We start from the raw sequence: 144,179 nt of genomic DNA, 5'->3' as shown, positions 1-144,179 counted from the left end.
TCAGCTATTGCCTCCTTAAATCCTCTATTCTTCCTCCCAAAAGTCATAACTTCACATTTTCCTATATTCTACTCTATGTGCCACATTTTGCCCACAATACTACATTCACTTTCCTTATACAAGTCATTAATATATGTTCTAAATAATGGCTGTGGCCCCATCCTTGATTCCTGTCATACTCCACTAATTGCAAAGTGCTAAGGAAGACACAAATCTACTTGAAGAATGCTAGTTTTGGATGACTATAGTAAAGGTTTATGAAAATGCCTTCTTATTTCAATTCTCTGCTTTCCACTAATTAAGAATCCTGAATCTATGCTAATATGCAACAGCAACATCATGGACTGTTTATATATTAATTAGCCTTACATTTAGTACCTTTTCAAATACCTTTTGGAAATCCAAATATGTTACATCAAATGGTTCCCCTTTATCCATCCTACTTGTTGCCTCTTCAAAAAATTCTAATAAGTATGTTGGCGTAATTTCTTCTTCATAAAGCTATACTGGCACTACTTGATGTTATTATGTATTTCTCAATATTCTGCTATTGCATCCTTTAAAATAGACTTTAACCATTTAACGAAGGCAAGGACATATCCTTGGAGACACCAGCACAGAAATAGGCCAAGAAGTAATTGCACATGATTCTTTTGGGTGATCTCTAATTAGATAAATAAAAACATAAACAGTGAAGGCCTGCCTGATTGAAGGCTGCAGATTGGTTGAGAAGGATGAGGAAAAATAGCTTATCTTTGTCATAGTCACATCAAAGCTGTTGAAGTTGCAATAATTCAATTTATTTATATTCCAATAAATCCTTGTATCAAAGCTGTTGTCCTAATCCTTCCTATTCTCATGATCAATTATTTCACAATTTAAAACTTTCTTTTGAGCATTCCTTTAGCCTTTTTCTTCCTCTCTAGAAACAGCATCTGAAATCTTTCCTCATGACTTTAAGTTCCCATCTTCGGTTTCATCCCAGACCATTCCACTCCTCATTGGTTGCTTCACCAATCAATACAATCATGCTCAATCTTCTGTCTTGACTCCATTTTCCTTACCTATCTCCATGTCCCTTAATTACCCTTGTGTCCAAAAATCTATTAATCTCTGCCTCGAATATACTCAATGGCTCAGCAATCAAAGTATTCTGGTAGAGGATATTAAAGATATGCAAATCTCTGAGTGAAGAAATTTCTACTTATCTCAGTCCTAAATGACAGATCTCTTATATTGAGTCTATGACTTCTAAATCTAGGTTTTCTAGTTGGCGGAAGAAACCTTTCAGCATCTATTACTGTCTCGCCCTTGAAGTAGCAAAATGTCCAAGATCTCTGTAAAATACATCCATTTTGACAATGAGCACAAATTGAGAAATGTGTTATTGATGAGACCGACAGGAACTTGAGCTTTGAGGAGGAACATCTACGCTGTCATTTTGAAAGACTTAGAGGTGAAATAGCTTAGAGGTGATTTAGCCCCTGCAGTGCGAGGTGAGGTCCTGTAAGTAGTACTCATGTCCCCAAGTCAGAAGATTGTCAGCTCAATTCCCATGTCAAGGAACTGACATACAAAATAAGGCTGATGCTTCAGTACAGTGCTGCACTATTTGAGCTGTTACCTTTCAGATGTGATGTTAAATTCGGGTCAAATTTGCTTCTCAGTTGGATCCCAACCACTAAATGGGACTATTTTGGGGAAAAGTAGAGAAGTTCTCCCTGGAGTCCTGCAACTGAAGTGATGACTGAATTGCATTGTGAGTGGAAAATGACTTTTCCTGCATAGTAATTGTGACCGCAATTCAAGGCTATGTCATTGGCTGTAAAATGCTCTGACACGTTGAGGCTGTGAAGGCCACATCAAAATGCAAGTCTTTCTTTGCAGTCACAGGCTGTAGGCTATGATTGTAGGAGCAGAACATCAGTTAAGTTTATTTTGTATTTCTAGCGGAACTCATTCTTTTAGTTCGTTTGGGCTAAAGTATTCCTTCAACCTGATTGCTTTGCTGGGGAAGCAATAAGTTACAACAGAGTCCTCAGAACCAGGACAAAATGACTCTGGCATACCTTCAGACATTCTAAGCTTATGAAATGTAATTTTTTTTTCTTTAAGGTAGCAATCACGCTGAGCACAATATGCTGACCATTTCTTCATGTAAAATAGAACCAAGTCGACCATCAACTGGAAATGGAAACTACGATTTTGAAATAGACTCTTGTCAAAATAGTCTCTGAAAGCCCGAGATGCAAAACCTTTGCTTCTCTTTTCAGATATTGACAGCATTTTTCTGTTTTTAATTCTGACTTGCAGCATTTTCTTCCTTATCTGTCTTACTTGTAAGATCCGTCTGTAAGAATGATGCCAATCAAATCAAAACAAAACAAAGCTTGAGTAAAGTCAGTGCAGCATAGATAAAAAAACAAAAAGAGCCCATTCTTTAGTTATGATACAAATCTTCCTAAGAGCTTGTTGCTGAACTGCGACCTCCCTTCAAGTAGTTGTTGGATGGACTTTCATTGACACTTATAACTGCATGTTTGTACCAGAAAATGTTTACAGACTGCCAATGGTTGCTGATCTGACAACACCTCGACTTTAAAATTCTTAACTTGCATTCAGATCCTTCTTGGTCTTCTTTTTTTTCCCTTACTTCTGTAAACTCCCTATCATTATGACCCTTCAAAATCCTGGAGCTTCTCCAACTTTAGCACCCTCCATATCCCTGCCTTTCATCGCTCTACCATTGGCATCTATGTCTTCAGCTGTTAAGATGCGGAGGTGCAGGTGTTGGAATGGGTTGGACAAGGTCAAAAATCACATGACACCAGGTTATAGTCCAGTGGGTTTATTTGAAAACACTAGCTGTCGGAGTGCGGCCTCTTAATCAGATGCTCATGAGAAAGGAAGACCTTTGACACAGAATTTATAAGGAAAAGATCAGAGTCATACAACTGTCAGGGTCTTAACTTCTGGAATTTCCTCCCTAAACCTATCCCTAATCCTTTAAAACTACCTTAACATTGCCAGAGCTTCATTGTGTTTCTTGATATGATTAGATTAGATTCCCTACAATGTGGAAACAGGCCCTTTGGCCCAACAAATCCACACCGACCCTCCAAAGAGAAACCCACCCAGACCCATTTCCCCCTGACTACAGCACCTAACACTATGGGCAATTTAGAATAGTCAATTCACCTGACCTGCACATCTTTGGATTGTGGGAGGAAACCCACGCAGACTTGGGGGGAATGTGCACATAGTCACCCAAGGCTGGAATCAAACCTGGGTCCCTGGTGCTGTGAGGCAGCAATGCTAACCACTGTGCCACTCCAAAGATTCACAAAGCTGAGACTGGGCTATTTATTTTCATTCTTTCCTATTCCCAGGAGCCACGGTGATTGGGTCTCTGGGTTTGGGAAATGGTAAGGTGCCCATGTGCAGCGTGTGGGATTATTTCAGCGTCCCCTCCTGTCATAATGCTCGGACATTGACTCTGAAGGGATACGCATTCCTACAGATGAGGAACTCAAACCTCATTTCTGCTTCAGGACAATGAGTCAGATTAGTTTGGAAATGTACTGAAAGCCTGCGCTGCCCTTGAGCCAGATGGGAGTCGAACCTACAATCTCCTGATCCGTAGTCAGGCACGTTATCCGTTGCACCATAGGCCCCATACCATGTGGAGTGAAATGAATTGGCTGAAGACTGGCATCTTTAATGTTGGTTTTCACGGGCTGAGATTGTTCTTCCACTGGGCATCTCTGTCCAAAGCTAGTTTCATGTGCTTGAGCCTTGACCTTTGTGCTCAGGCCATGCCCTATGTTCCCTGCTGTTTGCCTGAAAATATTTCCCCTTCAAATATTCCCCCTGTTTATCCAGTGCCCTTTAGGTGGAACCTTGGAACACAGGATGATGCATTTAACCAATCGAAGCTAGGATGGCTTCCAGATAAAGCCCCATTCTGTTTTTAATATTTTCTTTGTTTGTTAACCTGTCTCTTCAATAATAAGAAGGTTTCATCAAACTTTGATCATCCATCCTCTTCCCTCATTATTTTTAGCTTGATGTCACCTTTTGTCAGAAAGTGCTCCTGCAATATAAATGCAGAGGGTATGACCATTTGCTTTTGAATCATTCATTGCACAAAATATATTAGGAAAGCTGCATTGAGAGTAGAACTTTGCTAACTCTTTTTCCTCTTACCAAATGACAGAACAAATTCACACATATATAGAGGCTTCATGATGTCAGGGCATCTCAAAGGTCTTCACAGCCAACAAACAGCCTTTTGAAGTGTAATCAAATGTGATTGAATACAGGAAACGTGGCTGCTAATCTGTGCACAGCAAGATCCCATAAATAGCAATTTGCTAGTGACTACAATAATCTGTTTTGAATGATGCAGAGTAGTAACACTTAAAGCGCTTAAATGAGACCTCCCTTGTTTTTTTTTACATCCGAACAAGAAGACAGAGGGAGCTTTGATTTTACTCAGAAAAAAGCATGTATGAAAATCCCTTAATACTGGACTGGCAGTGTAAGCTTAGGTTTTGTGTTCAAGTCCCTGCTTCATACATTCATGGAAATGCAAAGGGAATAAGTAATCTTTATTTGAAAGACTGGGAATTACTTAAATCCTTCAAAATTCACAAGGGAGAAGGTGAAATGTCACAATACTAGTTTCTCAGTCTTGCTTGTTTGCACATACCATACCCTCATATCCTAATTCAAAGCTATGGATGAGTGAAAGTTGCTCCTCCTTAACCATTTTCCAGCTGAACCCCGTACAAAACTTTATTTTTCTGTAAGTGTTCTGATGACATCTGCTTCCTCCTGCCTGGAGGACAGAGGCTCATAGAGAGAGCACCTGTGACACAACATTCAGAATGTAGATGCTGGTCCAATGACAGCTGGTGGTGGAGTTTCAAAATCAACATGTGATGCTGCAGAACTCCTAAACAAGGTTGGAACTTGCATGTGGGTTTCTCCTTTGGCAAATCATTGATTTTCAATTTCCGTGAAGGAGTCATCCTCTTTGTTCCTCTCTTGCTACTCTTTCCCAGTAGCACTGCAATTTTTATCCCCATCAATTATATATCTCATTCCCTTTTGCAAGTTAACTTTGAATCTGCTACTACCATCCTTTCAGACTTTCTGGATCATTGTATTACAAAGGTGTCCTCATCTCAATCCTGGCCCTTCAGTCAAAAATCTTAGAATGGTACCTTTACATTCCGAATCGTCCTGCCAAAGGAATCAGTTTCTTCCAAATTCCACAATAATCTTGAACTCCTCAATTCAATGTCACTTACGTTTCTCTGCTGTAACAAGAATGATCCCACTGTCTCTAACTTCTCCACCTTAACTGAAGTCCCATCTTCCTAGTACCATTTTAGCAAATGAAGACAGCAGGTTGTGTGATAAAGGGCTTTTGCCTGAAATGTCGATTTTCCTGCTCCCCGGATGCTGCCTGACCTGCTGTGCTTTTCCAGCACCGCTCCAATCTAGACTCTGACTTCGAGCATCTGCAGTCCTCGCTTTTGCCTTGTGTGATAAGCAGGCATATGGGATACTTGCCTTTATCAGTCATAGCATATATTATAAGAACAAGAGGTATGTTGGAGCAATGGTTTGGTTAGGCCACAGCTGGCATACTGTGTGCAGTTCTGGGTACCTCACTATAGGAGAGATATGATTGCACTGGAGGGTTTACAGAGGTAGTTCAACGGGATGTTGCCTGGGATAGAGCAGTTTGGCAATGAAGAGAGGCTGGATTGAGCAAAGAAGGCAGAGGGGCCATCGGATCGAGTTATATAAGGTTATGAGGGGCATGGATAGGGTTCCCCTTGGTTGAAGGCTCAATAACAAAGACATAATTTTAAGATGAAGGAAAGGAGGTTTATAGGGGATTTGAGGAAAGAACTATTTGTTGCAGTAAAATTAATAAAACTCAAATTTAGAAGCAGGTCAATCAAATTTAGAAGCAAGTCAATCAAATTTATTAGATCAAAAGCTTTTAGGAGGGACAGCATGATTCTGACCCTAACCACGGGACCTGACCACACGTCTCTCTCCAAACAACAGGTACAACAGTTTTTAATAGTGTGGATGATATGTACAACAAAAAGCCCGCAAAAGACAGTTTCTTGTGTTCTGCCCATGTGTTCAGAGATCACTGATTGCTATTCCCGGGAACAGTATACCATGTTGTTGTGTTCTGCACATGCACACACAGAGATGACTGGTTCCAGGAATAGCATACCATGTTGTTGTGTTCTGCACATGTACACACAGAGATGGCTGGTTCCGGGAATAGCATACCATGTTGTTGTGTTCTGCACACGCACACACAGAGATGGCTGGTTCCGGGAACAGCATTACATGATACTGTGTTCAGCAAGTACTTCTTCTTTAGTTAGTTTCTGTTTTCATTTTCATCCAAAGGGTGGTGTGAATCTGGAAGTTACTGCCTGAGGGGATAGTAGACATGAGTAATCTCACAAATGTCATATCAATCAAGGCTATGGACTAAGTACAAGAAAGTGGATTAGTGTAGATAGGTTGATGCAGACTTAATGGGCTGAAGGTCCTCTTCTATGTAGGATGACCCTATGACCTCCATGACTCTAAATCTGTGTACTCTCCTCAATGCTGTGACAGCTTTCCTCAAGTTAGACATAAAACTTCAACTGAGCCCTTGCCAATTAAATATAAAGGTTTAGTATCAAAAAGGATGATGCCTTCATAATAGGAGATTTGCTGTCCCCAGTTACCTTGGTTAGTATCACAACTGGAGAATACTGCTCAGTTCTGGTCTCCATGTATTTAGGTTACCTTCTTCTTAATCCATTGGGATTGAGGATGACCAGTTTACACACTGGTTTAATGGTTCAGAAATGGCAAATCAGCCCAATGCATGATCTAGGCAAAAGTGAGGACTGCAGATGCTGGAAATCTGAGTCTAGATTAGAGTGGTGCTGGAAAAGCACAGCCGGTCAGGAAGCATCCGAGGAGCAGGAAAATCGACTTTTCGGGTAAAAGCCCTTCATCAGTCCTGATAACGGGCTTTTGCCCGAAACGTCGATTTTCCTACTCCTCGGACGCTGCCTGACCGGCTGTGCTTTTCCAGCACCACTCTAATCTAGACCCCAATGCATGATCTGCAGACTTAGCCATATGGTTAAGACTGCAGTTTGAAGGTTAGACCACACTGTGCTCAGTTCTGGTCTCTATACATTCAAAAGGCTAGAAAAAGTGTGGGCAAAGTTTACAGGAACTTTTTAGTATTTATGGGATGTAACAATTAAGAAAGATTGAGTAAGTTAGGTCTCTTTTCTTTGGAACTGATGGAAGATTATAACTTCAAAAATTATAGAGATGTTTGATTGGGTCCGTGTAATTAAATGACCAGAACACGGGGAGCTAAGTAAGGATAACTACTTAGAGCAGGAATGGAAGAGGTAAGAAGCATTTGTGGTGTGAGGTACAAAGGCACGGACTAAAATGGCCTATTTCTGCAGTGTACATTCAATGCAATAGGTGGTAACTTGATACACAATTTTAACACCAGGGTTGGAGAAGATCCGAGGAAATTTTGAGAACTTCTCAAGAATGTTAAATTTTTGGGTCAGTGATAGTACATCAGTCTTTTGCTGAGTCTCAATTTCACACATTTTCAGTCATGTGTTTACCTTAAACAAGGACCAGCAGATCATTTTGCAGGTTGCTGCATTAAGTAGGTGTGAATATCTTTAGTTTCCTTCAAATACCACTCTCTCTTTCTCTTCAGACAATGCAGAAGAGAAATGTCATAGCAGAAAAATCACAAATACAAAGTCAATTGGATCTGCAGACCCACATCTCTCTGACTTTTAGTTTCGAGGTACAGGCAGGTACAGAATGTATAGGATTAATCTCAGTTATTTACTACTTGGAACCCATTAGAGAATTAGGTAAAAATAGAAATATTTCTGCAAAGGCAGTGATCAACCTCCCACAGCTTTTGAATACAATTCTGATTATAATCAGAGCTTCGTAATTGAAAAAAAATGTAGTGTTAAGTGGCATAGCTGTGTGCATTTAACTTGGCGCAGCTCCTATCAAGCTGACTGTTTTATATCCAAATGAAATGTTTATAGAATTAATGTTGCTCTTCACAATACAACTGACAAAGGGAAGGGAAAGAAGTAATGGGCTAGAAGCTTTTAAATGTGCTTATATTAACTGATCTTTATTAAAAGGTGCCAATTATCAGGCTGGATTTCTCTTACGTATTCCACATTAAAAGAGAAATAACATGTTTTTACAGTTTGCAGGTCAGTTCACGGTATCATACAACTTTATGGCACGGAAGGAAGCCAGTCGGCCCATTGTGTTTGTGTTGGCTCTCTGGAAGAGCTTTCCCACTTAGATCCCCTTCTCTTGCTCTATCCCTGTAACCCTGTAAACAAAAACATCCCTCCAAGTCCTTATCCTGAGGCTGCAAAATGGTGTGGAATCCTGAAATGGATTTAGTTGTATCATGTATCCTATTGACGGGGATACATTAATTCTTTCCTTTCAACAGTAGGGTTTGTCACTGATTGAAAGTACTCTATTCCCCAATGATCTTGGAGGGTTGTAGGAATGGGGGGAGCTCAGAGGGAGAAGAAGTGATAAGGCCCCAGACAGTTTAATAAAGAGGATGCAAGTTTTGAAATGGGTCAGCTTTTCCATTGAAGAATTTTCTAATCTATTTTCTGTTGTAATTTTTAAAGTTTTACATAGATAAAAATGAAATAAGTATGGAGGCCTGGATTTCAACAGCCCTTTCACAACATTAGGAGTTTGCAAAGTGCTCACAGCCTATCAAGTATTTTTGAAGTATAGTCACACTAGTACTGTAATATGGGAAACACTGTAGGTAATTTTCACACAGCAAATTACCTTAAACAGCAATCAGACAAATGACGAGGTATGATCAGTGTTATTAATGATATCAGCTGGCTTCCAGGGGAGAAATCCTCTGCTTTTTTTCAATGTAGTTGACATAGAACCTTTATACCCAACAGAATGGACAGACAAAGCCTTCTTTTTTATCTTTGGGATGTGCACGTCAGGCTGGTATTTGTTGCACATCCTTAATTACCCTTGAACTGAGCTGCTTGCTAGGGTCATTTCAGAAGGCAGTTGAAACTCATCTACACTGATGTTGGTCTGGAGTCACACATTGTCCAGGTTGCTAAAGCAAGCCAGATTTTTATTATATAGCAATCGGTTCATGGTGACATTACATTATCTTTTATTTCCAGATTTATCAGCTAAATTTAGATTTTTTTTTTTTAGATTACATTACAGTGTGGAAACAGGCCCTTCGGCCCAACAAGTCCACACCGACTCGCCGAAGCGTAACCCACCCATACCCCTACATTTACCCCTTACCTAACACTACGGGCAATTTAGCATGGCCAATTCACCTGACCTGCACATCTTTTGGACTGTGGGAGGAAACCGGAGCACCCGGAGGAAACCCACGCAGACACGGGGAGAACGTGCAAACTCCACACAGTCAGTCGCCTGAGGCGGGATTACAAACAGTAGAGGCCCAAGGACAGAGCCCTGTGGAACACCACTCACCACAGACTTCCAGGCAGAATATTTTCCTTCTACCTCAGAATTATTATGCAGTATCACTTTTAAAAACTTTTAAATTTGGGGATCCCAAATTTAAATCCCATCTGCCATGGTAGCTGACTATGTGTCTGCAGGGCATTAGCCTGGGCCTCTAGATTACCAGTCTCGTGATGTTACCACTATACCACTATCTCCCCCCATAACTGTTTTGGTATTTTATCAAAAGAAGGTGAACCACCGCTGTGTTTCAAATCACTGCTTGTCTTCAGGATTTCATATAACAATACTTCTGTTAGCTCCCATAACATTAGAATTAGATGTGGACAATATGGTACTGAAAGATTCAATAGACCCTTATTGCACTTCTTCATATGCATATCTTACTCAAAGGCACCCTAATGTCTGGGCCATCGTTGAGTTATTTGGTTCCAAAGAGTAATTTTCCAACACCAATTTGTCATGCTTCAAGATGGAGACCATTACATCTTTGGGTCACATGGAATGATAAAGTGATGCTATCATGAGAATGTTTTTAAAAGTGATACTGCATAATAATTCTGAGGTAGAAGGAAAATATTCTGCCTGGAAGTCTGTGGTGAGTGGTGTTCCACAGGGCTCTGTCCTTGGGCCTCTACTGTTTGTAATTCTTATTAACGACTTGGATGAGGGGATTGAAGGATGGGTCAGCAAGTTTGCAGACGACACAAAGGTTGGAGGTGTCTTTGACAGTATAGAGGGCTGTTGTAGGCTGCAGCGGGACATTGACAGGATGCAGAGATGGGCTGAGAGGTGGCAGATGGAGTTCAACCTGGATAAATGCGAGGTGATGCATTTTGGAAGGTCGAATTTGAAAGCTGAGTACAGGATTAAGGATAGGATTCTTGGCAGTGTGGAGGAACAGAGGGATCTTGGTGTGCAGGTACATAGATCCCTTAAAATGGCCATCCAAGTGGACAGGGTTGTTAAGAAAGCATATGGTGTTTTGGCTTTCATTAACAGGGGGATTGAGTTTAAGAGTCGTGAGATCTTGTTGCAGCTCTATAAAACTTTGGTTAGACCGCACTTGGAATACTGCGTCCAGTTCTGGTTGCCCTATTATAGGAAAGATGTGGATGCATTGGAGAGGGTTCAGAGGAGGTTTACCAGGATGCTGTCTGGACTGGAGGGCTTATCTTATGAAGAGAGGTTGACTGAGCTCGGACTTTTTTCATTGGAGAAAAGGAGGAGGAGAGGGGACCTAATTGAAGTATACAAGATAATGAGAGGCATAGATAGAATCGATAGCCAGAGACTATTTCCCAGGGCAGAAGTGACTAACTCGAGGGATCATAGTTTTAAGCTGGTTGGAGGAAAGTATAGAGGGGATGTCAGAGGTGGGTTCTTTACACAGAGAGTTGTGAGAGCATGGAATGCGTTGCCAGCAGCAGTTGTGGAAGCAAGGTCATTGGGGACATTTAAGAGACTACTGGACATGCATATGGTCACAGAAATTTGAGGGTGCATACATGACGATCAGTGGTCGGCACAACATCGTGGGCTGAAGGGCCTGTTCTGTGCTGTACTGTTCTATGTTCTATGTTCTATATAAGACAACAGGTGAAACCTCCAACAATGGGGCTCGACTTCATACTGTGCTGGGAGTGTTAGCCAGGATTCTGTACAGGTTTGTTTGTTCTTGTACTTTTTAGGGTGGATTTCCATGGTTGGGGATGTGGTAGGAATGGGACATTCAGGTCATTCTATGATGGGGATACTATTTAATGGAAACACTTTGCCAATCTACAAGTCAAGATATCACTCACTGAAGATATGTTGCCCCAGTCCTAGTTGGAAAAGATATTCAAAGGACCAAGAGGGTAAAATTGCGATATAAAGCGACAAATCCAATTCTACTGAAAGCCAAGTGGGTGAAGTAGCTGGATTTGATTAATGACACATTGTACCTATGATGATTAATGACACATTGCACTACTTTCATTCACAATCAATAGGAAAATAAAGATACTGCTCAATCTGTCTCATTCTTCAATTATGTCAGACATCTTTAACTTAGCTTATTATACATTGCCGTTAGAGTTATTTCATTTCCTTATATAAAAAAAATTAATAATCTCAACTAACTATGACTAATGCATGTGGATGAGATAATTGCTTACAGTTACAATACAGATTTGATACAGAACATGACAGTCATGGATGGTAGAAGGCCATGACGTTTTGGCTCGTTGATGACAATATAACAAGGAGCAACAACTACTATAACTTGCACTAACAAGATAACATGACCCTGAAGTGTAGTCAGGTAGAATGTAAGCACATTAGGCAACATTGGAGCAGATGACTGAACAACGTGGTCACAGATAAAACAAAAAACTGTGGTTGTTGAAAATCTGCAATAAAAGTAAAAATTGATGGAGATACTCATCCAGTCTGGCAGTATCTGTGCAGAGGAAGCAAAGTTAATGCTTTGAGTCCAGTCACCCTGCTTCAGAACTTGAAGAGCTTAGTTTTAAGAATCTTCTAAAGAAGGAAAAAGAAAGGGAATTCCAAATCTTATGGCCCAGGCAGCTGAAGGCATGGGCACCGATGGTGGAACATCCAAGGATGCTCATGATACCTGTATTTTAGGGGTGGAGAGAGCTTGGACAGTTAGATGGTTGTAGAGTTGGAGTTGGTTAGCAAGATACCCAGCTACAGAGGGTAGGGAGTTCATATTTAGATTTGACCTAGAACCTACAAACTTCAAAATGGATGAATTTGGGAAATGGAAGCCAATACAGATCAGTGAGCATAGGCATCTTTTTTTACCAGTTATGTATCCTAATTGTTTAGCCATAAGAATCCACATTTTCACATCTGTCACCTTCCATCTAGAACTTGAACAAAGCACATCCTACATGTCTTTACTACAATACACAAACCTCTCCTTGGGTCATCTTTGAGTGGGTATGCCTAAGGATGAGAGGTTGGGTGTAAGAGATCAGCAAGTGTAAGCTCACTGGGCCCTGAAGCAACTAAAGGTCTTCATCATAAAGAGGAAAAAAAAGACAATTATTGGATGTCTCCAAGCCCTTTATAGCCAATTAATTACTTCTAATATTCACTCACTGTTGCAAAGTAGGAAATGCAGCAGACAATTTGCATACAGCAAGCTCCCACAAACAGCAATATGATGATGATTGGGTAACCTGTCAGAGTATGGTGATGGAGGGAAGAATATTGGATTACAGAGCCAACTTTCATGTTCTTTTTCAAAATAGTGTAATGGGGTCTTTTGCATCAACCCAAGAGGCAGATTGAGCCTTGAATTAACATTTCATTGAAAAGCTATTATCCTGTTTGTACTTCACTGGAGTGTTAGCCTAGATATTTGTGCTCAGGTCCTGGAATGGGACTTCAACATGACTGAGCCATAGTTGCCACAGTCTGAAGTATGAAGATCCTGTTACTCAATCTTTAGGGTCCAGTCCATTTGAACGCACTGACAATACCAAGAATCAGTCAGCTTAGCCTTTTCAAAGACTAATCAACAGAGAAATCAGCTGTAGCATAGTGGCTGAGCCCTCAACGCTATGTCAGAATGCGATGGATTCAAATCCCAGATAGAGATTTGACCAAAAGATCCAAGCTGATATCCTAATGCTCTTCTCAGCAAACATTGCATTGGAACAAGAGGTAAAAAAACACAGAATGTAAAGACAGATAGCAAATATAAAGAACGAAAAAGAGTGGCTAAAGTAAACGTTGGTCCCTTAGAGGATGAGAAGGGGCATTTATTTATGGGATATGATGAAATGTCTGAAGCATTGAGCAGGTATTTTGTGTCAGTCTTCACAGTGGAGGACACTAATAACATGCCAGTAATTGACGAAGAGACAAAGGTAGGTGAGGACCTGGAAGCTATCATTATTATGGAAGAGGTAGTGTTGGGCAAGATAATGGAGCTAAGAATAAACAAGTCTCCTGGCCCTGACAGAGTGGATCCCAGGGTAGTAAAAGAGATGGTGGGAGAAATAGCAAGTGCGGTAATTTCCCAAAATTCACTGGTTTCTGGCGCAGTTCCAGCAGATTGGAAAACAGCAAATGTGACACCATTGTTTAGAAAGGGAGGTAGAAAAAAAGATGGGGAATTATAGATCAGTTAGCTTAACTTCTGTAGTGGGGAAGATGTTTGAGTCTATTATCAAGGAAGAAATAGAAAGGCATCTAGATAGAAATAGTTCCATTGGGTAGATGCAGCATGGGTTCATGAAGGGCAGGTAATGCTTAAAAAATCTTTTGGAATTCTATGAAGACATTACGAGCAAGGTGGACAGCAGAGACCCAGTAGATGTGGTGCACCTAGATTTCCAAAAGGCCTTCGACAAGGTCCACACAAGAGGCTGCTGAATAAGATAAGGATGCATGACATTATGGGTACAGTATTAGCATGGATAGAGGATTGGTTGACAAACAGGAAGCAAAGAGTGGGGATAAATGAGTGCTATCCTGGTTGGCAATCAGTAACTGGTGGTGTGCCTCAGGAATCAGTATTGGGACTGCAATTATTCACAATTTATATTGATGATTTGGAGTTGAGGACCACGTGCAATGTGTCAAAGATTGCAGATGACACGAGAGATGAGTTACGGAGCAAAGTGTGCAGAGGACTGTGAGACTTTGCAGAGAAACACAGATACTTTAAGTGAGTGGCAAAGGTCTGGGAGATGGAATACAATGTTAATAAATGAGAAGTCATCCATTTTGGTAGGAGTAACAGTAAAAAGGACTATTACTTGAAAGGTAAAATGTTGCTGCATGCTACTGTGCAGAGGCACCTGGGTGTCCTTGTGCATGAATCACAGGGGGTTGGTCTGCAGGTACAAGTCATTAGGAAGGCAAATGGAATTTTGTCCTTCATTGCCAAAGGGATTGAGTTTAAAAGCAGAGAGGTTATGTTACAGCTGGTGAGGCCACACCTGGAGTACTGTGTGCAGTTTTGGTCTCCTTGAGAAAGGATGTACTGGCACGAGAGGGGGGGCGGTGCGGAGGAGGTTCATTGGGTTGATTCTGTAGTTGTGAGGGTTGGCTTATGAGGAGAGGCTGAGTAGTCTAGGATTATATTCATTGGAATACAGAAGAATGAGGGATGATCGTTTAGAAACATATATAATTTTGAAAGGAATGGATACGGTTGAAGTAGAGAGGATGTTTCCACTGGTAGGTGAAACTAGAACAAGAGGGCAGAGCCTCAAAATTAGCGGGAGTAGATTTAGGACTGAATTGAGAAGGAACTTCTTCACCCAGAGGGTTGTAAATCTATGGAATTCCCTGCCCATTGAAGTAGTTGACACTACTTCAGTAAACGTTCTTAGATCTAAGGTAAACTTTTTTTGAACAATAAAGATATGCTGTTGCATTGTTTTGGAACTTTGGAGAAAAAAAAGTCAAAACAACAGCACTTTTAAAAGGGAGAGAAACAGACAAAGGAAGCACATGGTGAGGTCAGTGCAGGAGAGAGAGAGAGAAAGAAACCCACATTGCTAACTGACAGCAGTGAACCTGCACAGTTACTGCCTTTGCTGTTGAATTCATGTATTGCTGGACATCAGAGTGTGTCTGGGAAAATTAACAAAATGTGAAGTTCACAACTAATCTTGGAGGAACCTGTTTGGGAGAGGTCACGGAAACAGATAAGTAAATATTTTAAGTGTGGCCTTACATAAGTCTGCAATAGTGAGTAGAGTGGATTCTTTCTTGATTATATGTTTTATTAAGATATATCTCTTGATTAAACTTAAAAATATAAACCTTAAGTATTAATTTAACCTGGACCAGTGTTTTGTAGAGGAATAAAACCGAGCTATCTTCTGAGTCTGTAGATTGAATGATGAAGAAATAGCCTTTAGTAGAGTGATATGCTCTTCTTGTCAGGTGTGGGAGTTAGGGAGAGTTTACGTGTTACTGAGGATTATATCTGCAATAAATGCTGTTGGTTATCACATTGAATGAATCATTTGGAGAGACAGTTAGAGGCAATGAGGAATTTACAAGAGCAAGGGGATGTGATGGATGGCAGTTATAGGAAGGGAGAAAAGTTGCAAATACAGTCACATAGGTGGGTTAACTCCAGGAAAGATAAGAGAGGTAGGCAGGTAGTGCAGGAGTCTTCTGCAGCTATCCCCATTTCAAACAGGTATGCTGTTTTGGAAGATGAAAGGGGTGATGGATTCTCAGGGGAACATAGCACGAACAGCCACATTTCTGGTATTGAGACTGGCTCTAATGTAATGAGGGGTACATCGAATTCCAAGAGATTGATTGTGTTAGGGGGCTCACTAGTCTGAGGTACAGACAGATGTTTCTGTGGTCAGCAGCGAAAAATCAGAATGGTGTGTTGCTTCCCTGGTGCCAGGATCAAGGATGTCTCAGTGAGGGTGCAGAATGTTCTCAAGGGAGAGAGGGCCCAGCAAGAGGTCATTGTCCACATTGGAACCAATGACATAGGAAGGGAAAAGTTTGAGATTCTGAAGGGAGATTACAGAGAGTTAGGAAGGAAGTGAAAAAGGAGGTCCTCAAGAGTAGTAATATCTGGATTACTCCCAAGCTAGTGAGGGTAGGAATAGAAGGAGGTCCTCAAGGGTAGTAATGTCTGGATTGCTCCTGGTGCTACGAGCTAGTGAGGGCAGGAATAGGAGGATAGAGCAGACGAATGCATGGCTGAGGAGCTGGTGTGTGGGAAAAGGATTCACAATTTTGGATCATTGGAATCTCTTCTGGGGTAGAAGTGACCTGTACAAGAAGGACTGATTGCACCTAAATTGGAAGGGGACTAATATACTGGCAGGGAGATTTGAAGAGCTGCTCGGGAGGATGAGGAAAGACATCAATCTGAGAGTGGTACAGTTGAGAACAGAAGCGTGTCAAACAGTCAGGGCAGGCAGGAATAAAGCAGAGAACAAGGTAGGACTGATAAATTAAACTGCACTTATTTCAATGCAAGGGCCCTAACAGGGAAGGCAGATGAACTCAGGGCATGGTTAGGAACATAGGACTGGAATATCATAGCAATTACAGAAACATGGCTCAGGGATGGACAGGACTGACAGCTTAATGTTCTAGGATACAAATACTACAAGAAGGATAGAAAGGGAGGCAAGAGAGGCAGGGGAGTGGCATTTTTGATAAGGGATAGCATTACAGCTGTGCTGAGGGAGGATATTCCTGGAAAGTGAAACCAATGTACGACCCAACATCAACCTTGGCATTACAAATAACAAAGGCAAACACTGCACTATTGATCTGCAGAGTCCTCCTTATCTGGGGGCTTCAACCAAAATTGGGAGAGTAGTCCCACAAACTAATCGAGCATCAGCCTGACATAGTTATTCTCACAGTCATATCTTACAGTAAATAACCCAGACATCACCATTGTTGTCTCGAGGTGGACAGGTTGATTAGGAGAATATAAAGGAAAGGCCCATGGGGAATTGCTAATTAATCTCCTCATGGGGTATGAGTTTCCTTAGTAACAGGCAACCAGCGGTTATGACGCAATAGTTTATTTTGTGTACCATGTCTTTATAAGGACTACATGTGGTGGGAGTGCATACAATGTTGTGTGACTCTGCCTGCCTGTTGGTCTGCTGTATATCAGCAAGCTGCACACAAACAAAGCAGTTAGTTTACTGTAATGTCTGTTTCATGACCTACGGTATTTATTTTTACTGTTTTAAATAAACTAACCAACATAATTAATCAATCCCTGATGTCATATTGTTTATTAGACCACTAGCATGAACAGAACATAATTTATCAGCAGTGGACAACATGCTGGTGAACCCTAACATGCTTGAGCAGTCAGCACGTAAGATTATGTCATGGTAAAATACTTGTTTGATAGTCTCAAGTAATGCGAAAGTGCATGAGATAATCCTTGATATCTTTTGTTTGTTAAAGTGTTGGAAAAAACAGATAGTGTTGATAACATTGCTTGCTGCTAAGGAGATAAATTGCTATTGAGAGACCAGTTTAACTCACTTGAGAAATTTAAGTCATCAGGGTGTGTTTTGGCACCACTTGAGGCACAATGATAGTATCTCTACTCCTGAACCAGAAGCCTCAGTTCAAGTCCTAGCTGGGCTGGATGTGTACCATAACATGTCTAAACGGATTTACTCATTTGCTTTTGAGTAGAGTTCATATAGTCTAGTGGTTACCGCATTTGCCTCACACATCAAAGGTCCCTAGTTCAATCCTGGCTGAGGACATTACAGGTCTCTTGTGGCAGTGGTAGTGTCCCAACCTCTGCTCCAGGAAACATGGATTCAAGTCCACTTGCTCCGGAGGTGGACAGGTTGATTAGGAAAATATAAAGGAAAGGTCAAAGGTGTTGTGATAGCCTCTCCAAAGCCCATAGGGAATTGCTAAGTAATCTCCTCATGGGGCCTGAGTTCCCTTAGTAACAGGCAATGGTCTGCCCAGGTAGAACTCATCACCTGAATCTTTTCTAAAGTAGCCCCAATCAGGTTCTCGTGGTGCACTCAGTATCAATATCTCAGGGCTGGAAGATCTGGGTTCAAATCCCTCCCATCTCATAAGTATACTTTAACTTGCCAAAACAGGTTGATTTAAAATAATAATAAAAGCAGGCATTGGAGGGGTTCCTGTGGTGCAGCGGTAGTATCCCTACGTCTGAGCCAGGATACCCTGGTTCAAACCTCACCTGCTCCACAGGTAAGTCATAACCTCTCAACAGGTTGATGAGAAACTGTAAAACAGACGCAAGGTGCTTTTGTGGCATGGTTGTAGCGTCCCAACCTCTGAACCGGGAGGCCTAGATCCAAGTTCCACTTGTTCTAGAAGTGTATCATAACAAATCTCAACAGGTTAGTTAAAAAGATCTATAAAACAGACTCAACTGGAACATAAGGCCTAGGTTTGGGCCCCACCTGCTCCAGAAGTGTGTGATAACATCTCTGAACAGGTTGATTACAAAATAAAAATAAAGCAGACCCAGGGAGTTCTGCAAACCTGTCTGTCCTGGGTTGAGATTAAACTTTGTATTCCGCACGTTGTGGGTCAATTTTGATGCTCAACAATAAACAATGTTCCTTTCCAGTCAGACTTCCTGAGTTATTACATGCATATTGTCAGAACACCCCTAAACTTCCCTGTTTCAAATAGAGATACAGTGGACCATCTAACAGAATTTAGAATGGTTAAACATGTACAGAGCTATAGTTTATAGATTCAGTTGCCTCTGATGAAGAAAAACTGCACAGAACATCTACATCACAATTAACAGGTGAATACCTAAAAAAAAAACCCAAAAGATATGGACCACAAAGAAAAGACTAATTCAGGATGAATTTAAACCTCTCAATTAATTGACTAGCATTCATGTAATTTAAGCAGAAGCCTAGAGAATCCATGGACCTCTGTGTGAACAAATGTGAGGAAAGAGTTCATGATTTGCTTTATTTTGTGATTTTCTAGAAGCAGAACTAGGGCATCTATCCAGATGGAAAATTTCCAGAAAGATTTTCTAAACAAAACAAAAGCATACTATGTGAAAAATCTACCAAAGGATGCATGTGAGTACAAAGTGATCCATGCTGGTCAACAAAGCCGAAGGGTCTTAAGGACAAATTCAACATTTGATACAATCACTAAAACACTCGAACATAGCAAGATAAGTGGAAGATGTGATTTTCTGCATGTGCCAATTTTACAAGACATGTGAAAGAAAAGTTCATTGGCAAAAACAGTGCAGTAATGACAAATTTTGATGGTCTATAAAGAGTGTTACACAAACCAAGCTGAATACATAAAGGAGAGGATTCTGGCTACAGTAAAGATCACTTTGTATCCCACAAGAAGTGCATACATGAAATGATCAACAAATCAGAATCTGATGGTGTACATGACAAGACATAAAGTGGTGACTACACATTCCACACTGTCATCAATGTCATCATACTATTTGGAGTTTTTGGAAGAATTGAAATTATCGGCCCTCTGAAAATCGGTGATTATTCTTTATAGGACACAGTTAACACTGGGCAAGTGCCAACCTGCTCCCCTGCAAATGCTAAAACACAGACATGGGATGATGTTACAAAACCTATGAATACAAAATGTACATTATACAATGCTTTAACAAGACCATGCTCAGCAACAATAATGGAAGAGTGTCACATTCCCGCCCCCCAATCATTTTTCCTATGTGCAGATCTTTGAGATCTTTATGTGGCAGTGACTTCTGGTCATTATATTGGCATGCCGGGAAGGTGCCCCATGGCTTCTTCTTGTGGCTGTGCAGCTGTGTGCAGGAAAGTTTGCTGGAGTGCAAATACAGTAAATCCAACTCAATGTTGCAGATGTCCTGCATCATGGACACTGCTAGATCAGCAATTGCAGGTATACCAACATGTCATGATGCTGTGCTAGTCACAATCCATGGAATCAGTCAGGAATCAGAGACTGAATGGAAATTGCAGCAGACAATTCAAGAAAAATTTGCATAATTGAACTTAAAAGAATGGAACCATTCATTTTCTTCTGAATTAGTGGAGCTGATAGCTCTCTTTTGTGGACAGAAAAATGAAAAGAAGAAAAGGCCGAGCAATCCAAACTTGAGAATACCACGTGTGAGGCAATGAAGTCTTCAGGGTGAAACATCTGCTTACCACACAAAGGTGAATGTCAAATTGAAAGTGAAATAAATGAAGCAGGATGAACTATAATCCCTTATTCCCTTTCTGATTACCTTGGGATTTTCTAAATGCACAGTTATAAATGTCAAGGTTGCTAGTTTACAGGAAAATCTGGAATGTTGCAGGCTGAGGGGTAACCATATAGAGGTTTATAAAATCTTGAGGAGTATGGATAGGGTAAATAGACAAGGTATTTTCCCTGGGGTGGGAGAGTCCAGAACTAGAGGACATAAGTTTAGGGTGAGAGGGAAAAGATTTAAAAGGGACCTAAGGAGCAACGTTTTCACGGAGAGGGTGATGCATGCATGGAATGAGCTGCAAGAGGAAGTGATGGAGGCTGGTACTATTACAGCATTTAAAAGGCATTTGGATTAGTACATGAATAGGAAGGGTTTAGAGGGATATGGGCCAAGTGCTGTCAAATGGAACTAGATTAGTTTAAGATATCTGGTTGGCATGGACAAGTTGGACCGAAGGGACTGTTTCTGTGCAGTACATCTCTATGACTCTATGACTATAATTTATATGTAGAACAGATGAGGCTCAGCAGGAGGAGTTGCAAAAACAGCTGACTGATGTTGGACAAAATGCTAGACCTGCAAAACCAGGTGGAGATACACTGTGAGCACAACAAGAAGCTGAAATCACTCATGAGACACTCTTGCCAGAAATTATGCTCTAACTCAGGAAATTCAGCAGAGTATTGAGAAATCCAATATCTTGGATTTGAAAGTGGAAAAGTTCCAAGCATCAAAAAATACAAATAAATGTGTTGATGATGCTGGACAAAGTACCTTATGAAAGCAAAAATACTCTGCTTTTCTATTCTTCCTACCAAAGTGAACAATTTCACATTTTCCCATACTGGCACAGCGGCTCAGTGGTTAGTGCTGCTGCCTCACAGCACCAGAGAACCGGTTCGATTCCAGCCTTGGGAGACTGTCTGTGTGGAGTTTACATGTTCTCCCTGTGTTTGTGTGGGTTTCCTCTGGGTGTTCCAGTTTCCAAAGATGTGCAGGTTAGGTGAATTGGCCATGCTAAATTACCCATAGTGTGCAGGGATGTGTAGACTAGGTGCATTAGTTAGGGGAATAGATCTGGGTGGGATGCTTTTTGGAGGGTTGGTGTCGACTTGTTGGGCTAAATAGCCTGTTTCCACACTGTAGGAATTCTCTGATGATTTCTACATTCTACCTGCAGGGTTTGTGCCCATTCACTACACCTATCTATATCTGTCTGCAAGTTCCTCGTCACAGCATGATTTCCTTCCTATTTAGGTGTCAACTGTGACTTTACCGATTATGCCTTGAATTGAATTGTTATATTTTTTGCTTTCCAGTCCAATGGACCCTTTTCTGAATTGAATGAATTTTGGAAAATTAACACTCAAGTATTTTATCTCATTAATAATTTCTTTGAAGAGGTCATGTAAGACTCACTATTTGCCTGGATGAGTCCAGTTCCAGTAATGCTTGAGAAGCTGACATCATCCAGGATAAGGGATTCCTGATGAAGGGCTTTTGCCCGAAACGTCGATTTTGCCTGTCCTCGAATGCTGCCTGAACTGCTGTGCTCTTCCAGCACCACTGATCCAGAATCTGGTTTCCAGCATCTGCAGTCATTGTTTTTACATCATCCAGGATAAAACAACTCAGTTGATTGACATCACATCGACAAACATTCACTCCTTCCATCATTGATACAAAGCACCGTCATCATGTACCATTTAAAAGATACACTGCAGTAACTCACCAAGGCTTTTTTGACAGCATCTTCCAAACAATCTCTACCACCTAGAAGTGCATAGGAGTATCAATCCCTTCAAGCTCCCCTCCTAACCACACAGTCCATTGAGTTGGAACAATATCACTGTTCCTTCACTGTCACTGGGTCAAGATCCTGGAACTCTCTTCCGAACGCCATTGTGGGTGCATCTACAACACATTTGGCTGCAATGTTCCAAGAGACAGATCGGCAACACCTGCTGAAGGGCAATTAGGAACAGGAAATAAATTCTGATCTAGCTAACAACCGCCATATCCCATCAATGAACGAAAACCAAATAAAAAGGGTCCAGCTGGCGAGCTCAGTAGGAACAGTTTATTGCAGTGTAAAGAGTCATGTCAGGATGCATCTTCATGAATATAGTTCAACAACACTGGTTATGTCAAACTGGACCGGTAAACCAGAGGATGAGTGCTAACCCTTTGGGGAAATAGTTAAGAAAATCACACCAAGTCAGATGGAGGAACTTAAATTCAGCTAATAAATATGGAATTTATAGCTAGTCACAGTAACTATAGCCAATACAACTATCATTGATTGCTGTAACCATACACCCTCGTTCACTAATGCCCTTTAGAGCTGGATATCTGCCAATCATATCTAGTCTGGCCTACACATGACAACAGACACACAGCAATGTGGTTGACTGTTGACTGCCCTCTGGAGTGGCATAATAAGCTTGTTCAAAGGTAAATTGAAATTTTTAACAAATGTTGGTCTTATCAGCAATGGCCACACCCCATGGAAGCTGTTAAAGTGAATGGATTGGAGCATCAGCTTTGCAACTGACCATGAGGGTTTCATACCCAATGAGTTAGTTTAATACTAACCTCATTCTTTCAGATGTGGCATTCTAGGATAGAAGCAGTTACAGTATGGGAGGACATTCAGCTGATTGAGCCAATGTCTGTCCTCTGTGAGAGCCATGTAGTAAGTCTTGATTCCTCTTTACCTGTGGCCTTTCAATTCCTGCCCCCACAGCCTCCCATCTCACTTCAGGTGCTTTTCCAATATTTTATTGAAAGTCAAGATTGCATCCATCTCTACCAGTGCAAATGTAAACTGGTTAAAAAAAAGGATTTTCCTTGTGTCATTTCTGATTATTTGATCATTCACCTTGATTGATGGCCTTTGGTTTGTGATTCCTTTGGCAATTGGGACAAATTCTGCCTTTCTAGCCTGTCTGGATACCTCATGATTTTTAACACCTACATCAAATCTCCTCTATACCTTCACTAAGTAGAACACCTTTTGCTTTCCTAATCTCTCCACATAACTAAATCCCTTATTGCCAGAACAAGTGTTATCAATCTTTTCTGTGCTCTTTCTTTTTAAAAGCAGGAAGTAGAATTAGATATGGTATTCCAGCTGAGGCCAGGCAAATTGATGGTTTAGAAAGTTTCTCCATAAAGCCCTGACTTCTGTACTCTGCTCCTCTCTTTATAAAATCCATGTTCTCATATGCCTTTTTAACCATTTTCTCAAACAGTCTTAAGGCTCAAGACAACCATTGACTGCTGCTTTTCTTGTCTTTTATCACAATGCCAATATTTTCATGAATAGGAAGGGCTAACTGCTCATTTAATTTACAGTTGGGTACGTGACCACAGGCGTGACACTATGTGGGTGAGTTTTCCTTTCTTTAACCATGGTGCACACAGCCAGGAGAATAAGGTTGCAAAGTAAGCTCTTCAGAGATATAGAATACAAATACCCTGGGGAACCTAAGTGCGAGTTAGTAAAGGACTCTTAATAAACTGTATTGTACAAGACACCATCCAGGACAAAGCAGCCAACTTGATTGTCGGCCAGCCACCACCATATAGAAAGAAAGAGCTTGTATTTATAAAACTCCATTCACTCAGGACCCAAAGATGTCTCAAAGCACTTTGCAGACAATGAAGTACTTTTTGAAGTGTACTGTTCTTATTCACTAAAAGTAGGAGCTAACTTTGCAGAGGAATATTTAATAATTGACCAGATACCAACCATTTTCTACTGATATTAATTGAGGGATAAATATTGGCCAGGATAATGGGAAAAGTGCAGCTTTCAGTAGGATCTTTTACATTCTAGCCGAAAGGGCAGACAGTAAAGGGTTAACTATGGCTTTATTCTAAGAATAGCTGTATGTGTGTAAGGAATTATGGCCTTAGTGATGTCAGATTACATGGAGCTGGATTCAGGTTTCTAGGTTTCCAGAGATGTCCTCTTTTATAGTCATTCATTGTTATGTTTAATAAGGCATGTTAATGCTCATTATCTGAGTGCAGATCTTACAGACAGGTTACAGTTTAATGTCTTATCCATTTTCTCCATTGCTACACAGTTGTACATCATTCATGAGAGGAACTGTAGCAACTCACCAAGACTCCTTTGATAGCACCTTCTGATCCAAGTCCCCTACCACCTAGAAGAACAGGGACAGTAGACACGTGGAACGCCACCACCTGCAAGATCTATTGTAGGTCACATAACATTGTACTTAATCAAGGCTTATTCACTGTCATACATCAAAATCCAAGATGTTATAAAAGTATTGTGGGCATACCTTCACCACATGAACTTCAGCAATTCAAGAAGAATATCTACCACCTTCAGAGATGCAGTAAGAGTGAAGGTTACATAACAGCATCATTATTGTACAGAAAAATGAGTTAGTGCCACAAGTATAGATTTTGAATTAGAACTTCTTTTTACACATCTGTTTGCAGAACAATATTTCTTAATTGTAAATTTGGCAGTGGTATGGTTCCATAGCAGACACCTCTGATTATGCAACGTAACCATCCACTGTTTACTAAGTGACATTTTAGTTGATGAATTTATTGGAAGCAATCGGCAAGACAATGCTGGCATCTCCTAGTGCAATGCCAGATCTTTAAAAGATCTAATTAGTTCCACTTCCCTGTTCTTTCCCATAACCCTGTAATTCTTTTCTTTTTCAAGCATTTGTTATGTCCTTTTGAAAAGTACTATTGGATCTGCTTCTACTACCCTTTAAGGCAGTGCATTTCAGATCATGACAATTACTTTATCTTTTGCCAATTCCCATAAATCTGTTTTTGCTACTATTTGTTTCAGAAGGCAGTTAAGAATCCACCACATCTCTGAATGTCTGGAGTCATGTATAGGCAGTCCACAAATGCTCAAGAAGCATTAATGAGCTAATTTGGCTTTTAACCACAATCCAGCAGTTGTGCCACCACCACTGAAACTAGCCTCTTATTGCAGATTTATTTATTTGAGTGAATTTAAATTGTAAGACTGCCATAGTGGGGATTTGATCTGGTGGCTCTGGACCATTGGTGCAAGCCTCTGGATTCTGAGACCCGTAACCTAAATATTTTTCTGCCAGTGAAAACAATTCTTCTGATTCTACCATATCAAAGCCTTACATGACTAAGTATAATTACATAATCAGCTCCCAGCTTCAAGCGTGTTTGGAGAGTAGGGTTGAATTATTAAATGGATTGGATTAGTTTCATCGCTGGCTGGGCCCAGCACTGATTAGGATGACTGGGTGCTAAGGCTAAATGAGGTTTGGCACAATTTAAGACTCCACATCACAGAAAAACGCATTCACAGCTTTTGATGGGACCGGTTTGAGTTGGAGCGGCTCCTCTGTTTCATGATACCAAAGCCATTGACTAGAGGAGAGGAAAACAAAACTTGAAAGACAGAAATGCTGCATCTGCACAGCAAGATCCATCAGCCACAATGTGAGAACATCAGAAGAGGAGGAAGCTATTTTGTCCCTCATACCTTCATTCCTTTATACCTTCATGGGATATGAACATCACTTGGTGAGGTCAGTATTTATTGCCTTTGCCCATCTTTAATGCCCATTAAGAAAGTGGCAATAAGGCCCCTTCTTGAACAGCTGTGGTCCATGTAGGTACGTCCAAGCAGTACTGTTGGGAAGGAACCCAGTGTCTCAGCCACAACGAAGAAATGGTGCATGGTTTGAAGGAGCACCCACAGATGGTTGTGTTGGTTTGTGTTTGTTGCTCTAATCTTTCTGGGTCATTGAGCTCATGGCTTGGAAAAGTGCTGTCAAAGTCTTGGTGAATGGCTGCAGATTTTTTTTGGATGGTAAGAGAAGGTGCTGCAAATTCCCAATGTGCTTGGAATGAAAATATTTAACATTTTGGCATCTCGTAGATGGTACACACTGCTGTCACTATGTGCTGGATGGAGCAAGTGTTTGAGATGGTGAATGAAATGTCAATCAAGTCAGTTGCTTTGTCTTGAATAGTGTTGCACTTCTTTAGTGTTGTTGGAGTCACAGTCATCCAGGTAAATGGAGAGTGTTCTATCAAATTCCTGACTTGTGCCTTCCAGATGGTTCTAAATGGTGGATCAGCTTTTGGGAAGTCAGGAGGTGAGTTACCTGCAACAGAAGCCCCAATCTCCGATTTGTACTTGAGTACTGCAGTTATGTGATTTCTCCAGTTTAGTTCCTGGTCAATACCAACCCCTGGGATATTGACAGTAAGGGAGTGAGGAGGGGATGGGAAAATTTCAGTGGCAGTAGAGTCATTTGAGTTGGACATCGTTTCTCTCTGATAATTGTGTTGTGTAAATATGTTGAGATGGAAATGTGTTGCTGGAGAAGCGCAGCAGGTCAGGCAGCATCTAGGGAACAGGAGAATCGACGTTTCGGGCATTAGCCCTTCTTCAGGAGAAGGGCTAATGCCCGAAACGTCGATTCTCCTGTTCACTAGATGCTGCCTGACCTGCTGCGCTTCTCCAGCAACACATTTCCATCTCTGATCTCCAGCATCTGCAGACCTCATTTTCTCTGTGTAAATATGTTGTTCGTGATTTATTAGCCCAAGCCTAAGACCACAACTGATCTATATAAACTCCATTTAGCTACCTAGATTTTGTAACTTTTTATTAATCTTTTCCAACAATATTTATGAAAGACAGTCTGATATTTTAAATTGACCCCAAACATCTGCACCTGTTGTGTTAAACGAGTCTTTTTCTGCTTTTCCAATATAGCAAGGTGCGAGGTGCTGCATTTGGTAAGAGGGATAAAGATACTCACTCTTGGAAAAATAAAAGGCCACACAATGTCAAAGTGTAAAGGGATCTAAGGTTACAGAAATCATTGAAAATAATCTATGTAGGTTAGCAAAGCTACAAAATGTATAGAAACCATGGGTCTCGGTCAAACTGAATAATAGTCAAAAGCAAAGGAGTTTTTTTTCCAAACTTGTAAAGAAACTTGACTAGACCACATTTGGAAAATAGAACAATGCTCTGGTTCTCCCACAGTGGTAAATGATGGAGAGTGGAAGCTATTTTTAGTGCAGATGCTCTCACTGAGCCCTGTTGAAGCTACCACCCATTAAATAGTGGGCTTTATGCTAGAAATGAACTCAATTCTTATTTCGCTCCCTATTGAATGATCATTTTGTGAGGGAAATGAAATGGTCCCTTAAACCTGCCAATATCTGCCTGATCCGTGTGGAGTTCTTATTCCTTTAGACTGTTCCTTTCTGATTTTGTCCAGCAGCAATGGCTTTAACCTGGTGTGAATTCGGGATGATTTGGAAGGGAACAGTGAGAATCACGTCAACTCTCAGCCAGCATGGAATCTGCAGGAGCCAACAATATGTGGAAATACCTCAAAGGCAGCCTGTTTACATGACAGGATCATTTTCTCTTACCCACTCTCACTCCACATCAGTTAAATTTGAAGAGCAACTCCAAATGGGTTTGAGCTAAGCAACTTTGGGTTGGGACCATCATTCTAGGACGTACTGGGCAGGAATAGTTATTTTCCTTCAAGCACTGCCTGACAGCATGAGTCTTTTCTTATAATAAAGTGTTGAGCTCCTCAGATAATTAGACAGAGGGCAGAGGAGAGGCAATGGTTTAGTGGTATTATCATTAGACTATTAATCTAGAAACTTAGCTAATGTTCTGAGGACCTGGGTTCAAATCCTACTTCAGCAGATGGTGGATTTTGAACTAAAAAAAAAAGCTGGAATTAAGAGTCTAATGATGACTATGAATTTATTGTTGGAAAAAACCTTTCTGGTTTACTAATGTGCTTTAGGGAAGGAAATCTGCCATCCTTACCTGGTCTGGCCTACATGTGACTCTAGAACCACAGCAATGTGGTTGACTCTTAACAGCCCTCTGGGCAATTAGGGATGGGGCAATATATGCTGGCCTAGCCAGGGACACCCACATCCCTTGAGTAAATTAAAAAAAACATAAAACAGCAGCAACTAATTTTAAACTTTTTTTAATATAAAGCTTGAGAGTGCATTTCATTAGACACAAGTGCATTAGTGACAAACTATGAGGATTGGCACTGCTTTTTAAAAAATATATTTACGAGACAAAGTTAATTAACTCGGCACATTTAATGAACAAATAACATGGAGTCAGTAGTAGTGGACACCTAATTACAGAGTCAAAATATCCACTCCCCTTTCAAATAGTTTTCTTTGCTAAACTGACGAGGAAATAATATTGGTTCCCTGTCGATGGCAAGTTTAACCCGATCTTATCGGGAAGTTTTCTCAATCCTCCCCCTCCCACTAATCCCCCTCCTCGCCTGCCCTTTGTTGTTGAGAGTAGTTGACCGACGCTTTGAATGACCAGGGATAAACAATGTTTTTTCCTGTGAAGGGGTTTCCTTGTGTCCTTCAGACAAGTGGCGCAAATCTTGCAGGTAACAGCGGGCTATTTTCAGCATCTTGGTAAGCGTGTCCTTCAATGTCTCTTGTTGTCCAGCTCCTTATGGAACCAATAAAAAGAAACACATTTAACAATTGTGATAAAAATTGCATTAACATTTGCAGCATAGGCACAGCTCATTCATAGAAATGCTCAGATCAGTGCTGAACATAAGGCTCTCACCAAATCTCTTCAATTCATCCTCCCTTCAATACTTTTTGCTCTCATGTACTTATCCAGACTCCTCAAGAGTGGATCTGTGGATTTTGCCACCATACGCATTTTTGTGTAAAGAGTGTGGAGAGGCAATATAAACAATGGAATAATTCCAAACAAAAACGGAGAAACACATAGAAAAATCTTTGAAGTTAACATGTCAGATTGACAGGGCTGTTATAAAAAATGGAATATTGGTCTTTATAAAAAGTGCAAATACAAGGAAGTAAAGCTATCTTTTTATCAATCACTGGTTAGGCCCCTGATGGAGCAATCCGCTCAGTGTTGGACATCACCGATAAGGAGCTGAAAATGTGTTGCTGGAAAAGCGCAGCAGGTCAGGCAGCATCCAGGGAACAGGAGAATCGACGTTTCGGGCATAAGCCCTTCTTCAGGACTTATGCCCGAAACGTCAATTCTCCTGTTCCCTGGATGTTGCCTGACCTGCTGCGCTTTTCCAGCAACACATTTTCAGCTCTGATCTCCAGCATCTGCAGACCTCACTTTCTCATCACCGATAAGGAAGTGTGTCAAGGCTTCAGAGAGGTTGCAGAGGAGATGTGTTAGATTAATACCAGGGATGAAGGACTTCACAAGTATATGGAGATACTGAAGAGACTATGATTGTTCACCCTGTAATAGTTAAAGGCAATTCTTAATAGACATGTTCCAATTTTCTGATTGGCTTTCAAGGGGCAATCAAGGATAAACAACCAATGGACCAAGAATCCCCACATTTGAGAATGGACAAGAGCAAAAATATTTCTGGAACAATAAGGAAATTACAAATTGCAAACCCTGAGATGCAACTTTATAAGCACATCATACATGGAGCAGAACTTGGCTAAGTAAATGATAATGTCAGTATGCATTTATGAATAAAATGAAACAGGGCTGAATACCAATTACTCTTAATCCCATGTAATTGAGGAATCTTTTCATATCATTGCTAAGTTATGTTACCACAGGAGAGTTGAGATGAAGGCATACCAAGCATAATTCGCATCCAGACATAGAATTCCTGCCTGAAACATTCATTGTGGTGAAGACTTGGATCCAAATGGAACATTTCTTGATGACTTTGCGCAAGCGTTAAACACCCCAAGGTTGAAAGTTTTTCCTGAAGGTACCTGTTATTATCTCAAGGTTAATTTTGCAGTTAACTCCTGCTTCCAGTTAGTACAGCTCTATCCTCAAAGTCAGGAACTCAGTTCAGAGTGCTTAACATCCAATGGACGCTGGTCCCAATATTAAAGTGCATTAATGGGTTTTAGATTTCAAATACTTGAAGAAGGAAATATAGCAGGGAAACAGAAGGGGTTTAGGACTATCTAGACAGTCCTTCAAATTAGCTGGTGCAGAAATATGGGTTGAATGGCCTCTAACCATGCTGCCCAATTCTTTGGCACCATATTGTGCTTGTTTTTGTGCAAGGAAAACAAAGTGCAAATTGGAACTGGCTTGATTAGCAAAACAAACCTAGAAGAAACATAAAGAGCAGCCACAAAAACACCATCACCATCACATTCCCTACCACGCCACTCACCATCCCTGTCTTGGGATAGTAACTTCATTCTTTCACTGTCGCTGGGTTAAAATCCTTGAACTCCCTTCCTAACAGTCCCTTCATCCTAAAGACTGCAGCGGTTCAGGAAGGCAGCTCATTGTCACTTTCTCCAGGGTAATTAGGGTTGGGCAATAAATGCTGACTTAGCCAGCGATGCCCATATCCCATGAACACATTTTTTAAAGTTGCTATGGGATAGAATAAAAATTCGATCAAGACTTTGGTTATTTTCTGAATTAACTTGTTTGGGGTTGTTGTTGTGACTGGAAGCACCAGCACTTGTTGCCCATGCTTAACTGTATAAGATAAATGCGAGTTACCTTCCTTAATATCTCCCAATGTGGCTCTGTGTCAATAACTGGCTGATAACTACACCTATGAATCACCTTGGTGCGTTTTGCATATTAACAATATGTTCCTTCATGTTTCATTTCAACTTGGTGAAGGAATATAGTTCAGCGTATGGATGGTGTGTGACTTGACGGGAGGTTGCAGTTGTTGGTGAAGTTCCGATGCATTTGTGTATACATGACTGGGAAGAAGCTCTGAGAAGAAGCACTGGGAAGAAGCACTTTGGTTTCCATTAGAAACAGTGGCTCAGTAGCACCCATTCTGACTGAGCTGGCTGAGACCTGACAGACATAACTGCGAGGTTAGGCCTGCAACACATGGGGAGAAAATGAAAGGAAAGGGTAAGTTTCATGACTTTGCCCTCACAAATCTGTTATCGCAGTGCAACTGTCCATGACATTGCATTGCATAGAGTATTATGTTCATATAAAATTGATTGTTATAGAATCATTGAATCTGTAGAGTGCGGAGGCAGGCCATTAGGCACCTCAAGTCCACACTGACCCTCCGGACAGCATCCCACCCAGACCCAGCTTCCTATCCTATTCCTGTAACTTGGCATTTTCCAAGGCTAATTCACTTATCCTATACATTCCTGGACATAATGGGCACGTTAGCATGGCCAATCCTCCTAACCTGTACATCTTCAGACCTACTCACCACATCTGTTTGAGTGTCTTGAGTCGTAGCTCCCAATGGAAGTGTGCCACATGATGTCTAATGTCATGTCCATGCAGGATATCTCAGATTAATGTCTGTGTTGAGACCCTGCCGTACCCCATATGAAAGCAAGACTTGTGGGAGTATGTAGGGCAATGGATGACTCTTACTGCGTGTTTCAGACATTTTTGTTTTCTTTTGTGCCAGCCAACGGTTTTGAGGTAATGATAAAGCATAGCCACACCAACTTAAACCAACCATAGATGGGTGTTGGTCAGCTCAGTTGGCTGGATGGCTGGTTTGCGATGCCAATAGCATGGGTTCAATTCCTGCACCAGCTGAGGTAATCATGAAGGCCTTTCCTTCTCAACCTGTCCGCTTGCCTGAGGCATGGTGGCCCTCAGGTTAAACCACCACTGGTCGTCTTTCTCAAATGGGAGAGAAACCCTACTGTCCGGTGGAACTGGATGACTTTACCTTTGTCCTTCCCAGTGATGAGGAAAGGTTTTGCTGCAATATGTAGATCAGGATGCTGCCTTAGCACTCACAACTCGAGTAAAGAAAACTTTTATCCCAATCATTGCTGGCTGTGGGCCAGTACAGAGTTGAAACTAGTCCAATCATTGAATACTTCAACTCTTCTCTCAAAACAGGATTGATGCAGAGAGCTGATTTTGCAATTATCATTAATCATAGGAGGTTTTGATAGAGAAAAAATGCTTTCATTGGCAGGAGGTTCAGTAACCAAAGGACATACATTTAAGGGAAAAGAACCAGAGGCAAAATTAAGAATTTTTTTTGTAGCAAGTGAAAGCATGGCAGAAATAAATTCATTAAGGAATTTGTTGTTGCTTTTGAATCAACCTGTTCAGAGATATTATCACACACCTCTGGATTCAATGAGGAATTAGATAAATGCTGTATGTGAAAAGATCTGCAGGGATTTCGTGAGAAAGCAGCAGAGGAGTGGGACTAATTGGCTTGCTCTTTCAGAGAGTCAACACGGAACAAGATGGGCTGAATGGCTTTCTTTTGTGCTGTGTAATGCTATATGGGGCATGGAGATTGATTCACAGCTGGAGGTCACATTAATTTTCACCAGTACATTGAGACACCTCCTGCCTCCAACAGGACAGTGTGGTGGGTGCAGTGGCCAGGAAGTTCTGGAGTTGCATATCTAACCCCACTTGTTCTGTAAGGTCTTCCTTCATCACAGTTCGATCAGTGGACTGGAGCCCCTAAATGTCCTCTGAAGTCATCCAGAAAGTCACTCAGCTGTATAAACAATGGCTATTCCTGGGAGAGGTGCCCTACCACCATCTTCTCAGGGCAACTATGGATGAGCAACTCCAAATGTCGCCCGCATGCTAAGAAAGGATATTAAAAATAAAATAAAAACAGGTCATGGAGATGCGTAACAAGAAAAGAAAGTTGTCTAAGACAAACCACCACAGAAACTCAACAAGATTAACTCCAGACAAAACAACACAAGAACCATCGCTAATCTTTTGTCAATTGAGTCAGACTTTGTACAAGTTCATGCTTTGAACAGGTTACAGGATATAACTGAAGAGAAAATCTGTCAATGGATGAGTGAACGAATAAAATATACTGTTGTGACTTAGACTAACAGGAGCAGAATTCTACCAAGTTGTCAAGTAACTGCAGCACAAGATACATGCACTGATTAAAAAAAAACTCAGCAAAGGCCAGTGCAACATCTAATGACCACAGCAAATAAACCTTCAACTGTCCTTGTAATCTCAATTCCTCATCATCATTGACAGTGCTGGACTGTATCCTGCTTTGAACTGACACTTAATTCTGTTTCAGAGGAATGGGAAAATTAATCCCATCTCCCATATTCTCCACGTTAATTCACTTTGTAGTAGCTCACTGGGCAATGCAGGGTTGACACCTGTAGGTGGATGCAATCTTTGATGGTTCCATCATTAGACTGAATAACACTGAGTTGCTCTTTGTAAAATGGAGTAGCGTAGCTTTACAGGGTTTGCCATAATTTGTAGTTACAACATCGTTCTCAAACGATTGAGAAGTGCTAAGTGTACTGCATGGATGTATCAATTATGTCAAAATTCAGATTGTCTAGATTGTATGAAACTGAAGAGTAGCAGGTAACAAGACCAGTCAGATTTACTGTTCATCATGAGAATCTGCTGTGATGTTTCTCCGGCATGTTGTGAACTTCAGGACCTAGGAGAATAATTTTTTATTCTTGAAGACTTCAGGGCAATCCTAGAGGATAGCAGACCCTAATGACAAATCTAGATTAGGGTGATATCAGGTTGTGCTATTTTCTGCCATTAAAAAAGTGTTTGTTGAGTTAAACCATCATTATTCCATTGCGTTGAGCACTCCAATACCGATGATGTGAGGTTGTAGGAAATTCCAGAGCTGGGATTTCTTTGAGGGTAGACAGAGGGGTAGATTATCTTCCATCGTTCATGTTTTGGAGAATGTTGCAAATCACCTGCCTCCTTAGAATGATACAGCATTAGAAGAGGCCATTTGATCCATCACATGTGTACCAGCTCTTTGAAAGAGCTCTTCAATTCTTTCATTTTACTCTTTTATTTCTTCCATTGGTCAAAAAATGTTTTCCTTTTCAAGCCTTTATCCAATTCTCTCTTTACAATTACTACCAGCTCAAGGGCTATAAGTCTGTGTTCCTCCCTCACTGGTCTTACACACATCTCCGATTTTCATTGCTTTACTACTACTAGTGGCTTTGCATTCAGCTGCATGGGCCTTAAACTGTGGAATTCCCTCCCTGAATCTTAAAACTTCTCAGTCTTCCAATGTGATACAATATTTCTTAAAATCCACAGTTCTGTCTCAGACGTGCATCACCTGTCTCAATGTCTCCTCATATAGCTCGCTGTCTCTGATCAAGTTCCTTGGAAGTGGCCTGCAGGCCCATGTAAAGACAAGTTATTATCGGATCCGTTCCGACCTACCCTTCCAGGTGGTGTAACCCAGATTACAGCAACTCACTTCATAAATTTTCTTGTGACTGTTTTGCTGATTACCGAAACTGTGTACTCTGGATACTTACCCTCTCTACTTGTCTTTTTGTGAATTGTGATCCAGGTTACACATTGTTTGTGCTTAAAATATTAAAATATCATCTACTTGCTGTTACTGATCATTACTTTATCTTGTAAATAAAAAAAACTGAAGTTGTAATTCAATGCTGAAAAGGTAATATTGAGAGTGGAGACGTACCTCTTCCTATCGATGAACTTGACCTTGTAGTCCTCTTCCCTTCTGCTCCCTTTGTGTCAGGTGCTTTTTTCCCATTTAGCTTTGTCGTATTTTCCACAGTGGCTGCCTGAATGGAGTGTTTGCCTGTGGATATATCACAGAACAGACCTTGATATAAACATCAATAATATTTCAGTGATTAGGGGTTCAAGTCCCATTCCTAAGATTTCAGCACTAAGTTTAGTCTGACACCCCAGAGCTGGATGGGTGTCACAAAGTCAGAGGTAACATCTGATGTGACTAGTTGTGCTGCGCAAGGATCTCTATTGAGGCTTCAACTATTCACCATATTCACTAACAACTTGGATGATGGGTTACACAACCACATTTACAAGTCTACTAGTGGAGGAAAAGAGAGAAAGCCTTGCATTTATATTGTGTTTTTCATAGCTTCCATTGGGCATCTCAATGTGCTAACTACACAAGGTCCCCAGTTTACAAAAGTCCAACTTACAAGTGTTCATACTTACGAACACAACCCCTTAGAAGGATGTGATTTTAAAGTTTCAACATTTGAACATTTCGTGCACTTATAAACAGCTGCTTTACACTGTCCTGCATTGTTTTTCAACTTGTGAACAAATAGACTACAGAATGAAACCTGTTCACAACCTGGGGATTGCCTGTAGTAATATTTGAAGTTTAGTGACTGTTGTAGGAAATGCAGCATTCATTTGGTCAGCAAATTCCCACAAACAGCAATGTGATAATGATCAGATAATTGTTGTGTTGATTGAATGATAAGAACTATGCCTTGCTCTTCCTAGAAATTCTGCCATGGCAGCCATTACGTTCAGCAGGCCTACAGATCAGGCTTTGGTTTAATGCCTCATCTGAAAGGTGACCCCTTTGAGAGTGCAGTTGTCCCTTGTTACATACGCATAGCCTAAAAATTAAATTCAGACCTTTAAGAAATCAATTTAGGGAAGCATTCCAGACAAAAAGTGACGGAAGTTTGGAACTTAATTCTACAAATGACAGCTGATACTAGATTACCTCTTGATTTTAAATTAGTTTTTCACTTATTTATTTGTTTGGGAAGAACTGAGCATTTCTGGCTAATCTAGTGTCTATTGCCCATCTGTAAATGGCTTAGAGAAGTTAAATTTGAGCCACGTTCTTGAACTGTTGCAGACCTTGGGTGTGGGCTCACCCAGTGGTTTTAGCACGTTCCAGCATTTTGACTCAGCCAACAGTGAAGGAATAGTGATATCACTTAAGGTCAGGATGGTATATGGTTTAGAGAGAAACTAGCAGCTGGTGATGTTCCCATGCATCTGCTGCCTTATCCTTCTAGGTGGTAGAGGTTGCTGTGCATCAGTGGTGAGGGAGTGAATATTGATGGCAGTCGATGTGATATCAATAAAGTAAGGACCTGTCTCCGTGCTATGGGACTCCAAGAAAATGGGGAAGATAACTGAAGGCTCTGCTGGAGGAAACCACTTCAAACATTTCTTGGCAGATATCCTGAGCTCCATGACTTCTGTATCCCCCATAGTGTCAAGCTTTTTGATTGTTGTTGCAGCTGCACTTATCCAGGGAAGCAGAGCATATTCCATCACAATCTTGACTTGTGGCTTGTAGGTAATGGACAGTATATAAGGAGGCAGGATTTGAGTTACTAACTGCAATATTCCCAGTCTATGACCTGCTCTTCTTGTAGCCACAGGATTTAAACTAGCTGGTCCACATTTACAGAGAAGAACTCAATGATGTTAATGCCATTGAACGCGACAGGTTCTTCTGAGCTTAAGCTTTTTTAGGGCTATGGAGTTAGGTTACAGATCAGCCAAGACCTCACTGAATGGCAGAACTGTGTCTCCTTTTGTTCGTATGTTCTTTTTTGAGGAGATATCAAACCAAGCTTCATCTTACTCCCAGGTGGATGTGAAGGGTCTTATGCAACTATTTCAAAGGAGAGCAGGTTTATTTATTTCTGTTGGTGCAGACCAATACCTACCACCCAACAAAAATCACAAATAAGTGGATTACCTGGGCGTTTGTCAATTGCTGTTGCGGGAGCTTGCAAATTGGTTGTGTTTCCTATAACACAATGACTTATGTTTCCTGTTTTGTCTTAAATTAAACTGTCGTCAAACCTTTTTAAAATGTCAGGTAGATAAATGTACATTGTCTATCATATAAACAAGAGGAGGCCCTTTTGGAAAGGAAGGGAAAGATGAAGAGGAAAGCAGAGGGTTTCAGGGAGTTCCGAAAATGGGGAAGATAACTGAAGGCTCTGCTGGAGGAAACCACTTCAAACATTTCTTGGTGGATATCCTGAGCTTGTGAAAAGGTTCTAGGTGATTGCAAATTTTTGTCTTTATTTAAAAACCTTCATTAAATTTTTTCCAAGGGAAAATGCATGGGAATGGAAAGGACAAAAATTGGGCAGGACTGTGGCTCAGTGGTTAGCACCGCTGCCTCACAGTACCAGGGTCCCCGGTTCGATTACAGCCTTGGGTGACTGTCTGTGTGGACTTTGCACATTCTCCCTGTGTCTGTGTGGGTTTTCTCCCACGGTCCAAAGATGTGCAGGTCAGGTGAATTGGCCATGCTAAATTGCCCATAGTGTTAGGTGCATTAGTCAGAGGGAAATGGGTCTGGGTGGGTTACTCTTCGGAGGGATTGTTGAGCCGAAAGGCCTGTTTCCACACTGGAGGGAATCTTTAAATATCATTTAAAATAAGGATTAAAGAATACACAAGGTGTACAATTTAGTGTCCTGATTGTATTATTAGCTCTTGTCAACATGGCTCCATGGGAGGGTCAAATGCTATAACCCTAGCAAAGCAGATATAAATGGAGATGTGACTAAAGTCCTATAAATGTTTCATATTGAAGTGGTAATTCTTGCATGGCTATAATAGCTAACAAAGAGGTTTTCTATACAGTTAATGACAATAGTTGATAGTTATGCCAAAAATGATATATTTTATGGTCATACTGGGTAATTTCAGGCAAGAGCAATCTTCTCTTTCTATAAAAGTAGCTTGGGCAAAAATTCTGCCAATCTTTCTACTACTTTAAAAAGTGCTGGAGCAAAGGTTAACACCAGGGATTGCAGAGTCAGCGTTTTTTTATACAAGGAAGAACATGTTTATTTCTTTAACATTGTGAACTTTCATTTAAATAAAAAAATGTATTAAGCTTCACATGACCAATTTTGCATAGTGGTCCTTTGTTCTTTGTTATCTCCATATCGATCGACTGTGGACGTGCAGATATATGCACAGAAATGTAGTGGTGCAGACAAAACCACAACAGAATCTTTGCACTGAATTATGATAATAAAGCTGAACTTCTCGTATTGTTTGCATCTGTTCTTCACATGGATGAGTGGCAGCAAACATATATTAAACTACCTGTGCTTAGAAGAAATATTGTGAAGTTTATGCTGCTGCCTATGAATTAGACATAATATAGGAAGCATGTTGCTTTGTAAGTAAGTCTTGTTTCAAAACAGCAGTGAGGAGATATTGAGACAACCAGGAACTCCTCCAGATATTTTTGAATAGAAAGAACTTTAAGTTCAAATTCTCCAAATGCTTTTTTCTCAAAACAGAGTTTCAATAAGGAGATTTGACAGCTCAGTCTTTGTTCTTTAAAGAATTGTAAGGAATCAAAAAAACAAAACATGGTTTACGAAGATATTATTGCAAATCGTACCCAAAAAGAACTTGCAACAAGCTCATTCCAAAATTGTATAACATTTGTGCCAGTTTTTTTCCACATTCTTAAATCAGGATTTGGACATTGATGGCAAGGCTGCCATTTTTGACATCTGCGTTTCCTTCAGAAGGAGTTGGTGGGCTTTCTGGAAATGCTGCAGTTTATGTAACAAAGGTATACAGGATCTTGCTAGACCACATTAGAGGGCAGTTACGAATTAACTAGGTTGGTATGTAACTGTAGCCAGACTGTTTAGGATTCCCAGCCCTAAAGGATGTAAGTTGACAGTTTGTTTTTAAAAATGACAATCTGACAGCTTCATAGTAATTTTCACTACAACAGTATTTTATTTACAGATTTTAAAAATGGAATTCAATGTTTTAAGTGCCACGGTGTGGACTGAATTGAGTAAGAATAAATGTTGGTCTGGGCATCAAGGGAATTTCCATGCTCTTCTTTGAAAACTTGCTGTGGGATCATTTAGGTCCAATTTAACAGGATGATGGGAATGAGATGGCAGATTAGATGAAAGAGAATATTCACCTTATTCACATTTCTCTTGTTGAATGGGAATAATTTGAAACGTTTAATTATGTATATATTTACATAATCTTCACAGGATTCAAATAAGCTATTTGGATCAACTCGTTTTCACTAGTGCTTATTTTTCATACTTAACCCTATCAGCCAATGTTCCTATTATTTTATTCTTGTTTACTAATCTAGTTTATTCTTAAACAGATATATCTTACTAGTCTCTGCACCCCTTTGTGGTACCAATTTGGCTTTGTAGTGTAGTGGTTATGTTATTAACTCGTACTCACAAAGCTCTGGACTGCTGCTGTAGCCAAAGTATTTAAATGGATAGTCCACGTCAGTTCTGGTCATTGGTAATCCCAGGATATCAATAATGGGGATTCAGCAATGATAAAACAAGTGAATGTCAAGGGCTGATGGTTATATTCTCTCTTCTTGGAGATGGTCATTGCTTGGCACTTGTGTCGCATAAATATTACTACTCACTTGTCAGCCCATGCCTGGATGGTGTACAGGTCTTTTTATATTTTGTCATGACTACTTCAGTTTCTGAATGGTCTTGAATGGTGCTGAATATTGTGCAATCATCAGCAAACATCCCCACTTCTGACCTTATGATAGAAGGATGATCATTAATGAAGCAACTGAAGATGGTTGGGTTTAGTTTCTGAGGAATGCCTGATGAGATATCGTGAGGCTGAGATGACTGACTACCAACGACTATTATTATCTTCCTTTGTACCAGGTATGGTTTCAACCTGTGGAGAGTTTTCCCCAATTCCCACTGTTGAATGATGTTCACAACTACTTCAGAAACTATTGAAAACTTTTCTAACAGTATCTTCAAAACCCACAATTCTCTACCACCTAAAAGGACAAGAACCGCAAATGCATGAAAGCACCAAACCCACAAGTTTTTTAAGCAAAACACCATAGATCTATTTTGCTGTTCCTTCAATGTCACTGGGTCAAAATTTGAAAAATCTCCTTCCATAACAGCACATGAGTGTCTATATATTACAGACAGCAATTCAAGAATATATTCAGCACTAATCCAATCCAGAATCATTGATGTTCCACTTGCATACACTCAGAGGCCAAACTCCAAACCGTTGTCCACACGTCCATGGAGACATATGGTAAAATGGCCCTTAGGCTAAACATTCAGAAAACAAAATTCCTCTACCATCTTTTCTCGTCATGCAATTATCCCTCAACAATAAAGATTTATAGCAAGCCATTTTGGACAATGTGGATCAAATCTCATACCTTTGGACCCTCCTCTGAATGAAGGCAGACATAGACAATGAAACTCAACATCACCTCTAGTTGCCAGTATTGTCTTTGGCTGTCTGTAGAGCAGAGTATTTAATGACAAAGACCACAAGCCTATCACTAAGCTCATAGTCTACAGGGTGGCATATTACCCCCTGCCCTATACGAGCCAGAGACATGGAAAATGCACAAGAAATAAGTCAAGAATACTACCAACAATGTCTTCACAAAATCCTGCAAATCCATTGGTAGGATAGGTAGATCAATATCAGTATGATCTCTCAGGCCCACATCCCCAACATCGAGGAACTGAGTCTGCTCTGTACTACATCGCCACTGTTAGCCTGATTTCATGGTGAGGTCTATGGAATGGGTCTTGAACTTACAAGCCTGTGACTGAGGGGTGACAGTGCTCTCCACTGAACCATAGCCAATCTTTGGTAAAAATAGACTTTTGGAAAAAGTCCATTTCAAGTTGGAATAAATCAGTCTTTCCCACACTACTCCATAAATGGGTAGATTCAGTAATACTAAACAGCTTCCAGCTAATTTGAAACATTATATGTTCAGAAGGTTGATATCGCATCATGTTCTCACTAACCAATAACATAAGTTATGCCCCCGATTACAGAAAACACAATTACAATGATGAAACATGATAGTCTCCCAATGTATTAACAACAATGTTTTAAAAGGGCGCTTTTCTCATTTTTCATTGAATGCATTATGAAACTGGCTAGTATACAGAATGAATACTGTTTGAATAAACTTGTGTTACTAACTTGCCTTGAAGTAAATGGCTCATAGCCAACTCTATTCAGCAACAACACTTCAAACACAGGAGATGTAATCTCACCAAATACTTACTTTTAAGTTCCTTGAAAGAATTAATAAAAATTATGTGTAATGAATATTTAAAGTTATTTACTTGGCTGAACTATACTTACAATTAAAAGTATCTACCTTTCAAACAGATTCTTCTCAATCGCATATAATTGTTAGGCTGAGCGAGAGCTGTTTCACGACATCATTGGGGCGAGATTTCTCGCTAAGAAAGATGCAAAATATCTCATTGAACGATTTTAAAGGAGAATTTTACTCGCCATCAGGAATACGTTTAAGAAGATAGTTCATGTTTTAAAATGAATGCCTATCCCAGTTGGAAAGAAGAATTCTAGGAAGGAGATACGTCAACTCTGGCTAACCAGAGCAGTTAAGCATAGCATCAGATTGAAGGAAAAAGCACACAATGTGGCAAATGTCAGTACTAAGTCAGAGGATTGGGACAGTTTTAAAGATCAACAAAGGATGACTGAATAATAATGAAGAGGAATAAGGCAGACTTTGAATAAATTTGCAATTACCATCAAGACTGATATGCAAAAAAGGAAATAGTGGCCAATATGAACATAGACCCTGTAGAGTGAGAGTCTGAGGAAATAATAATGGGGAAACCAGGAAATGGCAAAGGAGGAAATATTTTGCATCAGTCTTCACTGTAGAAGACATTAATAATGCTCCAAAAATAATGAATAATCAAAGGACATAAAGGGGAGAGGAAATAAAAACAATAACTATCAACAGAGTAAAAATACTGGGGAAACTAATGAGGCTAAAGACCTGTACCTATCTCAATGCATCTTAGGATATTAAAAGAAGTAGGTATAGAGACAGTGGATGCACTGGGTGTAATCATCCAAGAATTCTTAGACTCAGAAAAAGTGCCAGGGAATTGCCAGTGTAATATCTTTATTCAAACAGGGAAGGAGACAAAAAAACCCAATTAATTATAGGTCAGTTAGCTTAAGATTCACTTTTGGGAAAATATTAGAATCTATAATAAAGGATCTGGTGGATAGTGAAGAAGATTAACTCAGAGTACAATGGGACATTGATCACTTGGGCCAATGGGCCGAGGAGTGGCAGATGGAGTTTAATTTAGAAAAATGTGTGATGTTAAATTTTGTTAAGACAAACCAGGGTAGGCCTTATATAGTTAATGGTAGGGCCCTGGGGAGTGTTGCCAAACAAAGAGTCCTAGGGATGCAGATGCATAGTTCCTTGAAAGTGGAGTTGCAGGTAGATAGGTTGGTGAAGAAGAACACTTGCCTTCATTGATCAGAACATTTAAGTACACAAGTTGAGATGTCATACTGCGACTGCACAGGACATTGGTGATGAAACGATTAGCATCCTGCATAGCAGTTCCGGTCACCCTTCTGTAGGGAAGATGTTCTTAATTTGATGAGGCGCAGAAAAGATTTACAAGTATGTTGGCTGGGACTGGAGGGTTTGAGTTATAAGGAGAGGCTGAATAGACTGGGCCATTTTTCCCTGGAGCGTCACAGACTGAGGTGTGACTTTATAGAAGTTTATAAAATCATTGGGGCATGGATAGGGGAAATAGCCAAGGATTATTTTTCTCTCTCTCAGGGTGGGGAAATCCAAAACTAGAGGGTGTAGGTTTAAGGTGAAAGGGGAAAGATTTAAAAAGGACCCAAGGAGTAACGTTTTCATGCAGAGGGTGGTGCATGTATGGAACGAGCTGCCAGAGAAAGTGGTGGAGTCTGGTACAATTACAACATTTAAAGGTATCTGATGGATATGTGAATAGGAAGGGTTTACAGGGATATGAGCCAAATGCTGGCAAATGGGACTAGGTCAGATTGGAATGCCTGGTGAGCAGGGACAAGTTGGACTGAAAGGTCTATTTCCATGCTGTATGACTCTGTGGTATCAAAGCATTTAGAAATAATGTACATAATATCCATCATCAAGCAGAGTCACCATACATTCATGCAGGGAAAAAAATGCCTGATAAACTTTTAGAGTCCTCTGAAAAGATAAATGTCAGGGTAAATAAAGGGTAAGCAGTGAGTGCAATATATTTGGATTCCCAGAAGGCATTTGATAAGGTACCACGCGTTAAGCTAGTTAATTTCTGAGATAGTTCATTAGCAAAGATAGAAGATTGGTTAATTAATAGAAGGCAGAGATTTGGGACAAAAGGTGTATTGTCAGGATGACAAACCTTAACTAGGGAAGTGCCAGAAGTATCAGTGCTGGGGCTACAATAATTACAACACATATTAATGACTTGAATGAGGAAAGTGAATGTACCGTAGCCAAGTTTGGGATGACACAAAAATAGTTAAAAATCACACAACACCAGGTTATTGTCCAACAGGACTTTAACCTGGTGTTGTGTGAATGTTAACATTGCGCACTTCAGTCCAACACTGGCTCTTCCTCATCACAAAAATAGTTGGGATGATGAATGGTGACAACAGGAAGGAGAGTCTGCAAAGAGACTGCATGAATGGCACATGGAAGTTAATGTGGGAAAATGTGAGGTTAAGTGCTTTGGCAGGAAGAATAGAGGAGCTGAATATTATTCAATGGAGAAAGACTGTGGACAGCTGAAGCACAATCCTTATGCATTATTTATACAAAACAAGCATACAAATTCAGCAGGTCAGAGGAAGGCAAGTGTACTGTTGGCCTTTAGTTTAAAGGAATGGAATATAAAAATAGGAAAGTCTTCCTAAAACTGTACAAGACACTAGTTAGAATACTGGTGAATTGTGGTCCCTCAGATGACAGGGTAAATGTGGAGAGCTTGGTTCCCCTTGTAGGAGAATCTAGGACCAGAGGGCATGAGTAAGGGGGTCACCCAATTAGAACTGAGATGAGGAGGAATTTCTTATTTTAGAGGGTAGTGAGTCTGTGGAAATCCTCACAGCAGATAGCTGTGGAGGTTGTTTTGATAAGTATAATATCAAGGCTGAGATAGATAAATTCTTCTTTAATAAGGGCATCAGGAGTTTTGACGAAAAAACAAGAAAGTGGAATTGAAGATTTAGATCAGCGATGGTCTAATTAAATAGCAGAAAAAACTTTTGGGCTGACTGGCCTCCCTCTGTCCGTACATCTTATGGTCTTGCTGTGGCCAAATATTTATCGTTTGATCAATGTTATTCAAACATGATTGGTATGTGTGGGAGTTTTCCGTGTGCAAATTGGCTGTCACAATGGACTACACCATAATAATGACTACATTAAAGAAAATGTTTCAACAGCTTTTGGGACATCCTGTGGTTGTGAGAGGCACTATTAAAGTGTGGGTCCTTTCCTCGTGATTCAAAAGAGTGAAATCATGTTCACTGGAAAAAGGACAACATCCTCTTGGTAACAAATAGCAAAGTCAAACATGATCCCACGAACCAGCAAGACAGAATGGCTGCAATTATTCATCATGAGACCCTTTTAATGTTTTCCTTCAGGCTCTCTTTGAATCTTTTCAATAGAACTGAAACAACAAAGGTACATGGGATTGCTACAGGGACATTCTCTCGTGTGCTGCTGTGCAATTATTCTGCCTTTCTCTGGACTTCTGATAAACAGTGCAGATTCCCGTGGGCCTCTCACCACAGTCCTGCTCATCGAGTTTTCTTCACATTTAGATCGCTTAAGGACCACAATCAGAAGAGTATAGGATTTCAAGTACTTTTGAAGGACCCGGGGGACTAGGATCACAATTGCAATGTCTGAGAGATTGTGAAATCCAAACTGAACAATTTGATCACATCTTTAATCTAAAGAGTGTGTTGTTCACAAAATAAAATTTGTGAATACTGCTTTGTTTTAATATCTTACAATATTCTGAAAAATTATGCTCCATAGTACCAGCACTTCTGAAGTGAAGCAATAGCAACCAAAGTGCTTCCTTTGCCATAACCTGTAGTGGATGCCTCAATTGAGTGGGTCATGGAGATGATTTGGTTTATACTCTGCCAAATAGAATTATGGATTCTGTTATTACCTGCAAAGTGAACATATGTTCAGCAATAGGAAAGACCTGCACCTCTTCGACTGGTGCTATGTAAAGGACCAGCCATGCAATTCCCAGGTAAGATGTTTTTGCCTTACTCTTGCTCTTAACATGTTTGTGGAAGTATCACAGCATGTTTTTGGAAGACCTGATTCTGAAGGGAATATGCCACATCCAGACAGGATGGTTGGGGAAGGGGTTAACGTCTCAGTCGACAAAAAGCCTGCTGAGCAATGGGTCTATATCTGCACTCCTTCTTGGGCTGCAACACAACAGAAACAAGGACTAAAGCTGTAGAGATGGCAAGTTATATGCAGAGGTAGTAAGAAGAGGGCTCCTCACAGACTATCTTTGGCTTTATGCCAATGCTGTTTTTGCAACATCTTGTGCTGTCGAGGTCCGTACATGCACTGTCCCCAAGGCTGCTTGTTCTGTATCACTAAGGCTCTTCAACTCCTTATGTAATGTCATTCTCCTTTATTTACATCTGTCCAGACTAGGTTTTCCAATACAGCTGTCTAATGTAGTGTCTGAGACCTTTCCCATCACATGTTCATTCTATACTGGTGTCTTCTAGTTTATTGATGTCAGGGTCATGTGATTGGGTACATCTCTTATTATACCACATCAACACATTATTAGTCTTCAGGGAACAAACATTCTTCTCCATCTCAGCCAGGAGCAGTCTGAACGACCTATATTTCAGATACAAAGTAAACCACTTCTTATAACAAACATGGGAGAGGATGGCAGTGCCAGTGGCCATCAAGGTTGCTGTCCCTGATTTCTCAACAAGCAGATCCTTATAGGTGGGACAGGGGGCATAATACACTTTTCACAATATGCCATTCATCTCTGCTTCAGGGGATATAGAGTCATAGAGATGTACAGCATGGAAACAGACCCTTTGTTTCAACTTGCCCATGCTGACCAGGTATCCTAAATTAATCTAGTCCCATTTGTCAGCAGTTGGCCATTATCCCTCTAAATCCCTCTTATTATATTCAGGTGTCATTTGTGGAACCATTCAGGGGCCTTTTAAATGGTGCAACTGTACTGGCCTCCACCATTTCCTCTGGCAGCTCATTCCATACATGCACTAACCTCTGCGTGAAAATATTACCCCATAGGTTCCTTTTATATCTTTCCCCTCTCGCCTTAAACTGATGCCCTCTAGTTTTGTACTCACCTGGGAAGAAACACCTTGGCTTGGGACGTTATTGTCTTTTGACTTAATAAAGAAATGGGCGCGTTGGTTTTGCTGGAGTAGCGATATTTCAAATGAGAACCATGTATTTCATGTTGTAGAAAAAAGCAACAGTGTCTTGAGGCAATGGCTCTGAAGCCTGGACCACTCAGAGTGAGCCTTTTAATACTCACTAGAGTGGGAGTCCAGCTCTTAACAGTTTTCTTCAAGCTCCATGAACTTGCTATCATTAGACAGTCCCTGCCAATGTGCATTCGGATGTCGGTTTGAAAAGCAGGGAGGAGGAAACATTGGAGGAGACACCAAGGGTCCCCATCATTTTTGTGGGCTGTCCACAATCAGTCATTGATTAGAGAGCCAGTGCAGATACATTGGGCCAAATGGCCTCCTTTTGTTCTGTAACAATTCTGTCATTCGGCTTTCCTAAAATGATGTCCAATTATCAGCATGACTCTGTAAACCCCCACATTTCAAACCATCTGCTGGCAACATCAGAGTGTGCTCTTGGCCAAAACCTGAAATTAAGCCCACAGACTAAGAACCTTTCCATAATAATGCTATTGCAGCAGCGGCACAGTAGTTAGCACTGCTGCCTCACAGCACCAGGGACCCAGGTTCAATCCCTGCCTGGGGCAGCTGTCTGTGTGGAGTTTGCGTATTCTCCCCATGCCTGTGTAGGTTTTCTCCGGGTGCTCCGGCTTCCTCCCACAGTCCAAAGATGCTAAATTGCCTGTAGTGTTAGGTGCATTAGTCAAGGGTGAATGTAAGGAAGGTCAGTGTAAAACTGCCAGGCCCCATAGATAGCTCAGCAGTTAGAGCATTGGTCTTGTAAACCAGAGATTATGAGTTCACATCTCACAGGGGCCTCTTTGCATTTAGCGCTGTTGCCAAGCTCCACTCAGTTCCAGCACTTGGTCATTGTCAAGATTTGGGTGTGAGACTGAGGTATACAATGTTCAAATCATACAACACCAGGCTATAGGCCAACAGGCTTTTTTTTGGCGCGGCCCGGTGGCTCAGTGGTTAGCCCTGCTGCCTTACAGCACCAGGGACCTGGGTTCGATTCCCGCCTGTCTGTGTGGAGTTTGCACATTCTCCCCGTGTCTGTGCGGGTTTGCTCCGGTTTCCTCCCACAAGCCAAGGATGTGCAGGTCATGTGAATTGGCCATGCTAAATTGCCCACGGTGTTAGGTGCATTAGTCAGGGGTAAATATAGGGTAGGGGAATGGGTTTGGGTGGGTTACTCTTCGGAGGGGTGGTGTGGACTTGTTCGGCCAAAGGGCCTGTTTCCACACTGTAGAGAATCTAATCTAATCCAGCAACACATCCAATAATACTTGTAAAATGGAATGGACACCATTTCTGCATTCCCTCAGCATCTACCTTGCAGGTGCTTTGTCCCATCATAACAAACTGCTACCCCAGGAGTTGTGGCAAGGCTGGTGGAAGGCTGCTGACTTTCAATGGAAGAGGTCACAGATGGCCTTGCAGGATGTGCTCAAGGGTCAGAGTTTGGTCTTACCTCTTTCTCCCCACCCCCCCCCCCCACACACACACACAGGCAGCAGCAACAGTCTGGGTTGGCTGCTTGGCAGACAACAGAAAGGTGGCATTCAACTCTTTAGAAATTAACTTCAGCAGGATAGGTTATTGTGGAAAATATTGGCAGGAAGGAACACCATTTGCTCCAGGTTGGAAACAGCAATGCATCCAACATTCTCATGAATAGGACACCATACAATCAGGAAAGAAGGATAAAGTAAGTAGGGAAAATGGTACTAATAATAAAGACAAATATGTAGAGTGGCATACTCCCATTTTGTACAATTGGGAACATGGGACAGACACTTTGCTATCTTCAAGTTCACTAAAGACAAAAACTTGCAGATGCTGGAATCCAAGGCTAGAAGAGCACAGCAAGCCAAGCAGCATCAGGAGGAGGAGAAGTCAATGTTTTGGAGGGTTACACCTGAAATGTTGACTTGTCCACCTCCTGATACTGTTTGGCTTGCTGTGTTCTTCCAGCTTCCTGCTGGTCTATCTTCAAGTTCACAGCTGTTACATATCTGTGTAGGTCTCTGTGTTTGTGTGAAAGGATGCACATCAAAGCATTTATATAAGTGAGTGTATATTGAGACCAAAAGACATTAAAAGCTGGAGTACTCATTTGACATATCAAGTCTTTCGCCATGGATGATCTGAGAACTCTCAACTCTGCTTTCCTGCCTTTTCTATATAACCCTTAGTTCCCTTACTAATTAAAAATCTGTCTATCTCAGGCTTGAATATACTTAATGACCCAGCTTCTATAGCCCTCTGTAAAAATAATTCCCAGATTTACTACCTTTGCAGGGCGAAATAAATCCTCACCTCTGTCCCAACTGGGTGACTCCTTACTGAGTTTGTGCAATACATACCTGTTCACAGATTTCTAGATCTAGTCTAAGTTATAGCTTGCATAGTTCTAGCAAGACATTCCTACTTTTATACTCCATTCCCTTTGAAATAAAGGTCAACCTTCCATATTACCTGCTGAACATGTATGCAAGTTTTTTGCGATTTATTCTTTAGCAGCCCCAAATTCCTCTGTGCTGCAGCTTTTTCCATTTAAATCATATTCAGCTCATCTGTTCTTCCTGCCAAGTGCATGACCTCACATTTTCCCACATTACATGCCATCTGCCAACTCGTTTAATCTGTCTATAGAGTCTGCAGAGGGATGAGTCTTACTCACCACTGGCTCAAACTTTGTGTCATCGTCAGACTTGGATATGGTACATTTACGTTCTTCACCCAACTCATTAATATATATTATAAATTATTGTGGCCCTAGCACTGATCCCTGTGGTCCACCACTTATTACAACTTGCCATCTTGAAATGTCCCAGTTATCTCAACTCTGACTTCCATTAGTTAGGCCAATCAGCTATCCATGTTAATATACTATGACGAGCAGCGTATGCTCTTATCTTATTAAGTAGCCCATTGCTTGGCACCTTATCAAACCCGCTTTCTGGAAATCCAAATATATTACATTTACTTCTTCCCCTTTATCTATTCTGCTTGTTACCTCAAAGAATTTTAATAAATTGTCAAGACATGATTTCCCATTCATGAAGTGATGTTGACTCTGCTTGATCATATTATATTAATACCTTGCTATTACATCTTTTATAATAACAGATATAAAGCTACCTGGAGTATAGCTACCCATTTCTGTTTCAATCTCTTTTGTATAAAGGGGTTACATTGGTGGTTCTCCAACTCCCCCAAGAACGTATCTTTGTTGTGAGACGTGAACCTTTTTTTAAACATCTGCCATTGTTCCTAAACCATTAAAACATCTTACCCCATCCACTCCAACTAGCTGTGCTCTCATTCTTTTGTAAATTTTACCCTATTTATGTACAGCACAGTTTTTCAAACTCAAGTTTCTCCCTTTCAAACTAAGTACTAAATTTTACCATATCAATGCTTTCTAGGTGACATTTTACTCGAAAAATATTTATTAAATCTGCCTCATTACACATTACCAGTTCCAAAATAGCCTGATCCCTGGTTGTTCTAGGAAAGTGTCTCAAATGCATTCTATGAATTCTGCCTTTTGCCTTTGCCTGGTAATTTGATTTTCCTAATCTACATGAAGATCAAAGGCATGCATGATTGATGTCCTTTTCACACAACCTCATTATCTCCCAATTTTTTTCTGTCCCACTGTTAGGGACCTACAGGTTACACTTGCCAGTGTTGTCTTCTCCTTGTTTTATTTATCTAAATAGATTCTACATCTTCCCATCTGCTTTTGCTTCTTGCTACCGTACTTATTCCATCTTCTACTAACAAAGCTACCCCACCACCATATCCTTCGTGGTTGTTCTTTTGAAAAGACACATATGGTGTAAGAGGGGGAGGTGTGGCATTGTTGGTCAAGGACAGTATTACAGTTGCAGAAAGGATGTTTGGGGACTCGTCAACTGAGGTAGTATGGGCTGAGGTTAGAAACAGGAAAGGAGAGGTCACTCTGTTGGGAGTTTTCTAGAGGCCTCTGAATAGTTCCAGAGATGTAGAGGAAAGGATAGCAAAGATGATTCTCGATAGGAGTGAAAGAGACAGGGTAGTTGTCATGGGGGACTTCAACTTTCCAAATATTGACTGGGAATACTATAGTATGAGTACTATAGATGGGTCAGTTTTTGTCCAGTGTGTGCAGGAGGGCTTTCTGACACAGTATGTAGACAGGCCAACAAGGGGCAAAGCCACATTAGATTTGGTACTGGCTAATGAGCCCGGCCAGGTGTTAGACTTGGAAGTAGGTGAGCACTTTGGTGATAGCGATCACAATTCTGTTATGTGTACTTTAGTGATAGAAAGGGATAGGTGACTACCACTGGGCAAGAGTTACAGCTGAGGGAAAAGCAATTATGATGTGATTAGGCAAGATTTAGGAGGGATAAGATGGGGAAGGAAACTGCAGGGGATGGGCACATTAGAAATGTGGAGTTTATTCAAGGAAAAGCTCCTGTGTGTCCTAGATAAGTATGTACCTGTCAGGCAGGGAGGAAGCTGTAAAGCGCGGGAGCTGTGGTTTACGAAGGAAGTGGAATCTCTGGTCAAGAGAAAGAAGGCGGCTTATGTTAGGATGAGATGTGAAAGCTCAGTTCGGGCGCTTGAGGGTTACAAGGTAGCCAGGAAAGACCTAAAGAAAGAGCTAAGAGCCAGGAGGAGACATGAGAAGTTGTTGGTGGATAAGATCAGGGTAAACCCTAAGGCTTTCTATAGGTATTTAGGGAATAAAAGAATGACGAGAGTAAGGCCAATCAAGGATAGTAGTGGGAAGTTGTGTGTGGAGTCAGAGGAGATAGGGGAAGTACTAAATGAATATTTTTCGACAGTATTCACTCTAGAACACGACAATGTTGTCGAGGAGAATACTGAGATACAGGCTACTAGACTAAGTGGGATTGAGGTTCACAAGGAAGAGGTATTAGAAATCCTGCAGAGTGTGAAAATAGATAAGTCCCCTGGGCCGGATGGGATTTATCCTAGGATCCTCTGGGAAGCCAGGGAGGAGATTGCTGAGCCTTTGGCATTGATCTTTAAATCGTCATTGTCTACAGGAATAGTGCCAGAAGACTGGAGGATAGCAAATGTGGTTCCCCTGTTCAAGAAGGGGAGTAGAGACAACCCAGGTAATTATAGACCAGTGAGCCTTACTTCAGTTGTTGGTAAAGTGTTGGAAAAGGTTATAAGAGATAGGATTTATAATCATCTAGAAAAGAATAATTTGATTAGGGATAGTCAGCACGGTTTTGTGAAGGGTAGGTCGTGCCTCACAAACCTTATTGAGTTCTTTGAGAAGGTGACCAACAGGTAGATGTGGTATATATGGATTTCAGCAAGGCGTTCGATAAGGTTCCCACAGTAGGCTATTGTACAAAATGCGGAGGAATGGGATTGTGGGAGATATAGCAGTTTGGATCAGTAATGGGAAATGGTCATCCTGGAGTCCGGTTACAAGTGGTGTACCGCCAGGGTCGGTGTTGGGTCCACTGCTGTTCGTCATTTTTATAAACGACCTAGATGAGGGCGTAGAAGGGTGGGTTCGTAAATTTGCAGATGACACTTAGGTCAGTGGAGTTGTGGATAGTGATTAAGGATGTCGTAGGTTACAGAGAGACATAGATAAGCTGCAGAGCTGGGCTGAGAGGTGGCAAATGGAGTTTAATGTGGACAAGTGTGCGGTGATTCACTTTGGTCGGAGTAACCGGAATGCAAAGTACTGGGCTAATGGTAAGATTCTTGGTAGTGTAGATGAGCAGAGAGATCTCGGTGTCCATGTACACAGATCCTTGAAAGTTACCACCCAGGTTGACATGGTTGTTAAGAAGGCATACAGTGTTTTAGCTTGTATTAATAGAGGGATTGAGTTCTGGAACCATGAGGTTATGTTGCAGCTGTACAAAACTCTGGTGCGGCTGCACTTGGAGTATTGTGTACAATTCTGGTCACCGCAATATAAGAAGGATGTGGAAGCTTTGGAAAGGGTGCAGAGGAGATTTACTAGGATGTTGCCTGGTATGGAGGGAAGGTCTTACGAGGAAAGGCTGAGGGACTTGAGGCTGTTTTCGTTAGAGAGAAGAAGGTTGAGAGGTGACTTAATAGAGACATACAAGATAATCAGAGGGTTAGATAGGGTGGAGAGGGAGAGCCTTTCTCCAAGTATGGTGACGGCGAGTACAAGGGGACATAGCTTTAAATTGAGGGTGGTAGATATAGGACAGATGTCAGAGGTAGTTTCTTTACTCAGAGAGTAGTAAGGGTATGGAATGCTTTGCCTGCAATGGTAGTAGATTCGCCAACTTTAAGTACATTTAAGTCGTCATTGGACAAGCATATGGACATACATGGAATAGTATAAGTTAGATGGGCTTCAGATTGGTATGACAGGTCGACGCAACATCGAGGGCCAAGGGCCTGTACTGCGCTGTAATGTTCTATGTTCTATATCCCTGAATATTTAGCATCCTTTGCTTTGATCTCCTTGTAACTATGCCTCTGTAATGACTATAAGGTCATACCCATTAACCTGTATTTGTGCTATTACTTTAGTTATTTTCTTTCAAAACCTAAGTGCATTTTAGTAAAGAAACATTAATTTTATGCATGGATGTGTTGAGGCCATGTGAGAGCAAGAATGAATGACAGTTTTATGAATTTATAGACACAGTTGTAGGTGGTGGTGGTATTGTCCCAAACTGTTCCCTTGCTTTTGTTGGTTGATTCAGGTTGCAGGTTTAGTATGTGATGGTGTAAAAGGCTTATTTGACTTGCTGCAGTACACCTTACAGATGAAACACCACCAATCATTGATGATAATATCACAGAGTGTCAAGGACAGGTGGATAGATTTTCTCCTGTTGGAAAAGGTCATTGCCTAGCGCAAATAGGACTCATGAGCACAAGTTTGAGATTTAGATTCTCTGAAGTGTGGAAACAGGAGTTTGCGTGTTCTCCCAGTGTCTGCGTGGGTTTCCTCTGGGTTTTCTGGTTTCCTCACACAGTCCAAAGCTGTGCAGGGCAGGTAAATTGGCTATGCTAAATTGCCCATAGTGTTAGGTGCATTAGTCAGAGGGAAATGGGTCTGGGTGGGTTACTCTTCGGAGGGTCGGTGTGGACTTGTTGGACCGAAGGGCCTGTTTCCACACCGTAGGGAACGTAATCTAATTTTTAAAAAGCCAGAATGACCCTACAAAGAGTGACCCATTTCCCTCACCTATTATCCTACATTTATCCCTGACAAATGCACCTAACCTGCCATGCTAAATTGCCCGTAGTGTTAGGTGAAGCAGTAAATGTAGGGGAGTGGGTCTGGGTGGGTTGGTCTTCGGAGGGTCGGTGTGGACTTGTTGGGCCGAAGGGCCTGTTTCCACACTAAGTAATCTAGGCAATTTAGCATGGCCAATTCACCTAACCTGCACACCTTTGGACTGTGGAAGGAAACTGGAGCACCTGGAGGAAACCCGCACAGACCCGGTAGAATGTAAAAACTCCACACAGTCGCCTGAAGCTGAAATCGAACCTGGGCCCCTGGCGCTGTGAGACAGCAGTGCTAAGCACTGAGGCACTCAATGGTATTCAGGTTTTGCTGCATGGGGGAATTAACTTCTTTAATATTTAAGAACTTATAAATTGTCAAATGTCTTTACCTGAATGGAGGGATTGATAATTGAGATAATGCAGTTGGGATCGTTTTGATTGCAGTGCGTTTTTGAACATGTCATACCTGGGGAGTTTCTACATTGTTAGGTAGATATTTAGGCCCCTGCTTTGATCTCCTTGTAGCTATGCCTCTGTTATGACTATAAGATCATACCCATTAACCTATATTTATGGTATTAGTTTAATTATTTTGTTCCAAATACTAAGTGCATTTTAGTAAAGAGCCATTAATTTTATGCATGGATGTGTTGAGGCCATGTGGAATGGAATAGACTGACTAGTGATTGGTCTGGAGCACAGATCTTCAGATATTGTCAGAGTTCTTCATTCCTATGCTAAGCACACTGATTATTGTACTGTAATATGATAACAGTGCTATGTGCTGTGTTGAATTATTTAAGAAATTACAGCTAAAACTGATTGTTGGCAACAGTAATAAAGAAATATTTAACACATCCTTCTGTCTGGTATTTTGACAGAGCTCTTAAGAGAATGAGTGAGTTAATGATAGGAAGGTATGCACTGAGAATTTAGTCTACTTTGTAGGCAAATGATTTCTAGACCATATTTTCAAATGGATGCTAATACACATTGTTCGCGGGTGAAGAATTAACAAGAGCAATAACAAAAGAGAGACAATATTGGAACAACTAAAAAATTTAAACAACTACAAATGAACAGCAGAGTATAAGCTGTACAAGTCAATCAGAAGCCCTGCAGAGAAACGAGGAATAATTGTTCCTTGGGGCCAATGGGAGGGGATAGATAAGCTCAAATAATTTGAATTATTATATAAAAAGATATTTTTGGCAAAGGCAGAGACAGAAATTAATGTTTGCAACACAGTCATGCTCAGAAGCCCCAATTGATTAGATGACTAATTATGCCTCATATAAGACTTTATTGATGTGGACTTCAATCGGCAGGGACTGGCATGTCACTTTATTTGAAAAATTATTGACTTAAGTCTGAAAAATGATCGTTTCAGGCACAGCAAGAATAGTTACAGCTGCCGTCTCACTAATAAATCATGTCACCCATTAAGATATCATACCACTGATTACAAAGCTTTTAAAGGTAAAGGTATCAAGGTGCTTAAGGTATATGCATCCTGGAATGCAGTGTACATGTACAATACAGTGAAAAGAATTAAAAAGGACTAATGGAAACATAAACGCAAAGGAGGGCACATGTTCAGTTTAAAGCTTACTTTCTATTTCCCGCATTTATGTTTATTTAATCTACTAAACTAATTGCATTTATGCTGGTTCTTTGAAAAAAGAACAATTCAATTAGTCCCATTACCCCCGCCCTGACCCAAGTAATTGGACCTTTTATGTATGTATCCAATTTGCCTTTGAAAGATAACTTGGAACTTCTTTCCATAATACTTTCTATCTGTGCCTCCCTCACCAAAAAGCTGGCTGACACAAAAGGCTAAAGATAAGACTTTGGAGGCTAACTTGAGACATTTTGTTGTTCACCATTTGAATGAATGGCTTTCCAGGTACCTCGGCCTAAGTATGAACAGTGAACTAGCAGTTTTGGGACTGGAAACACTTCATCTATTTCGGCAGTCTCAAGACATCGGACCAAGAGCAGTTGCCGGGAGGCTGATGGCCCCACATTCTAGTCATAGCATGGGATGCCTTTCATATGGAAAAGCAGATAAAGTTATCCCTTGAAAATCAGCAACAAGGAATAACCCTTAGCACATTATCTTTGAAATACTGGGGGGGAGAGGGGGCTCATAACAACTTACATATATATAGCGCCTTTAATGAAATATAACAATGCAAGACACTTCACAGGAGTAGAATGCAACACAACATGCATGACACTGAGTCACATAAAAAGGTATTATCCAAGCTGAACAAAAACTGGCTACATAGCTAGGTCTTAAGGAGTGTCTTAAAGGAGGAGAGCAAGGTGGAGAGGAGGAGGGTATAGAGGCAATTGAAAGTGTTGCCAATGGTTGCGCGAATAAAATTGGGAATGCCTCAATACAGGCTGGATTAGAATGCATCAACCTCATAGGATTGTGGAGCTGGAAAACATGACAATGATCGGAAAGGGTGAGGCCACGGAGAGATTTGGAAACAAGCATAAGAAATTTAAAATCAAGATACAATAGATAATGGCATTTATTGGAAGTAACAGTGCAAGGCACGAATGTAATCTTATTGAATGAGGTGACACCTATTAGAGCCAGGAGATTGTCAGCAGAAAAGTTGCCAAGACAATAACTAAGAGCATACTATGTTATATTTGAAGCTAGGGTTTGGATCTTTATACTAAAGCTCTCATTGACTTGTCATTAAGATAGGATAGATCTTAAGGCCCTTACACTATAGGCCGACTGCATATGGTCTAGTGCTCATGCAAATGAAATTTTTTTGGAAGATGTCAGACAATTTTAAAACTTCATTAGTTTTCCATTTGAGAAGTTCAATGTTATTAGAGATATCGAAAGAATAAATAATTAGAAACTGAGTTTCTCAGTCAAATGTGTTGGTGACCAGAGGTCACAGAATTTAAATGATCTGCATATGAACGAGGGGGAAAATAAAAATAATCTGTTTTACACAAAGTGTTGTTAGGATCGGGGATACACTTTTTGAAAGGATGGTGGGATCAGATTCCATAAGAACTTTCAGAAGACAATTGGATATGTATTTGAAGAGGACAAATCACTGGCACAAACTGCTGGCTCAAATGGAAAAGCTCTGGTAAATTTGTTGGTTTAAAACTGGGATGTCGCACTATATTAAGGAGCTTTCAAATGAGCTTGCACAAGCATTGTGGATAGAATGGCATCCCTCTGAGCTGTCAGATTCAAAGTTGTAGGAAAACCGGGTGAACTTTATTTCTCTCTTGTTGAAACAAGTTACCTGAGCGAATGATAATGTTGGCTCCAGTAAATGAAACTGTTACCTTAGGGCTGGTTTCATGCATGCTTTTAGGACTACTAAGCTGGAAAGAAAATTCATATCTACTGATGTGGTGCTTCAGGAGTAAGTCAGGCTCTTTATTCTTTGTATCTATATCTTAGAGGTTGTATGAAAGAGGGGGCTATTAACTATCTGTGACAGGTCAAGATTCTGAACTGGATCTCTAATCAAGTGGACTGAAATCTTTCAAATGTAAAGACGCAAACATTTGTGATGGGCTGCCTATTCAGTTGTTTGCTAACTGCTCAATTTAGATTTGTTCCCAACATGGAAATAATATGTATTTACATATCGATAGCACAATCTCAGGACCTCTCAAGGAATTTCCCATCCAATTAAGTACTCATCTTCTCCTCCCTTTACCTAAAATGCAATGATGGTGCCATTTAGGAAATATGAGAGCCATTTAGTGCATCCACAAACATCATTGACCAGAAAATCTTGCTTGATATTAGTTGAGACACAAACATTTTGAAATAGTGAGGAGAAAGTGAGGACTGCAGATGCTGGAGATCAGAGCTGAAAATGTGTTGCTGGAAAAGCGCAGCAGGTCAGGCAGCATCCAGGGAACAGGAGAATCGACGTTTCGGGCATAAACCTGAAAAGAAGGGCTTATACCCGAAACGTCGATTCTCCTGTTCCCTGGATGCTGCCTGACCTGCTGCGCTTTTCCAGCAACACATTTTCATTTCGAAATAGTGGCCATGGGAAGTTTTAACACATCAGAAAGGGCAGCTGGTCATTAGCAGTTGAGAAAACAGGAGCTGGCGTAGATCATTTAGTTCTGAGTCTTCTCTGTTATTCAATAAGATCACCATTGAACTTATTACCTGAACTCCACCTTCAAACATACCTCCTTAATTTCATTAATACACAAAAACATGCCGACCACTTCCTTGAACACCTTCGACAAATGAACACCTATGGCTGTCTGGAGGTAGAGAATTTCAAACAGTCACAAATTTTTATCAAGAAATTTCTCATCTCAGTCTCCAAATAAGGAGTCAGCCATTTATGACTATGGCTGTGTTCTTGATTCCAGAGTTAGGGGAAGCATTTTCTCAGCGTCTATCCTGCCAAGTTCTTGAAGGGTTATATGTGTTTCAGTAAGATCCCCTCTCATTTTTTCTAACCTCTGGGGTACGCAGGCCTAGTTTACTTAGTCTCTCCTCATAAGGCCCAGGCGCTGGCCCAGAAGCTTTGTTACACTCCCTCGAGGGCAAGTATGTCCTTCCATAAGGAAGGCTAAAACTGTACATAGTACTCCACATCTTGCCTCATCAGAACCCTGTATAACTGTAATATAACATCTTTACCCTTATACCTGGATCCCTTTATAACAAAGCTAACAAACCATTTATCGTCCTCATCACTTGCATGTTAACTCTCTGTTATACATATAAAATATTCTCGGGTTGCCCTGAATACCAATATTTCCTAGTCTCCTGACTTACCAAAAATATTCTGAGTTTCCAGTTTGACAACCAAAGTGAATAACTTTGCAGTTTGCCACATTATCTCACATCTGCCCATTTTCTTGCGCATCCTCACACCCTCTTTGGAATCTTCTTTCTGCTTACTTTTCTACTCAACTTTGTATAATCGATAAACTTAGATATTTTAGACATAACCCCCTCACCTGAGATTCATATCAATTGTAAATAGCTGAGATCTAAGTGCTGATTCTTGCAGCATCCTGCTTGTTACTTACTTCCAAATTGAAAATGTCTCATTCTTTCCAGCTCTGTTTTGTCAATTCAATAACTCAATCTATGTTGATATATCACCTCCATTCCCTGAATTCTAATTTTGGGTTAGACCTCATTGAATGCTTATGAAAATCAAATACATGAACTTTTAACATAATTACACATATTGTAGAATGACATTGTGCAGGATTCTGAGTAATCCAAGATGGAGGACGGGAAAAATTACTGGCTGCAAAGCTGCTTCTTTTTTTGAGGTATTTTAGATGCTGGAGGTGACTTCCTTTAATTCCAGGAGCAGCAATTACTGTTTTATATGCTGTTGCATTGTTTTGGAACTTTGGAATAAAAGTCAAAACAACAGCAGTTTTACAAGGGAGAAGAACAGACAAAGGAAGCACATGAGAGGTCGGTGCAGGGGAGAGAGATAGAGAAAGAGAGAGAGAGAGAGAGAGAGAGAGAGAAAGAGAGAGAGAGAGAGAGAGAGAGACCGACACTGCCTTTGCTGTTTGAATTCATGTATCGCTGGACATTGGAGTGCATCTGGGAAAATTGACGAACAGTGAATTTCACAACTGATCTTGGAGGAACTGTTGTGTGAAGTTCACAGCACAGAATCAGATAAGTTAATTGTTGTTTTAAGTATGGCCTACAGAAAGTCTGCAGTAGTGAGTAGAGTGGGTTCTTTCTTGATTATGTGTTTTTTGGAGATATGTCTCTTGATTAAACTTAAAATATAAGCCATAACTATTAATTCAACCTGGGGCAGTTTGTAAAGGAATTAGATGGTGTTATTTTCTGGGTCTGTAGATTGTGAAGGAGCAAAAATGGCCTTTAGTAGAGTGATATGTACTTCTTGTCAGATGTGGGAGTTTAATGAGAGTTTAAGGGGTACTGCGGATTAAATCTACCATAAATGCTGTTTGTTGCAGTTCTAGGAAGGAGGGAAAATCTCAGATACAGTTACATAGATGGGTTAACTCAAGGAAAGATAAGAGAGGTAGACAGCTAGTGCAGGAGTCTTTTGTGGATATACCCATTTCAAACAGGTATGTTGTTTTGGAAAATGTAGGGGGTGATGGATTCTCAGGGGAACGTAGCACGAACAGCCAAGTTTCTGGTATTGAGACTGGCTCAAATGCAACGAGGGGTACATCGGATTCCAAGAGATAATTGTGTTAGGGGATTCTGTAGTCCAAGGTACAGACACATGCTTCTGTGGCCAGCAGCGAAAAAGCAGAATGGTGTGTTGTTTCCCTGGTGCCAGGATCAAGGATGTCTCAGGGAGGGTGTAGAATGTTCTCACGGGGGAGAGGGGTCAGCAGGAGGTCATTGTCCACATTGGAACCAACGACATTGGAAGGGAAAAGGTAGAGATTCTGAAGGGAGATTACAGAGAGTTAGGCAGGAATTTAAAAAGAAGGTCCTCAAGGGTAGAAATGTCTGGGTTGCTCCTGGTACTACGAGCTAGTGAGGGCAGGAATAGGGGGATAGAGCAGAGGAATGCATGGCTGAGGAGCTGGTGTACAGAAGGATTCACATTTTTGGATCATTGGAATCTCTTTTGGGGTAGAAGTGACCTGTACAAGAAGGACGGATTGCACCTAAATTGGAAGGGGACTAATATACTGGCAGGGAAATTTGCTAGAGCTGCTCGGGAGAATTTAAACTGGAAAGGTGGGGAAATAATGAGGAAAGAGATCAATCGGAGGCTGGTACAGTCGAGAACAGAAGTGAGTCAAACAGTCAGGGCAGACAGGGACAAGGCAGGACTAATAAATTAAACTGCACTTATTTCAATGCAAGGGACCTAACAGGGAAGGCAGATGAACTCAGGGCATGGTTAGGAACATGAGACTGGGATATCGTAGCAATTAGAGAAACATGGCTCGGGGTGGGCAGTACTGGCAGCTTAATGTTCCAGGTTACAAATGCGACAGGAAGGATAGAAAGGGAGGCAAGAGAGAAGGGGAGTGGCATTTTTGATAAGGGATAGCATTACAACCGTGCTGAGGGAGGATATTCCCAGAAATACATCCAAGGAAGTTATTTGGATGGAACTGAGAAATAAGAAAGGGATGATCATCTTATTGGGATTGTATTATAGACCCCCCCAATAGTCAGAGGGAAATTGCGAAACAAACTTGTAAGGAGATCTCAGCTATCTGTAAGAATAATAGGGTGGTTATGGTAGGGGATTTTAACTTTCCAAATATCGACTGGGACTGCCACAATGTTACAGTGTTAAGGGTTTAGATTTAAGTGTGTACAAGAAAATTTTCTGATTCAGTATGTGGATGTACCTACTAGAGAAGGCGCAAAACTTGAACTACTCTTGGGAAATAAGGCAGGGCAGGTGACTGAGGTGTCAGTGGGGGAGCACTTTGGGGCCAACGAACATAATTCTATTAGATTTAAAATAGTGATGGAAAAGGATAGACCAGATTTAAAGTTGAAGTTCTAAATTGGAGAAAGGCCAATTTTGACGGTATTAGGCAAGAACTTTCAAAAGCTGATTGGGGGCAGATGTTCGCAGGTAAAGGGACGGCTGGACAATGGGAAGCCTGCAGAAATGAGATAACGAGAATCCAGAGAAAGAATATTCCTGTTAGGGAGAAAGGAAAGGCTGGTAGGTAAAAGGAATGCTGGATGACTGAAGTAATTGAGGGTTTGGTTAAGAAAAAGGAAGATATGTCAGGTATAGACAGGATAGATCGAGTGAATCCTTAAAAGAGTATAAAGGAAGTAGGAGTATACTTAAGAGGGAAATCAGGAGGGAAAAAAGGGGATATGAGATAACTTTGGCAAATAGAATTAAGGACAAAAGGGTAACTAGGGAAAGAATAGGGCCCCTTCAAAGATTAGCAAGGCAGCCTTTATATGGAGCCGCAGAAAATGGGGGAGATATTAAATGAGTATTTTGCATCAGTATTTACTATGGAAAAGGAAATGGAAGATATAGACTGTAGGGAAATAGATGGTGACATTTTGCAAAATGTACAGATTACAGAGGAGGAAGTGCTGGATGTCTTGAAATGCATAAAAGTACACCTGATTAGGTGTACCCTAGAACTCTGTGGGAAGCTAGGGAAGTGATTGCTGGGCCTCTTGCTGAGATATTTGTATCATCGATAGTTACAGGTGAGGTGCCGGAAGACTGGAGATTGGCTAATGTGGTGCCACTGTTTAAGAAGGGTGGTAAGGACAAGTTAGGGAACTATAGACCAATGAGCCTGAGGTCAGTGGTGGGCAAATTGTTGAAGGGAATCCTGAGGGACAGGATGTACATGTATTTGGAAAGACAAGGACTAATTAGGCATAGTCAACATGGCTTTGTGCATGGGAAATAATGTCTCACAAACTTGATTGAGTTTTTTGAAGAAGTAACAAAGAGGATTGATGAGGGCAGAGCGGTAGATGTGATCTATATGGACTTCAGTAAGGTGTTCGACAAGGTTCCGCATGGGAGACTGATTAGCAAGGTTAGAGCTCATGGAATACAGGGAGAACTAGCCATTTGGATACAGAACTGGCTCAAAGGTAGAAGAGAGAGGGTGGTGGTGGAGGGTTGTTTTTCAGACTGGAGGCCTGTGACCAGTGGAGTGCCACAAGGATCGGTGCTGGGACCTCTACTTTTTGTCATTTACATAAATGATTTGGATGCGAGCATAAGAGGTACAGTTAGTAAGTTTGCAGATGACACCAAAATTGGAGGTGTAGTGGACAGCGAAGAGGGTTACCTCAGATTACAACAGGATCTTGACCAGATGGGCCAATGGGCTGAGAAGTGGCAGATGGAGTATAATTTAGATAAATGCAAGGTCCTGCATTTTGGGAAAGCAAATATTAGCAGGACTTATACACTTAATGGTAAGGTCCTAGGGAGAGTTGCTGAACAAAGATACCTTGGAGTGCAGGTTCATAGCTCCTTGAAAGTGGAGTCGCAGGTAGATAGGATAGTAAGAAAGTGTTTGGTATGCTTTCTTTTATTGGTCAGAGTATTGAGTATAGGAGTTGGGAGGTCATGCTGCGACTGTACAGGACATTGGTTAGGCCACTGTTGGAATATTGCATGCAATTCTGGTCTCCTTCCTATTGGAAAAATGTTGTGAAACTTGAAAGGGTTCAGAAAAGATTTACAATGATGTTGCCAGGGTTGGAGGATTTGAGCTATTGGAAGAAGCTGAACAGGCTGGGGCTGTTTTCCCCGGATTGTCGGAGGCCGAGGGGTGACCTTATAGAGGGTTACAAAATTATGAGGGGCATGGATAGGATAAATAGACAAAGTCTTTTCCCTGGGGTCAGGGAGTCCAGAACTAGAGGGCATAGGTTTAGGGTGAGATGGGAAAGATATAAAAAAGACCTAAGGTGCAACTTTTTCACAGAGGGTGGTACGAGTATGGAATGAGCTCCAGAGGAAGTGGTTGAGGCCGGTACAATTGCAACATTTAAGAGGCATTTGGATGAGTATATGAATAGGAAGAGTTTGGAGGGATATGGGCCGGGTACTGGTAGGTGAGACTGGATTGGGTTGGGATATCTGGTCGGCATGGATGGGTTGGACCGAAGGGTCTGTTTCCTTGCTGTACATCACTATGACTCTATAGGAGGAGACCAGAGGCCCATCACATAGATTGTTGATGCCATCTCACACATTGATGTTACCATCCCCAATTCCATTTCTTCACATCTTTTCTTTCCAAATGTTTATCTATTTCTGTTTCAAATGGAGCATTCAGTTTAGACCTGGAAGCATAAGGAAAGCATTCTCCAAGATGGAATTTAAAACAGAAAATGCTGGAAAAACGCAGCAGGACTAACAGCGTCTGTGGAGAGAATTAATGTTTTGAGTCCAAAGACTCTTCTTTGGAACAACAACTTTCTCTTTCCATAGAAATGTCCAGATCTGCTGAGCTTCTTCAGCATTTTATGTTTTTATTTAAGATTTATAGCATTTGCAGTATTTTGATTTTATCCAAGAAGGAACCATTTTAATTCTTAGTTTGTATTTAGATTGGAGTCAGGTTTGCATGTCAGGTTGTAAAGAATAGAGAGTGCTGACAAGGCAGCAGAGTTTAGGGAGGAGATTCAGTGGTTTTCATCCATTTGCATCAGTAGAGAATTTAGTCAGGCCAAATGACCAAGGGAACCAACCACTAGCTAACCCAAGCCTTCAACCACCTCACCTAAAATTCAACAGAACTATTGGATAGAACAATGCTGCTTTTGACAAGAAAACAATGAGCTTAAGGTCTAGTTCCAAGCTTGGGCCTCCTGTCAGACTCCACGTTCAGCTTTTAATTCTTTGTTTTCAGACCCACAAGTGAAAAATCCCACCTTACAGCTGCAGATTATTGGGGATAGCAGCAGTCACTTTGTAGGTGCACCAGCAAGCCCAGGGCAGTTGGGCCATACATGAAATCAAAAGTCTGTCAAACCTTTCTCACTAAATGCCAGCTGCAGTAACTTGCACTTTGGACTAGCCCACAGAACATGTGAAACACCATCCCTGAGGGCCAGATGTTGACAACCACTGGCCCAGATTGCTGAAGACATTGTTATCAATACAAAGGAGAAGTAGTGGGACATGGAGAATGGACAAAGGTAACACCTAGAATAATTCAGAGTTCTAGTGAAAGGAGTTGTGGAGACTGAGGAAACTGGGCCTTCATCTTATGTTGGCAGAAGGAATCTAAGTCCTTCAGCATAGATGCTTAGGAAATATGTTTCCCCTTGCTGGGGAATCTAGAATACAGGGTCAGATTCTCAGGAAAAGGAGTCAGCCATTTACGAATGAGCGAGCAATAATTCACTCAAGGGCGACAAATCTTTGAACTTGTCTATGCAAGACAGCTATTATGCTTATGAGTTGACCATATTCAAGACAGAGGTCAATAGATTTCTGGAGTTTGGATAGTGTCGGAAGTTGGAGTGGAGGGGGAAAATCAGCCATGACCTCACTAAACGGCGGAACAGGGTAGCAGTGTCAAATGGTCTGCTTCAGCTCTTGTTTCTTACGATCTTAGAAACAGAATGGGGCAAGTGTATTGAGAGTCATGAAGTAATTTAAACATAAGGAATAGAATTTTAATTTGGAGAGATTAAAGTGAGGTACAATCAGCAATGGCGGAATGATGAGTGAATGGGCATTGAGAAATTCTAACAGTCAGTGCACTGAGTGTACAGTAATCCTCGTGTGTCAGTGTGTGAACAGCTACATTTCAGGAAAGATATATAACTATACAACACTGAAGAACGACTAATTGCCAAAGAATTCTAAAGCTTAATACTACCCCTGTATTCTTACTCACTGTTTTTGAATTTGATCATACTTGCTCACCCAGTGTTAATGACTACAGGAAATGAGACTGAGACTTACTGCACCCTTTCTCTCCCACATACAACGGAAGGTAATGGTCCAGATTTTGATAAGCACTGTTAAGTAGGCAGTTTCCTCACCCTTTAGGTTGAATTCATTTTGTATTGTAACTTGCTGAACGTATGAGCAGGTAAAGGCACAAAGCAATTGGGTACCAGAGGTATTAGTGGATAACAGAGGCAACAGAAGCAATTGAAAAGCAGGGGAATATAGAAGAAAATCAGAAGAATTAGGGTCAAGTCTGTTCCAGAAAGAAAAAGACATAGGGAGGAAAGATTGGACTGAAAGAGAGAGAGAGAGAGAGAGAGAGAGAGAGAGAGAAGAACCAAAAGCAAAGTAAGAGAGGTTAAAACATACAACATTTTAAAAATCACAAGCAAGCGTTTACTAGCTGTAAGCCAGACAGTCTACAGTTTTTTTTTTATTACCCCCTTTCTGTGTCAGAGAACTTAGGAAAAAAATCAGGAATGCAAGTCTCTTCCTTTCATTGTGGTATTCCAGTGTTGATTTTTTGTGGTAAGTTTAATGGGTAATTAATATGGCAACTGGCTGAGGGGAGCTGTCAATCCTGCAAGGCTAACAGAAGAGCAGCACAAATCAGCGAGCAATTTGGGGCCATTCATAGCAAAAAGGGATTTTTTTTTTCCTGGCTGTAAGTTGGTGGACAACTTTGAGCACTTCCTTTCTTGCCCCCTGGAAACAGGAGGACAATATAGCACTCCCCCAATACCAAACACCTCCTACTGAGTGTCACACACAACCAAACCACATCGTTCATTATCCACAAACTAAGTGCACCCAAACCTGACAGCTCCCTCTTACAGCAACATTGGAGCATCAGTTTAAATTATGGGTTTATGTTTTAAAGTGAAATTTCAACTCAAAACTTACTAATGCAGAGTCAAAAGTTATTCTATGTAAGACAGAAGTCATAGAATTATAATAAAATAGAACTTGGCCATTTAGCACATATGTCTGTTTTACCTCTTTGAAATAATTATCTCACTAATCCTAATCCCCCGCTCTTATTCAGTGCACGTTTCTGTTTTCAATTATTTATCCAATTACCTTTCAAAAATTATTGAATCTTCCACTCCCCTTTCATGCACACATTCCAGATCACAACTCACCTCTATTCAACTAAAACAGAATTTGCTGGAAAAGCTCAGCAGGTCTAGTAGCATTGAGTCTTAGAGATATACAGCATGGAAACAGACCCTTCAGTCCAACTTGCCCATGCTGACTAGATATGCTAACCTAATCTCGTCCCATATGCCAGCACTTGGCCCATATCCCTCTAAACCCTTCCTATTCATAGACCCATCCAGATGCCTTTTAAATGCTGCAATTGTACCAACTTCCACTACTTCCTCTGGCAGCTCATTCCATACATGTACCACCCTCTGTGTGAAAAGGTTGCCCCTTATGCTCCTTTTATATCTTTCCTCTCTCACCCTAAACCTGTGCCTTCTCATTCTGGATTCCCCCAACCCAGGGAAAAGACTGTGTGTGATACTCCACAACATATGTTTGGTGTTGGACTGGGGTGGACGAAAAATCACAACACCATTTCATAGTCCAACAGGTTTATTTGGAAGCACTAGCTTTCAAAGCGCTGCTCCTACATCAGGTGGTTGTGGAGTATCCAAATAAACCTGTTGGACTCTAACCTGACGTTGTGTGACTTTAACTTTGTATGTTCCTAATGATTTTATAAACCTTGATAAGGTCACCGCGACATTCCAGGGAAAACAGCCCCTGCCTGTTCAGCCTCTCCCTATAGCTCAAATCCTCCAACCCTGGCAACATCTTTGTAAATCTTTTCTGAACCCTTTCAAATTTCACAACATCCTTCTGGTTGGAAGGAGACCAGAATTGCACGCAATATTCCAAAAGTGGCCTAACCAACATCCTGCACAGCTGCAACATGACCTCCCAACTCCTATACTTAATGCTCTGGCCAATAATGGAAAGCATACCAAACGCCTTCTTCACGATCCTATCTACATTCAACTCTACTTTCAAGGAACTATGAATCTGCACCCCAAGGTCTCTTTGTTCAGCAACACTTCCTAGGACCTTACCATTAAGTGTATAAGTCCTGCTAAGATTTGCTTTCCCAAAATGCAGCACTTCACATTTATCTAAATTAAACTCCTTCTGCCACTCCTCAGCCCACCAAGATCCCATTGTACTCCGAGGTAACCTTCTTCACTGTCCACTCTCCTGCCAATTTTGGTGTCATCTGCAAACTTACTATGTTTACATCCAAATCATTTGTATAAATGACAAAAAGTAGTGGACCCTGCATTGATCCTTGAGACACTGGTCTACATTTCCACAGAGGCTGCCAGACCTGCTGAGCTTTTCTGGCAATTTCTGTTTTTGTTTCTGACATACAGCATCCTCAGTTCATTCAGTTTTTATTTAGTATTCACCTCTACCAAATCTCCCTTTATCCTCTGCTTCTATGAAGGATTACCTCCAATGTTACTAGCCTCTCCAGATGAATTGAAATTTCTCATTTTTAAACTATTCTGGTAATTCCTGATGTACCTCCCCAAGGTCTTGACATTTTTCTTAAAATGTGGTGCCCAGAACTGGGAACAATACTCCAGCTGAAGTCCTTCATTGATTTATACTTTTTGATTCTAAGGGCATATATCCCCACCACGTATGAATTGCTAGCACATGTTCATAAATTCCTCTGTATATTAACCTCCAAATAAATGATATCAATGCAATAACATATTTTGAAAGGAATGAGCCTTTAAGCTTATGGCAGCATTCCGACCTCTACATCAGGACATCAGAAACAGTCTGCCCCATTTCTTTTATCTTTTTGAATACACTGGTGAAATCGCCCACTAATCTCCTGTGCTCTTAATATAAACAGACCTCATTACTTAGCCTGCTGTCAAATTAATTGCAAAAACACACTGATTTACAATTCCTAGCTATGCCTCCTAGTCCAAGTTAAGAATCTTAGCTTTATCCATTTCTCAATCTTCATAAACCCTATCCATGTTTCAGAGAGTATAGAAATATACTGGTCCAAACTTTCAATAGTTTCCTTGTAGGTTGTTCTGGAATTTTTGCAATTGTGTAATGCGGGGAGTTGCCAGTCAGTGGCTTGTTGCGTGTTTAGAATTGTACTCAGCCCCTTGTTACTGGCTGGGAAGCACGGAGCCTGAAAAACAACCAGAAGATAGGTCCGGACCATCCAACCAACTCACTAACGGGCTGTTTTTCTGGGGGTGTATTTAGGTATATCGCTGAGCTTGTCCCATTGTCAGTAAGTCCTGACTTTGGCTTCTTTCGGTCACAGCATCAGGGTCTCAAAACCCACATTACAATCGAGCCTGGAATCTCTTGATTTTTATTTCCATCATTCATTTCACAGTACCGCACAAAGTCAAAATCAATGACAACTGAAATCATCTGTGAGTGCTTTAAGAACAGCCAACCTATTTATAGCCATATCCTTACTCAATGTCCAGTACCTCCCCACAACAGTTTGCATTTATATGCAGCAAATCCTGGCTTCATTCTTGCAGTTGCATTTCTGGAATGTGTCTTTCAGTGGATCAAATTTTCCCAATAAAACCAACATAAAGTTAAGATTCTGTTGAATCTTTCATGACAGAAAAAAAATTAAAACATTTTACCCTATAATTTGAAATACTGAACATTCTAAATTCTCACATATGTAAATTAAATACTTATTTTATTTAAAAATAAAAAACAGAATTTAAAATACGAGATAAACATGCTAATTGTTTCTGCACGCTACCCAGTTGCTGCCTCTCCTGCTAAATCATCTTTCCATTCAATGACTTTTACACATCCCAATTCCCTCTCTTGCAAAGTGCTTTCACCAGCTGCTGACCCTCCCACTCCCAGCTTTCCTATCCCGCACCCTCAGAGGAGGTGTAGTAAGAGGGAGGAAGTGAACTAGGATACGAGAGGAGCTATGAATGCCAGAACTTGGGAAGCAAGCAGCGAGCGCCAGATTGGTGAGTGGGGGAGTCAGTGAATGGGCCAGGCTGCTTCAAAATGACATCAATTTGAACATGCAATGTTGCACTGACCACAGAATGGCATGATGCCAAAGGGGAAACCCCATATTTTAAGAGTGAATACAAGGAGCCAAAAGGTTGACTTTTGCTCATATTTTGTACGATTACGTGTTTAACACATAATTCTATCTCAAGAAGGGCTGGAGTGAGAGCTACCACAGAGACTCTACAAACTGGCACTTTTAGAGAAAAAGAGCTTGCAATTCTCTCATGCTGATCAAACACCAGATAGCTTCCAACTCTCAAAGTTCTCACACAGCAAAATCTCATTTTTTGTGATCTTGGTTAAGGGGTAAATGTTGGTGGAGACTGGAGAAAAAGCCTGCTCTTATTTGACACTTTATCCATCTGGGAAGACATCCGGTCCCTTATTTAATGTCTTGGCCAAATTATGGCACCTCCGTATTCTCGAGTGACACATGAACCCACAATCTTGTGATACAGAAGCAATAGCCCACTAAAGCATCATTGATACCATACATGCCGCACGCTCTCAGGATTCCTTGAAAATATTTGATATCAGCAAGAGGGTTGGAAGCTAGATTGTAAATGTGCAATATTACAAATGTGAAAGTAGACAGTCTCGGTGATGGAGAGTATGTGGTTAGAAGGTCATCCTGGTGTAAAATATGACAATAAAGTTGTAAAGTGTTTTATTTACCCTCTGAGATTTGCCAAGGAGAGGGATGGAGCCAGTAGCTACAGAATGGAGATTGTGATGAGATGTAAAGAGAATATATTCAGTCTTTCTGGTATGTAGCTGAAGAAATTTCCGCTCATGCAATATTGGATGTCACGAAAGCAGCTTGACAAATTAGAGGTGTTGGAGAATGGTGATGAAGTCAGTGATATTACAATGTGTGTGAAACCTGTCTTGCATTTGCTTGATGTTCCCAATGGCCAGAATAATGTTGAGAAACAGGAGGGGGCCAAGGGTAGTTTTGCTGGGGGTACCTCCACATGTAACAGTGTGGGAACAGGAAGAAAAGTTGTCGGTATTAAAGACTCCGTTTCTGGGATTTCCCTGTTGGAGCATGTCCTCACCTACATTCCCAGAGAATCATTTATTACTAACTACCCTATGTCTTGTTTTTAAATTAGACATCCATCCAGCTACACAATTCACCATAACCCATCTCCTCCACTCCCCTCTACTACCAACTCTGTAATACAGCCTTCAAGTGACAATATGAAATTGTGCCAGCAGCTGTCTGTGAATCAGCCTCGCTTGGCTTACATCTCCCTTACTTATCTCGTCAGTACCGTTGCGTTAAGCACTATGTCCCCTGTGTGATTCGTTGCTGACTGTTTTCAGAAAAAAATCATTTTATTCCAACCATTTAACTTTTAATTAAATCTTCCTTAACAATTTTCCAAGAACTACTTTTTTTTATTCACTCGTGGGGATTGGGGCGTGGGTGCTGCTGGCTGGATCAGCATTTATTGCCTAGCTGTCCTTGAGAAAGTGTTGATGAACTGCCTTCTTTAAATCGCTGCAGTCCATATGCTGTAGAATGTCACAATGCCGTTAGGGAGGGAATTCTAGGATTTCGCCCCAGTGACAGTAAAGGAGTGACGATATATTTCCAAGTCAGGATAGTGATCAGTTTTGAGGGGAACTTGCAGGTGATGGTATTCCGATGTATCTGCTGCTCTTGTCCTTTTAGATGGAAATGGTTGTGGGATTGGCGGGAGTTGTCTAAGGAGCTTTGGTGAATTTCTGCAGTGCATCTTGCAGATAGTACACATTGCTGCTACTGAACATTGGTGATGGAGGGAGTGGATGCTTACAGATGTGGTGCCAATCAAGCAGGCTGCTTTGTCTTGAACGGTGTCAAGTTTCTTGAGTGTTATTGGAGCTGCACTCATCCAGGTAAAAACAATGACTGCAGATGCTGGAAACCAGATTCTGGATTAGTGGTGCTGGAAGAGCACAGCAGTTCAGGCAGCATCCAAGGAGCTTTGAAATCGACGTTTCGGGCAAAAAACCTTCATCAGGAATAAAGGCAGTGAGCCTGAAGCGTGAAGAGATAAGCTAGGGGAGCTCATGCAAGTGGGGAATATTCCATCACTTTTGCCTTGTAGAGGGTGAACAAGCTTTGGGGTGTTAGGAAATGAATGTTAGGAAACTCACTGCAGTTTCCTAACCTCTGATCTGCTCTTGTAGCCACTGTTTATTTAGTGAGCCCAGTTGAGTTTCTGGCCAATGGTAACTCCAGGAATGTTGATAGTAGGGGATTCAGTGATGGTAAAACCATTGAATGTCAAGGGGAGGTGATTAGATTGTGTCTTATTGGAGATGGTCATTTCCTGGCATTTGTGTGGCGTGAATGTTACTTGCCACTTGTCAGCCCAAGCCTGGATATTGTCCAGATCTTGTTGCATTTGAACATGGACTGCTTCAGAGTCTGAAGAGTTGAAAAAGGTGCTGAACATTGCACAATTGTCAATTGACACCCTGACTTCTGACCTTATGATGGAGGGAAGGTCATTGCTGAAGCAGATGAAGATGGTCAGGCTGAGGTCACTATCTCGAGGAACTCCTGCAGAGATGTCCCAGAGCTGAGATGACTGACCTCCAACAACCACAACCATCATCATATGTGCAGGTATAACTCTAGCCAGTAGAAAGTTTGCCCTGATAGCCATTGATTCCCGTTTTGCTTAGGGCTGTTGGATGTCATACTCCATCAAATGTGGCCTTGATGTCAACAGCTATCACTCTCACCTCACCTCTGAAATTCAGCCATTTTGTCCATATTTGAACCAAGGCTATAATGAGGTCAGTAGCTGAGTGGCCCTGGCAGAATCAAACTGGGCATCACTGAGCAGGTGCTGCTTGATACCACTGTTGATAACACCTTCTATTACCTTACTGATGATCAAGAGTCCACTGATGGGGTAGAAGTTGTTCGGGTTGGATTTGTCCTGCTTTTGTACAGGACATACCTGAGCAATTTTCTACATTATTGGGCAGATGCAAATGTTGTAACAAGTGGAACAGTTTAGATAGGGGAACGGCAAGTTCTGGAACAAATGTCTTCAATTCTATTGTAGGAATTTTGTCAGAGCCCATAGCCTTTGCAGTATCCAGTGCCTCCAAACGATTCTTGATATCATGTGGAGTGAATCAAATTGGCTGAAGACTGGTACCTGTGATGCTGGGAACCACTGGAGGAGGCAGAGATGGATCATCCACTCGGCACTTCTGGGGGAGGATTGCCTTATCTTTTGCACTGATGCGCTGGGCTCTTCCATCACTGAGGATGGGGATAGTTGTAGGGCCTTCTCCTCCACTGAGTTGTTTAAGTTTACAATACCATTCATGACTGGATGTGGCAGGACTGCACAGCTTAGATTTGATCAATTGGTTGTTGAATCACTTAGCTCTATCAATTGTTGCTTCTGCTGTTTGGCATGTAAGTAGCCTTATTTAGTGGCTTCACTAGTTAACACCTCAATTTTAGGTATGCCTGGTGTTGCTCCTAGCATGCCTTCCTACACTCTCCACTGAACCAGGGTTTATCCCTCGGCTTGATGGTAAAAGTTGAGTGAGAGATATTCTGGGCCATGAGGTTACATATTGTGTTGGAGTACTATCAATTGTGTTGATGGCCCACAATGCCTTATGGATGCCCAATCCAGAGTTGCTAGATCTGTTCTAAGTCTATCCTATTTAGCAAAGTCATAGTGCCACACAACACAATGGAGGGTATTCTCAATGTGAGGGCTGGACTTCGTCTCTAAAAGGACTGTATGGTGGTTGCTTTTACCGATAGTGGCATGGACAGATGCATCTGCAGCTGACAGATTGATATAGATGAGGTCAAGTATGTTTTGTTAGTTCCCTCATCACTGCTACAGACCCAGTCTAGCAACTATGTCCTTCAGCTTGATCAGTGCTGCTACTCAGCCAGTCTTAGTGATGGACATTGAAATTCCCCACCCAGAGTACATTTTGCAATCCTGCCACTCTTAATGCTTCCTCCAAGTGTTGAACAAGTTGATAAAGCGTGGTGCTGGAAAAAGCACAGCAGGTCAGGCAGCATCCAAGGAGCAGGAGAGTCGACGTTTCAGGCAGAAGCTTTCATCAGTGTTTCAACATGGAGGAGTAGCAATTCATCAACTAAGGGGGGACAGTACGTGATAATCAGCAGCAGCTTTCCTTACTCATGTTTAATCTGGAGCCATGAGATGTCAATGTTGAGGATTCCTAGGGCAACTCCTCACTGACTGCATACCACTGTACTACTACCTCTGCTGGGCCTGTCCTCTGGTGAGCAGGACGTATCTAAAGATGTTGATGATGCTGACTGGAATGTTGTCTGTAAAGTATGATTTTGAGAGTAGGACCATGTCAGGCTGTTACTTGACGAGTGTGAGAGACAAGACAGTTCTCCCAATTTTGGCACTAGCCTCGTTAGCGTTACCACGCAGAGGTCAAATCCCTCTGTTAATTAAAACTAAACACCCAGAAAAGGTCACCTTGCCTCATAATCTGTTAAAGTGTGAGGGAGTGACAGAAAACTCCTAATTTCCACTACTTAAAAAAAAACCTGGGCTCTTCCTAACTCTAATAGTGAACACTAAACAAAACTATTAACAAACCTAACTTTCCCTTAACTGAACACAATCCTATTAACATTTGTTCCAATAATACAATTATTAAACATTGTATTAACTTAATCCCAAGTCCACACAGTCTTTGGCTTCTCCACGGTCTTCAATCTTCCATCTGCTGATCTCCCTGGGTCATCATCTTTCTTTTTACTGCGAATACAGCCAGAGGAAGTGGAGGAGACTGGTATATTTGCAACACTTAAAAGGCATTTGGATGGGTATATGAATAGGAAGAGTTTGAAGGGATACAGGTTGGGTGCTGGCAGGTGGGACTAGATTGGGTTGGGATGTCTGATTGGCATGGACGGGTTGGATTGAAGGGTCTGTTTCTGTGCTGCACATCACTATGACTCTATGACATGAAAAGGGTACCTCTTGATATAGAGTGCCTTCTAATTTCTTTAAGAGCAAGATTTTAGATGGGCAGTTAGCTCTCTGGCTCTACCACGGTTGCTCTGCTGTTCAGTGGCAGTTGCTCTCTGACCAAATTTTCAAAATGTCCTGGTTTTATACCCCCCAAAATCATTTCCCGTCATTTATCTGATGTTGTCAAAATAATAAATTCAAAAACAATTAGGTTTTAGTACCCTACTAATTGGTCAAATTTGAATTGTTGTCAAAACAGCAATCAAAACTCAGGTATCCATTTAACAGACATTTGTGACATGGATCTATTTTGGAACAGTCCATCTCGCAGCTGTTCCTTTCAGGCAACTTCAAAATTCAGAAAACACACTATTTTAAAGCAAAGCTACATGCTTTCACCTTTGTAACATTAGTAAGGAGGACTTTGCAGGGTGGACAGGGCTATTTCTGACTTTCCTGATGCCTAGGTCGATGCCAGGTGGTCATAGAATCATGCAGCTCCGGAAATAGACCCTTCAGTCCAACTATCTGACCTTGTCCCATTTGCCAGCGTCCGCTCGATTTAATTTCTTTGTTGAGATTTCATAGCGATTAATACAACTGAGTGCAATGTGGTTGACCCTCAATTGTCCTCTGAAATGGCCTAAGAAGTCAGAGTTTGGAGTCACATGTAGAGTAGACCTGGTGAGGATGGCAGATTTTCTTCCCTGAAGAACATTAGGGAGCCAGATGGAATTTTCCGTGAATCGACAACCGTTTCACAGTCATCAGTAGATTCTTCATTGCAGATTTTTTTTATTGAATTCTATTTCCATCATCTGCAGTGGCAGGATTGAAATCAGAGTTCACAGAACATGAGCTGAATTTCTGGATTAATTAGATTTTTTAGATTAGATTTCATTACAGTGTAGAAACAGGCCCTTCGGCCCAACAAGTCCACACCGACCCGCCGAAGCGAAACCCACCCATACCCCTACATTTACCCCTTACCTAACACTACGGGCAATTTAGCATGGCCAATTCACCTGACCCTGCACATCTTTTGGACTGTGGGAGGAAACCGGAGCACCCGGAGGAAACCCACGCAGACACGGGGAGAACGTGCAAACTCCACACAATCAGTCGCCTGAGACGGGAATTGAACCCGGGTCTCAGGCGCTGTGAGGCAGCAGTGCTAACCACTGTGCCACCGTGCCGCCCACCAATGGTCTAGCGGTAATACCATGGGGCCATTATCTCTCCCAAAACCTAATAAGACTTGCTTGCATTGATATAGCGCCTCACATAACTCCACCTCATAACATCATTTTTTGAAGGATAGTTATAATACTGGAAATGCAGCAGGCAAACCGCACAAGGGAAGTTCTGACAAACAGCAACATAGAGGAGTCATAGTCATAAAGACGTACAGCATGGAAACAGACCCTTCGGTCCAACCTGTCCATGCCAACCAGATATCCCAACCCAATCTAGTCCCACCTGCCAGCACCCGGCCCATCGTAGAGCACGGAAACAGACCCTTCGGTCCAACCTGTCCATGCCGACCAGATATCCCAACCCAATCTAGTCCCACCTGCCAGCATCCGGCCATTTGTAGAGCACGGAAACAGACCCTTCGGTCCAACCAGTCCATGCCGATCATCATCCCAAACTGAACTAGTCCCACGTTGTCTGCTCCTGGTCCATATTGCTCCAAACGTTCCTATTCATGTATCTATCTAAACGTCTTTTAAAACCTCAATGACATTTCTTATGGGGGGGGGGGGGGGGGTGAAATAACATTGGCTCCAGGACATGGGAGAGAACTCCCCAGCTCTTCTTAGAAATAATGGTACAAAAGAGTAAACATATATTTATAAGGCAGAGAATTTTCACCCAGTAACATTTTGAATAATGATTGCAAAGCCAATATTTAAAATTGATGTACAATTCTCTCATTTAAAAACATTGCATGAGAAATATTTTGACGATACTATAAAAGAATTGTAATATCAACATAAATCACGCTCACTTGTTTGAGGATATTTCCATTCATTTTCACTTTGGTAAATATGAAATGGACATTATTGGTGAAAATGTATTGCATTCAACAGTCACCATGTTGTAATTGTCTGATTATGTATTGGCGCAGCCTGCAGTAGAATGAGTGACTATTCACCCAGCAAGAATGGGTGGCAACAATAGTTCACCAGTTGAAGGGTTGTGAATATGATGCCTTATTTGAGAAATCTTGAATGTATAATCTTGAAGGCTGACACTTTCTGGCCACAACTGAGAGAGCACCGCACTGTTGGAAAGTACCCTTATTTCTTAAAGTTAACATTGACTTACATTTCGACTCAGAGTCGTGCAGCATGGAAACAGACTTTGGTCCAACTTGTCCGTGCCGATTAGACATCCCATCTGACCTTGTCCCATTTGCTAGAATTTAGCCTATATCCGTCTAAACCCTTCCAATTCATATGTCCATCCAGATGCCATTTAAATTGTACCCATCTCCACCACTTCCTCTGGCAACTCACTCTATATACACACCAGAAGTTGCCCCTTAGGTCCCTTTTAAATCATTCGCCTCTCACCATAAACATGTACACTCTAATTTTAGACTCCCCTACCTGAGGAAAATGACCATGGCCATTAACCCTTATGATTTTATGTACTTCTATAACATCACCTTTCAGCCTCTGACGATCCAGAGGGAAAAAAAGATCCAGGCTATTCAGCTTCTGCCTAAATCTGGAGCATTTAGGAAGGCCATGCAGTGTTAAAGTGTTCCCAGAATGAAGTTGTCCAGAAGTGGGTGGTTGTTGATGAAAGTGAGAGAGTGAAGAGAGGTGATGGGATTAAATGGGAAAACTAGGACCTGTGGGGGTGAAGACTGAAGGTGCAAAGGAAAAAGGTGGCGAGGGAAGTGAAGGCCAACTATTCTTAATTAACTGGTGACACCCATGAGAGGAAGATCATTGTAACTGTCGCTTCCTCCAGTCAATAGATAGCGAGACCCTGTGGCATTATAACTAAGTACAGTGTAAATCTCCCCAGTGTCCTGGACCTGTGTTTATCCTTCGAGCAACATCCCTGAAAAATTATTTTGACTCCCATCATTGCTGTCCCAAATTAATTAAATTTCCTTTTAGTGTTCCAGCTATTTGCCAAGATTCAAGATTTCCTGTGGGTCCTTCAATTAGCTTTTGGTTAAATAAACCTTCAATTTCCTTCTGTGTTCATGTCTCAGGATTTGACAGTTGCAGCATCTTCTGAGCATTAACTTAATACAGAAAACACCACTGATCTCCAATAGCCCATTGTATGGCTTCAAATTGTAACCAAGCTGTTTACTTCCAGACTTTCAATTTCAGTATCGTACTGTCTTTCTCTGAGAGAATTATGTTGATTACATCCTGCTAAGCAAATCTTAGTCATTGTTCACCTTGTACTGAATAGCAGCTCCGAATCATAGATTTATCATCCACGATGTAACCTAACAGTTACTATACTTCATGGGGTGTTGCTGAACAAAGAGACCTTGGAGTGCAGGTTCATAGCTCCTTGAAAGTGGAGTCGCAGGTAGATAGGATAGTGAAGAAGGCATTTGGTATGCTTTCCTTTATTGATCAGAGTATTGAGTACAGGTGCTGGGAGGTCATGTTGCGGCTGTGCAGGACTTTGGTTAGACCACTGTTGGAATACTGCGTGCAATTCTGGTCTCCTTCCTATCGGAAAGGTGTTGTGAAACTTGTAAATCTTTTGTGAACCCTTTTAAGGATGTTGCAGGGTTGGAAGATTTTAGCCATAGGGAGAGGTTGAACAGGCTGGGGCTATTTTCCCTGGAGCGCCGGAGGCTGAGGGGTGACCTTATAGAGGTTTACAAAATTATGAGGGGCATGGATAGGGTAAATAGGCACAGTCTTTTCCCTGGGGCTGGGGAGTCCAGAACTAGAGGGCATAGGTTGAGGGTGAGAAGGGAAAGATATACAAGAGATTTAAAGAACAGCTTTTTCACACAGAAGGTGGTACATGTATAAAATGAGCTGCCAGAGGAAGTGGTGGAGGCTGGTACAATTGCAACATTTAAAAGGCATTTGGACGGGTATATGAATAGGAAGGGTTTGGAGGGATATGGCTGGGTGCCGGCAGGTGGGACTAGATCGGGTTGGGATAACTGGCCAGCATGGACTGAAGGGCCTGTTTCCCATGCTGTACATCTCTATGACTCTATGTCTCCATCTTGCTATATCTTTAGATATCCAAGGAGCTACAAGCGGCATAAGACTCAAAACTGACAAATGGTCTCTCAACTGCTTTTCCAAGCACTAACCGATCTTGGTGCTGTAACTAAATTTACTGAAATAAACTCCACTATGGCAGATTCAATGACATCCAGGCAAAAATCAAAGTGACTGCCTTCTAATTGCAAAGCTTTCCACAAAGCATGAATAACTTATCCTTTACTGGAATTACATTCCTTTAGCTTAAGAAACACACCTGGGACTAGATTTTGTAGCCTTCCGCAAGATGGGGGCATAATATATGATGGGTATATATAATATACAGGGGGAGCCCATTGACTTTGTGCCCATCCCAACATTGCCCCCATAGCACAGGCGATCTCCTTAAATGGGAAATTAACATCCTATTAAGGGCTGCAATCTACCTTCACTACCATCATACAATGGCAGCAGAAGCTGGGTTAGAGTGGGAGGCTGTTGTCTCACCACAGTTGCTGAATAGAAGACAAAGAAGAAGGGGTATATCCACTTTATGTTGTCCTGTGCATATCAAGGGCCTAGCCTGGTAACCACAAGCTAACACCCACCTCACTTGAGCCCTCCTCTCCCTCGGGTGTCCAACCCACACCATGTGAAAAGAAAGCTTTGATGCATCTCATTCCAATATCCATCACCTCCTCTTCATGGATCTCTGTGCAATCTCAGCAACCTTCAGGTTGTGGGAAGACTGCGACTGCACAAACTGCCAAATGATAGGATTCGAGCATGGGACTTTCTCCTGGGGGTTGGAAATCCCACTCTCCTGCAGCATAATTAGGTTGTGGGGCAATTTATTTTCAAAGGTTGGTTGGTTTGTCACTGACATTTAAAAAAAATAATTGTTTTAAAATGATATGGCCCCAACCCATAACATCCAGCCCATGCCGTTTATGATCTTTCCTTTTTAACTGTGAACCTTTTAAGACAATATGATTCCAACCTTTTCAGTGTACTGTAATAAACTCCAAGCTCTTTTGAAGTGCATTTATGTCAAGGCTTTTTTTTAAAACTGATTTCTCAACCAGGCATCCCATTTTCTACAGTTAATTCGTAAAACTAACAGTCGTATTCTAAGACATATGAACTTTTAACTGAATATTCACAATCATGAAACACACAGTTTTACACAGGCAGTCTAAAGAAAAACAGAAATGGTGAAACTTGACCTTGTACCTGAGGAAAGCAGTGCTTCCTCCTCCTCTTCCAGCACCACACTCTGCATGCAGTCCAGCTCCCACTTGTGTACCTTGGTTACCCACAGCGCTGGGACCAGGACATTATATCTGGAGCTTGGAGAGAGAACAAAACACAAACAGGTGTTTAAAATCAAAATTCAGAATAAGGCTAGTGAAATTTAGCATTTCTTTTTGTATTCTGCAAATATCGAGAACTAATTTTAATACATTTGTAAAATTAGAGCCGGATCCTTCATGGATAATGGACAAAAAAACAGAAATTGCTGGAAAAACTCAGCAGGTCTGGCACCTTCCAGAAGGGTCACTGGACCCAAAAACATTAACTCTGATTTCTCTCCGCAGTTGCTGTGTTTTTCCAGCAATTTCTTTTTTTATTTCCGGTTTCCAGTTTCTGCAATTCTTTGAAGTTTTGTCTTCCTTCAGGGATAATGTTGCAGGGAAAATAATTAGTAGCAATCTACAACTTGGACTCCCTATACATCCGCGCTGTCAAGGCTGAGTGAAGATAGGCTCACCTTCCAACCTACCAACCTTTGCATAAGCCACATCATCCAACCGTTCCCTCCGTGACTACCTGGTCAGTTCCACACCCCCAACAACCCACCCTCCCCTGCCACCGCGGAATTGCAAAACCTGCGCCCACACCTCCTCCCTCACCTCCATCCAAGGCCCCAAAGGAGCCTTCCACATCCATCAAAATTTCACCTGCATGTCCACCAATATCATTTATTGTATCCGTTGCTCCCGATGCGGTCTCCTCTACATTGGGGAGACTGGACACCTCCTAGCAGAGCACTTTAGGGAACATCTCCGGGACACCCACACCAATCAATCCCACCACCCAGTGGCCTAACATTTCAACTCCCCCCTCCCACTCTGCCGAGGACATGGAGGTCCTGAGCCTCCTCCACCGCCGTTCCCTCACCATCCGATGCCTGGAGGAAGAACGCCTCATTCCGCCTTGGAACACTTCAACCCCATGGCATCAATGTGGATTTCACCAGTTTCCTCATTTCCCTTTCCCCCACCTCACCCCAACTCCAGCCTTCCAGCTCAGCACCGCCCTCATGACCTGTCCTACTTTCCTATCTTCCTTTCCACCTACCCATTCCACCCTCCTCTCTGACCTATCACCTTCATCTCCACCTCCATTCACCCATTGTACTCTTTGCTACCTTCCCCACCCTTCCCTCTGACTTATCACCTCCATCCCCACCCCCATTCACCTATTGTACTCTATGCTACTTTCCTCCCCCACCCCCCTCTCATTTATCTCTCCACCCTGCAGGCTCCCTGCCTCTATTCCTGATGAAGGGCTTTTGCCTGAAACGTCAATTTTCCCGCTTCTCGGATGCTGCCTGACCTGTTGTGCTTTTCCAGCACCACTCTAATCTAGAGGCAGGTGGTAACAGTACAGCTTGACCTAAACTGCAGGCTAGGAGAAAGTGAGGACTGCAGATGCTGGAGATCAGAGCTGAAAAATGTGTTGCTGGAAAAGCGCAGCAGGTCAGGCAGCATCCAAGGGGCAGGAGAATCGACGTTTCAGGAAGAAGGGCTTATGCCCGAAACGTCGATTCTCCTGCTCCTTGGATACTGCCTGACCTGCTGCGCTTAACCTGCAGGCTTCCAAGGGATGAGCTGTTGGTGGAGATGCCACTGGGAATGCCTCACCATTATTCCTTAGAGAGAGGGAGTTTAAAAAATATTTAATTGCTACAAACTTACACTGAAAGAAATGATACAAGCTCAGATCCCATCTGCAGGGGAGAATAATTTGCATGGATAATTGTCAATCATGACGCAGAGAAAAGGCAAACTTTGAGGGTAGTAATCTTACATTACTAATTCAATGGAAAAGGGACATTCCAACAAAGAAATTTTGTCAGTTCTTGTTCAAGACCAACGTCCCATGTGGACTTTATTTTGGCAACTTACCATTACTAACCACTGAAGCCATCACAAAGCCCAACAGTTACCTTGCACAGCCCAGTCAAAACAGGAGGCGCCTATTTGGCCCATCGTGCAGCACTGGCTCTTTGACAGATGAGCCTCTTGCCAGATCCCACTTGGGACAAAGTTAGAGCTGCATGGGAAGTTTTTATCTAGCTTTCATAAAAATTTGAATTGGATTTAAATGCACCACACAGAATTTATCTGCATTCCTACAACTTTGCCCATTTTGGTCACATCAACATTGACTCTGCCAACAGAACTAACTGGGACTCAGGAATCCTCTCTCTAAAACTTTCTCCTAAAGTCTCTCTCTCTCTCTCTCTCCTCTTTTAAGATGCTCCTGTTTGACCATGCTTTTTGTTTTGATACTTCTTTCTCTGGCCTGGTATCAAACTTTTGCTTGATGACAACCCTGGAAAGCAACGTGGGACACCTTTACTAAATCAAAGGTGCTATAAAAAGGCAAGGTTCTTGCCAGACATTTATTTAACAGCAAGTTTGCAGGCGATGTAATCTCTTTTTAATTTAAAGCGAGTCCACTGGTGAAAATGTGAATAGCACAGTGTGGTGCCCTTCACAAAAGCGAATCTCTTGCATTATTGCGATTCATGCTAAACGGTTTCCATTTACTTCAACGGACAGTAATTGCAGTGAAGCCAGATTTAAAGTGGAACACCAGGAGAGGCAGGAGGTGAAACCCTGTAAATTGTTCCTTTGACAATATAATGCAAGAGAGGCTTTTTCATTCAGATCTTTGAACGTCTCCGGTGACTCTCTGATTGCTATCGACTTGGGAAACATTTACTCTGTCTCCAGTTATACCACTGTCAAAATCCCACCCAAACGAATACTTTTAAACTTGCATTGAACACGTAACAAAGATCCTGCTGAGTATCATCTCTGCAACAATGCACAAAGTCAACTTTGTTCCAGTTGATGAAAGGTTTTCATTTTTTAGAGAAAAAAAATAGAAACCTCGGAATAGACCCCATCAATAGCAGGCACTCATCTGTCCTACTGCCACAGACTTAAACATGGTTGTGGCACAGGTATTCAGTGGATTTGCTGAGTTGGATTCTGCCTCTGATTAGATTAGGTGTCATCAGTACTGGCCTATTCAGATTGTCGAAGTTCTGATGATCCCTGAGCCCAATGCGCTAGGTAGCATATAACAGGATACCTCTTACCAGAGCTGCCTCACCTCTAATCCCCAACACATTGACATCTTCCTACCTCCACCTTTCAGATGATGCGTTAAACTATGGTCCCTGTTTTTGGATATGTTAGCAATTAAACTCTCTGCTCAGTGATGCATGATGATTTAATTAAAGTCCCCCTTTCCCCTGGATAAATACACTTTTCCTCACGGCAATGCTCCAGGCCCACAATTCTTCAAGATCCCTGCACTTCTCCATCTCCCATTTCCTTTGGCCCACTTTTGGTGCCTATTCCTTCAACCTCTGTATTCCTTTCCCCACCCCCCACCCCCACCTCCACTCTGTTTGCCCCTCTATTTCTCTCTACTCATTAAAACGTAATGCAACAATTAAAGCAAGGAGGAGAACAGAGAGCAGGAAACTATCAGCCTGTAAGTTTAACATCTCTAATTGGCAGATTGTCTTAAAAAAACATTTAGAAGATCATGTTATCACCAGACAGGTCAACCTGGTTTATTGAAAGGGACGTCATGTTTGACAAATTTCTTGAAGTTTGATGGTGAGCATTGCTGCCACACAGCACCAGGGACAATAAGCTTCGACCAAAGGCAAATCCATGGCCCAACCCTCAAAGGAGGACAGAAGGAAAGACAGAATTAAGGAGGTATCTCCCTGCAGTTGAAAGCAGTTCAGAGAAGCTTCCCTACACTATCCTAAGAACCAGGTTAAAGGAAATTATGCTTTCCAAATTTAATTCATATTTAACTCTATAATAGTGAAGTAAATTTTAATTTAAGCTCCAAGTGTAGCTTGTGATCTTGTGTAAGGGGGAATAGGTCATAGTGAAATCAAACGTAGATAGGCAGGAGGCTGGAAGAACATAGTAAGCCAGGCAGCATCAGGTGGTGGAGAAGTCGACATTTCGGGCGTAACCCTTCAGGATTAGGGGGACCTGCAGATAAAGGGGATGGCAGGGGCAAGGTGGTGAAGTGGGGATAGGTGAAGACAGGTAGAGGGTATGACCTGGTTGGCCAAGGGGAGGAATGAATCTGGTAGGTGGCATGGAACAGTAGAAGGAAGGGGGAGGGGCTGGGAAGGGAGTCAGGGAATGGGGAGGGAGGTGATTTGAAATTGGAGAACTCAATGTTGAGTCTCCAGGCTGTAGGCTGCCCAGGCGGAAGATGAGGTGTTGTTCCTCCAATTTGCGGTTTAATTCGTTGTAGCAAAGGAGGAGGCCAAGGATGGTCATGTCGTAAAGGGAATGGTTAGGGGAATAGAAATGGGCGGTGACTGGGAGGTCCGGTCATTCCCTAAACAGGGAATTGGAGTCTGGGTTTGTAGGCTCCAGATAAGATATCCTCTCTTATAATCCTCTGTGTATGATTATTTTCAATAAAGCCTGTTGTTGTTCACTTACAAGAGTGTAGATCTCATACTACTATGTGGTAGCAAATGGTGACCATATCTACAGGACTGGGGTCTTTGGAAGAGCCTGAAGTCAAGATCACTGATGGTAAACCATGACGCCCAGCCCAGAGAACTAAACCCAGAGGTGGAGAAAACACCCAAAGTGTAGCTCAGCTGTGTTAGGGACTGTCTAGCAAGGGGCTTCACATGTACTTGGGAACGGAACTGTGTTACAGGAAAGCTGGTGCAGAAATCAAAGAGCGGGAGAGTTTGGGTTTGGCAACCAGGGTTGGGGGTGGAGGGCGGGGAGAAAAAAAAAAAATCAACAAGTAAAGTAATATTGAAACAAACCAATAATAAAACACATGAATGTCAACTGTGCTCCAAAACAGGTGCAGTCCAAGTAATTCGAGAATTCCAGAGGCAGGAACCAAAACTGTTTGATTTTATCGAGTCATGAGTGAAAGGCGAGATTTGGGTAAGGATGAAGCAGCAACCAGAACATTAAACACATACCACAGTAGTCTGCTGGGGTCTCAGCACTAAGAGAAATAGACTATAAATAGCCCATAGCAAGAATTCAGCTTCCTTGATAATACAGGCCTGCAGAATGATTTTTGGTAAACAATAGAAAAAGTAAATGGCAGATAAACAAGTTTGAAATTAGAGCAGACATATTAATCCCTTTGGATACCACACCATTGACTAAGGCAAAGAATCTTCAAACTATCCTCCATTAATTTTGGGAGTTTGGGAAGTACAAGTAGCCAGGAAAGAGAAAATAGAAAGAGATTGGAAAGAGTTTAGATGCAATTCTTAATCATTATGACCCTTTATTAAGTAGAGCTGCTTGTATAGTTTTAGGTGAGAGCAGGCAGTGGCCTAGTGATATTATTGCTAGACTATTAATCCAGAAATTCAGCTAATGTTCTAGGGACTTGGATTCAATTCCCAGCATGGCAGATGGTAGAATTAGAATTCAATTTAAAAACAATTCTGGACTTAAGAATCTAGTAATGACTGTGAAACCATGGTCTATTATCAGGAAAACACATCTGGTTCACTAATGTCCTTTAGGGAAGGAAATCTGGCATCCTTACTGGGTATGGCCTACATGTGACTCCAGACCCACAGCAATGGCAGTGACCCTCACTGCCTCCTGAGCAATTGGGGATATGCAATAAATGCTGGCCTAGCCAGTGTCACCCTCATCCTATTAGTGAGTAAAAAAAAACTCCTTCAGTTAGCAGGCATTGAAGAAATTGCAATCCTAGCACTGTACGAGGGTGGGGGTAGACCCTCTATTGTTCCCAGAACAGAAGATAGAAAGAACAGGAAAACAAGGTGCCGAACAAGATATTAAGCAGCCACCATTGCATGGATGAATGCAAAACATATATGTTACATGTTTGTACTTTTAAACATACACAGCAAATTTTCGATTCTTGTTTTTCACTGAAGCAAAATAAAAAGAAATTCATTGACTATGAAGCACTTTGAGGAGTTACAACACCATGACTTGTTGCAAATTACTGGATAAACGTGAGTCAGTTCTTAAATGATAAAACTTACAGTTGCATTTAATTTCAATATTCACTGTTCCACCAATAGAATTCAGATACAGGTGCTGCTTAACTCAATCAGTAAAGGTAATTGGTTCATCGGGAGTGACCCTCCATTCAAACTTTTGTTCAGTCCTCTGTACTTCCTGAGAAGAAATATTTCAATTGTTTACAAAAGACTACCCTCATATCATGAGGTATTTTGACCACTATTGGGGATAGTCTTACAAAACCAAGATGAGTTAGCTGTTTTCTGGCACAATACAAAAAACACATATAATCTTGCCATGTCATCTAACGTCCATCACACCCCCATCTCACGTCAGGCTAACTAATGCATTGTCTCTAAATGTAACTTTCCTAAGGATCAACAAAACTGGTTAGTTTAAGATCCAATGATTTGACTTCTAGCTTGGGGCTGGTGAACGAAGCTATAACATCTGATTTGTTATGACAGGAGCCAGGGAGACACCTGGTAGGGATGGTGGTTTTCTCTAGCTTCCCATCCACTTCCTGTCAGGACTGCTTAAGGGATGATTGCATTCCACCGTGGAAGAGGATTAGTAGATTTAGAATCATAAAATGGGTATAGTAGGAGTCTGATTGAGTCCCTGCTCTTTCTGAAAGAGCTATTTAGCTCGGCCCTTTACCCAGTTCTTCCCTGCCCGTCTTGAAATTTCTTTCCATGATTGATATTTCTGTCACTATTCGTTCAAATATTGCATTCCAGACCACATTCATACGCAGTGGAAAGACAAAGCATTTCCTAATGTGAGCCTTGGTTCTTTTGATCACTTGAAATCTGCATCCTCCAGTACTTAACCTTTTTGCCAATGGGAATAGTTTCTCTCTATTAATCCAGTCCGGGTCTCTCTCAGCTTTGAACCAGTAAGATGTCGGAGCAGAAATAGACCATTTGCCCCATTGAGTCTGCTCTGCCAATTCAATGAGCTCATGGCTCAAACTATCAAACTTGCATTGAATCATCTCAGCTCTCAGGAGAACATCCCCAGTTCTCCAAACTATTCATTTGTTAAGTTGCAGCTGGTTAGAGATCTGGTTATATCTATGCTGAGTAACTGTGTTCAGTTCTAAGCTCTACATCGCACCTTTGAGGAGGTGCAGCACGTTCATCAGAATGATACTGGGGTTAGAAGGTTAAAATGATGAGGTTGGTTTAGGTATACTAGGATTATATCCCCTGGTGTACAACGATTAAGTGGTGATCCAGTTGTAGTTTTTAGGGCTTGAACAAAACGAAAGAAAAAGTTCAGGGAACGTGTGCATCCTCCCTCAGGAGCAGTCTCTCATCCATGGTATACCAAACAATTTCAGAATTCCTAGATGGAAGGTGTCCACATTTCATCAAATTCACTTTCTATCATCCTGGTAGATGATCCAACAATAAAAAATATTGTTGCTCAACAGACGTATACATCACAGTGATGTACAACAGTTCCAAACATGACGTAAATGAAGACTCCCAATAGTAGAGTTCCAACAACCAAAGATCCAAAGTGACCCACTGGAACCATTTGAGCCACAGCACAGAAAGAACTCATTCAGCCTATTCTACTGTACTGGCCCTTTAAAAGAACTTTCCAATCAATCCAATCCTTTGCGCTTGCCTCAGTGCCCTGCTTTTCTTTCCAAGTACCTAACCAATTGCCTTCTGGAAATTACTATGGTATCTGCTTCCACTGTACTTCCAGATGGCACATTCCAGTTGATTATGACTCACAGAGCAAAGCATATTTTCATCTTTCCTCTGGTTCTTTTGCAGAATTCATTGGATCTCTTTCCTCTGGTTATGGACCCTCCTGCGAATGAAAACAGGTTTACTGCGTACTTCATCAAATCCTGTTAAAATTTTGAAGAGTTCCAATAAATGTTTCCTGAACTTTTCTTGCTCCAAAGTGAATGAGAACAGGAGTAGGGTGTATACCTTCTTAAACTTATTCTGCCATTCAGTGCAACCATAGATGATCTGCAACCTTATTCCACATACTTTGCTCCACTTCCTTCAATGCATTTGAATAACACAACTCTCTCAGTTTCAGATGGAATCTAGCGTCAAATTAACAAACACTACATTTCTACCATACTTTGCATGTAGAAATGTTTCCCAAATTCACTCCTTTCCCCTTGTCCTAAAAAACTCAAGCAACAGAAAGTTTATCATTATCTACCGTGTTTCTCAGAAACACGCTATATTGCCTACAAGTCACATCGAAAATTACACACATATAGTACTCCCAAATATTACTACCTTCAAGAAATTCATCTAATGTACTTCTGAATTTATCAATGCTCTCTGCTTCCTCCTTTGTTTAGCATTTCACAATACTTACAACCAAACACAGTAAACAATAGGCAGGCTTTACATGTCCAAGATGATGAGGAATTTGCAGAATCAGGGTTGGGAATATCCTAGCTAGGGTGGCAATGTAACAGGATGTCCAACAACAGGTGGTGGCAGGGATGGACGGCACTGAGCTAGGGAGGTGAGCAGCTCTCTGGGACTTCATCCAGCAGTTGCCGACAGGGAGGGAGGTCAGGTGATGGGGCAGTTGCCGACAGGGAGGGAGGTGGTCAGGTGATGGGGTAGTTGCCGACAGGGAGGGAGGTCAGGTGATGGAGCAGTTGCTGAGAGTAAGGGAGGTCAGGTGATGGGGCAGTTGAATGGGCTCACTGGGAAAGAAAGGGAGAAAGTGGATGACATGGGCAGGAAGCAAACAGACAAATGAATTCCTCAGCTCAATGTAACGCACATTATTCTGATATATGTTATGTAGGAGGCAATGGTCTACTGGTATTATTACTAGACTATTAACCCAGAAACTCAGCTAATGTTCTGGGCACCTGGGTTCAAATCTCGGCATGACAGATGGTAAAATTTGAATTCAATAAAGAATCTGAAGTCAAGGGCCAAATGGTGACACTGAAACTGTTGTCGATTGTTCGGAAAACCCAACTGGCACACTAATGTCCTTTAGGGAAGGAAATCTGCATTCCTTATCTGGTCTAGCCTACATGGGACTCCAGACCCACCAGCAACATGGTTGACTCTTACCTGCCCTCTGGGCAACTAGGGATGGACAATAAATGCTGGCCTGGCCACAGATGATTCAGCTCATGAGTGAATAAAAAAAATTAATGATGCTGCAAAAAACACAAAACTTGGAAGAACTGCAAACTGTGAGGATGGCAGGATGCAAGGTCAAAAAAAACTGACAAGTTGGAGGAGTGGATGGATAGGTGGCATGTGAGGTTCAATGCAGAGAAATGTGAGGTGATTCACCTTGCGTTGGAGAACATTGAAAGATAGCACAATGGAAGAGGTACAATTCCAAACAGGATATGAGAGCAGAGGCACCTGGATGTATACCTGCACAGATCATTGAAGGTAATGCGACAAGTCGAGAGAGCAATTAACTGAGAATATAGGTCTCTGACTTTTTAAAATAGAGGGAGAGTAAAGGAGGAAGGAGATGATGTTGAATTTGTATAAATCACTTGTTTGAACTTGTAGAAGTCACTTGCATTGAATAGAGTTATGGGTGGCACCTTATAGGAAAGACGTGAATTCATTGGAGCGAGTGCAGAGCAGTTCGTAAGAATGATTCCAGGAATGATAGACTTCAACTTTGAGGATAGATTAAAGAGGTTGGGACTGTTCTTAATTTGTTTAAGGGATTAAGTGTTATGGAAGAAGGTAAGAGAATGGGATTGAGAAACATAACAGCCATGATAGAATGGTGCAGCAGATTTCTTCTCCTTTATCTTATGGTTTTAGGGACCGTTCACCTCAGAGAGAAGCAGGCTGTGGCGAGATTAGATAGAGGTGTTCAAAATCATGAGTGAGCTGCATTGAGTAGATAGGAAAGCTGATTCTGCTCATAAAGGAAAAAGAACAAGACAGCATGGATTTAAAGTGATGTGCAAAAGAAGCAAGGGTGATGGAACAAAAAACATTTTTTTCACTCAGTGCGTAATTAGGGTATGGGATGCACTCCTGGTATGAGGCATTCACAAGGGCTTTGGATGATTATTTGAAACAATGTGTAAGGTACAGTGGAAAAGCTGGAGATTAGCATTAGGCATTGGTAGAGACCATTAAAGTATGGAATTTTACACCATTGGGTGAAGTCGAGACAAATCAATTGTGTCGGTACATTTGAGGGGAAGCTAGGTAAGTGCATGAGGAAGAAGAAACAACAACAAGTGATGCTGATAGTTGGGAGGAGTAGAGTTAGGTAGAGCATAGACATCGTCGTGGGCTAGTTGGGCTGTTTCTGTGCTAGAAAATTCTGTTCAAACAGTGATTTTGCAATCGTTGACAGGCCAGCTCAAGAACAAACAGATGAGAGGGTTTCCAGTCAAGATGCTAGCTCTGTTACATGCCAAAGACTGGGATGGAAATTACCACAAAATTCCCAGTTCAAACTACCAGGTCCCTTGCCAGCAACCCAGATTTAACTACAGTACTCTCGCCAACTGCAATTTAATACTTGCAGCTCATTAAATGACTCAGTTAAAAGAAAGTCAAAGTGCGCTGTTTACTGGCAACATCGAGGAATTTAAACAGTCTGTAGGAATCTTTAAAACGTTTTTTGTAAAAAGCTCTTTCTGATTCAAGGTTAGGTAATGTTTGAACCTTGTTACCTTTCAGGTGAAACATTAAATAGAGGCCCCAATTGCCCTTTCAGGTGGATGTACAAGATATCATGGGCATTACTTTGAAGGAGAACAGGGCAATTCTCCAGTATTTATCCCTAAAACATGTTACCATTAATCATATTATTGCCAGTGAGAGCTTGCTGCACACAAATTGGCTGCCACATTTCCTACATTATAACGTTGCAATTCAAAAGCATTTCATTGGCTGTAAAGCACTTTCAGACATCTGGGTGGTCATGCACATCTTCCTTTCATGGTCACTCTTAATTACTATCATAGTGTACCTAGGCCTCTATTCACCAGGAAAACTAGAGATTGGTGTTTTTAGTTCAGAAATATTAAGACTTGGACTTTGCTGATTCTGAAAGACAAGGCGACACTCAGTTTCTCTGTCTGTTGCAAGCCATTTAACTCAAAGCTGTTTAACTTGAAGAGAGAAGTCTGATTTAAAAGCCATCCACTCAAAAGAGAAACTTGTGTCTAAAAAAGTCAGGTCTCAAGGGATGTCAAAGAAATTTACAAAAGGCAAAACAAGTGGATAGTTTGAAAGAGCGGGGTCCACAAAGCAAATCAAACTAATCCTGTGAGAACATTTGTTTAAATTTGGTTTTGACAATCAACTGTGAAACTGCTTTGTGCAGGATCCTTAATTCTTAGGTAGTGAAGTCATGAAATGTGTTCACTAGGACAGAAAGGTGAAAGATGGGCCTAATCAGTGAAAGCACTGAGGCCTCCTTAACTATCACATTGTAAGGTGCCTCAAGGCAGATGCCAAAAGTGGCACTGGCACAGTTTCCATAGAAACATCTCTCCCTCCCCTCTCTATTAAGTGAAACCAAGACTGCATCAAGCACCCTAATGCAAACATCCCTGAACTCTCTTGACAGGTAAGTGCAAACATCAGCCGTGCTCAATTCAATCTTTCAAAAGGCTGTGGCGTGAGATTAATGGCGGAAGGTCCCGCGGCTGCAGATGAGAAGGGTGATGACTGAACACGTAGACTTCTGAAGCCTACTCAAACACAGTTACTCCATTCAAAGTGGGTCATTTCATTGAGAGTTTGTTAGCTTTAACATGAAGGGGATTCAAAAAAAAAAACACCCTATTACAGATTAGTGCTTTTTAAGTGCATGTGCAAAGCTTTGTCAGTTTTACACAGAATACAAGAACAACTTCACAGCTCAGTGACGTGTATCAAATGTGGGAGAAATGTACACTGGAGCCAGGTTGCAAAAATTTGTGATTTTTGCTAATTTCCACAGCTTTCCCTATAATTTCATAATATTTGGCACAAAGATAAGCATTATTACTGTGCAAGAAAATAGAAATTGAAAATAGTCTCAGGCTCCTAGGAACTGCTGAAACAACAAAGACCAAGGTCCATTTAGTTCATCCAACAGTCTGGTAGTCACATGACAATGAAAAAATTGCTAAATGACAGTGATCTATCTCTGTCACTGAGTCTATACCAGACCCAGATAGGTGGTGAGGAAACCCCTCTGTGAACAGCTTTCCAAATAAGAAATAGATGCAGAAGGTTGTGTGGCTTTTGATTTGCTGAAGACTGGCATCTGTGATACTGGGAGTCTCTGGAGGAGGCCCAGTTGATAATCAACTGAACACTTGTGGCTGAAAGTTGCCACAAATGCTTCCACTTTATCTTTTGCACAGATGGCTTGGTTCCCCCATCATTGAGAATGGAGATATTTATGCAGCCTTCTCCTCCAACAAATTGCTTTGTTGTTCAGTACCACTCATGGCTGCATGTGGCAGGAGTGCAGAACTTTGATCTGATCCTTTTGCTGTGGAATTATTTAGCCATGTCTCACAGTTGCTGGTGATGCTATTTGGATGCACACAATCCAGTGCTGCACCGTCACCAGGGTAATACCTCATTTTTAAATATGCCTGGCGCTATTCCTGATGTCAACTTGGAGAAAGTGAGGACTGCAGATGCTGGAGATCAGAGGTGAGAGTGTGGGGCTGGAAAAGCACAGCACATCAGGGACCATCCAAAGAACAGGAGAATCGACATTTCGGGCAATTCCTGATGAAGGGCTTATGCCTGAAACATCGATTCTCCTGCTCTTCGGCTGCTGTCTGACCTGCTTGCTTTTCCAGCAACACACTCTTGACTGTATTCCTGATGTGCTATCCTGCACTCTGTAATAAATCAGGGTTGATCCTCTGCTGCAATGATAATGGTAGATTGGGGATGCCCTCGGCCACCATGTTGAAGATTGACGACCCCTAATGCCTCCTAGATGCCCAGTCTTGAGTTACCACATCTGTTCAAAACCTATCCCAGTTAACACAGTGATAGCGCTACAAAACTGGGTATCCTCAATTTGAAGATGGGATTTTGTCTTCACAATGACACTGTGGTGGTCACTGTAACCGATACTGTGATGGATGTGGCAAGTGGATTAGTGACGATGAGATCAAGTATGCGTTTCCTGCTTTTTGGCTTCCTTACCACCTGCTACAGACTCAGTCTAGCAGCTATGTCCTTTAGAATCTGGTCATTATGATCAGCAGTGGCTTTGTTGAGCTGTAATTGCTAATGGACAACAAAACCCCCATATAGAACACATTCTGTGTTATTACCGCTCTCGGGAGAGATGTGTGTGTGATCAGCAGCAGGAAATTTCCTTAACATATCTGACATGATTTCCTCATAGGGGCCAAAGTAAATGTTGTGGACTCCTGGGGCACCTCCCTCCTGACTGTATACCACTGTGGTATTATCTCTGCTGGGTCTGTCCTGCAGGGATGGTGATGGTATTGTCTGGGATGTAGTCATACTTATGGAATTATACTTTAGATGCAACAATAGGCTGTTGCTTGATTAGTTGATGGGAAAGATCTCCCAGTTTTAGCAGCAGCCACCATATGTTAACCAGGCTAACTTTGTAGGATCAACAGGGCTGTGTTTGCTGTTATCATTTCTGGTGCCTAGATTGATGTTGGGAGGTTGAAGGGGAGTCCATTGGTTCCATTCCTTTGTGACTTTGCAGCAACTGAATGGCTTGCTCAGCAATTTCAGGGGGCAGTTAAGAGCTATTTTCATAGCTGTGGTTTGGAGTCACAGAGGCCAGAACAGGCAAGGACGGCAGATTTCCTTCCCCAAAGAAAATGGGTTTTTAATGTCAATTGGCAATGGTTTCATGGTCATGGTTAGACTTTTAATTGCAGATCTTTTAGAAAAAACATTCAAATTCCACCACCTTCCATAATGGGATTTGAACCCAGGTCCCCAGAATATCCCGTGTGTCTATGAATTTGTAGACCAGGGACAATGCAACAATATTGCCCCCTACCCCCCCCACCACTGCTCTCAGCAATGACTGGTTAAATATTAACATTTCTCAATCAGCCTCTTTGGCAATGAAGAATAACTATAATAAATGTGGCTTTAACTATTATAAATGTGGCATCTCAGGTCTTGAATCTTTCAGAGAAAATCTAAAAAGTCAAATATTACATTTATATTCTCTCTTATCTTTCTCCCTTACTGTAGCTGATTCAGCATTGACTTTTAGTTCATCCTCTCTATCCTTGCTGCTTATTACCCGAACCATTACATCACATTGGGTTAAGGTTACAGCTCATTTTGTTCGGCCCAACTCTCATAACATAATAATCATTTTTTTACACTTTCAGCAACTTTTGAGGAAATAGCTTTTTACCCCAGCCAAAGGGTGCAGGGGTAAATGTAAATAATGGCAGATTAAATGCCCTGCTACAGCAAATTCTGGCTCATTGTTTGGACAAAAGTGTAGTATGGCCCATTACCCTCTTAGAAAATAGTCCTTTCACTCCATACTAATTGTCCTTCATTCATTTCACTCAAGTAATCAAAGAACCCTTCCCCCTTCAATGTTTTAAACTACTCAAACCATTTGATTAACACAGCCTTGATAGGAATAGCAGTCTTTTGACTTGATGAAGGCTGGAAAGATAGGACTTTAGCAACCTACAACAATTGCACACTCATAAATTTGTTGCACTGTAACTTATCGTCCATGTTGTTTTCACTCAGGAAAGGAAGACAGAGTATGGGTGTGAGGCGAAATAAAGTGCAACCAACACAGGAACACAAAATGATCTGCTCATTGAATTGTCCTGTTAGTCAATTTGATTATCAGAATGAAGTCCAATTAGCATTTTAGGCACAGGAGTAGTGCATTCACTCCCTTGAACCTATTCCTTTCTTCAATTAGAATCTCTGAAATCTTACAGGGTAGAAAAAGGCCATTTGGCCTATCACATCAGCACTAACCCTCCAAACAGCATCCCAATCACACCCAGCTCCCTTAACAATCCCTGTAAACCCACTTTTTTTTTGCAAAAATACATTTTATTCATAAAAAATCCTTATAATAAATACACAGTTACTGAACATTTCCTTACAGTCTGCATGTGAAACAAATAACTTTGGAAGTTTGGCATTCTATGAACAAAAAGAATTACAGCCCTTCGGCCTTCCAAGCCTGCACTGATTCAGATCCTCTATTCTAAACCTGAGCCTATTTTCTAAGGGTCTATATCCCTCTGCTCATTCATGTATCTGTCTAATGAACAAAGAAATAAAGCCCAAGGCATTTGTTACTTATACAGGACTATATTTGCATGTACTTGAGGTCTGATAACTGAACAGACCTCCAATGTACTTTGGCAGAAAGGTCTTAGATGGTGGTCTTTCCCTCCTGCATCTTAGCAGCAGCTGCCCCAAGCTTTAGTACATATAGTCCTGGACCATGGAATGGACCAGACTGCAACACTTGGTCAGGGTCAACTCTTTCAGCTGGAAGAGCAGCAAGTTTCAGACAGGCCATGGAGCATCTTTCAATGAGCTGATGGTCCTCCAGGCACAATCGATGTTTGTCTCATGTGTCCTGGGGGACAGACTGTAGAGCAGAGTCTTCCTTCACAGATCTGCTCGGGATGAACCTCGACAAAAATCACCACATCTCTCTCCAGCCTTCCTTTGTAAAGGCACATTCCAGCAGGAGATGTGTGACAGTCTCCATCCCCCTGCAGCCGCTTTGAGTGCAGGGTGCTGTGGCGCAAAATGTCCGGGCGTATGTGAAGGATTTCACAGTTGGTGCCCTTCTCATCACCAGCCAAGCGATGTCTCGGTGCCTGTTGGAAAGTTCTGACAATGAGACACTCTGCCAAAAACGTCTGCTTAGGGAGCCACTTGAAAAGGTCAACCTTCTCCTTTTTCCACAGGGTCTCAAGCTTGCTATGTGTTGACCACTTGCTGGTGGACTTATGGTCAAAGGTATTTTCTATCACAAATCATTCCAGAAGGGATAGGAAATACGGATGGTCCAACTACTTAGAGTGTTCTGTGGCAAGGCGGCCAGCCTTATCCTTTGTAACACCAGGGGACAGGTAGAACCTCAGTACGTAGTGATATGAAGGTTGACGCACAGCCCAAAGGCGGCCATCAGGATGAGGGTGGCATTGGGTACTTTCTTCCCACCATCTTCCCCCTTCTCCTGTCTAGCACTTTATACGTGGTGTCGCTTCAGACCTGGCCCTTCTTTGACAAAGGCAGGAGATTGTGGGCTCATGTCCCACTCCAGGGCTGTACTGACTGAATGCTGCATTAAGGGTCCTATTTCAGATGACAAAATGATCCAAAGATGTGCAGGTTAGGCAGATTAGCCATTGGAAATGTAAGGTTACAGGAATTGTAGGGCGAGGGTTGGTAAGTCTGGGTGGGATGCTGTTTGGAGGGTCAGTGTGGATTCCATGGGCCAAATGGTCTGCTCCCACAATGTAGTGATTCAATAATCTTAAGAATCTAAAAAAAAAAGCTGGGCCAGTCTTCCCCCTCAGATGATCACAGCTTCCAAAGTTACTTTTTGGATTTTGTTTGGCTATCAGCTTTTCTTCAGAGAGGCATTTAGAGACAGAAATTGATGACATTTTTATAGCACCGTGTGTATCCCAGGATTCCTCAAAGAGCTTCACCACCAATGAATGGTATTTTGAAGAATAGTCAGTTAATTAATCTTTTGTTGATTAATCTGTCACCTTTCTCCATTCACTTTCCTTGTCTATATATCAGCTTAAAACTGGTTGTTCCTCTAACTTGATTCAGCTCTGATGAGAGGCCAATGACCTGAAAGGGTAACCCAGTTTCTCTCTCCATGGATGATGCTTGGCCTGGTGAGTATTACCAACATTTTCTGTTTTTACTTCATATGTCCAGCATACACAGTATGTTGCCTTGGCAACAGGAATCCCTCTGCTAGCTGGAACCATTATTTCAATTAAAACAAAAGAGAAACATTCAACACATCAAAACCCTCTGATTGACGATGGAGCTCTTTGAGGATCCCTGAGGACGTGCACGGTGCAACAGAAATGCAATCAATTTCTGTGTCTATCCCTCTACACTTGTAGAGAAGCCTATCATCAGAAAGTCATCATATGGCAAAATCTTGCCCCTTAGGCTGCAGAATGGAATGTTGCTGACAGACAAAACCATCAGCGTTTCACATTAGTAGCTGAGATGAGGTCAGGGAGAAGGTATAGCAGTGGGTGCAGGCTGGAAGGTTAAATCCTTGCAGTTCTTGGTTTAGCCACCAAAGGTCCAGCTATCCTTTGTCTTGCCTTCATTTGACACAACATTCAGAAAACACTTGTACTTGGGGGCCTGTGCCAAAACTATCAAACTACTTTGAAGACTTGTCTACTTTCCAATGTATACAGCCGGTCTGTAATACATCCTCCATCCCCCATCAATCCATTTGTTTTGGCACTCGGGCAAAAGTGGAAAATCAACTGATACAATATTTGTTGGACTCTGTCCACGTGGAAATCATTCACGTGGAAGGAAATGCAAGAGAGACAAGGCCAAAATAAAATTTAATACTATATTATGTGAGAGAGCATGTGAACATTAGAAATGGGAGCTTGGAATGACCTTTACCAGAAATGGAATAAGGAGAACTTACAATTTCTTTAAAAGGTCTGCTGGATCTGTAATTATTTTTATAATTTTTTGAAAAGCACTCGAGTTTGCAACAAATCTAAACGGATCAGTTGTAAGATATATTAGTTTGCAACTTGTAGCATCCCTTGACCGGGAAGCAATATCAGGAAGGACAAAGAAAAGTTCTGTGGGCAGACAAAGAGATATCAGGCTAAGAAGTTACTACAGTAAAGACACAAGGGAAAGTGAAGGTAGTGAGCACACAAAGAGAAAGCATTCAGAAACAAAGAGGAACACAGAATTCCTGACAGGAAAGGAAGCAAATTCCTCTCAGGAAGAACTAATTTTTCTATTTGGAAAAACAGACAGGATTTCTTGGAGGCAATCTAGACAGTTGAGAAAATAGCTCAGAAACATTAAAGAGTTAGATGTTTTCCTGGGAGGTGGTCAAGCTGTGACCGGAGGTTTACTGGTTGATCAGTTGAAAGGAAACTCTGGAGAGCTACACCAGCAGGATTGCCAGGACCCAAATGGCATTGTTTTCATGGAAGCATGCCTGATGGGAGTTATACCAGTAATACTGGTGGTTAAGTGTTGCCAGGTAAGATTCTTGACCTACTCTATGTAAATAAAAAAAAAGCATTATGGCAGAACTATGTCCTGGCTTATGTTTATGGGAGCAAATTAGGTGTTTGAATAATATATTATTTGTTGCATCAACTAAAAACAAACGTCATCTTATTCGAAGCATCACGTGCACGTTAATTCATATTTAATTTATGTTGATCCTGAATCATTTTAAATTAAATGTAACAAAAAAGATTTGGGAACCAAAGAACAGCAGATGTGAGAAATCAGAAACACAACAGCTAGGGGGTGGGGCAGAGAGAGGGGGTGGGGCAGAGAGAGAGAGAGAGAGAGCGGGGGGGGGGGCAGGGAGAGAGAGAGAGAGAGCGGGGGGGGGCAGGGAGAGAGAGAGAGCGGGGGGGGCAGGGAGAGAGAGAGAGAGAGCGGGGGGGGGCAGGGAGAGAGAGAGAGAGAGAGCGCGGGGGGGCAGGGAGAGAGAGAGAGAGAGAGAGAGAGCGGGGGGGCAGGGAGAGAGAGAGAGAGGGGGGCAGGGAGAGAGGGAGAGAGGGGGAGAGGGGGAGAGAGAGAGAGAGGAGTGGGGGGGCACGGAGAGAGAGAGAGAGAAAAAGCAAATAAACCAAGTGATACAGTGAAAGACAGTGTCAGTGCTGAATGACGTGAAAGTGTATTCGTGTGTACTTGTGCCTGCATGTGTGTGGGGTGACTAAGTGACGGAAAAAAAACATTATCCATACAATAAATGAAACAGCACCAACTAAAATATAAAATATTATCGGTAGAACATAAGGGCTCAGTAATCCTGAGAAGAAATTTTTCACTCATCACTAGTAACAGGATCTGTTAACAGGAGAAGAGTGAAAACTTGAGTAATAGGAAATAACTTTTGGCAACTCAAGTTGTTTAGTAAAATCCCACACTCCTGGAGAGCTAAGAATGATGCGCTGTCGACAGTAAAGGAAGATCATTAAACACAACATGAACAATGCTGATAGGAACCATCTGGTGACATGACATTATCAGGAACAGTCTCACGAGGGAGGAGATTTTAATTTGGCCCATGTATGCAAGGTGTAACTTTCCAGTTGAACAGTCTGTACGCTACTGATTTTGACAAACATCATTAAAAGATTGTTCATTGGATGTGAACTTGCTGATAAGGCAAATCATTTATCATTACCCTTAGAAGGTTGGTTAATTGGAAATGAACAATTGGGGATTGCATGTGGTGAACTCCCAGATTTTGGATGTGGTGCTATCTCTGAGCCTGAACTTGGAGGTGGGAATTCTCATTCAGGTTGCTGCAAGGCACTTTGTTTTGTTTTAAAATCTATAATCAACAGCTGTGCTGTAGGAAGTGCAGCAGTCAATTGGTGCACATTATGCTCCCACAAACAGCAATGAGAAATAATCAGTTAACTTGCTCATTTTTATTGGTTACATAATAATCCAGAAAATGTCTTGCGCTCTGTCAAAATTGTGTTTTGGAATCTTATGTCTGCCTTCATTTAATAATAGCATCTCCAACAGTGTGGCACTCTCTTCATACTGAACTGAAAAAAATCAGCATAGATTAAAGAGGCAAGACTTGAACCCATGACTTTCTAGCAAAGAAGAAAGTGCTACCACTGAGTGGTCAATAGTGTCAAAAATCCATGGGTTGAGTGTCACTAGCAATTCCATGATTTGTCTGCTATGACTAAATTACCCTTAAGATAGTGGTAGTGAGCTGCCTTCTTAAACCACCGTAACTCACAGCTGGAGTGCTGTTGAGGAGGGAGTTCTGGGATTTGAGAGAGTGAAGTAACAGCAATATGTTTCCAAGTCAGGATGGTGAGCGACTTGGAAAGGAATTTGCTGGTGGTGGTGCTCTGTTGCAGCTACTGACCACATCCTTCTGGGTGGGAGTCAATAGGCCGACAGTTGAGGTGCTGTTGGAGCAACCTTGGTAAGTTGCTGCATTGGTACGAGTGGACAGTACATGTTGCTGCCACTGTGCACTTAGTGATGGAGGGAATGAACACTCAAGATGGGGGATGGGGTGCCAATCAAGCAGACTTCTGAGTCGTCAACTGTGTTGGACTTCTCCACTCCGGTTAATGGAGGTGCTCTCCACCTGCCTAGGTCTCTGCATCTTATCATAGTCCTGACTTTTGCCTTGTAGATGGACAGGCACAGGGGAGTCATAAGATAAGTTATCTACCTTGGAATTCCCAGACTCTGACGTGTTCTCATAGCCACAATATTTCAGTGGTTGGTCCAGTCCAGTTCAGTTCCTTGCAAAGGCAGACCAGGAACCACGAGTACCCCTAGTCTGGAAAGCATTATTGACCTGGTAGGCTTCCCTCCTGAAAGAATGACTGAGTAGCAGCTTCACAGTCAACTTCTGCTACTGGCTGACCGGAATTATTGAACACATTACACGGATGATAAAGTGAACTTTCAACCCGAGGCGCCCTGTCTGGGCCGTATCTACACTGCGCTACCCATGTGCAGAGACTCATCTACTGACATGCAACAACTGGAAGAGGCTTGGAAATCTCAAGGCGATGTTGTACGTACACATCGACGGGAATCCGGAGCAGGGTCGGGAGAAGCACAGAGACATCAGACATGGCGAGTAGCCGAGGTTCTAGTAGCTGTAGAATACACAGGCCAGTGCTGAATATTACATTGATACCTAGGGGAGAAACAAAGGAACAGGATTTTTTTTTTTAAAATCAATAATAATTCAAACTAAATAATCTATCCTCCCACCTCTCAGGACTCAGCCAGGGTAGCAGATGTGCCTAAGTCAGAAGATTTTAGGTCTAAATCCTAACCACAAAAAATTGTGAAACAACGTTGATAATGATTAAATATGACATTAATCCACATTGAACTGAAATGCAGCAATAAATTGTTAATGCCTTAAGGTCAGCTTGCACCAGGGTCTCTTGTTCAATCAAGTTCTGTAATGATGAATCGGCCTAAATTCTGGAATCATTTTTAAGGAGACACTGCTTAATGAAATTTAGGTCATTTTAACAAAACTTTGAGACACTCCACTTCTTCCTTTCTGTGGAAATACTTTGAACAAACTTAGATACGTTTGCAGGGCACTGGAGGAGACATGGAGTGGGGGGAGAGAGAGAGAGAGAGAGAGAGAGAGAGAGAGAGAGAGAGAGAGAGGGAGAGAGAGAGAAGAATGCTTTTCTTTAAAACACCATGAATTGTTGTGATCTGGAATGTGCTGCCTGAATGACTAGTAGAAACAAATTCTGTAGTAACTTTCAAAAAGGAGTTGGATAAATACTTAAAGGGATTACTTTTAAGCACTGCAGGGAAAATGCAGAGGAAAGGAACTATACCTTTTCAAAGAGTTGGCACAGACATACTGGATCAAATAGGGTCCTTCTGTACTTTCATAATTCGATAAAATTTCCCTCCTCTGAATCCCTCTCCCTCCAAACAATTTCACTCAGGCAACTTTGACTTGGACATGCAAAAGCAGTCAGGCTGCAGATCATTTCAGAACAAACAGGTTCTTTGACCTATCAAAATCTGTTTCCTTGCGTTTTTTCCACATTTTCTTGGACACCCTCAAGGTAATATTGCTGCTTGTTGTCCCAAAATTCTACATTCTCCCTACTCACCATGTAAAAAAATTTCCAAATACCTACTATTTCTTTCTTGACAAGGGAACATTGTTAAAAATTAGAGGCTACTGAAAGTAAAACTGAGAAGCTTTCATTCCCACACAATGGGTAGTCAAAATGTGATTTTTCTTTTTACAGTGCTATCAAAATTGCGACCATCTCGGAGAGGACTGCCACAGAATATTACAAATAATCAACACGGAAACACGCCATTCAGCCCAACAGATCTATGCTGGTGTTGATATTTTGTCCCCACCCTGCCTCCTATCACCCCATTAAGCTTCTTTTTCTTCCTTTCTGTCTCACATTTATCCAACATCATTTATAATGCATTTATGCTATTCGCCTGACCTACCCCTGTGGTACTGAGTTCTACATTCTCAACAGTGCCTGGGTGAAGGGATTTCACCCAAATTCCTCAGTTAAATTTATCATCTTATATTTATAATATTTAGCAAAGGTGAAAATTCTTCTCTATCTCTGCCTTAGCAAACCCTTTCATAATCTTGAAAATTTTCCTCAAGTTACCCCTTAGCTTTCTCAATTCTTGAGTAAAAAGCTTCAACTTATGCAAACTTTCCCAATGGCTACATCCTCTCACTTCTGTTTTTCCAATACTGTGCACTGCAATTGCAATTGATGCAGGATCAGCAGAACCCAGCATTGATGTTGGCCATTCTCCAATAACTAACTTTTCCCCATGATCCAGCTTGACAATCTCTATAGGAAGTGTTATGTTTTGACAACTGCTGCTGTAGTGTCCTTTCCAACTCTCAAGTTGATTAGTGTCAGTGCTGTTTTCAGTTTGTTTTATCGGTGGATCGGAAACACAGATAAAGGTCTTCAGTTGCAAAAACCCACTGTGCAATACCATTGAGTCAAAAGTAGTGGACTGACCAAGGTTGGACTTTTATTTAAATAGATCCTAGAGTTATACAGCATGGAAACAGACCCTTCAGTCCAACTCGTCCATGCTAACCAGATATCCTAAATTAATCTGGTCCTATTTGCCAGCATTTGGCTCATATCTGTCCAAACTCTTCCTATTCGTGTGCCCATTCGGATGCCTTTTAAATGTTGCAATCATACCAGGCTCCACCCCAAATGGAAAGGGGCAGTATCAATCTTCTGCACTTTCCAGGAACCTTGTCCACCAATTACATAGATACAAGCCCAAGAGAGTAGACAATTCTAAATATAGTTCTGGATCAATGGTGCTGGAAGAGCACAGCGGTTCAGGCAGCATCGGAGGATCTTCAGCAAAATCGACGTTTCGGGCAAAAGCCCTTCATCAGAACTATATGCAGAATTCCAGAAATGTTAAATAGAATTCAATCCAGAGAAGATGTGAGGTTATGCATGTGAAAAGAGGGCAAACAAAGCAAGGGAAGACACGAACAGGGGAATGTTGGGGTGGGGGGGGTGGTAATTACAGGAAGTGAGGGACCTTAGAGTGTATATTCACAGGCCCCTTAAGGTGTCAACACAGATACAGAATAGAAGTGATTTACACTAAGGTTGAATTGAATTGAATTTATTGTCACATGTACAGAGGCACAGCGAAAAGCTTGGTCTTGCGAGCAATACAGGCAGATCACAGAGTTATGTAGCATAGATAAATAACAGGTAAACAGCGACAAAAACAGTTACAAGTGAATGCTAAGAATTTGAGAGTCCATTCAGTATTCTAACAACAGTAGGTTGCCAGCACGAGAAAGTAGCAGCTATGAAAAAAGATTGGACAGGTTAGGATGATCCCTAGAACCAAGGCAGCTCAGGGATGCTTTAATCAAGGGGAACTAAATAATGAGGAGTTGGATAGAGCAGACAAGGAAGGCCTCCTTCCCCTACTGGAAGGGTCAGTTACTGGGGGCACAGCTTTAAGGTGATTGGTACAAGAATTAGTGGGGACCTGTCAAACAACTTTTACATGTAGAAAGAATTTGCTGCTGGTTTTGATGGAGGCAGAAACCTTCAAACTATTTAAGAGGAATCAGAATCTACCTAAAACCAGGTAACCTGCAAAAGCTACAGACCAGAAACTGGAATAAGAGATTAGAATAGATGGCTAGTTTCCGTGAATGGACATTTTCCGTGTAGCCAAGTTTCCTCTGGTTCTACACTAATAGCCGATGATGTGCCTCACTACTCAGGTAGAACAGCCCTGAATCTAATAGGAAATTCAGTAGAAACTTCTTTGTTGAGAGGAAATGGAAATGTAGAATCTAGGACTACAAAGAATCCTCGAGGTACATACACTAAATGCATTTAAGAGAAATGGAGAAATTTAAGTTGGAAAGGAATAAGTTGCGTTGATAGGATGAGATGAAATATATAGCTCTGGAAATGAGGTTGAGAGAGCACAAGCACTTGGAGCAGAAGTATGTAATATGCTCGAAACATTGATTCTCCTGCTCCTCAGATGCTGCCTAACCAGCTGTGCTTTTCCAGCACCACACTTTTTGACCCACATTCTTCAATACGTAAGTTACTATGCAAGTAGACCATTTAGTTGTTTGAGCCTGCTCTGCCATACAATAAAGATCATGACTGATCTGAAACAAAACCCAAAACTGCTGGAGAAACTCAGCAGGTCTGGCAGCATCTGAGGGGAGAAAACAGAGTTGAAGTTTCAAGTATGGTGACTGGTCAGCACTTCTGAAGGAGTCATTGGCCTCAAAATGTTAACTCTGTTTTCTCTCCACAGATGCTGCCAGAGATGGAAATGTGTTGCTGGAGAAGCGCAGCAGGTCAGGCAGCATCTAGGGAACAGGAGAATCGACGTTTCGGGCATTAGCCCTTCTTCAGGAATGAGGAAAGTTTGTCCAGCAGGCTAAGATAAAAGATAGGGAGGAGGGACTTGGGGGAGGGGCGTCGGAAATGTGATAGGTGGAAAAAGGTCAAGGTGAGGGTGATAGGACAATTGGGGTGGGGGCGGAGAGGTCGGGAAGAAGATTGCAGGTTAGGGAGGCGGTGCTGAATTTGATGGATTTGACTGAGACAGGCTGGGGGGAGGGGAAATGAGGAAACTGGTGAAATCCGAGTTCATCCCTTGTGGTTGGAGGGTTCCTAGCCGGAAGATGAGGCGTTCTTCCTCCAACCGTCGTTTCGCTGTGGTCTGACGATGGAGGAGTCCAAAGACCTGCATATCCTTGGTGGAGTGGGAGGGGGAATTGAAATGTTGAGCTACAGGGTGGTTGGGTTGGTTGGTCCGGGTGTCCCAGAGGTGTTCTCTGAAACGCTCCGCAAGTAGGTGGCCTGTCTCCCCAATATAGAGGAGGCCACATCGGGTACAGAGGATGCAATAGATGATGTGTGTGGAGGTACAGGTGAATCTGTGGCGGATATGGAAGTTTCCCCTCCCCCCAGCCTGTCTCAGTCAAATCCATCAAATTCAGCACCGCCTCCCTAACCTGCAATCTTCTTCCTGACCTCTCCGCCCCCACCCCAATCTGTCCTATCACCCTCACCTTGACCTTTTTCCACCTATCACATTTCCGACGCCCCTCCCCCAAGTCCCTCCTCCCTATCTTTTATCTTAGCCTGCTGGACAAACTTTCCTCATTCCTGAAGAAGGGCTAATGCCCGAAACATCGATTCTCCTGTTCCCTAGATGCTGCCTGACCTGCTGCGCTTCTCCAGCAACACATTTCCATCTCTGATCTCCAGCATCTGCAGACCTCATTTTCTCTTCACAGATGCTGCCAGACCTGCTGAGTTTCTGAGTTTTCAGTGCTTTACTTGATTTTCATGACTCATCTGATTGCCATTTACCACCCAAGACTGCATCCATCTCTGTCTTAAAAAGTGTTAACGACTCCAACTCCACTACCTGACGCAGAGAAGCCCAATGTTGCATCACCCTTTGAGAAGGGACTTCCCCTCAACTTTGTCCTGAAAAAACAACCAGTAATTTTACAACTGTACCCCCCCCCCCCACCCCAGTCACAAGAGGTATTATCCTTGTCAGACTATTCAGGATCATACAGGCTTCAATCAAGTCATCCCTTACTCTAAATGCTGGCAGAAATAAGCACAGCTCGTCTAATTTATCCTCATAAGGCAACTAACTCACTGCAGGAAATCAAACAAGCCTCCTCTGAATCAGATCCATTGCATTTACATCCTTTCTAAAATAAGGAGACTAAAATTGCCAAACTGTGCAGTAATTAATTTCAAAACAGATCAAGCACAAAATCTGTATGATATAAAAACAGATGTTAATAAGATTACACGTCACATGTTAGTGCAAACTTTATATTAATCTGATATGTAAATAACGTATGCATACCTATTTATCTTCTAAGTGAGATGATAAAACAAGGCACTGTCTGCCTTCAGGCCGAAGGGAACAATTGTACGGTTTCTATATTGAAGGAGGAGAGTCGGTTCCTCTCCAGTGTCTTGGGCAATTTTAATACTTACCACAGAATTGCAGACCAGTTACAGCACTGGAGGCCATTTGGCTGAGTGAGCTCATCTCTGTTCTCTACAAAGGTGGTACATCATTTAACTCCCTATCCTTTCCACATAACACTTTCAAGTTTTTCCTTTTGAAAGTCACACTTCAACTTACACTACCCTAAATCACTGCATTATAGATCCCAGGAACTCACTGTGCAAAATGTTTTTCTTATAGTGCCTTTGATACTTTTGTGAATCACCCGAGACCATTGCACTCTGGTTCTGCTCCCTTTCACCAATGGAATCCCCAGGTTGTCTCTCTCTCTCTCTTTGCCTACTTTGTATGACGTTGAACATCACGGTTGAATCAATTTTCAAATCTTCTCTGCTCGAGTTTCTCTTCTCCAATTGACCAATGCAACTGACTATTCCCTTTTTAGCACCCCCTTGAAAGGCTTCACATCTTCTCAAAATCCAATGCTCAGAATTGGGTGCAATGCTCCAGCTGGGACCAAACAATGCTTTATATAGTTACCTTGTAACTTCCTTAACCATTGCAGGTTATCAGATCATTGTTTGTCAGTACTTGCAATGCATAAGGTGGCTCTCTCAGAATCAGAGAATGATAGACAAATGGAAGAGGGCCATTTGGCCCAGAGTCTGCACTGAATCTCCAAATGAGCAATTTGCCTAGTGCCACTCCTGACCTCCTTCCGGTTATCCTGCACTCTTCCTTCTCAGGTAACTATCTACCTTCCTGTTAAATGCTGCAATTCAACTTGCCTCAGCAAGTTCCTCGTGGGCGGCACGGTGGCACTGCTGCCTCACAGCGCTAGAGACCCGGGTTCAATTCCCGACTCAGGCAACTGACTGTGTGGAGTTTGCACATTCTCCCAGTGTCTGCGTGGGTTTCCTCCGGGTGCTCTGGTTTCCTCCCACAGTCCAAAGATGTGCACGTCAGGTGAATTGGCCATGCTAAATTGCCCGTAGTGTTAGGTAAAGGGGTAAATGTATGGGAATGGGTGGGTTACGCTTCAGCGGGTCAGTGTGGACTTGTTGGGCTGAAGGGCCTGTTTCCACACTAAGTAATCTAATCTAATTTGAGAAAGCCATACTGTCAGGCAATGCATTCCAGATCTCAAAAACTCATCTCAAGGAAACATTTTTTTCCTAATGCGTCAATTGCTTCTTTTAATAATTCTTAAAATATGTTCTGTTATTCTCAATCCTTAAATCAACAGAAACTGTTTTTACTCTGTGCATGATTTTATATACTTCTACCAAATCTCCATTTAATCTGCTCTTCTTCGGGAAAACAGTCCCAAGTTTGGCAGTCGATGTAGCATGAATTTTTTAAACTTTCATTTTTATGAATATTTTCCACAAGCCTCTTTAATGTCTTCATATCTTTCCTGGAGTGAGACTCCTGGTGAGGCCAAACCAATGTTCTGTACCAGGTTAACACATCATCTTGGTTTTGTACTTGAAGTCCACATTAATCAAAACCTGGGACATTGCTTCATGAATAGTCCCCACTGTGTCACCACCTCAACGTTTGGAAATGGTCACAACTCATCACTGCGAACGAAAAATCTCTCAGGATAAATTGTGAAGGACTAATAGACAGGGCGAGTGGTCAGAATTTTCACAATTTGGAGAAACTCTTGTCTAGGCAGCTGCGTGCTTTGTTCAACACTTCTCAACCTGCCCTGTCACCTTTGATGTGTTTTGCACATGTACACCCAGATCCTCTGTTCCTTCACCCCTTTTAGAAATTAAACTTACTTCATACATCTCTGCATTATTCATACTTTTCATAGCTAGGGAGTACAAGGAGAAATCCCAAAGAAAATGGTACTCTTACCCATATTTGTTTTAAAGAATCATAAGTTTGCTAGATGCAAAATAGCCAAAACAGATCACACTCATACTTCCACAAGTTTCTGAACTTCCCTGATTCATATAGATTTTGCAGTTAAAGCTGACACAGATGACTCAGAGGCAGAATATCCACCTCCAGCCCACTGTGGGTAAAGGAAAATAGCCAAAGCAATTATGTTAAAATTGGCTCCAGTGCTTTTAAAGTTACCTCTTCACTTTGCTCTGATGGAGGAGGTAAAGCTATACTTAGTTTAATAAACGTCTAATTAGCCTATCGAGATGGGCTGTCAGCACCATAAGTGGTCATTTTGTCACATGACTAAATTCAGAGCTTGTTGAATGGCTTCAATAGACAATCCTGAGATTCCAAATCAGATGCTGTCTGACTTCCAGAAAATAATCAGGACCCCAGACTGAACTGGCAACCTACGAGAGATCGTCCATCTCTGCTTCCAAGCTGCTGGATGGGATGAAACCTACTTTTTGTCTCAAAGGAGAAAAACTACTGGGACTGGCTCACTGAGGAAACTAACATCAGATACTGACTTCTGGGAAGTTGAAACTCAACAGTTTTTAAATACCGCAGGTTATACATTATAAATTTTGGTAAATTAATTTGTTGTGCAGTCTTCCTTCATTTCCTAGGTCTTGTGTGCGTAGATAGAATAGAAAAACAAATTTCCATCCACCCCATTCTACTATTTCTTTGTAAATCCTATATCTGATTTCATCTTCTAGGATTTTTCTGTGGGCTTATTTTAAACTTTGCAAACTTAATAAAGAGAGTTTTGGGAATCCCACTTAGCCTACCTCTAAGGGACAGAATAAAAAGGGAAAGTAGTTTATCAGGTAACACCTTGTTGCCTCCTGCTTGAGGGGCAATGCATTCATATTAAATTTACTGTTCTCCCTTTATCGTGACTGTATTAAAATGAATCACTTCACGTCTTTTGAAGTTTTACACTCTTCTCCTTACTTGTCATGATGCTTTCAAGTTTCATATCATCATTTTGCAATTGTCCAATGTATATCAAGATGCAAGTCATTAATATGGATCAGGAAGATCAAGAGTCCTAACAAACATGTGGAAAGGTCCACTGTAAACCTCTGTCCAGTTTTAAAAAAAAAAAATCAGATCCATCATCCACACTGTTTGCTGTCACTTAGCCAATGTTGTATCTATGTGGCTACAGTGCTTTTAATTCCACGATTTCCTATTTTGTAACTGTGCTTCACCAGTAAATAATTGGTTATACAATGTTTTGAAAAGTCCAGAGATTGTGAACATTCTAAATAAAAGGCAAGTTTTTTACTCCCCCCTCACATTTGGAGAGAAGGTTTAAGAGCTAAATGTGTAGCAGAAGAGGGTATTTGTGGTAACACGATCAAGTCTTTTCTCCCCCCCCCCCAAATTATTTTATTTACGTACGGGCTAGCTCAGACGGATGAACTCTAAAAGACTAGAAAGGTGCTTCATTAATTTGACCGACCAATTGCCCCTTGAGGGATTGGAGATATTTCAGCAATTCTATCAGTCAAACTGCACAGACTACGATATACAGCAGGAAGGCTGCCAGGTCAAAAAGGCAGCTTCACACTGCTCAAAGGGTCAACAACTGCATTCTCAACAATAAATGCTGCTCACTGCATCATCACAAGACAGTTTGTCAGCAGCAGAAAATCAAAGGAGATGCTCAGAAAATAGCTGAGCTGAGCTAGAAATCCATAAGAAGAAGAAGAAAAGGGTCAAGTTGGTTTTGAGCCAGTTGGAGGGGGACAGGAAATGGAATGAGGGGGGTGGGGCCGGATAAAATGAGAAAGAAGAGCTTGCATTTATATGACACCTTTCACATGCTTTATAGTCATATATGGTTACACCCTAAAGTAACCATATATGACTATAAAGCATGTGAAAGGTGTCATATATGAAGCTTCACTTGGGGGTCGCCACTGATGTTACCTAGCCAGGTAATGAAACATCTGGATATCAAACCTACAGCTCAGCGAGCAAACCTACACCCTAAAACCTCAACCTCAGCTACAAACCTTCACAAACCTTGCATATATGGTTACTTTTATAACGTAATAAACTGACCAACCAATTTCCTCTCAGCAAACACCCACAAACAGCAACATCTGAATAGTCGGTGTTAGCGATATTGATCATGTGATGGCCACTGAACATGAAGTAATTCCTCTGGACATGGAATAACTCCTCTAAGTTTCTTTAAAATAGTACAATAGGATTTTTGCAGCCGGTTCAACTTCTTCCCCAAGTCAAGTCACCTCTGACAGCAAAACTCCCAGCCAGTACTGCACGAAAGTGCCAGCTGATGTCTTGTGCTCATGTCTTTGGATTGGGTCTTGATCTGAGCCAAGAGAGTGCTCCTGACTGAGAACTACCACTGACAGCTAACGTCCAGTGCAGTAAAAGTTAGAATGGTTAAAATCATTTGGACGCGGAATGTAGTTTCATACAAAGACCTTTTTTTTGGGGACAAATCCAGGAAAGAAAACTATGGCTGAGAAGTCACTTGAGAAATGGGAATCTCTCTGCACAGGAGCAGAGAGGCTAAGTATATACCTAATACTTGGAATGAGCTGAGGTTCAGGGAGGATGCAAGACTGGCCAAGAATTGTTGACACTAAAGTTAATGTCCTTTAAATGGTTACTTTTAGGAACAAAGATTATAGACACAGGAAGTCTTGTTACAACCATATAAAACGTTAATTAGGCCACATTGGGATACTGTGTGCAGTTCTGGTTGTCACTGGTGATTGCACTGGAAAGGTGGTCAAGGAGATTCACCAGGATATTGCCTGGGATGGAAAGTGACAGTTATGAGGAGAGACTGGATAGGCTGGGCTTGTTCTCCCTGGAGCTGTGGGGTGATCCGATTGAGGTCTACAAAAGTGAGAGACATAGACAGGGCATGTCGTGAGAATCTTTTTTCCTGTGGCAGATGTATCTTAAACCAGGAGGTATGGCTTGAAGGTGAGGAGTATGTGGTTTATTGGGTATTTGAAGAAAATGTTCCCACCAACCCCCTCTCTCTCCCCCTTCTGGGGTAGTGGAAATATGGAGTGAGCTGTCTGAGGAATGATAGAGGCAGGTACTGCTGTAATATTTAAAAAGCCTCGAGAAGCACTTAAAATACCAGGGCATAAAAAGCTATGGACTAAGTGCAGGTAAATGGGATTAGTGTATATTGGTGTTTGTTGGTCAGCCTCGATACGTTGGGCCAATGGGCCTGTTTCTGCGCAGTATGATTGTAAAAGTAGCCAGAACCACCTCCATGTGAAAAGTAGCATCTCTGTTTCATTATTACTACAAATTGGCTCCCCCAGGAATGGCTGAACCAAGAGGACACTTGACTTTTTTTTTTATTCATTCATGCATGGTGATAGTGTGTGGCTGGATGAGGCAACAGTTATTGTTCATCCTTAGTTGCTCGAGAATGGAATTAGGAATCAACCCCATTTGGAGTGTTGTGGGCTAGACCAGGTAAGACAAGCAGATTCCTTCTCTAAAGGACATTAGCCCACCAGATAGGTTTTCCTCACAATTGACAATATTTTTATGGTCATCGTTGGACTCTTACATTTCAGATTTTTAATGAATTCAGTTTCCACCATCTGCCATGACAGGATTCAATCCCAGGTCCGCAGAACATTTCCTTGGTCTCTGGGTTAAATTCCAGCAATAATAGCACTAGGCCATCAGCTCCCCTTGTGTACTTCTTATGGCAGTAATCATTTTGGAACTCTGCTCAGTGTGAACCAACTAGGATTACTAAGTTTCAAATCCTCTTCAGAAAGGCATGGAAATTTCCCAAGATTGGTTATATGTTGCTCTCTAGCACTGTTCACTGGTTGGTGCAAGAACTGCATGGTATGAAAATAATAGAACCGTCATTTGGCCCATTCTGTCTGTGTTGTCTCTTTGAAAGAGAGCCCTATTCTCAATAGGGAACCTTTCCACTTTCAGCATTAACTCACTTTCCTTTTGAAAATATATTGAATCAAGTTCCATGGCCCTTGCTGCTCAGAACAACCTACATTTTTTTTTAATGTTCATGTGCTTTCTGGTTCTGTTGCAATGACCCTAAATTTGTGTCCTGATGGTCACTGGTTTTCCTGTAAATGAAATATTTCTTCAACATTCATGCCAGAGTCAGGGTGTCTAGGTTTTGCTACTTTTATATACCAGGTGGTCCTACAGAGTTGGTGGAGCTAGGACAGAGGTAGCAGCTTTCTCTGATTGGAGAATCAAGAACTCAAAGGTTCAATCTCATGGTAAGGAGTCAGTCATTTTGGACTAAAACAAAGAGGATGTCTTCACTGTTTTAGAATTTTCTACCTTAGGAATACTCAATCATTGAGAATATTCAAGGCTAAAACTGAAGACATTTTGATGTGAAAGGAATAATAAGACATGGAGATTGGAAAAGTGGAGTTTATCTTACAGAATAGGTGAGCAGGTTTGAAGAACTGGAAGGTCAATCCTGCTTCTGTTACTTCTAGCCTTATGCAACTGGTGTTGAATTGTTGTCATGGTACAGTTCAAGAGTTTGAATTTAGCCTCTTCAAACATACCCTGGACATCAAAGAGCTAGGAGCAGTAAGAGTGATCTTGAAGTTGTCAGATTATTGAAAAAACCTAAATGATTCACGATATCTTGAAAGGGAGCATAACCAAATGTCACAATGTTAAGTCTTAACTATGTCAGCAAGTTTCCTGTATTACTGCACTTACAAACTGCTTCATTGAGTATTACAGTTAGCAAAATGTCAATCAAAACTTCAGGATGTTCCAATCAGATTTCACAAGTGCCTGAATATTTGGAGTGTTTTTTGGATTCGCCTGAGGGAGGTGACTGTGCCAACAGGGAGATTCCACATTGGTCCCAGAATCCAGCTGCTGATCTCAGTTTATATCACAAACCAAATGTTCACCGAGGGCTGGAAACCCTCATAACTACAGAGGTCTAATCTGAACACTCCCTAAAACCAAGATTTGCCTCTGCGGTCTAAATCCCTCTTGGCAAAATTAATCATTTCGTTATTGTGATCCAGATAAGGACTTTTTAAAATACAAATTCAGATTTTAAATATCTATCTGAAGCTAAGCCAGAGCTAGCAATGTCAGAAATGTCACACCTCAGTGAAGAATGCATCCGAGGTTTTTAAAAAAGAAAGGTTTTGGCACATTTGACCTAAAATACAATCGTGACTGAAGACCATTTCCTTTAAGAGAGGCTTTTTACACTAAGTGGCAAATCTAAAAAGTGATTCATCAATACATTGGAATTTCACAGTATCTACACAGGACCCTGTGCCAACTGGTGCGGTTCTGTGGAGAATACATTATGAGTTAGGAGGTATTGTGAATCTGTAATGTATTTATCTTGGAGGCATTAATCCTATTAAATTTCCTTACAGACCTCTCTTGCCACCTTACTTCAAAAATTGTGTTTACACAGTATCTCAGGCCTTCTAAAGTCAATAACTGCTTTTTCAAGTACTAATGGAAATATGAGAGCCAAATCAGGGATGGCACCTTCCAATGTGAAAAAGCACAAATTAATGCCGATTCTTGTTGAGTGTTTGGGGTGGGGTGGTGGGGTGGAAGGAGGAGATGTTTACAAAGGCTTAAATAAAAATATTCCCAAAGACAATCAGTGCATGGCTAGCCACAACCTCAATTTACCCACTGCTTCCTTAACTGGCAAAAGAAAAAAATGCAAGTTTTTGCATTTCAAAAGCACCTGTCACAATCTTCAAACCCAAAGTGCAGTCACTGTTGTACTGTGGAAATACAGAAGCCAATTGTGTGCAGCAAGGATGCACAAACAGCAATGAGATTATCAGATGGTTTGTACTCAAGGAGTTTGAGGGTTGGATGTTAGCCAGGACAGGACACCAGGGATTACTTGCCAGTGCATTTGACAAAACGTCATGGAATCTCTCACATGCTTCTGAGTGGACAAACAGGGTCTTACTTTAACCTTTATTCCTGATAGACAGCATCTACAACAGTGCAGCGCTGCATCAATGGAGTGTAGCGTAACTTCAAATCAAAACGGCTCCTATTACTATTCTATTAAGTTACAGTACAAAATTAAATTGATGTGCAGTATTAATTGTATATTAATTCTGTTGAACAGCAGGCAGGTAATGGACATTAATTTTAACCCCCTCCTGTTGGCCCCAACAACCTGGGTATGGATCAAAAAGCCACATTCGGTTACAACGTTGGGTATCTCTTTTGTATTTCAATTCATTCCCACGATGTCAGCATCACGAGCATAGCCAACTTTTATTCACCGTCCCCAATTGCCTTGAGGAGATGGTAGTGAGTGGTCATCATGAACCGGCACAGTACCTGTGTGAAGGTATACCTCCACTGCTACTCAAGGAGGTGCTTCCAGGATTTTAACTCACTGACAATAAACGAATAGTTGACATTGTTTTAAGGCAAAATAGTATACGACTTGAAGGGGTTCCTGGAGATTCCCATGCACCTGTTGCTGTTGTCTCTGAATGGTCAAGGTCAGAGGTTTAATTGGCTTGGCTAATTGCCCACAAGTGTTTCCTTTAATTATACATAACTGGTTGTGTGAAGGGTTAAACTCATCTACTCCATACACGCACGCGCACACAAAGAGCTGCAGTGAACAAATATCCAGCAAGCAGTGTAGAATGCAGTATTTAGTCAATACGACAGTGTAAAGTTAGTTGCTTTGCATTTCCTTCAGGAAGTTGTGAGCAAGGGTCTCTCATATCCCTCAAATATTGCAGAATGAGTCATGGTGTGGAATAGTGAATGTGAGCTCTCCTCTACTGCATGCCAAACAAAGCAGTAAAGTTCCTACCGAAAATACAACCCAGGGAAGCAGAGCAACACAATTCTCAAATCATTTCCTTCCTGCACTTCACAATTACAAATTGCATTTCACATCCTCAGGCCATCTCAAAGTTCTTTACAACCAAAGTCCAACTGCAATTAACTTTTCTATAGAGGTAAATGTGGCAGTCAACAAGGTCACAATAGATTCTGTATACGGCAACTGAACAAATCAGTGGATCGGCCTCCAATTACACTGGACAAAGCAAGAAATATCAAGAATTTGCACCTTTTTTCAATAGTATCATCTGGGAAGGCAATGGGCCCCTCATTTTCATGCCTCAATGACAATGCAACACCAAGCCTGTATCCCCAGATACAAAAAAAAATCATGTAACGTATCTTACTGACTACAACCCAGTAGTTCTGACATCCTTCATTATGAAGTGCTTCGAGATGTTAGCAATGGTACACATCAACTCCAGCCTCCCAAATTGCCTTAATCCACCACAATTCATCTACCGTTGCAATAGGTTCATGGCAGATGCCATTTCCCTGGCCCAACACTCATTCCTGGAACATCTGAATAATAAGGACACCTCAGAGTATGGACTTTAGCTCTGTCTTCAAGTCCATACTGAGAGACCTAGGATTCTGCTCCTCCTCTGCAACTGTATCCTCATCTTTCTGATCCACAGACCGCAATCAGTGAGAAGAGGCAACAATATGTCCTCAGCAATAATCTTCAACACTGGTGCTTTGCAACACTTCATACTCAGTTCCTGACTATACTCCTTATACACATGACTTTGGGGTCAAATTCAACCCTAACTCAATTTACAAATGTGCTGCTGACACCTCCACAGTGGGTCAGATCTCAAACAACAAAACAGTAAAGAAAAAGATGGAGAGCTCAGTGGTATGGTATAAAGTCAACAATCTCTCCCTCAATGTCAGCAAAATGAAGGAGCTAGTCATTGACTTCAGGAAGCAGAGTGGAGGACATGACCCTGTCTGTATCAATGATGCGGAGGTGGAGATTGATTAGATTTTTAGATTACTTAGTGTGGAAACAGGCCCTTCGGCCCAACAAGTCCACACCGCCCCGCCGAAACCCACCTATACCCCTACATTTATCCCTTACCTAACGCTATAGGCAATTTAGCATGGCAATTCACCTGACCTGCACATCTTTGGACTGTGGGAGGAAACCGGAGCACCCGGAGGAAACCCATGCAGACACGGGGAGAACGTGCAAACTCCACACAGTCAGTCAGTCGCCTGAGGCAGGAAATGAACCCGGGTCTCTGGCACTTTGAGGCAGCAGTGCTAACCACTGTGCCACCGTGCCGCCCACGGTGGTTGAGAGCTTCAAGTTCCAAGGAGTAGACATCACCAACAATATGTCCTGGTCCATCCATGTTGACGCTATGGCCAAGAAAGCACACCAACACCTCTACTTCCTCAGAAGCCTAAGGAAATTTGGCAGGTCCACAATGACACATTTTTAATAGAAGCATCTTAGAAATCATCCTCTTCAGATGCATCACAGCTTGGTATGCAACTGCTCTGCTCAAGACCATGAGAAATTATAGTTGTGAATGCAACCAGTCCATGAAAACCAGCTTTCCTTTCATTGATTATGTTTGCAGCAAGTATAGACTGAGTCAAAGACCTCTCTCCCACCCCGGTTATACTCACTTCTACCCCCTTCCATTAGGCAGAAGATACAAAAGTTTGAACAGATTCAAGAACAGCTTCTTCTCTGCTGTTGTTATCAGACTTCTCATTAGAGTTGATATTACTCTGCACCTTCTCTGCAGCTGTAACCTACATTCTGCATTCTTTTCTTATTATCTGGATGTAAGTCAGGTATGATTTGTCTGGAAAGCACACAAAACAATACGTTTCACTTTCTCTCAAAGGTGTGGCAACAATAATAAATCGAATCAAACCAAACCAAACAGTGCCAGGCAACACTATGGCTGTCGTGCTGAAGACTCATGTTTCAGAACTAGCCATGTCAGGGTTAAGCTGAACCAATACAATGTGGAAAATTGCCAAAGTATATCCTGTTTACAACGTTATTGCTACGTCAGTTAACTCTCAATATTTCACAAAGTGATAGGAAGTGTCACTGACAGTGTTATCAAGCAGTACTTGCGCTGCAATAACTTGCTCACTGACTCTCAGTTTGGGTTGTGTTAGAGCTAATCACCTGCTGGGCTTGAGCCAAACAAGGTGAAGGAGAAGGGTGAGTGCCCTTAATATCAAGAAATCTGACAAAATTGATGTCAATAGAGGTGGAGTGGGACACACTTTATCATAACACCCAGGACAAAAGATGGTTGCAGTTGTTGGAGAACAAGTACCAAGGCTTGTAACATGACCTTTGGAGAGAATACACAGCCTAACTTCCTTCAACTGCTTCATTAATGACTTTCCCTCAACCATGGTATTTGTCAATAACTGTACAGCACTCAGCAATTCTTGAGGTACTGAAGCAGTCAAGACATTAACAACATTCAAGACTTGGGTTGATAAGTGACAGATAGTTCAGTTCATTATAGAAGGTATGCTTCACTACTGGAGGTACTTTCATTACAGATGTCAAAGAGGATGAAATTAAAAGTTCACATGCCACTATTTTAAATAAGAGGAGGGTTGTTCACCCTGACTAATCAACATCACAAAAAGGCAGACAGACAATTGGACCATTATTACATTGTTGTTTGTGCAAATTTGCTGAGTGTAGATTTCTTTCTGCATTTCCTACATTGCATCACTGGGTACAGTGCAAAAATACTCAACTGGCTGTGAAATGCTTGAAGACATTCCATGGTAATGAAACGTGCTCAAAACGCAACCTTTATTTAAAATACCATTGCTGAATCTGCCTCCATCAACATGTGGGTAATCATCATTGGCCCAAAACTTCATCTACTGCAATTCTTAGAGCAAGTTCCACAATGGAAATTATGCAGCAAATAACTCATCTCCCAATTCCCCAAAACCTGTCCACCAATGACAATGTACAAGTCAATGTGAGAGATACTTTCTACTTGCCTTGTAGAGTGCAGCTCCAACAACACTCGAGAACCAAGTACCATTCAAGACAAAGGAAACTTCTGGATTAGTGCATCACCTTGAAAATTGATTTCCTTCATCACCAGAATATACCATCTAGAGGATGCACTATATCAAATCATCAAGGCTTCTTCCACAGTAGCTTTAAATCTATGACCTTTACAACAAGGAGGGACGAAGGAAGATAAATTCCCTTTCAAGTTACACGTGAAAAAATGTATTGTGGAGCCAACCAGGGACCAGATTATTTTGGACCATAAGAGGTAAAGAGACAGGATTCATTAATGATCTCACTGTTTGGGATCATCTACTGAGGTGTGATCATAATTAAATAATTTAATTTTACAGTTTAAGGGGGAGAATTTTGAGTTAGCTTCATTAAATGCAATTGTGAAGGATATGAACAGAGTAGCCTACACAAAGTTTACAAGATAGTAGAGAAGCTGAGGCAGATTTTTAATGAGCTATAATTCTGGTGAAAGAAAGATTCTGCAAGAAAGTGGCACCCTTGGTGGTTAAATTAGCAAGTTAACAATAGTACCAAATTGAAAGGAAAAAATTGCAGACGAAATTTCAATGACTAGCGGTTTCAAAATTTTTTTTCAAATTGATAACTAAAGATTGGAGGGTTAAAGTAGAACAGGAGAGCAAACAAACATTAAACACAAAAACTGAATAAGAAGCTCTTCTCCGATTATATAAAGCAGCCGAGAACAGTTAAAAGTAAAAGGTTAGTCTTTTAAGGACGAGACTTGGGAATTAATAATAGGAAGCAAAGAAATGGCAGGGATGTTAAATAAGTAGGTTGTATCTGTCTTCACAGTAGAGGAGGCTGAAGCACATGAAAGATAGCAGTGGATGTTGGGGCAAAAGGGGAAAAATGTAAAGACAATGAAACTGGAAGAATGGGACTCCTCACAGGATGATGATGAAATAGAACAAAGAAAATTTACAGGAGAAAGTGAGGTCTGCAGATGCTGGAGATCAGAGCTGAAAATGTGTTGCTGGAGAAGCGCAGCAGGTCAGGCAGCATCCAGGGAACAGGAGAATCAACGTTTCGGGCATAAGCCCTTCTTCAGGATTCCGGGGCTTATGCCCGAAACATCGATTCTCCTGTTCCTTGGATGCTGCCTGACCTGCTGCGTTTTTCCAGCAACACATTTTCAGCAAAGAAAATTTACAGCCCAGGAATAGGCCCTTCGGCCCTCCAAACCAGAGCCGAATGGAAGATAAGGGGATTTTTGATAACAGTGAGTAAAAGCTGTCTTCTGGTCAATGAGATTATAAATTCAACAATATAAAGAAAGAGATCAGACAATTTTAAAACAAGAAATACAAGACAGGTTTTTAGTAATATGGAACTCCTGTCCAAAAATATTGATGGATACAGAATTCATGGGAGCTTCAAATGGAAAAATAGACACACATTTGAAAATGACAAAAAAAAAAACAGGGAAAATCAGAAGAAAGGTTGGAAGAGGAATGAGACCAAGTGGATACGTCTTTCAGAGAATCCACATAACACAATAGTCTGAACAATATCTTCTGTGTTGCAAAGTTCTGTGGTTCTAGACAAAAAGCATAATAGTTTATAACACCAGCACTGCACCAATGACATTGGATTATTCTCAGGTTCTCGGTTATGGAGGCACGCCAGCTTGGACATTCTCTGAAGCTGCAGAGGTCCATTCTATTATTGGTTTGTATAAACAACTAGTAAGATTCATTTTGCAGTATTGCTCTTACCATCTAGAATGATTAGATCCCAGATGGCCAACACTGAATCCCAGCAAGGCAAGGATGTAAAGAGAGTCAGGAACCAAGTGGTGATGAACAGTAACGGTGCCACTTCCAAATTCTCCTGCCAAAGTTTAAGCAATGTGTCAGTAAATACTGTTCTGACAAATGTGATGAGGAGGGGTGGTTAAGCATTAGCACTCTCAGACAATACATTTTATGATCACAGAATTCCAAACTACTTACTATTAGTTACAATTCAAACACATGTAAAGCAGACAGCAAAGAAATCAACCTTTCAGCCCTAATGATTGGTGCTGGAGTTAAAACACAGCTACAGAGGAAGCTCGATTATCCAGCATTCGATTATCTGAATATCGGATTATCCGGCAAGATCGCAAGGTCCCAATGTTTTGCTAAACTATGTTATCCGGCATTCGATTATGCGGAATTCAATTAACCAAACTAAATTCTCCCTGCCCGTGTCCTTCGGATAATCGAGGTTCCTCTGTATACTGTTGGCCACAACTACTCCTTGACAGTAAATTCCACATGTTTAGCTCTTTAAAGTGGTTGATCCTGAGGTCCCTCATTTACTGTCTAAGGTATTTCCTCAAGACAAGACTAACATCCAATGATGTTATTTCCTTGAAATAAAAGACTAACATTCAATGTACTTCAAATTGATTTTTGCATGTTCTTCTGGATTCCTACACAAAAATATCTTCTTTTCTCCACCTTTTTAAAATAAAAATGACATTTCATTTATAAATATTTCCTTGTGACGTGGTTGAAACTGACACGTCAGTATGAATCTACTATCTGATGATGCCCTGAAGATGTTGATGTGGAGGAAGATACTTGGATTGAAGAGTAGTTTGTTCCAGTAGAAGCGATAGCATGTGTTATTGACCAGACAGGAGCAAGGAATGTAACAGCTGGGAAAGGCACAGATCCGGCAAAATCAAGTAGATCAGAGCAGGAGATAGGGGCCAGGAGATTGGGCACTGCAGGGGACAATACTGGTATGAAGTACGAGATGACGTTGTGACCCGGAGAAGTGGCAGAGAACTAGGACAAAGGCAAATCAGGAGGGGTAACAGATTTGTGGAAACGAGCAGACAGAAAACCATAGTAGCAACATCAAGAAATTAAAATCATAGATTTATGCATTAATTGTATAAAAGAGATGGAATCGCTGAAGTTTTGGTATGCAAATAAGTCTTTTGATAATTTCAGAGAGGTAATCGAGGAAGACAGATATTCATTTAATCTCTCCAACTGGCCAATACTCCCTACTCATGCTTCAACATCACAGCATGATCTAGAGGAGATCCCAGAGTGAATTGGAATTCTTTCATACATTTACAATCACGGTTGGTGCTTTGGGAAAAAAACACCTTCAACTCTGAACTAAGGGAACACAATGCTTGTATAATAAGATTGGGCTGTGCCAGAGACAGCTGGACTAGTAGCAAAGCCTGACAGAAAAAGAGTTGAGCTTCAGGTCTATTACAAAGTGCTTACCATATGTTGCCAAAGGCAGGGCATTCGATGTTTCAGCAGCTGTTGAAAGATTTTGGCATGCCTTTGGATTCTGTAAAGCAAACAGTTATCTTTCAGTCAGCATAGGCAATGCAACGAAATTTAACAATTTGCATTTAGACAGCCTCCCTAAACAAAAAGCCAACCAAAGGGGGTCTGATACAAGTGCATTACTAAATGAAATTTGATAGTGTCATGGAAGGAAACATTAGGACAGATGGCCAAAAACTTGGATGTAGGATTTAAAGAGGATCTTATAGGAGGAAAGGGTTAGAGAGGCAGAGATTTAGTGAGGGGATTAAACAACTTTGCACGAAGACAACTAAAAGTATGGTCAAATTAGATTGGGATTCGCAAAATGCTGAAAGGAGACTAAAAGTTCCAAACATTAACATCCTGGGCCCTTTGTACAGGAGGACTGCCCCTAGAATGGCTAAAGGAGGCCCACTGGGCCCTTAAGAAAGGTCAACGAGGGAGAAGTAGTAGAGAAGCGGAGAGGTTTAGAAAGGGAATTGCAGAATTTAGGGTCGAGGCAGCATGGGATTGTGGTGTTAGAGATTACAGACATTGAAAGTAGTTGGATTTGAAAATTCATATACCTGTGCTGCTTGACTCTAGGTCACCATGCACAGAAGCTATAGGCAAACAGGACGGTGCACAAGTTAAGCCACAGGCAAGAGTTCTATGACTTCAGGTTTATAGTGGCTATGGTAATTTATTTGTTGAAGTTTATCAGAGCTTGCTCTGCACAATGTTACTCTCATGTTTCCTACATTACAAGGGTGACGATCAATTACTTTGCTATCTGAAGTATTTTAGGATTTGATGAGGCCATGAAAAGTGCTAAATAATCTTTGTGAATAAATCGGTGATTGTAGTTTTAAAAACCTGATTCCTTAACAAATCATGTTTCAGCAACACAGTGAGGACAAGAAATAGAAGCCAGATTCTCAATGATAGACGTGATAGACACAAAGATGCAGTAACAGAATCAGTGTGCCACAGAGACATGCTCAGATGCAATACTGAGACACATACACAAAGCACATACGTATCTAAAGAATGTTCATAAAATCCAGCCAGGTACTTGGGCTTTTCCAGGAGGACAACCAAAGCCCAGAAAGCATCCTCTTCTTGCATGTTCATTAGGAGCATTGCTGCTATGTAGGACATTCCTGGCAAAACAAGTCAAAAACAAATTGGGTCCAGAATTCACTATTAAAAAGCTACATGCATTAAACTTTAAAAAATTAATTGATAATTTTCAGAGGAGTCATTTTAACTGACCCTCAGGTAGGAGATGGGCAAGTTTAAGCTTGATTCTCCACTGATTTATTTGTTCAGTAACTTGGACAGGAGGTAAAGCGAAAAAGCCCAACCACCACCACTGTTCCTGTAGAAAAATGCATCACAGAAGGACCCCATTGTACTTTTCCAGGGTTTTTGAAAAAACTATTAACCCCCCCCCCCCACTTTCCTCAGCTCCTTCCCAAAAACTTATGCATTTTCAAATATTTATCCATTTCCCTCAAAAAGGGATTTTTGAGTCCAATTCTCTTTGCCTCATCAACCTGCTGCACAAAAAAATGCTCTTAGCATCTTCTTTGTTCTTTTAATGATAGCCTTAGTGTAGTTAAGATAATTGGCAACATAACCAGAGGGGAGATGAAGAGACATTATCTTAGACAGTGTATTATTATGCTTTAGAACACAGCCTTAAGAGCAGTGGAAACAGATTGAAGAATACACGGAATTGGATAAGCACTGCACTTGACAGGAAATAATTTGCAAGGCTGTGTGTGGGGTAAGAGCACGGAGTGGGACCAATTAGATTGCTTTTCAAAGAGCTACCACAGGCAAGAAGGGGTGAATGGCCCCCTTCTGCACTCTATCAATTGATTGCATTATTTCATTGGCAAACTCACCAACCACATTTTCCCCAACTTGCCCTCATCAAAAACTTTAATACCGCATAACACCTCTTAGATCATTCACTTGGCTGTTTCGACAGCAGGAGAGCCTCAGTTTCGTCACTCAGCACTAAAACCCTCACAACCCATTCGGAGAAATCTTTCCTTTCCTTTCTCAATCACTCAAATGAATGCACTCAAAAAAGGTGGCTAAAGTGCTCAAACTGCATGCTACTCAATGAACTGAGTAGGTTTATCATCACAGTAGGGATAGGAAAGTACAGCAGGGAAGGTGAGTTTAGTAGCAGCTGGAATGGCAGAATGGGTTTGAGGGGCAATTTGACATCTCAATATAGCATTAGAATACAGAACCAGATGACTGCTGGCTGACCTATAGTGAGTCGCTACAAGTTAACAAAAACTTGCCCATTTTTCAAAGAAGATATTTGTCATCAGGTGGGTAATAAATGGAACAACAGAGTCGGCGATGTACAGCATGGAAACAGACCCTCCAGTCCAACCCATTCATGCTGACCAGATATCCCAATCTGATCTAGTACCATCTGCCAGCACCTGGCCCATATCCCTCCAAACCCTTCCTATTCATATACCCATCCAAAGGCCTCTTAAATGTTGCAATTGTACAAGCCTCCACCACTTCCTCTGGCAGCTCATTCCATACATGTACACCTTCTGCATGAAAATGTTGCCCCTTAGGTCTCTTTTATATCTTTCCCCTCTCATCCTAAACCTATGCCTTCTAGTTCTGGAATCCCCGACTCCAGGGAAAAGATTGATCCTATCCATATATGCGACATCGCAAAACACTTCACAGCAAATTAATTACATTTTATATTGAAGCTTGAAGGAGAGAAATGTTAGCTCACAGACTGGGAGAATTCACCTGATATTTGGGACCAATGGACCTTTCGGTCTATTTGAACAAGTAGTTAGGATCAAAGTTTACTGTTCCAGCAGAAAACACTTACTTTGACTATTAACAGAATGTTACCCATTGAGCCATGTTGATAAAGATCTGCTCTTTAGGAGAGAACACTAAACACAGTTCTCTTATTCCAAACAAAAGTCCATACACACAGTTCTCTTATTCTAAAGTGCACACCCATTTTTATAGGCTATATGATTCTGAACACTCAATTATCGGCGCCAAAATGGATGATCAGTTGGAGTTCTGAATGCTGAAAGATTCTGATGCTGCATTTCTTTTCCCCAAAGACAGCATTGAAATTCCATTTATATCACTATAATCACCTGCTCCCTCCAACAGCAGCATACCTTGGCAGACTGAGAGTTTGGAAGACACGCTGCCGCAACTCACAGGCCTCCTCCAATTAACCTTCCACATTGCAACCTGTTACCACTGAGATGAACAGCAGACTCATGCAAACACATCCACCTGCAATTTCTGGTTCACGTCACATAACATCCTGATCTGATCTGGAAATACAATCACTGGTCCTTTTCTATCACTGAGACAAAAATTCTGGAACTCCCTCTTTAACAATACTGTAGGTGCATCTACATCATCAACCAAATATTAGCTGTTACACATTTCCCATGGCTGCTGGGAGACACTTATAGACTGATTGTAAAATCTTAGTCTTTGTGGAACAATTAAAAACCAGAATGTCAGACTACTTCAATGCAGTTAACTCTTGCAACCCTATATTTAAAGGTTGTCTACATTGTTGGAAAGGAAACAATGTAATTGCTGATGATTTGTCTAGAGTTCATCTTAGGTCTAGTACTAGGTACTCAAAGCTAACTATTAGTTACATTCTCATTCATTGTTTGCGTGTATGAGTAAACATGCCTCAAGTTTATAAAAAACCATTACATTTTAAAAACGGCATCCCAATCTTCTTCAGGTATTATGAAGGTATTTCCATTATTACTTTTTTTTAGGTCTACTGCTTAAAGATGGAAGGACAACAGAAGTATATATGTATTTTTCTTTATAAAATAAGTTTGGTATTAGGATACTTCAGATTTTGTTTTAAGACAGTTGCGTGGAAATCAAATGTTACAACCTAACTGCTTAGACCTGTTCAAATGAAAGTCACTTGCTGAGTTATGGTTGTCAAGAGTCGTGGCTATTTGATATTTTTCAGATGATATATGCAGTCTGCTGAGAGGTGTCATCCAACTCATTCTTTTCCAGTTTTGAAAAGTCTTCTGAGAATCTAGAGCAAGCTTCTGAGAAACTTATGGCAAGGAAGTCTTCCAGATCTCATGAATGAATTGTTTGTGGGGAAAACAATCCAAGAAACAATCGTGTGTCCCACGACATCAGTCGGTGTATGCCAAAACATACTAATCACTATCTAAAATAGGTCATAACTTATTTATTCATAAAATAACATTTGGTCAAAGTTCTTTTTGTACAGGGAATGTTCCTTCCATTTTTCTTTAAGTGATCTGTATGCACATCTATTATAAATATGTACACTTCTAAATAACTTGTCATAAGCTGACAAGTGGGAAAAAAGGAGGGGGGGTGGCATTGCTAATTAGAAATGATATAACGGCTGCAGAAAGGAAGTTTGAGGGGGATCTGCCTCTGGAGGTAGTATGGGCTGAAGTCAGAAATAGGAAAGGTGCAGTCACCTTGTTGGGTGTTTACTATAGGCCCCCCAATAGCAGCAGAGATGTGGAGAAACAGATTGGGAAACAGATTTTGGAAAGGTGCAGAAGCCACAGGGTCGTAGTCATGGCGACTTCAACTTCCCAAATATTGATTGGAAGCTCTTTAGATCAAGTAGATTGGATGGGGCGGTGTTTGTGCAGTGTGTCCAGGAAGCTTTTCTAACGCAGTATGTAGATTGTCCAACCAGAGGGGAGGCCATATTGGATTTGGTACTCGGTAATGAACCGGGACAAGTGGTGGGCTTGTTAGTGGGTGAACATTTTGGTGATGGTGACCACAATTCTGTGACTTTCACCTTGGTTATGGAGAGAGATAGGTGCGCACAACAAGGTAGATTTTATAATTGGGGGAAGGGAAATTACGATGCTGTAAGGCAGGATTTGAGGAGCATACGTTGGGAGCATAGGTTGTCAGGGAAGGATGTGGTGGAAATGTAGAACTTTTTCAAAGAGCAGATACGACGTGTCCATGATATGTATGTACCTATCAGGCAGGAAAGAAATGGTCGTGTGAGGGAGCCTTGGTTGACGAGAGAGGTTGAATGTCTGGTAAAGAGGAAGAAGGAGGCTTACATAAGGTTGAGGAAACAGGATTCAGACAGAGCAGTGGAGGGATACAGGATAGCCAGAAGGGACCTGAAGAAAGGGATTAGGAGAGCTAAGAGAGGGCATGAAAAATCGTTGGCGGATAGGATCAAGGATAACCCCAAGGCATTTTATGCGTATGTGAGAAACCTGAGAATGACGAGAACGAGGGTAGGTCCGATCAAGGACAGTAGTGGGAGACTGTGTATTGAGTCGGAAGAGATAGGAGAGGTCTTGAACAAGTACTTCTCTTCAGTATTTACGAACGAGAGGGACCGTATTGTAGAAGAGGAGTGTGAGAAATGGACTGGTAAGCCAGAAGAGATACCTGTTAGGAAGGAAGATGTGTTGGACATTTTGAACAACTTGAGGATAGACAAGTCCCCCGGGTCTGACGGGATATATCCTAGGATTATGTGGGAAGCAAGAGAGGAAATTGCAGTACCGTTGGCAATGATCTTCTCGTCTTCACTGGCAACGGGGGTGGTACCAGGGGACTGGAGAGTAGCGAATGTTGTGCCCCTGTTCAAAAAAGGGAATAGGGATAACCCCGGGAATTACAGGCCAGTTAGTCTTACTTCTGTGGTAGGCAAAGTAATGGAAAGGGTACTGAGGGATAGGATTTATGAGTATCTGGAAAGACACTGCTTGATTCGGGACAGCCAGCACGGATTTGTGAAGGGTAGGTCTTGCCTTACAAGTCTTATTGAATTCTTCGAGGAGGTGACCAAGCATGTGGATGAGGGTAGAGCAGTGGATGTAGTGTACATGGATTTTAGTAAGGCATTTGATAAGGTTCCCCATGGTAGGCTTATGCGGAAAGTCAGTAGGCATGGGATAGAGGGAAATTTGGCCAATTGGATAGAAAACTGGCTAACCAGTCGAAGGCAGAGAGTGATGGTAGATGGTAAATATTCAGCCTGGAGCCCAGTTACAAGTGGAGTTCCGCAGGGATCAGTTCTGGGTCCTCTACTGTTTGTAATTTTTATTAATGACTTAGATGAGGGAGTCGAAGGGTGGGTCAGTAAATTTGCAGATGATACGAAGATAGGTGGAGTTATGGACAGTGAGGAGGGCTGTTGTCGGCTGCAGAGGGACTTAGATATGATGCAGAGTTGGGCTGAGGAGTGGCAGATGGAGTTCAACCCTGCCAAGTGTGAGGTTGTCCATTTTGGAAGAACAAATAAGAATGTGGAATACAGGGTTAATGGTAGGGTTCTTAGTCAGGTGGAGGAACAGAGGGATCTTGGGGTCTATGTACATAGGTCTTTGAAGGTTGCCACTCAGGTGGATAGTGTTTGTAAGAAGGCCTATGGAGTATTATCGTTCATTAGCAGAGGGATTGAATTCAAGAGTCGTGAAGTGATGTTGCAGCTGTACAGGACTTTGGTTAGGCCACACTTGGAGTACTGTGTGCAGTTCTGGTCGCCTCACTTTAGGAAAGATGTGGAAGCTTTGGAGAGGGTGCAGAGAAGATTTACCAGCATGTTGCCTGGAATGGAGAGGAAGTCGTACGAGGATAGGTTGAGGGTTCTCGGCCTTTTCTCGTTGGAACGGCGAAGGATGAGAGGTGACTTGATAGAGGTTTATAAGATGATCAGAGGAATAGATAGAGTAGACAGTCAGAAACTTTTTCCCCGGGTACAACAGAGTGTTACAAGGGGACATAAATTTAAGGTGAAGGGTGGAAGGTATAGGGGAGATGTCAGGGGTGGGTTCTTTACCCAGAGAGTGGTGGGGGCATGGAATGCGCTGCCCGTGGGAGTGGTAGAGTCGGAATCATTGGCGACCTTTAAGTGGCATTTGGATAGGTACATGGATGGGTACTTAATCTAGGTTAGAAGTTCGGCACAACATCGTGGGCCGAAGGGCCTGTTCTGTGCTGTATTGTTCTATGTTCTATGTTCTTAAGCTAGTTCATGGATTTCTATTTAGAACTGGGTAGATCGGTCTATATAATTGGCTATATGGATAACTGTGTAAAACAAACACATGGTGTTACTAGTAGAATAGTGGACTTCAGGGAGTGAACTTGCCTTGGACAGAACAGACACTTGCTTTATTCACTTACAAGCTTTTATTTACAAATACTGCATTGCACACTCTACAGCTCCAACACAAGAAAACCTCTATCAGTGTGCTCTCATATAAATGAGAATTAGGTTAGCACCAAATTAATACCCACCACTCATTTTTACCAATCAACAGATATACAATTAGCACTCACTTGAGGGAGTGCAGCATGGTCACACACGTTACTTTATAACCTTACAAATAGAGGGCTCAGCCCGCTGATAGAAGAATCCACAGTATTACTTTGAAGAAAAAGGAGGAGCTCTTTCAGTATTTGATTAATATTTACTTTTCAGCTAATGTCAAAAAAAAAACGACATTTCTTTCATTCTTTGTTGTTTGTGGGACAGTATGAATTCACTGTTATGCTTCCTACATTATAACGTGCAACTCTAAAATTTTGCTTAGTTGGCTGTAAATAACTGTGGCATTTACTGAGGTCATGAAAGGCACTGCAGAAATTCCATTCTTTCACTTCATAAATATTCTAAGTGTTGCCAATTTATTTACTGTTCAAAATTCTGTGTGCCACACTATAAAACTCAGTAAGTTGTGGTAGCCTAAACTTGCCAATCTTGATGTTTGTGACTGCTCATAAGTCGATTGCTGCCACATCCAATGCTCATATCATGCCATAAAGTACAAAGACATTGCTTTAATTAGAATGCAATCTTTTATATTCCACCTACTTTAGTAAACGCAGACTGAACTAAAATTTCAATTGTCACATTATGATTTGCACAAAAACCAAATTTTTGAAAAGGTGAAAATATAAATTTGCAAACTCTCAGGTTGCTGTAGCAGCACGAGAGAATTACAGCTCAATTTCAGAAGCCTATTATACACCTGCAAACAGAACTCAAAGAGCTAACTCAAGCTGCAATTAAAACATTAATGTAAATATCCTATCATGCCAGTGCTCACTGACCTAAATTGACTTCCAGTTAGTCAATGCATCCAAATTAGATTATTCCACTTTAAGCTCAAATCATTCCATTGTCTTGTCCCTCTGAAATCTTCCTTAACGTTACATGACTTTAACCCATAGATATCCCCACTCTTATTCTGGCCTCTTACACATCCCAATTTTCAGCTGTCCAGGACACAAGCTCTGCACTTTTCTTCCTAAACCTCTATAGCCTCTTATCCTTTAAGACATTGCTCAAAGCATAGTATCTTGACCAAGTTTTGGTTACATGCCTTACATTGTCAAATTTAGTTCTACAATGCAGCTCATTATAGGCACAATGCAAATATAGTTGTTGCAATATTTTTTCTGTATTACTTCCAACTTAGGCACATCTAGGTTGGCAATAGATTGCAGAGTGAACTGGAAAACATGCTACTAGTTCCCACAAATTCCCTCTGCTAGATTTCAGCTCATTATTGCTCTTCCATTCCAATACTCTAACATGCCGGTCTGACCAAGACACATTACTTGACATTTCCACCTGTTGCACTCCTTGCAACATTACGTTAAGGGAGGATGGATTAATTCAAAATCAATCAGGGTTTTACTTTAATTATATAGAATCCGGGGTAGTGCAAGTGCTCTTGAATAAACTATTGGCTGGTTTAAAAACAGAAAACTTTCATATTTAAAGCCTTAAAAAGATATTCAACTGCAAATATTTCTGCAAAGTAAAACCCACAATTCTCTCTCACTTTTTCTAAAATGCGAAGTGCCCAATTTATAACCAGACCTTAAAAGAATTGTTCTGTTAGCTGGAGTACTACTGCCCTCTTTTGGCTGATAGCTATACACACACACACACAGAACAGGGGTTTCAGTCAAGTTCTCATATTTCCGCTCGTGGACGGACTTCTGCAGAAACACCAAGGAGGGTTCTTCAGGATACCATTGCAACTACTTAATAATTAATATTTCGTTTAGACTTTCAACCATGCCCTTAAGTTTTAAATCCACAAAGTGTATACTCAAGAGGTTGAAATGTTATGGCATGAAGCAGGATGCTTAGCTGAACACTGAATATTCTTCCACACTGACTTGACACACTAAGAACCATTTTAACATTTTATAATCAATTGCCTTTAATGACACAAGTTAACAAACTTGTGTGTCATTAAACAAATTTCCATAACAATTCACAGCCACAGGATGTTCCCCCAAAGCACTTGACAGCCAACAAAGTTTCTTTCTAAAAGAACGAGTATGCACTATTATAACGTGGGAAACATACCAGCCAATTCACATACGGAAAACTCTCTCTCCTCCCTCCCAGTGATGGATAACAATCTCTGGGATACTTACTCTGCATTAAAGACGTACTGAAATGATAGGAGCAATGGTGCTGGCTCTTACCTTGGCAGTAGCCAATCTGGGGATTATACTTGGCATATGCAGAGAGGATCCTGAAGAGTTTTGCCTGCCCTTCTTTTGCCTCTGGATTTTTACCCATTAGGGAACAGTGAGTGGGAAATGATCTTTCTGCAAGAAACAAACATCATTATTACACTGTGTGCTTAAATAAAAATTGTATTTTTATATAAAATGACATTTATATTCCATGCTGCAATAAAAAAACTATGAAATACTTAGGCCCATAAAAATCATTAGCTTATGGGTTGGTTCCAATAACTGCAGATGAGATGATATAAAACTGAGTGGCTAGAACGGAACAGGAAAGACTAAACAGGTTGAGCTCTTGTCCCAAGATGGAGGGATTACCCAAGAACAACAAGTAGTAGTCCAATAGAGTAGATACAAGTGTTTCCACTCGTGGGATATCAAAATTATATATCAAGCAAGCAATATAGATTTCCTGTAACAAGTACGCATTAACAATTAAAGATGTGAACATATAAAGATAGGAGTTCATAGTGTAATCACGTTAGTTTCAATAGGATTGCTTAATATAATCATGTGTATTAACTTGGATTATGAATTATGCAACCAGGTTTGGGTAAAGATCGGGTGAGTAATATGTAATACTTTCATTGGCAAGTATTCTGTTAGAGTGGCCAATTGGAAGCTGTAAGAACAATGTAAAACCTTTCTGTTGCAAAAAAATTTGAGCTGCATGCCATTTACTCGATGCACGCATCTCCCACGCATGCATGAATAAATGTCTTGTCTGGTCTTAGAGGAAATAAAGGGTTAAACTCACCCAGTCAAACATTTAGGGGCCATAAATATAAGGTAGTCACTAAGAAAATTCTATTAGAACAATCAAAGGAATTATCCAAGACCGATCAGAGATTCAGACACACATTCAAGGGAAGCTAGATGAACATGAGAGAAAGGATTAAGAAAATACAGTACTGATAGGATGAGATGAAGTAGAGCTGAATACTACCATAGCTCAGTTGGGTTGAATAGCCAATAGTCTATGTAGTACAATTATATGTAATTGATCTAAAATTCTGCTGTCCACATCCTAACTTTTACCAAATACCAGTTATGTTCTTTGACCCAGACTAGCTCAAAGTCCAGTAATATTTGAAGTTTAAAATTCTCATCCACGTTTTCAAATTCCTCCATGTTCTTGCTCTGCTCAGTCTCTAACATTGCCTAGCCCTCCAACCCTCTGGGATCTCCACGCTCCTCCAGCTCTAACATTGGCGACTGTGCAGTCAGTTGCTGGGAAACAAAGCTTTGGAATTCTTCCTGTAAAATTACCCCTCCATCTCCCCTTCTTTTAAAAACCCTTCTGAGCATACTCCTGCTAAGCATCTTTAAGTGCTGTTTGTGTAAAAAAAACTAAAATTTTTCATTAACCAAAATACCAAATAATTACATTATGACATGATTTCAAAGTTGCAAATAATGGCTTGATGAATGATATTTAATCAAGGTGACCTTCTCATCCCTCTAAAGTAAAATCTTACACAAAGAAACATGAAACAAGAAGGGGGTGTTGGGTCAGGGCTTGAAGTCACATCGTGGTGTGAATCCCTTTTTGCTGCAGCTGTTAGTTCAAACATAATTGGCTCCGTGACTTGCTGGGAGTGTGAATTGATAACGTGTGGGTGTGGGGGTGGAGGAGAGGGGCAAAGAGCAAGTGGGTTAACTGTTGTCATTTGAACTGATTAAGGTTCAAGAAAGAGGCACAGAGCAGAAAATCAGAAGAATTTGAGTCAAATCAGCTTCAAAGAGACAAATAGAGAAAAAGGAAAAATTGAGGAAGCAAGAATAATTTGCAACTGACATTTTCAAATCTCAAACAACTTATGAGTTATAGGAATCAGATTAATGGTTTAAATTAATGGCAAGAAGAGTTAGTTAGTATTGTATTAATTATCATTCCATTAAAAGGCACTCAAATTCCAGCCCTAACTTTGCTGACACTGTCTTCACTTACACCCTTGTGTTATTCCCAAATTAACACCCTGGTCCTATACTTCCTGTATTGATCAGTATGAATACCAGACTTTCATCTTGAATTTGTCTATCAGACAGGTACAATGCAAACAAGGTCAGCATATCTAATTGGCTTCAGATAATGGTTGGCGAGCTGTTTTATTGATCAATGTCAGTCTGTAGCATACAGGCACACCTAGTGTTGCTAAGGAAGGATCTTCAAGATTTTGGCTGTTCTGTTATCTCTCCTTGCCCTGTTAAAAAGTGTGGCTTTGGAAAAGCACAGAAGGTCAGGCAGCGTCTGAGGAGCAGGAGAATCGACGTTTTGGGGATAAGCCCTTCATTAGAAATGTGGTGGATGTGGGTGGGGAGGGAGGAGTGGGGGAGCAGGGGGCTGAGATATAAATTGGAGTGAGGATGTCAGGTGGGGGTGAGACAGCTAGGAAGGTGATAGGTAGATGCAGGTAGGGGGTGGTAGTGATAAGTTGGAGCAAAAAGGTGGAACAGATAGGTAGAAAGGAAGATGGATAGGTAGGACAGTTTAAGAGGGTGGTGCCAAGTTGGAGGATTGGATCTACTAACTCACCTCCACCATATTTTTATCTCATCCTCCTTCTGCCATGTCTACTCCCCAACCCCCATTCCCAATGAAGGGCTTACACCAGAAACGTTGATTCTTTGGATACCGCCTGACCTGTTGTGTGTTTCCACCGACACACTTTTCCACTCGGATCTCCAGCATCTGCAGTCTTCACTTTCTCCTCTCACCATAACCACCCCACACTGCCCTACGTCAATTCTATGTCCTTGTCTCTCATTATGCCCTTGTATCCATCCCAAAAACTTGATACCATCAGTCTTGTAATAACTCAGCTACAGTGTTCTCTCTGGAAGCTAGAAATCACAATACTAGGTTATAATCCGACAGGTTTATTTGGAAGTACAAACTTTCAGAGCGCTGCTCCTTCAGCAAACAGCTACTGGGTCAGGATCATAGAGCACAATTTGTATTAAAAGATCAAAGAGTCATACAACTGATGTGATGTATTGAACAAATTAGATTGCTGTTAAGTCTTCAAAATAGTCAGGGACTGGTTCATTTGTTCCACCCACTCACTGTTTTTTTTCTTTATCACCCACATTTTGACATTCATTAGTCAACCATTGGTGGGACAATATACAGTCTAAGCAAACGTGGCGTTAGGTAGCTGTGCCTGTATGCAAAGGTTGGTGGCATAAAGTTAAATCCTTCAGTAATTCTTCTTTCCTCTTTGCATGAAGTGTCAGTTATGGTCAATTAGCATGACACCAATCTGCAAGTACTTAAATTCTTCCAGACACCCTTCTACAAACATACTGTGCATTCAAATATATGGACTACAAAATTGTCAGGCAGAACAGGTTCAGCTTCATATTCAACATATGTGATTGTATCCACCACCACCCAAGAACAGAAGAAACAGAAGTAGGTGCAGGCCAATCAGCCCTTCCAGTCTGCTTCAACATGGCAGGAGCGTTCTCCTGTCCTACCTTCATGTCCCATAATTTCCACAAAGATGAAAAAAAATGATCGATCTCAGTCTAAAAAAAACCTATTGACTGAGGATCCAATGCTGTTTAATGGTACAAAATTCCAAATATACACACACCCTTCAGTGGAGAAAATGTCTAGTCTCAGACCTAAATGTTTAGCCCTTTAGAACTATCACCTGACAAGGAGCATCAAATCCATCATGATCACAAAATTTAGCCACCTTACCAACATCGAGGACAATCTGTCTTAATGTTTCAATGGTGATCTCAGGGTTGCGATTAGCTGTCAGGTTGGGAGCTGTGCTGTCTGTTTCTGCCTTCTCTTTATCTGCATTTTCTAGTGTAGAAATGGCCACCTGCACCCCATACTCATTCACGCCAAGCCTTGCCAGCTGACTGCGCAGTTCCTCCACATACTCCTGCAAGAAATACAGAGTTATTTTTAAACCATGCCATTCTTAAGTTAATTTGTCCTCAAGCATTCCTCAATAAAACACCAGATAGGCCTCATCTGGAGTATTGCATTCAGTTCAGTGCAATACATTTTAGAAAGGATAGTAAACTCTAAGGGAAAGTGGAGAGGGCACTTACTCTCTTGAGAGGGGGAGAACCACAATTAAGTCAAACAGACAGGAGATGCAAGATCAGGGAAAGTTATGGGGAGATGTACATAAATACTAAAGATGGAGGGATTGTTACACAGTAAATAAGAGAAACCCTCATTCCACTGGCTGAAGGTTAGTAACCAGAGGACAACAGCTTGAATTTTTGTCGTCAGACAAAATTCCTCATCTCAATCTGAAATGGATGACGTCTTACTCCAAGATTATGGCCTTTGATCCTAGACTATCACAAAGGGAAATAACCTCTTTGCAGCCAACTTGTCAAGCCTAAGAACCTTCTATGTTTCAATAAGGTCACCTCTCATTTTTCTAAGCTCAAATTAACATCGGTCGCACCTATTCACCCTCTCCTCAGAAGAAAATCCCTTTATACCAGGATCAATCTAGATTTAAAAAAAAAATGAAAAGAAAACCCACAATCATTCAATTTGAGATGTGGTCTTGAATAGTTTTATCAATATCTCCCTAATTTATACTCCATTGCCTTTGAAATAAAGGGCCAATGGTGAATGTGCCTTTCCTATTACCGGCTGAATTTGGATGCTACCTTTGTGAGATTTATGCACAACGACACACAAATCTCTGTGCTGCAGCTTTCTGCAGTCTTTCTCCATTTAAATAATATTCAATTCAATATTTCTTCCTGCCAACATGCATACCAGACCTTTTCCCACATTATATTCCATCTACCCAAGTCCTTCTATAAACACAGTCACCTTCACTACTTGCCTACCCACCTTCTCTAGTCTTATCTGCAAATTTGGTGGTAACATATTCATTTGTCATCTATGTTACTAATATAGAACCATTACATCCCCACAGTGTAAAAGCAGCCATTTGGCCCATCGAGTCCACACTGACTCACCAAAGAGCAGCCCATCCAAACCTACCCCCTACCAAATCCCTGTAACCCTGCATTTCCAATAGCTAATCCACCTAGCCTATGTATAACATACATTGGAAATACTTGTGGCCTCACCACAGATCCCTGTTGCACTCCACTTGTTCCAAGTTGCCATCCTGAAAATACTCCCTTTAACCCTCCATTAGTTAGACAATCCTCGATCCAGTCTACTAAACTACCCCTAATACCATGCCTTACCTTTTTACATGACCTAGTGTGTGGTACCTTAAATGTCTTTTGGAAATCCAATACATCACATTGATTGTTTTCCCTTTATTATGTTACTTCCTCAAAGACTTCCAATTAATATGTCAAACATTATTTCTCCTTTATGAAGGCATGCTGACTGTTTGATTGTATAATGTATCTCTAAATGCACATCCATTTTCCTCCAACACTGGGGCACATGGATTTCCAGAAGGTATTTCACATCAGACTTGCGATGGGAGTTATTGGTCATGGTATAAAAGGGACAATAGCTATATGGATGCAAAATTGGCTGCATGATAGGAAACGGTAATGGTCAGTGGATACTTTCTGATCTGAAGAAAGTTTTATAGTGGACCTTCCTGGGGTTGGTATTGGGATCTTTGCTTTTCCTGGTATATATTCATGATCTAGATCTTTGGGTGAAGGGGACATTATCAAAGTTTACAGATGACATAAAACTTGGAAGAATTGTAAACGTTGAGCAGAAGAGTGTAGAACTCAAAGGACATTAACAAGTTGGGGGAGTAGCCACACAGGTGGCAGATGAGGTTCAATGCAAAGTAGTGAGTGGGGATGTACTTTGGTCTAGAGAACATTGAGAGACAAGAAAAATAGGAGGTATTAATTCTAAAGTGGGTGCAGGAGAAGAAGGGCAATTGTATATGTGCACAGATCATTGAAGGTGACAGGAAAGGTGGAGATAGCAGTTAATAATGCTTAGAGTGTTCTAAGCCTTATTAATGGAGGCATAGAGTACAATGGCAAGGAGGTGATCTCAGCTGCAGTACTGTATATAGCTGTGGGTGTCATATTATAGGAAAGATGTAAATGCATTGGAGATGGTGTAGGAGCAATTTACAAGAATGGTTCCAGGAAAGATAAGCTTCAGTTGCAAGGATAGACTGAAAAGTTAGGGACTGTCCTTGCAGAAGAAGAGGCAGAGAGGAAACTTGATACAGATTTCCAAATCATGAGAGGGCTGGATCTTCCTCATAAAAGAAAAGTGAATGAGAGCGCATAGATTTAAAGTGACGTGCAAACTAAGCAAGAGCGATGATTTGCCATTGAGGGCTTCAAGAGGGCATTAGATGAATATTTGGATAAACAGTGTGCAGGGTTTCAGGGAAAGGCAGGAGATTGGTACTGGGTAATCGAACTAGGCAGGTACCATGGGCCAAATGGCCTCCTTCTGCACTGTAACAATTCTGTGATTCTATGACAGATGTGAATTGAACTGGCCTACAGTTAGATGTTCTTTGTCTTCCTTTTTCGACAAGAGGGAGACATTGGCAGTTTTCCAATTCTCCAGGACATTTCCATGATCTAAAGATTCTTGGAAGATTACAAGCAGTGCACCTACTAACTCTGTAGCTACTTCCAATAACATCTTAGGATGCAACCCATTAGGTCTTGGAGACTTCAGTCATTAGCCCCATTAGTTTACCTTGTACTTTTTTGTGACAGTCACCATGCTTCCTTCCTCCCCCACTTTAGTGCCCTTGATTAATTAGGATATTTGGAATGCTATTAGTTACTTGTAAATTGAAGACTGGTGCAAAATATTTATTTACCTCCCTAGCCATTTCCTAGTTCCTCATTATTATTTCTTCATGTTCATTCTCTATGTTCACTTTGGCCTCTCTTTTCACCTATATTTAAAAAGCTATTTACTTGTTTCCCCTCAGTTTATATTTCCCTCTATAATTTTTATGGCTATATTTCATTGGCTTTTAACATTTTCCCAATCCTCTGATTTACCACTAATTTTTGCCACATTGTATGTTCTGTTTTGTTTGGCTTGGTACGAACCTCTGCTTCCTTCCTTTATCCCCTTCCCAGAAATCATCTTCACAGGGATCTTGTTTTGCTAAGAGTCACAAACTATTTTTGCTCAACATCTGCTATTGTTCCTCAAATTATCTTTTCTGCTAAATGCCTTTCCTAATCCAACTCTGCCTTTATACCTTTGTAACTACCCTTATTTAAATTTAGCACATGCTTCTGACCCAAGTTACTCCCCCTCAAACCAAATTCGACCAGGATAGAATCATTGCTTCCCAGGGGAACTTTTATTAAGTTTAATTAAGATTGTCTCATTACATAGTACCAGATCCAAAGTAGCCTGAACTCAGGTTGAATCCACAATATATTATTTCAGGAAACAGTCCCAAATACAGTATGAATTATTCCATGTTGCTTTCTTTGCTAATTTGAATTTCCCCAATCAATATGAAAATCACCTGTGATTAATATAATTTTATTCCCCCAGATATCACGATAATATTTAGAAGAATAGCAGGGACGTTCTCACCAACTCTTGGTCAACATTTGCTCATCAACCAACAGCATTAAAATTATAACACTGCTGCACATGCGAGTTTGCTGTGTGCAAATTAACTATGGTGTTTGCTGCCACATAACAACAATACCTGTACTTCAAATGTATTTAGTATCTGCAAAGGTGGTGAAAGACTGCATAAATGTACATCTGTCTCTTTTTGATAATTTCTATCAAGTATGATTTTAAAACAAAAAAACAATATGCAAGCACTGCTGATGAAAAATAGCTTTCTTCACCTGGTAGGTGTGACTACTACTCTGTTTAGCGAGGTCACTGCCCAAAAGGCATTTCCACAGACGTCCACGTAATTTGATGGGAACACCATCTTCAAGGAAGACATGAATCTGAAATAAATTTCAGTTAAAAAAAAAACTATGAACACTCTCTATAAAGTAATCAATTGCAAAATCAGTTTAACAATAATATACAAGGAGTGAATTATTTTGCATGTAAGCAGAGATGGGTTTTCTAAAAGATTTCCAACTTTGCAATGTGGGATCAGGATCGACTTTCCCTTCCCTCACACAGAGCAAAGCTAGATCGAGATAGCTCTGTAATCTTTATCACTGTTTAAATATCAAAAATATTCAGATGCCTGAGTGAATAAACTCAGCTCATTTCACAATTGAACAGTTTTTTTTTTAAAAAGCCAAAAGAACTGTGGATGCTGTGAATCAAGAACAAAACAGCAGTTGCTAGAAAAGTCCAGCAGCTTCTGTGAAGAGAAATCAGTGTTAACATTTCGAATCCAGTAACCCTCCTCAGAACTCAACTTTTTTTTTGGTTTGTTTTTACAATTGGAAACACTAAACTGGGATTGGTAAATGGCACTCGCAATGCTGGATCATTAAAAAAAATTCATCTGGTTTACCAATGCTCTGGAGTGGAAAAAAAGCACCACCATATTTAGTCTGCGCTTGTGAGAGATTCTGCTCCTCACCAATGGGACTTGCTTCTTAGAAAAGAAAAAAAAACTGAGGATGCTGGAAATCTGAAAAGAAAAAAATAGAGATTGTGCTGGGAGGAGAGACGTACTGGAGTGAACCAAAGAAGAGTCATACTGAACTTGAAACGTTAACTTTCTCTCTCCATGAGCATGCCATAACTGCTGAGTTTCTTCAGTGCTGGCTTTATCCTGAACTATTAAAATGGTCTAACAAGTTACCTTGTTGTGTCAAAGCTCCATGAACCATCCAGCTTGCAGGGGTACATATCCCTACCATCACCTTCTCAAGGGCCATGGAGCTCACCTTTCATTAACATAGCAGTACCACAAAATCAATAACATTGTTACTATGATTAGTCAATCATTCTAACCTCTATCAATAAGTCAAAACAGACCTAAGACATTAGGTGATGAAATCCTCAAGTGCTGGAGAGTTCTGGGAACTACAGGTCAAAAACTCACTTGTTCCTCCCATGTTCACTGCACTCATTTATTGCCTCATAATTCACTATCTGCCACTCTAAAGTATTACTGTACTTCTTATTGAGAATTAACCTCCCATGTCTCTTCAGGGTTCTCATTAAATACCCTTCAGTCACAAATTTCTTTCAGTTTTGAATTTATCCACTTCAAAACTCAGGCTGACGTCCTGATTCTACTATTCTGGACAAGGTGAAACAAATCATTACACTTCATTGCACAGTATTTAGCATAAGTCATGTAGCGTTATATTTTGTAGTTTGTGCTCATCATGCCTCCACCATTGCTGCTTTGTGACAAACCATGTTAGAGAGATCAGTGGAGGGTCAAGTCACCATCTAATTTACCCCACACCCTTGGGTTTTGGAATGACATAGCCACTGCTTGACCCTTACCTACGTGCAGAAAGATTAGAAATTTGCCGGCTGGCAATTCATGGGATGAAATCAATTACTTCCATGTCATCATGTACACAAATTGCAAAATAATCCAAAATTGATCTTTTTGAAAGAACTAGTGAGTTGGCATTAAGGTTACTCAGCATTTTCAGCCAGAAGAAAGAGACAAATAGTCTATAAATTCCTCAAAAGGAGGAAAATCATGAGTATTTGTTAGTTTCTTTTTACAGGTCAGTCCAGACCTGAGCTTCATTCACAATCTCATGTGAGGGATAATGGAGGTAAGGAAGGAAAGAAAACATCACATTTGTGTGAAACATGCTTACAACTGGCACACAACATTTTAAAAGAAAAAACTTTTTAGTAGTTTGCAATATTCCCTTTACCTTTTCCATGCATGATGCACCAGCCTCATTCCAATTGCTAAGCATTTTCTGCCATGATTCCAGCTTGGAAGCACTGACATTTGGGTAGCTGTGAACCGAGGTACAAGAGGTTAATCCATAAGAACAGAGCGAGACACAAGGAGACATGCAGGCAGACAGGAGAGAGATGGAGAAGGGCATTGACAAAGGGTTCATGAGGACAGACAGAGAGAATGGAAAGAAGTACATGAGAGTTAAACAGACACAGACAAAGAACAGGAAAAGATAGACAGGATGTGATTAAAGGAGAAAATAAGAAATAAATCAAGAAATGGAGAGAAAGAGAGCATGCATAAACATTTTAAAATAATACTGTATCTTTCAAAACCTTGTTATCCCTGGGCACATTACAACCAATTGAGTACAGTCACAGTTGTAGCACAAAGAAACCACACAGCCAACTTATGAACTGAAAGCAGCCAAAGAGCAATGACATACATGTACAGATAACCAGGTAAAGTGTACTTGCTCTTCTCCAAAATGGCATCATAGGATCCACCTGAGAGAGTGAGCAGAGCCTTGTTTCATCCACATGGCAGCATTTCTGATAGGGCATGTCAATCTGGATAATACGCTTCGATCTCTGCCTGGGTGTAGTGAGCTTACTACAACTAAACCATGTTGATATAACAGATAAAAATAATCCCTGGTATGGTGTAGAAACAAGTGACAACTTGCCACCCCTTTTAAACATTCACATCCCCAAATTAGCCTTTCGAAATCAAATCGAAAAGATCTGGCAGAGTGTAAAATGGAAGGCCAATGTGTCGTGTATTGCTACAGAGAATTTCATCACCATTAGTTTTCCACAAATTGTTGAAGAGCGTACATCATTTTCGATTTTAGTTCATAGATTTTGCGAACTCGTCATAAAGTCCCAGAAGGGTTTAAAGTAGCAATCCGGATAAACTTAATGCTCTCTTAACTTTGCACACTAATGAGACTCAAGTGTGCGACCATTTTTCAATGGAAATTGTGCTGTCCCATAAAATTCTGGGCAATATTTAGGGGCACAGGAACAAAAGTACACAATTTAGTCTCGCAAACTGTCCGACCATTCAGTGAAATCTGTAACTTCATCTTTCCCCCATTTTCATTAAAGAAATTTGTTCAGACTGTATCAATTTCAATTTTAAAAATTAAGACCTGAACGAGATGCTATTGTCCCTTACTGAAGTAAATTCTAAAATTCTACCAGCCTTCGCATGAAGCGCTGGCTCCTAATTCCACTCCCTGAACGCCTTGGTTTTAAATTGATATTGTTGTAAACCCCACTCTTCGACTCTGGAACTGGCAGTAGTTTCCGTTTCCATTTTCCAATGAACACATAATTGCTGGTGGACACATTTCGCGTCCTGATTTCAGAGTAAGCTCACGTTGCGTAAAAACTGCCGGGCGGATTGCATCTGCAGTAGCTTGTACTTGCAACCGTTCACGCTATTGGTATTCTTTCCGCATAACGAAAGCACTGTTGCCAGAAAGGGAAGTCACAGATTCAAACCACTTTCAATAGTTGCACCATTCGATAAATTACGACCTTGCCTTGTCGCGGTTGAGATTAACAAACCGCACGGATTTCTCACTGGAACACTGAATGAAACTGTCGAATACACTGCACAATAGTGACAGTTGCGGAATTGAGTAGCTGGCTGTATACCAGCGACTCAACCCAGTCCTCAAACAACAATAAAGCCGACAGGGCATTCAGCGGCCAACATGATTCCCGGTAGGAATCCAGTTTCCTGCAACAGGTGCGCCTGCCCAGCCACAACCAATTCTTTCTGAACTGCAGTCTTGATTCAAAAGGTTACTGCAGGCTCTTTTCACTTGTTTGTTTTTTGTTTATGGTTGTAGCTTTGTATATAATTGATCGTAGAAGTGAGATTCGGGGTCTGAGTATTTAATACGAGCCTTGGGCAGGGTTAGTAAGGAACAGACACTTGCCTGTATTCATGGCTGCGGTGTTCCTGCTTCCACTTATCGCAATGCCTCCGAAACACCGCGAAGCCAAACTGGTCGAAGCCCAGCACGCATGGCTTCTCGGTCAAACGGCTGCTCATATTAGCCCGAGAACCGGTTATCTTAATTTCCAAGCCCTTCCCGAGCCCCAGCAACAACGCCGAGCTCCCCTCCAGCCGCTGCTCCCCAGTCAAATCAAAAGCACTTTCGAATCTAGCGCCACTGCCCCCTGCCACGCCCCCAACCTCTCCGGATTGGACAGGACGTCTGATTGACAGCGGCTGTCCGACCAATAGGAAGCCCCACCGCTGTTGAGTGGGCCCAAACTTGCAGCCAAGCTTCGGCTTTTGTTACTCTGATTTCAGGAAGAAAGAAGGACAATGTTTTCAAAACATTCTCCTGCTTATAACACCTCCTCCCATTCTTTTCCAAAACTATATGTTTTTTGCTTGCCAAAATCTTTTCTCCTTCAATGTTCTCACTGCACGCTGTAGTCATGGAGCTGTCCAGATGCAAACAGTTGGCGAGAGGGAGAACAGTAAATCCATACACTCCTTATGTGTGATATCCGCACAATATACACCCAGGTCTTAACTAAGTTTAGGTGGCAGTTTTATCAATGGAGGTGATACATTTGATATTAATATATTTTAATCTCATATTTATCAATTGATGCATTTCCACTGTAATGACATCACAATGACAGTAACATCACCAGTGGCTTTAATTTTAAGCTTTAAAATAAACATATTTCATCGGATGCATATTATCCAAATAAAATTAAGGTTTTCTGTTTATAATTTCGATCATGATTAATTTAAATACATCTTGTTCCCTAATAACATATGATTACAAGCTTGAGGTTGCTGGTAATGAGAATGGAACATAGAGTCATAGAGTCATAGAGATGTACAGCATGGAAACAGACCATTCGGTCCAACCCATCCATGCCGACCAGATATCCCAACCCAATCTAGTCCCACTTGCCAGCACCTGGCCCATATCCCTCCAAACCCTTCCTATTCATATACCCATCCAAATGCCTCTTAAATGTTGCAATTGTACCAGCCTCCACCACTTCCTCTGGCAGCTCATTCCATACATGTACCACCCTCTGCATGAAAAAGTTGCCCCTTAGGTCCCTTTTATATCTTTCCCCTCTCACCCTAAACCTATGCCCTCTAGTTCTGGACTCCCCTACCCCAGAGAAAAGATTTTGTCTTATTTATTCTATCCATGCCCCTCATAATTTTGTAAAACTCTGTAAGGTCACCCCTCAGCCTCCGATGCTCCAGGGAAAACAGCCCCAGTCTGTTCAGCCTCTCCCCACAGCTCAACCCTGGCAACATCCTTGTAAATCTTTTCTGAACCCTTTCAAGTTTCACAACATCTTTCCGATAGGAAGGAGACCAGAACTACGTGCAATATTCCAACTGTGGCCTAACCAATGTCCTGTACAGCTGTAACATGATCTCCCAACTCCTATACTCATATATAAAAGAAAGCATACCAAATACCTTCTTCATAATCCTATCTACCTGTGACTCCACTTTCATGGAGCTATGAATCTGCACTCCAAGGTCTCTTTGTTCAGCAACACTTCCTAGGACCTTACCATTAAGTTTATAAGTCCTGCTAAGATTTGTTTTCCCAAAATGCAGCATCTCGCATTTATCTGAATTAAA

General features: G+C 41.4%; 1 protein-coding gene across 2 annotated transcripts; it reads right to left on the bottom strand.

Annotated features, from left to right (window-relative positions):
* Positions 1-28,352: 28,352 nt before the first annotated feature.
* Positions 28,353-142,705, bottom strand: LOC122557723 (TBC1 domain family member 10B). 2 transcript variants are annotated; one of them, XM_087996156.1, is made up of 13 exons: positions 142,480-142,705; positions 140,497-140,584; positions 139,188-139,277; positions 138,523-138,630; positions 134,435-134,627; positions 130,678-130,803; positions 122,171-122,294; positions 121,102-121,171; positions 119,584-119,698; positions 100,543-100,660; positions 79,662-79,777; positions 34,840-34,962; positions 28,353-28,859 (listed from the first exon to the last, which is right to left on the bottom strand). In XM_087996156.1, exons 1-13 carry the CDS (start codon positions 142,593-142,595, stop codon positions 28,627-28,629), a joined length of 1,620 nt encoding a protein of 539 aa, XP_087852282.1. In that variant the 5' UTR covers positions 142,596-142,705; the 3' UTR covers positions 28,353-28,626. The 2 variants fall into 2 exon arrangements, with proteins under 2 accessions (XP_087852282.1, XP_043561574.1); XM_043705639.2 differs by lacking the exon at positions 139,188-139,277.
* Between the last annotated feature and the right edge of the window lie 1,474 nt (positions 142,706-144,179).

Source organism: Chiloscyllium plagiosum, unplaced genomic scaffold (genome assembly GCF_037043375.1).
Source record: "Chiloscyllium plagiosum isolate Xiang-an unplaced genomic scaffold, Cpla_swu_hap1 HiC_scaffold_18, whole genome shotgun sequence".
NCBI lineage: Eukaryota > Metazoa > Chordata > Chondrichthyes > Orectolobiformes > Hemiscylliidae > Chiloscyllium > Chiloscyllium plagiosum.
The sequence above is the reverse complement of the archived record's forward strand: the minus strand, read 5'-3'. Positions and strand labels throughout refer to the sequence as shown.

Excerpts from the sequence above, each read along its gene's own strand:
- LOC122557723 (XM_087996156.1), bottom strand. The coding sequence starts at position 142,595 with ATGAGCAGCCGTTTGACCGAGAAGCCATGCGTGCTGGGCTTCGACCAG. Across the intron at positions 138,631-139,187 it reads ACAAGCGCAGACTAAATATG|ATTCATGTCTTCCTTGAAGA; the intron begins GTGGTGCTTTTT and ends AATTTATTTCAG. Across the intron at positions 28,860-34,839 it reads AAGTTCATCGATAGGAAGAG|GAGCTGGACAACAAGAGACA; the intron begins GTACGTCTCCAC and ends TGGTTCCATAAG.